Source organism: Cyprinus carpio, chromosome B18 (genome assembly GCF_018340385.1).
Source record: "Cyprinus carpio isolate SPL01 chromosome B18, ASM1834038v1, whole genome shotgun sequence".
In the NCBI taxonomy this organism is placed as follows: domain Eukaryota; kingdom Metazoa; phylum Chordata; class Actinopteri; order Cypriniformes; family Cyprinidae; genus Cyprinus; species Cyprinus carpio.
The window spans coordinates 6,080,342-6,224,520 of record NC_056614.1 but is presented as its reverse complement, the minus strand read 5'-3'; the positions used below and the strand labels follow the sequence as shown (position 1 = coordinate 6,224,520).

The following is a 144,179-nucleotide window of genomic DNA, read 5'->3' as shown; positions in this document are numbered from 1 at the left end:
CACGCAGCGCCTCAGTTTGCCAGTGTGTTTCACACGTGAGGATCAATGCCCCTTGTCGGCTGCTAGTAGCTTGGTGTCTTTTGGTGCTTCTGTAGAGGAGGTAATTGTTGGTCATTTTTGACCCATGTGTGAAAACTTGATGCAGTAACACAAAACCTAGGAAAAAAATTAAATATTAATTTGTGGACACTGTAAAAAAGATATTTTGAATATTCATGGATCATGTAATTTATAGATTAGGGAATATTAAATGCTGAAATAAAATGATTTAAAAAAAAAAAAAAAAAAAAAAAGCCCAGCGAAGTATGAAATAACATAGCAAGTGAATATGGGTCATTTTAGACCCATATGCATTAGAAGGGGTTTCGTAGCTTGTGCATCAAAACTATTAACTATGACTTTTGCCTCAGTAAACTTCTAATTGCTGCTTATAGTTAGTAAGGTAGTTAATAAGGTAGTTGTTAACATTAGGTATTGGGTAGGATTAAGGATGCAGAAAATGGTCATGCAGAATAAGCCATTAATATGTGCTTTATAAATACTTATAAACAGCCAATATGCTAGTAATATGTATGCAAATAAGCAACTAGTTAATAGTGAAAACTGTTCCGTATACTAAAGTGTTACCAACTGTAATTATAACAGAACACTAAAAAAAGTGTGTCCATAATTTCCAAAAAATATAATAGTTTTTACAAATATTGTTACTACAAAAATATCCAAAACTTTATCAAAAATCATTTTAATTAAATCTTTCAGTTCCTAATAAATATTATGTATTCAGTAAACACACAAGACAGATGGCACATTTTTCCATTATATTTAAAAAAAAAAATTAAATGTAAAAAATAAATAAAATAAATGTAATTTATTTTATATAATACATATACGTATTGTTAATTTAATTATACTTAGTAAATTTATCTGGTCATGCAAAACCTCATTATTCTTTAAATAAGCTATCAGTTGTGGCAACACTTTATTTTAAGTTTTACATAGTTACACGTTACTATAACAACAACAACAACAACAAAGATAATAATAATAGTAAATTATTCAAAACTACAAGCAACTAACTCTAAACCAAACCCTAACATTAACCCTATAGTAAGTACATGCAGTTAATTAATAATAATCAGTACTTACTAACTACTCTGTTACAACACTACATTGTTTTTTATTTTTTGACCAGGAGTGATAAACAAAATATTAAAATAATAAGAAAGTATGTATATTTTATTTTTTCTCCAGCACTTAATGGTGATACTGTGCTTATAAATTACACCTATGAATTACCTTCTAACTTCCAGATTATTCCATAGAAAGAATAAGATTAAGTTGTTGCTAATTTAGGAAGCAGATTACAGCTACCAAGCTTTGAGTCTGGACAGAACAATAACATGTCAATTCTGCGTCCAAAGACGAAATGCGACACAACCCAGATCCCTGAGGACGCAGCGAGCGGCCCTGTCAACAGCCCAATCACTGGGCAATTTAAAGCTTTACATCACAATTCACGCCAATGGAACGCCAAGTCAGAAATAATTGTGTTCGACAGAAATAAACAGAACAAATAAAGGATAAATGAAAGGTTGGCTCACAGCACTAATTGACATCTTTTGTACTTTATCATGAGTGCGGACACCTCAGACCCGGTCCATAATACCTCAGTTCATTACATGAGGTGTGAGAACACAAAGCAGGCATTCACTGCAGGCCAACAGACACAGACTCGCAGGAGTTCGGAGGGGGGATATGAAACACAGGAGCCGTCGGCTGTTTCTCTTGTAATTGTCCCAAAGGCTGCTGCAAGTTTTCACCCCATCACAGACCCCCTCTCTGTCCCTCTGCACAACCATCCAGCCTGGCCTGCCAAACCATTGGAAAAAGAAACCCATGCCTCAAAAGACTAGCCGCTGTGAGCAGGGGTGCAGGGCATTCAGTGCTACATCAAATGCAGCCTTTTGTGCATTGTTATAGAAGACAATGAAGGGGATATTTATCAAAATAATAATCCAAGAGGGAAAAAACCCTACTTAACAATAAAAAATCCCTCACACTGAAAGCGTATACTTTGTTTTGACAAGCGTAGCTATTGCTGGTGCCACAAGAGAATAAACGCACTGCTTAATGGCTAATATAATTGAAATATATAAAAATAAACTATTTATAATAATAAACCAAAACATACATTTTTACAAACCATACTAAATGAACTTTTGAAAAATACCCTTTTGAAACAGAAATACACTACATATTAAAGAATTAACTGAGACTTAAATGTTATTTACAGTTAAAAAATAATAATAATAAAAGTTTAATTCATAAAGTGATTTTCCAGAGCTCAACATTAACACAAAATACAAAAAACAATGCAGTATACATATCCAACATCACAGACAATCAAATATATAGTCCAGAGTGAGAAATATGCAATTATCTGACCAAAAGTCCATACAGCAGGAACAGTATTATACAGTATGCATTCTATGAAAATGTATTATAGTTGAAATTTATATTTAATCCAGTTAGTTAACAGTACTGTTTTGACCCAGTTAAGTTTATGATGTGAATTTTTTTCTATAATTACATCTATAGTCTTTGAAATGCAGTTAATGTGTACTGCCAAATATACTGAAGCTAAAATATACTATAATGTAATTTCTATTGAAACTTGTATTTAAATGGATGATGCACACAACGTAATGATGAACTTAGAATTTATAACATTTAAATATATAAATATTTAGTGTAATATCAAATAACAAACTACAGTTAAAATGTATGAAATGTATAAATAAGTATAGTACTTTATGGTTTTGTATGCTATTCCACACAACATTTTGTTAAGTGTACTTAAGTGTGTTAAGAAACATGACAGTGTACTCCTTAAGTGGGCTTTTATTTTATTAATATAAATGTCATTTAATATTTGTACATTTCATTTAGAATCATATTATCTGTAAGCATAGTACATATCAGCAATTCAGTTATTACAAATATTTAAATGCACTTAACAAAAAAAAAAGCAAATTTTGTGTATTTTTCTTTCTTTCACAAGTGTAGGTTAGCAGCTTACTAGGTTTTTTATTATTATTTTTTTTAACCTAACTATTATGCTTTAACAAAACCCATGGACTAACCAGGTTATCTTATAATCAGTCAAAGAAATATATACTGAAACACACACACAATAACATAATCCTGAGTCACATACTACTGTATATACAGTATAAAGGCTATCACTCTTAAAGCGCTTACGTTTCCATTGCCTCCGGACTAGCATTCCATCAAATAAGAGAATGAATGATGGAAAGAAAAAGAGAGAATACCCACATCCTAAACCTCAAATCCATTAAATGAAACATGTTTCAAAAGTCTCTTTTATTCATCTCAGACTCTTGACCTCCACCGTGAATATCTGCTCTGTTATGTAGTGAAATCTGCAAGTAATTATGTCACAGCTCAGAGAAGAACAGGTCATTTGTAAGCTACCCACGAGCAGAGGAGTTCAAGCGTTCAAAACAAGACTGATTCAGACCTGTTCTCCTCATTCATAATCACACTCAACTGAACGCAAACAGAGCGAGGGATACAAGGCCCTCATCCTCCGCTCAGGAAATAGATTGAAGAGATAAAAGGACTGATAAGGTGTGTCTGCGAGCAGGAGTTTGTTTTGCCGGAACCAACGCAGACTTCCTAGAGCAAGGAAGAAGAGTTACAAAGAAGGAGACAATAAGACAACGCTGCGGCTTAAAATGAGAAAGAAAGAGAGAGTGAAATAAAGAAAGGAGATGATGGTTTGGAGAAGGGGACGGAAATGCAATAGGACAGAAACTGAATAACATAACATTCTTTTAGCCTCAGATGTTTTTAGTGCTGTGATTGGGCAATCCAAAGTTCAATAGCAAGGTCAACATCACCAAATCTGTCAGCTTTAAAAGAACCAGTGATATATAATTACAAATATTCCATAAATTGTGGCTCTATTTACACTTTTTTTTTAAGCCTGTTTCACAGTTCGTTTGTTTGGTTGAACTTGTCTCGAATCTCTGAGTTTGAATTCGGCTTTGGTCTTTTCCTATTTCCTGGCTTATAAAATTAGTACATACTTTTAAAAAGAGAATTAAATAAATGTATTATAGTTTAAGTTTATATCAACTTTAGAGCTGACACACTCAAGTAGGACTTAAGTTCATCTTAAGTTCATTTTAAGCCTCTTTAAAGTAAAACGTTAACATGAAACATTTAATCTGACATTATAAAAGCATGTTAAATGATGAAATACACTAAAGTATACTGTACATACACTTAAGCAGCTATTTATTTCATTAAAATTATATTATCTGCAAGTTCACCTTTTTAAAAGTAAACTTGTAAGGTTTGAATCATACTACAACAAAATTTAATACAATTAGCATGCTCTCCATGTTAATAAAAAGAGCAAAAAGGTTCAATAAATAAATAATGTAAGGTAGTACACATATATTAAACATTGTTTAGTGGCATTTGTCCATGAGCAGTGGTAAATGCCTGGTCGGAAATGGTGTACTGATAAGCCTAGAAGAACTTTCAAAAGGTAGGACAGACATCTTAGCAAGATAGCATCGTCTCTGAGGGGCGACTTCGACATTCAAACATGTCTGTCTGTATACATTTCTGCTTTTCTTTCAGAGGAGGTCTTATCATAATTTGACTTTACTGAATGATGCCAATCAGACCTCAGGAAACAAGATATTTGATGCGTGAAAGGAAGTACCATAACCCATACATTACGACTATAGGAAACTCACTGCACTCACAGATTGAGAAAATAAGATGTCCTTATTTTGCCAGTTTGGTGTAGTTAAGTTTAGTCAGTTTCTACAACCTGAACATGATTCATTACTTTTGGTTAGTGTCAGCCTCAGACGTCGAACTGTGATTGGTTGTTTGACATGTCAGTCAAAAGACCTCATGGACGGGCCTTGACCAATGAATGCTGTCTTGAATTCCTGACCTTCAGCCGTCAGTCATATGTCACACAAGGCCTTGACTTGTGGGAGCGGTGTGGTGGATTCAGTGACAAACCGATGACCGCAAAATTATGGATTCCTGAACCCAACGTCTAATTACCACATTACAAAAGCACCATACACAGGCTTATTTTGGATTGTCGTAGTCATAAATTAATCTGTGTTTAAATCAGCATGTGCTGCACGTACAGTATATCAACGCTGTGCACTCAGTCAGACTGCGTGTGTCTGGTAGCAATGGAATAGCAGCAAGAAGAAGATCAAAAATAAGACATGCAGGTCCTCAGCACTGATTTCATTAGCCTGACAACCAACTAACTCATAGAATGCTGAAATAACAGTCGATCTACAGATTTAATTTCTTTGGCTGACAGCTATACTTTCTTTACTATAAATCTTGACTATTTCAAACCGGCTTTCTGTGTAAATGCTAACATGAGATAAATTTGCTGTGTGGCTGCTGCCATGTGTAAACAAGAGACCTGCTCTAAATGAGTGCTGAGTTATGAATCTGTTTCTTGATCCAGAGTTTAACGGCTCTCTCTCACTCACCCCTGGGTCTTTGGTTCTGTTGCCTAAAGCATGTGATGTACAGCCCCAGTCTCATCCACATCCTCAGCCCTGGGATTCCTTGGCTATGTTGCGAATAGCATAATTCAGTGCTAATTTCTACAGTAAATAATATGCAACTTTTTTATTTGCATAGAATACCTGGATGAGCTACTACACTGTTTACTCCATACATTGTCAGGGTTAGATTTAAAGAGTAGTTATTGCACAATTAGGTCTTTTGATTTAGGCTTTGTTTTTTTTTAAACAGTTCACTTTAAAAAATACAAAAAGACTTAAAGACATAAATTCATGCTCTAATATCATCACCTTTTTAGTGCAACTTTCAAATTTTGGTCCAGTTTAGAAAAAAATCACCAAGGAATTCACTTTCTTGTAGTGCACTTTAAATCCTAAAAGTTTTTAATTTGTAAAAACCCAGCTAAGTGTATATCATATGAATTTAAACTATAATACATTTTTATTTAACTACACATGCAGTTAGAAGCCCAAAAACATTGCATTCAATTTACATTTAATAAATGATTTTAAATTAAAGATGTAATTTCTTAGTGGTTGCTAATTTCCAAAAGAGAAAAAGCTCGCAAGAAATAAGTTGGGTAAAAATATTTTTAAAAGATCAGCCTCACAACAGCCTGTTACTCAAGATAGTTAAAAACAAAGTATTAGTCCTATACTGAAGTCCAATGCAATGTCCAAGTGCAATGATTTACATCTTATATAAAGATACAGATTATTACATAGATTTACATTTTGATTTGACTTCCTTTATGAGCATTAAGCCGACCCCAAACTCACCTGTAAGTTACACCCCAGTTGCAAATAGAGAGCACTTAAAGATTTTGGAAAGGAAAATGGCAACTCTTTTAGCTGTATAGTTTTATAAAATGAAGTGAAGGTGAAACACGTAAAGTTCGTTTTGGGTTAAAAGCAGAACTACCGTTAAAGCTCATTTCACCTGGACTAGTCTTTTGGCAGGGCCACAGGTCTCTGTGCTGGGGGCTGATGTCAGAAGATTAAAGGGGAAATTATACAGTAGGTTTGTGATTTGAAATGCGTCCATCTAGAGATATGGATCTTTGACTCTATGAGTTTTTGGTATCTCAAAGGAAACACTGCGGTGAGCTGGCCTGAAATAGCACGTCCTGCATGTGAATGTCTTATTCTCTCTGTGCATGTTTCACCAAAGTGAAATAAGGACACTCAAAAATCAATCCAAGATTGAAACATATTGGATAACTTAAACCGGATCACTGAAGAGAAAGATAAACTTGCTGATGTTTCAGGATTTGCTTGTTATACTCTGACATTGCCCTGGTTAATATTAAAAGGAAGGTACTGTATGCACAAATTCACAAAGTCATGTTAATTGGAAATATGTTCTCTGGATATATATATACATATTTCCAAATAACATGACTTTTGTCCAGGTGAGGTTGGCTGCAGTTCTTCTCATTGGAGTGTCATCAATGGCTCTTCAGAAACCATTAAATATGAAGCATCTTATGAATCTTCATCTTAAGACCAAATGTCATCTTAGCACTTGGTAATAACAACACATGTCTCAGCATGCTTTAAGTGATCATGATGGGATCTTGAGGGCCCCAGAGATGACTTTGACAAAGAGTCACATATTGTACACACACTTTAAGTACAGAAAGTCAAATACAGATGGTATATATACACACACAATATTGTAATGCATACTTTTGTAAGTAACTTTTCCAACACAGTACTAAAATGAGTGTAAGAATGAATTAATGTATGATTAAACATTTAAATGTAAAAATTCTCTTAGGGTTAGGGGTAGGGTGAAAATATAATTTAATATAAAAACAATTGAAGTCAATGGAAAGTCCCCACCATGATTTGGTCTGGAAAAGTGGACACAGAGGAATTGTGTTCAGCACAATAAGGAACATCACTGGCCACGAGGACATAAATACACTACTGTCAGACAGACCCGGGCCAACATCTGGGTACAGTGTGTGTGTCTGTGTGTGTGTGTGAGTTCTTGTGAGTGCAAAAACGCTCTGGAATGCATTGGCATTTTTTCATGCTCTTTTATTTCAGTGTCACTCATTTTATTTGATTCTTTTATAAACATTAACACAAATCCAACATCATCACAAATGTCCTTATGATCAAAAACATTCTGTAATGTGAACAACTGAGTTACAACGAGTCTCATTTTATATGAATGCCAAGGGTCAAGTAGGGGCCAACAAAGCAGACAGAAAGCGAGTGCAATGAAAGTGCGAAGCTAGTGATGACCACATATCAGAGAAACCTAAAAATATGACTAACATATTAACTTACAGCAGCTCTAAACATAGGTCTCATCACCGAGGCATTTTCAATAGGCACATGGGAGTCTGGACATGCGAACAGCAATAGCGACTCATACCAGACCAGCAAACCACATGGTGATCTCACATACAGAGCACAAACACTATAAGAATCTGAAGGGTAAAAATATACAAATATACCAAATATAAAATATGTATCTATGTGGATTCAGTATTCCTGAGAATACTGATACTCAGGCGAAAGCATCTAACTTGTCTTGAACCACACTGTGGACAGTACTGAATAAAGGCGTAAAAAAAAACGTATGGCTTGTTGAGAATGTGTACTATTTATTTTCTAAACAAACAGACAAATAGCAAAACAAACAAGCATTTTAACAAAATCCCATAAACTCTCAGTGAAGGACCCAAGACTTATATAAACAGCGTGGAAAAGCACCAAAGCACCACTTCATTTTTTCTTCAAAAAAATAATGTTATTTTTTGCAGTTCTGTTGGGCGCCACTAATGGTTCACACTTGACCTTTAACCTTAGATTGCTCCAGGGTACACAAAACACTACAAAGAAACAGATAGAAAACATTGAATGTGTCATTTTGAAGTAGAAAAACCGAAATGGTATTTTATTGTAAAACATACTCCAATGATCTCCAACATTATGACAACACTTTAGTTTCTCACTATTAATTAGCAGATTATTATCATGCATATTTATATCATATTGGTTGCTTATTACTTATGAAGCACATATTAATGCCATATTTTAAATCCCATACCTAATTAGATCTCATAATTATTAATAAGCAGCAGATTAGGAGTTTACTGAGGCAAAAGTCTTAGTTAATATTTAGTTAATACAACTTTTTTTACATCTTTGAAAAATATTTCTTTTTACAGTTAAGTAAATTTCTATTGATTTTTTACAGGAGTTTTACCATGTTCTTTTTTTTTAAATTAAGCATTACATTGTGTTGTGTTTTTGGGTTAAAGAATACCTAACAAATAATGTCCTGGTTGAAAATTACCAGTATATTTTTCTTCTGATTTATTTCTTACAGTGCATGCAAGTTTGAATTAAATTGTCAGGTAAATTACAAATATTGGTAATAAAATATGGTGCTTACTTGACTTGTTGGCTGAATGTGGAAGAGGGGAGGAAAAAGATATGTGAGACAGTCTGAGAAGATATATTACAGTGTGTTAAATCTAATAATGACACAATAAATTACACGGAGATAGACAGAGAGACAGATGGCAGCAGTGAAACGAATGGTTTTGGGATGTTTCCAGATCACCACTGTGCCAACTCACCGAATGACATCACTGAGAGGGAATGCAATAAGAGCTTCATGATCGGCTTCAAATCTGAAGAACAATCTCACCTGGCTATTATATTGTCTCTCTGATGAATTATCTATACTTCTTCATTAATACACTCTCAGAAAAAAAGGTACAAAAGCTGTCACTGGGGCGGTATCTTTTCAAAAGGCACACCTTTGTACCTAAAGAGTCCATATTGGTACCTTAAAGGTACACATTAGTACCTAAAGTGTTCATATTAGTACCTAAAAGGTACAAAAGTGTACCTTTTGAAAATGTACCACCCCAGTGACAGCTTTTGTACCTTTTATTCTGAGAGTGTAGAGTATCTCTTTCTTTACTTTCCCTATTACAATTGTTAAATCGAGTTTAACTACCATGTCCATTTTTCTCTTTCCGTCTTTCTCTCTTTTCACTCCCTCGCTTCCTAGGTCTCATGCAAAGATGTCTGGGCCAAACCTCTGGACCACATAAGCGGGAAATTGCAGTTTGTTTTAAGTAAATTTGCACATGTAATGATATCTCTATGCTAGTTCTAACAGCATGCAGCAGAATGTAATTATTCTTCAAGGTTTGCGGAATATATTCCCATTAGGGTGATCACTTAAAATCTTGGGGCCCAGGGCAACATTTTTATGAGGTAAGTTATACCATGGAGCACATCAGTGGGACCCCCTTGCTACTGAGAACAGCTCTTATTCATTCAGTAGTCCATTCAGTATAATTAGTGCAGAAAACAGTGATTCATCTTATTCCAAGGCATCTGTTGAAATGTTCAGCCGAATGACTTTGTATCTTAAGGTTTGCAGACATGCACATAAAATGTATTTTATTTGTATATTTGCTGAGAACCTGGCAATAGGCAATTGTATATACAAAATATAAAAAAATGTTGTATAGCAAAAACAGGCATGAGACGACAAACAAATAGACACAGGCAGAAATAGAAAGAAAATATTATCCAGGTTTAAAATTACAGTTGTTCCAAGACTTCACTACTGGTTATAGATAAACCCAAAGTTTACTTAACCATCCTGGAATATTTCTAACTGATGTAAACAGTCTGACCTCAGAAACAATGAAAGCATCTATCTTCCAGATGTATATGTCCTTATAAAACTCATCAAATGATGCTTAATACTCAACCTTCTTAAAGTAAACACTAAAAAATAAAAAAAACATTCATTTCTACATTATAATACACCAGTTGTAAGACGACAATGGCGGTCAGAAGTTCTGGTGGTCAGAGTGTCTATGGATAGAGCTGAATTCGATAAGCTACATTTATTTCTTTATTATAATACTGGGGCATGACAAATGTGCGCATTAGGAGAGAAGGGGAGAATGAGAGAGAAACATGCCAGTGTTTGAGGTTTGTGTTTCCTTTGGCCTCCTCTGTGGAATTCACTTATTTGTGGAAATGCTAAGAATTCAAGAAATGGGCTCTACTAAACACAGTCAAACACAGAAAAATAAATGCAACGCTCAGCAGAATGAGGAACTATGACAACCAGACATGAGATCTCGTCTCTTCTGTTCTGTTCTGTTCTCTTCTATATATATATATATATAGAACATAATGTTTTGATTGTGTCTCAGAGACCATGTTTACAATTTTTCTGTCAGATATCACTGAAATAGGTAAAAAAAAAAACTCTTCAGAAAATAAAATCTTATAAGATTATATTTGACCTTGGCACATGTCATTTAAACTAGATTTTTTCCAAGAATTACTGGCTGTGTCCATGTTACATATATTGCATGTACTTACTACACAGTAATAACAGAAAATTATTCATAATAACAAGTAACTATTCCTAAACCAAACCCTCATCCCAAGTTCAACCACATAGTAAGTACATGTTGTTAATTGATATTTCTCAGCATTGTACAATGGTTTAAGTTCACAAGGATTGTACACTGCAACAAGACACCTTTAAATAAAGTATAGCCGAAATATCTTTTCATCAGCCTTGTTTGTCATTGACGTGTAAAGTCATAATCAGGGGTTCACTATTTCCCCAAATGTCCCCTTGGCTCTTGGCCCGCTCTCTTGAACACACACAAGTGGAGAAAGTCGAGTTATCAGCGACTTTCAAGATTTGCGAGTAGGAATTTTTACACTCTTCCACCATGTGAAGCGAAGCCAGATCATGTCTCAAACATGACTTCCAAATTGCCGTCACTGTCACTTTGATTTCACACACCAACTGCCCACACAAGCGCTAAAAGTGTGCATGTGTTTATGGTTTTTGCACATTTGAGAGTATGTGCTGAGACAGTAAATATTTAGTGCTTATACAAGTAGGTGTGAATGTGTGTTTGAGGGGGTGTGTGTTTTCCGAATAGGATGGCGGCTTTCTTTGAGTGACTTGATCATCAATTTCCATTAAGGATCAAGAGACGGTCTTTGTAAGAGTATCTGAGTTTCACACTGACAGACAGTCTGGGAAAAACATGTTCAGAGATCTTCTGTGGAGTTCCAGCTGTCACTGCGGCAGCCACAGATGTCTCTCTGGATATGTAGTGTATAGCAGCAATCATGGAGCATCTTGGATTTCCTACACATAAGTGTGGATCTAAGCACTCTTGTCTTCTAGCACACTTCACAAGGCATGACCTCATTAACCCTAATCAAAAACTAATCTCACAGTGCATGCCAGCATTAAAAAGTTAACATTTGTGTATGATCTCTCATTACTGGTGCACTGTAAGGTAAAACTAAAAATAAACTTTACTTTAATGTAGCACCAGTCAAACATTTGGAAATACCTGACATGATAAAAGCTTAAATGGTTTAAATTAATTGTGTTGACAAATTTAATGAATGTTTATATATTTTATTTTATTTTTATTTTAAGTAACAAATGTTTTGGTAACACTTTATAATATGGTTCCATTCAATAACATTAGTTAATGTATCAAGCTTACTAACAATGAACAACTATTTACTAATCTATCTTAATATTATTTCATAAATATAATTATTGTTCACTTTCCTTATTTCTTGAAATTAACTGTTAATTTAACTAATTAAAACGTATTAGTACATGCAGAAATTAACATTACCTGTAACCTACAATAAATGCTTAAACGTTTTCTTCTTCTTCTTCTTAATATTATTTTGCAGTTAATGTATTAGGTATCACGAACTATCAATGAACAATGATTTACTAATCTAGCTTAATATTAATTAATAAATACATTTATTATTGATTAATATTTCTTTAATCAATGTTAATTTAACTTTTCTTTTTTGGACCAAGGTTAGAGTGAGAAGAGCTACAATCCACAGAATAATATAATATAATATAATATAATATAATATAATATATAATATAATATAATATAAAATATAATATAATATAATATAGCTTCAAATAAAATAATATAATAAAAAACAACACAATAAAATATAAAACAACAATTTTATGTATGTCAAATGAAAGTTTTTGTTTACATATGTATGTGTACTGTGTATATTTATTATGTATATATAAATACACAAACATGCATGCATTCAGAAAAAATGTATTTTTATATATTAAATATATTTATTTATAATATAAATTATATGGATATATATAGAAATGTAAATATTTTCAAAATATATACTGTATGTGTGTGCATTTATACATACATAATATATATATCATTTTGCATATATCACTAAAAAAAAAACAATATAATATAATATAATATAATTAATATAATAATTATATTGGAATTATTAAAAACAAAATATAAAATAAAACAATATAAAATAATAAAATATAATATAATATAATATAATATAATAGTTATTATTAGTTTACATTTGGATTTGTTTAACATTAGTTTTGATCATAATACTGTTGTTTTAGAATGTGTAAAATAACAAAAATAACAATATTTTTCATTTTGTAAGGGTTGCTTGCCTATACAAACTCACCACTAATGCTAGGGAGTTGTGTGTGTTTTCCAGTACTTCACCATGTGGTTGCTAGGGTGCTCTGTGTGGTTGCTAGAATGTTGACTTACTGGTCCAAGTCAAAAGAGTCCACCCACAAGTATATTATTAATATTCTGGCCTCTTGATATATCTTGGCACCCTTTGGCTTCTTCATTTTAAGTCTAGATGATTTTTAAGATGAGTCACATGTGGAAGATTAATACTTGGTTTAAGGGTCTCAAAAAACACCTCAAGTAATAGTAACAGTGATGGTTGCCTTAGTCCTACATTAAATCATTCCAAAATGCAAGTGTCTAAACCTGTGTTCCTGCCTATGCATATGTACAAACACACTGAAAATGACATTAAACCCAATGAAATGTTATAGGGCCAACCGCAGTCTGTTAAAGTGTGAAGCAGGAGGCTGAAGTGGAGGGTTTCATGAGAGTATTGTGTTAGCAGCCATATGTCAGCTTGTTAAATGAGATTAGAGAGCACTGGCTGTGCTGCTGAGGTGAAATCTGAACCTAATAATTTCAATGTAAAAGAAGATACCAAAAGAGGAGGCCTTCAGCTTAATATCCACCACTAAACACTTAAGAACTGCAAATTAGTCCAACACAAGCAAAAATCTCTAAGCAAGTATGCCTATTGTATTCAAAAGCAAGATCGCTTTCTATAAATGCCCAGTATTAGACCTGACAAGATCATTTGTAAGAGGTGTTGACACCATATAAAAGTCCTCTGGACAAATGTCAATAAGCTCTAAAGAGAGTGTCCTCAATTACATAAAGCATTCTTGCGTATTTGCCAGTTTAATAACAAGACATTCAAATTCTAGATGGCATACTGGTATGCAAAAACAAAAAATAGTTAAACAGGTGGTTAAAAGCAGCAATTTGGAGCTCAAGCTTTTGTTCAAGTGCTTATATTAATTATTTAATACAAAAATGTGTTATTTGAGCTGTGAAGCTCAACTGTCCTCCAGCTGCTGTCCTTATCTGCAGTGTAGAAATAGGATAAGCGTCTACCCATGACTGTCTCTTCGCATGATAGAAGAAAAAAAATTAGGGGAGGATAGGACGATAATAGCACCATATATTGCATGCCAAATTAACTGTAATTTTAACTGAGGGATGAGATTAAATTATTTGGTAATCAACAGCATGTCACAGATGCTGTCCACAAAGCTTTACTTCTGTTGACCAGACATCCCCGTTTTTCAGGGAAAGTCCCAAAATTCTCCCCAGAAACGTGCCAGTTCGAAACAGCCCACAAATACACTGCAAAAAGGCCCAACCAACATAACCTGGTTACCAGATCAATTACCAGAGCAACCAACAGAGGGAGTTGCGAGCTGCGTGCTGGACAACAATGGAGCACTATTATCATCAGTTATCAAAGACACTGGTATCAGTTTCAATGTAGTCACATACTACATATTTAATGTAAATAATATTGTTAGCATGTTTAATAAAAAATGCACACAATTTTGAATGTTCCTGAATGTTACCCCGTCGCAACACAGTAATTCCCACACCTTTTTTAAGGGATACTACACCCCAAAATGAAAATGTTGTCATTAATCACTTACCCCCATGTCATTTTGAATCTGTAAAAGCTTCATTCGTCTTTGGAACACAATTTAAGATATTTTGGATGAAAACTGGGAGGCTTGTGACTGTCGCATTGATTGCCAAGTAAATTACACTGTCAAGGTCCAGAAAAATATGAAAGACATCATCAGATTTTCGTTCAAATCAAAGTGTAAATGCACATAGAAAACGTGTCGCGGCTGACACAGAAGAATGTACGCTGCTTGCGTTCAGCGGATATTCTCCAAAATGGCGCTACAGTGATGCGGAGAGACACAGAGGAGACAAATTGTTGAATAAAGTCGTTATTTAGTTTTCTTCGCATACAAAAAGTATTCTTGTCGCTTCATAACATTACGGTTGAACCACTGATAGCAGACGGACTATTCTGACGATGTCTTTCATACTTTTCTGGACCTTGACAGTGTAATTTACTTGGCAGTTAATGGGACAGTCACAAGCCTCCCGGTTTTCATTTACTGTTTGCGGATACCATGAATTTGATAGCTCTTGCTGGAAAAAAAAATAAAATAAAATAAATAAAAATACTGGTTGGCTGGTTTTAGAAGATCTTCAAGCCTGATTGTAGCTGATGCAGCAGACTAGTTTTAGAGGTTTTTGTTTTGGCTACTTCCTCAAAAGAAAAAAACCAAAACAAGCCTACTCACTCTTACTAATCTTAACATAAACATAACAAATTTAAATCCCACTCCCACCAAGACCAAGCTCATCTTCACCCCCACTCACGATGAACACCTAAAAGAAAAAGAAGTGGTTAAAAAAAAAAAAAAAAAAAAAAAAAACCTTCTAAAATCAGAGTCAGGTTGGAAGACTAGCTAAATCCAGACAACCATCTCTTAGGCTGGTTTAAGTTATTTATTTATTTATTTTTTCAAGAAACATGGCCTCTGGTCTCCTTTTTTTGCGTTTAAAGGGATAGTTCACCCAATAATGAAAATTTGATGTTTATCTGTTTACCCCCAGGGCATCCAAGATGTAGGTGACTTTGTTTCTTCTGTAGAACACAAAAACTGACAGTATTTATATCGTTGTTTTTTTACCTCTGATTCACGCAATGTCTGAACTGTTAGAACTCTCCTGAGTGCATCCTCCTGAGCTCAGCAGCAGGCACGCATTTTCTTCTTCTTGCTTTATGGCAGATCGCAGACTAATAAGTGAATTACTGCCACCTATCCCTCAAGTGGACCATTGATACTATGATCTACAATCTCAATTAGGAGTGTCAATGGTCCACTTGAGAGATAGGTGGTGGTAATGCACTTATAAGTCTGCAGGTTTAATTTGGTTTTGTTTTGGGTTTTTTTTTTTAGTTTTATTGAATGTTTTAGCCGTGATTCCCATCCACTTCCATTATAAGACTGACAGACTGCAACGGTTTGTGTTAAAAATCTTTGTTTGTGTTCTACTGAAGAAACAAAGTCACCTACATCTTGGATGCTCTGGGGGTAAGCAGATTTTCATTTTTGGGTGAACTATCCCTTTAAGTGGCTTTGTTTATATAGGCTACCTCTTCCAAAAGCACAAACGTAAAATAACAAGATAAGTTAAAAAGGCATACAAGTCTCAGTTTTTCATTTATAGTTAATAACAAGTGATTTTTTTTCCCGTGATATTTTGACCACTGAAATAGAAAATATCCTCAGTTTCCATTTCAGAAATCTGCTCACTTTAAGCCAAATCCTCCTTTAAAATAGTCTAAAAGAGACCCAGACACATTCAGGCAAAAACATTCCAATAACGGAAAAGTCTGTGGAATGATGAAGAGCAAAGCAGCTTAAAAATATTCATGTTTAATAACGTCAACCTATGCACATAATACAAACAGACGGGTTTGTTTTCTTAATGAAACCACTGGCTATTTTAGTCACTGCTCACTAGATGTGGACAAAACACTGGAGCATGTGGCGCAGGGTGCAGCACGTCGGGTCTAAGACAGTGCCTGACTGGCCGAGCCGCACCCAGAGATTTCCACCCTCCTCAGGAGAGATTGATTATCACACAGCTGAGGTGTCATCCTGAACATGGATGAGAAGGGCAAATATCTCCAACCTGTCCAAAACCGCAAGCCTCTCTTTCCCATGTCGTGCCTGGCCCCGTCCTTCTTCATATTTCATTAATAATACCCCGTGACAAGAACAGGATTTAAGATAATCTAGTTATGAGCACGGCTAAAATATTTAGGAGCTCACATAAAAATGTTACTCCTTTGAAAAGAATACATTTTCTTCAGTAAGGCTGGGTTTATCAGTGCCCTTACTCATAAATTGTCTTCCCGCTTAAAAAAAGCAGTATCTCATTGTGAGCAGTGACCTCTGCTGTTCATATAGTAGTCAGTAGATTTTGCAGCTTGAGGGGAGTTTGGAAGTGGCGTCTGTTTAATAAGTGTGTCAGCCATTCAAGCCAGTGGCAAGACATTCTAAGGACTTCTGATGTTGTTTTAATGGATGGTTTATTATTAGAGGGACCTTATTACAACTAACACAGCATTTAAAGGGATAGTTCACAAAAAAACACACCCGTATGTTGTTCCAAACCTGTTAAACACAAAAGAAGATATTTTGAAGAATGTTAGTCACAAAACAGATGCTGGTAGCCTCTGACTTCCATAGTATTTTCCCACCATACTATGGAAGTCAGTGGCTACCAGCAACTTTTTTTTTTCTTTCCAACAGAAGAAAGAAATTCATACAGGATTGGAACAAGATGAGGGTGAGTAAATAATGACAGAATGACTGACGAGGAAACAGCATATGACTGTGCAGACTTTTTTCATATAAATGCTCATTAAAAGCACTTGGTATTAAAAGAAATTAATAATAAAATAATATTAGTTATTATTATAGCAATAACCCATCAAAGTACAGTCACTATAAGATCCTTTCTAAAGAAAATGACAAAATAATATGTAAATAAGCAATAAATAATAAATAAATAAATAAAAAAAAACAATTGTTTTGTTGTGCAAGATGTTCTTGTTCTATCACAGAAGAGTGCAAGATTTGGATTTTTGCTCATAATCATCATCCAGTCCAGCTTTCTTCCTGTTTGGGTTGTTAAGCTCATCAAAGAGTCTGCTGTCAATCATCTCCTGTTGCCATGAAATTGGCACTGCCCCAGTGCTGAATTCTTTAAAAAACATCTCATCACTGGCATCAAATTCAACCCCCTTAACCTCAGAGAAGTCCCGAATGTCGCCTGTGTCTTTAGCGTACACAACATTGGGTTTGGGCAACCATGGAGGTGCAATAAGGCCCGCCTCTAGTCGAGGGATGTTGATGGATTTGAAGAACTCATGTTTCCGAGGGTCATCCCTAAGGGAAAAAAAAAACAGTTATAAAAAAAATGTATGGTTACTGCATGACATTTACTCACAATTAAAGGAATAATGCAGCCATATTTACTTATTATCACATCACACCAAAACTGCATTCTTTATTTTAAAACGTTTGCCGAAGTTTCCATTAAATTTTTTTTCCATTAAAATTTGTTTCCACTTTTTGAGGACGTCCAAATTTGAGATGTTCTAAGAATTTTTTTTGCTTTCTTCTTTTTCTCTTCTCTTGGAACTTAACTTAATATGAGTCTTTTGTAGGACAACAGCATTATGATAAACAGACCACTACCATTACATCCTGGCAATCTTTCCCTCTGTCACAGCTTTCAAATCAAATGCACCAGTTCTGCATGTTGGATGTCAATAATATAAAACATCATCAAATGGGCCATCAGCACAGTACCGGACTTGAGAGCTAAAGACTGTCAGTGAACAATAGCTTAAATTTTTTATTTAGTTTCCTCACAAACAACTATGAAAAGGCAAAAGAAAACTAAAAAGCTGAAAGTGCATAAGTCATATTGAATTTGTATGGTGATTTTATGATGATTTTGGCCATTCTTGACAAATGTGACAGAAGCTGCACAAAAAATCTTCATTATGTATAAAATTCTCATTATGTGTACCATGGAAAAAATAACAGCACACAGGTTTGGATCGACATAAGGGTGTATAATGACAGATTGTTCACTTTTCGGTGAAACGGTTCCTTTAACAGGATTAAAATTAAATTTGAATGGGCTGAAATGGTTTAAGCAACTGACTTTGAGAACAGTATTATAAGTTAATATGTAATTTAAACCTCTGAGCAATGAAGCTGGTATTGAATCTTTTGGTGTCTTCACCCCCAGAATGAAAAGACCCAAAGATATTATGTTTTAACATTCATGCTCTGCTCCATCCAAACCCAGTGCTGAGGCTCCAAACCCACTGCCAGTGCTCTCAGTGAGAAAGGCTGACAGAAACGGTCTGTTTCTTCGATGTGCTGCCACACTGGCTTGATTTTGCTGACAGAATAAAACTTCTGTTCCTATGTTGGCATGCAGAGGGCAGAGTTGGACTGACCACGTCCTAATAATGACCTGGAGTGGAAACAGTGTGTACTCATGCCATGAAACACAAAAACGCTGCCACTCACTTGCAGCCAAGGCGGTCTTCAATGTTCTTTTTCAGAAAAAGACCAATTATGTCCTTTGAGAGAGCATCAAAATTTTTGTGCTCAAATTTACACTCGTCTTCTAGAGTTCTCCTTACTATCTCTTCTTTAATAAACTTCTCTTTGTAACCTCTAAAAGGCAGACGGCCGGCCACCATCTCATAGATGCTACAGCCCAAGGCCCACCAGTCCACTGACGTACGATACGGTTCCTGCTTCAGGATCTCTGGCGCCATGTACCCTTTAGTGCCAGCCTACGATGGAAAAGACAACAAGAGGGGTTATGAGAAAAATCATTCAGCCTTCTAGAAGCCACCTGAATAAGCATTTCAAGTCATATTTAAAGACATCTATCATGGTACAAACTCGTTGACCTTTTCATCATCCTCACTAAAATCCCATTTCAGAAGAGATTCTTGAGACGAGTCAAACACACAAAAACAATCCCTCGCCATTTCACCAGTATGAGTCTCCAGAGACTCAAGTCAAACCCTTTGAGGCACACTACTCTTTTGAAGAAGGGCGTGCTGTTCCAATCTAGATCAATGCCAGCTTTGTGTATTACTGTGATTAGCATTAGTGAGGGCTTATTTAAGGTCTTGTGGTACCCCTGGCTGTCTGAAATATTAGTTAACAATGAAAAAGTCAAAAATTTCTTGGTAGAGCTCAGATTTTTCTCATTTTGCCACTTATTTTGAAAAACTAGTTAAAGGGATAGGTCACCCAGAAATGAAAATTACCGCATGATTTGCTCACCTTCAAGCCATTCTAGATGTATATGACTATCTTCTTTCAGACGAGTACAATTGGAGTTATATAAAAAAATACTGGCTCTTCCAAACTTTATAATGGCAGTAAATTTGTTTTTTTAAGGCCAAAAAACTGCATCCATACATCATAAAAAGCACTCCACATGGATCCAGGGGGTTAATAAAGGCCTCCTGAAGTGGATCGATGCATTTGTGTACGAAAAATGTCCTTATTTAAAACTTTACAAAGTTGTGATTTCTAGCTTCCGCTAATTGTCATACATACTTTCACAAGAGAATGGCATTATAGCGGATGATGTAGGTAGAATAAGCTCCGGTAAGAATATACTAGTCTCGTGAGAACCAAGTTTTGTTTAAAGTAAAGAAAAAACATTCTCCTCTTGGCTTATATCGAAATCCTCCAACATGAACAAAGTTTTGTCTGCTTGCTCCGTAGAGATTATTTGTTTATTACTTCCGTGTTTGTCACAGGATTCATCTACGTCCTATGTCATCCGCTGGAACGCCACTCTCTAGCCAGAGAGAGCTTTTAAATATGGATATTTTTTTTACTCAAACACTACAATTCTCTTCTAAAGACATTTATTAACCCCCTGGGAGCTGTGTGGAGCACTTTTTTATGACGTATGGATGCAGTTTTTTTGGCCTTCAAAATCTTAAACCCCATTCACTGCCATTATAAAGTTCGGAAGAGCCAGGACATTTTTAATATAACTCTGATTATATTCGTATTTGAAAGAAATAATTCATACACCTAGGATGGCTCAAGGGTGAGTAAATCATGAGGTATTTTTTTTTTTCTGGGTGAACTATCCCTTTAATTGTTGGAAGTATTAGAATCATTCTAAGGTATTATCCATGAAATTATCCGTGGGAGCTGATACAGTTAAAATGAAACTGAACATAGTCAGTATCTAATACGATTTATTGTAAAAAAAAAAAACACAGTTTGGGAATGTTTTCTGTAGAGATGCTCCAACGGGCTGTATCTGTGGAAATGCGTATTGCAGTAGCACTATGGTGTCTGGCCACTGGAACCCGGAAGCTATAAGACACTCTCATACCATTATTATTTATTTATTTGTTATTTTTTTGCCATTGGGTTGCAATTCATATTGATTTTGTAATTTTTCGCAATTTCGTATTGCAATCTGCCATGCATGCACCTGGTCTTTTCGTGACCAGATAGCGTGATGTGGAGTATGCGATTTCAGACATAGCCTACACATTTTCAAACTGTTCATAATTAAACAAACCTGATTCAACTCATCAGCTCATTAGAGACTTCATAGATGGATCGGATAAAGGAAACCTTCAAAATGTTTAGCGTAACTGAGGCCAGATATTATGAGCTAGGTTTCTGTGGTTGGGAAATATTGCTTTAGGACATGGGTAGTCAACCCAGCTCCTGGACAGCTACCATAATAAAGAGCTCAACTCCAACTCCAAATAAACACACCTGAACCAGCTAATCAATAAAACAAGGTTGGAATTGAAGTCTAAAACATCAATGTTAAAGCAGGATTGGACGGCCTGTATCTTTGGCTGCATCTGAAATTGCATACTTCCCTGTAGACAAAAAATCACACAGATAAAAAACACACAACCACCCCATAAATCCACAAGAGAGCATTCAATAAATACTATCCCATAAGGTCACGGGAGAGGATTTATGAATGGAAGTGACGCTGGTACGTCACATGACAATGACAACATAGTGAATGTAGTATGTCCAGATACTACATAAATTCATTCTATTTCATACTATTTCTAGGATTTCTAGGAGCAGGGTTAGCTATACCTGCTTTAGGGTCAGTAAGTGTCAATAACTTGAGGGGTATTAGTAAATACTTTGCAAAGCTTTACACACATTTGTGACCCTGGACCACAAAACCAGTCATAAGGGTCAATTTTTCAAAATTGTTTAGCTTTTCATTGATGTATGGTTTGTTAGGATAGAACAATATTTGGCCAAGATACAACTATTTGAACATCTGGAATCTGAAGGTGCAAAAAAAAAAAAAAAAAAAAAAAAAAAAAAAAAATCAAAAAATTGACAAAAATTTCCTCCAAAATTTAACAAATGAAGTTCTTAGCAATGCATATTACTAATAAAAAATTAAGTCTGAATATATTTACAGTAGGAAATTTACAAAATATCTTCATGGAACATGATCTTTACTTAATATCCTAATGATTTTGGCATAAAATAAAAATCAATAATTTTGACCCATACAGTGTATTTTTGCCTATTGCTACAAATAAACCCCAGTGACTTAAGACTGGTTTTGTGGTCAAGGGGCACATTTATGATTTGGGGTAATACTGGGACTTTTTGGGACTCAGGTGTTCAGCAGTTGTCTAGGTTGTTCAGACCTTGTCCAGTGCCCACATACTGAATTTTTGTTAGATTTAGACTTCAAAGTTTTAATATACCGGCCCAGGTTGTTACCCACTAGTCTACACCATCATTGTCAACATCATAAAGGCTTGTCTTATGTTACTGCTCTTACCTTTTGAGTGATGCTTTTCCCGTTTGGTAGTTCCACAGCTAGACCCAAGTCTGACAACCTGCACTGGCCTTGACTGTCCAGTAGGACGTTCTCTGGCTTCATGTCCCGGTAGACAATATCCATGGCATGAAGGTGCAGGATACCGGTGATGATTTGAGCTGTGTAGTGAATGATGCGCTCCATCTCAATGCCAATCTCCCCAGTGTGGTAGATGTGGTACTTCAGATCCCCTCCATTCATCAGAGTCATGACCAGACACAGATGGGTTGTTGTGTCAAACGCGTAGGCCAGGTTTACCAGAAACAGGCTGTTCACCTCCTCCAAGATTTTTTTCTCCAGCAGAGCCATCTTTTCACCTCCTTTTTTCTTCAGACGCTTCTTGTCTAGCTTTTTGCAGGCATACATGTGGCCCGTGTGTTTGACCTGAACAGCACATACCTAGAGAGAAGTTTAAATAACATTCAGAAGAGGAACATTACTGTTTTGAAATGGAAAGTGGGCTAGATTTGGGCAGAATTCTACATTTTGTACAAAGCAATACCTTTCTGCTGTAATATGCTGTTCAATATGGGGCAACAGTGAGAATGTACACACTTGAAAATCTATTCAGATAAAGTACATTTTTCAAAGGGGATGTAGTCTAGGCAGTGTCCATGCCTTTGATTATGTGCACTAAATATTATGTTAAAGGTGCCCAGATGGTGCATTACTTCCAAGGGGATTTTTATTCCATTTAACAGTTGTGTTCCACTGTTCATCAAAGGATGTCCAACTCAGTTGAAACATTGCATATTGTGTTTAGTTTGGTCTTAAATGTTTAGTGTAGAATTTCTGCCTTATATAGCATCTGGAAAATAGTGACCTTATCTTCCATTGGCTGGAAAAACAGTTAATCTTGCCCCAAACTCACACCATAGGATGAGCTAGAAGCTGCCATGTTGTTCCACTGAAACTAACAGAGCAATGTTTGATAGTGTCACTCAGGGCCATCGCTAGGAAATTTTGGTCCCTGTGCACTGAATTTGCTATGGGGCCCCCTCAGAAAAGGGGAAGGGGGGGGGTGCTCTGTCATCCTTTTCCCCGCCTGGCGAGGCCCCTGGTGCCACTGTTGGTAAAATCAACCTGTGAATGGCTTACTTCATAAGTAAGAGATTTTGCAACATGCATAACAGGACAACAAAATGACACTGTGTGTTTTCTAAATGCACATCCTTGGTCTTATTCTTTAAAACCCATCAGTGAATGTTAGTCCACTGAAAAAGTGAAAAAGAAAATAGTTTGCCTTACCAAAGGGATTACAGAAAGCAAGTAACAAAACCAAAATAAACCTACATTCTAAAGACGTGAATGTAAGTAGCTACAGTTAAACTGAACAATAATTCAGAGTCAACTCCAATTATACAATGCTCCGCAGCTAAGAAAACCGACAACAACTAAAACAACAACTTTCTTTCTTTCTTTCTTTTTTCTTTTTTTTTAAAATAAGTTTCCTCTGTAGATTTGTTTGTGACTAGATAGGAGGTGCAAACACTCACCTCTCCAAATCCTCCCTTCCCCAAAGTTCTAAACTCATAAAAATATTTATCAGAGATGGACTGCTTCTCGAATTGCTTCCATTGCACAAATCTATCAAAGAACGGGCTGGTCTGATACTCAATGAAAGGTTTTCCTCTTAGAAACTCCTGTGTGGCTTCTTTAACCTGTCCCATCATCACCTCCTCAAAGTCCTTCTCAGAGACAACTTTACACTTTTCCGCCATGTCCTCTGTCAGATAAGCCATGAAACTCTTGGAGTCAGCTTTGCAGAATTTGTTAATGATATTCTGCCTGGCTTTGTCTTTAGCACCAGCCTCTGCTAAATTCCAGTCATTCAACTCATCCAGAAACTCTGCAGCGGCTCGGTATTCTGGACTGGAGGCTAAAAGGAACTGTTGGAAGCATGTTTTCCCAATGGGCTGCTGCTCACAGATGTCTTCAAAGTCCTTGGGAATAGTTGCACGCACATCTGTACAATTCTCAAGTTGGGGAAGAATTAGGCTACGCCTTCGTTTCCTTATCTCCTTGTCATCTAGACTCTGTGCTTTCAGGTAGGCTGTGTTGGCCACCAGGTTGTCCAGTCCACCCATGTCGCACATGGCTGTGGCAAGGTGAAGGGTCAACTATGTGACGCTGCAGGTAACAATGAATAAGAAATAAGAAGATACAGGCAGTGCAGAGTGAAGCTCTGATATGATGATGAGTCAAAATGAATGAGGCTTTGGAGCCTCAAGTTGGAGTCTTCCCTGTTCCACTCATGTAATTGCTCTGTAAGAATTAAAAACCTCAAAAGGGATTTTCTCTTAAGTAAGTGTCTTTGTATGCTAATTCGTGGATACTGCTCACGGAAAGGAACTTACGCCGTATTTTAGTTAAGAGGCTTTGGACTATGATTAGCCACAATGTTAAGGGATAGACAATGCAATTAACGTGCTCAGTCCTCTACTATCAACATCAGTTCAAGGAAATAAACAGAACGAGATAGGTTAATGAAAAAATGCAAGTGGTGCTTGCTTGTGAAAACTGTGCCTCTTTAATGCTCAAGGGTGTTGCTATTCAGTGTTTTAGCATTTAGGTTTCATACTAGCCCAAGAGAAAAGGGACATTCTGGCCCCTAGATATACAGTAGCTCAATCCTTCCTTCAGTGTTAGTGCCAGTTCACTATGTCAGCCAGTGTGAACCGAACTTAATGCCCACTTTATTGTCTGCCAGGTGAAAATATGTCAAATCACTTAGAGAAATAATAGCACTAGTTTAAAGTTTAATTCTTTTAGCAGTCTGTTCAAATTCTGAACCCCAAGTTTAAGCCATAGCTAGGCTTGCCTTAAAGGGATACTCCACCCCAAAATGAAAATTTTGTCATTAATCACTTAGCCCCATGGTGTTCCAAACCCGTAAAAGCTTTGTTTGTATTCAGAACACAATTTAAGATATTTTGAAAGAAAACAAAGGCTTATGACTGTCCCATTGACTGCCAAGTAAATTGCACTGTCAAGGTCCAGAAAAGTATAAAAAAGACCATCTTCAAAATAATAAAACAAATCAGTGGTTCAACCATAACGTAATGAAGCAACAAAAATACTATTTGTAAGCGAAGAAAACAAAAATAACAACTTTATTCAACAGTCTCTTTTGTGTCTCTCCACATCACCGTAGTGCCATTTTGGACAATATCCGCTGAACACAAGCAGCATACGCTCTTCTGTGTCAGCCACGCTGCACGGATGTGCTGTTTCCATTCAAATACAAGTCTAAATACATGTAGAAAACACATCATAGTGTCGCGGCTGACACAGAATAGCGTACGCAGTTTGCGTTCAGCAGATATTATCCAAAATGGCGCTACGGTGATGCAGAAGGACACAGAGAAGACAAATTGTTGAATAAAGTCGTTATTTTGTTTTCTTCGCGTACAAATAGTATTCTCGTAACATTACAGTTGAACCACTGATGGCAGATGGACTATTCTGACGATGTCTTTCATACTTTTCTGGACCTTGACAGTGTATTTTACTTGGCAATCAATGGGACAGTCACAAGCCTCCCGGTTTTCATCCAAAATATCTTAAATTGTGTTCTGAAGACGAACGAAGCTTTTACGGGTTTGGAATGACAAAGGGGTTATTAATGACAAAATTTTCATTTTAGGGTGGAGTAACCCTTCAACATCTAATTACAATGAAATACTAGGTTTAAAGCTCATTATGGGAGCACATGGAATGAGAATAAAGTGAGAATAAGCCTTCATTAGGTGTAAACATTATAGCAAAATCTGTCCTCTTGGCTGCATTCAACCCAGCTTTGCGCAACGGACAGCCATGTTTTAGAGGAGGCTGTCTGGCAGACGGCTGACATCATATTCCTATAAGTATACAGTATTAGCATTTATTAAGATGGCAAGATTTGAGACATTGTTTCTCTTTTTTTTTTTTTTATAAGATACTTAGAAAATTGTGTAATGACAATTCAAATGCTGGAAAATAGTTTTGTAGAGTAACATAAATGTCTTTACAACACTATGATTTTATTTAATTTTCTAAATTCGTGAGATCAGATAATAGCCAGCAAGTGTTCAAAAAACATATGAACTCCTTCAATACATGTTTGCCTACAAAACCACCACTGGCTCTGCACGCCTTTATCTAAATTCATTACTTCAGACTTGTGCGCCCTCTAAAAGCTTGCATTCTGCAAGTGAACATCACTTGTTTGTGCCATCCCAAAGAAGCACAAAGTCACTTTTACGGACTTTTAAATTAAATGTTCCCTCCTGGTGGAATGACCTGCCCAACTCAGTCCGAGCAGCTGTGTTCTTAGCCATCTTCAAGAATAGGCTAAAAACACATCTCTTCCATCTTTATTTGACCCTCTAAATTTAGCACTCACTATTCTAATTCTATTCTTAAAAATAAATAAATAAATACTAGCTAACTAGCTTTCTAATCTTTTTGTATTCTATCTGTTTTCTTATTCATTATACAATTAACAAAAGCAAAAAAAAAAAAAAAAAAAAAGATCTCTAACACTAGCTTGCTCTATTCTTTTTCTATTCTATTTGTTTTTTTATTTATTATATTATTTAAAAGCCCCTGTTATGTGTACTGTGTTAAGCTAACTGAGACTTGTTATAGCACTTGTATATCATTGCTCTTTTGTTGATTTTGATTGCTTCCATTGTCCTCATTTGTAAGTAGCTTTGGATAAAAGCGTCTGCTAAATGACTAAATGTAAATACATCCCAGGAGTCACCTCACTGATTTGCCAAGCAGTATTTCCATGAACATGTCTAACATGAAAATAAATTTGTTGTGCAGCAATAAAGATTCTATTATTTTCTGTTGTAGAAATCAAACATTCTCAACTTGCAGATAAACACCAAGAAATCCATTATAGGTATAGATTCTATACAGGATATATTAAAATTATATTGGGAAAGCCTTGATTATATCCATCAGGAACTGAGTGGGCCATAATACTGCAAGATGTGAATATGAGCACCCAAAAACAATGTCTAAGAAGCTTTATTCTTGGTTAACACTAGACACTTAAGTATTTTCACAAGTTATTACATTACATATTGTTTGTACTCTAGTATAGCAGGACATTTGTTTCACTGTTTAATGTCTTTTCAACTACAAAAACAATTTAGTTCCTCATATTTAGCCTTGATTATACTCTTTAGCAAAACCGTAATCCCAGAATGCACCAGGGAAACCATCAATACAAATATTTCAGTTTACATTGCCATTGGCTAAAAAAGCCTGCGTCAAATTCCAACTAAACCTTTGTCTTGGAAATAGTTCTTAAGGGTTCCGGACTAATCACAAGCACTCAAATCCTGAGCTGATTGTTTCACTGGAATTAGAAAAGGATGGAGCAATACACAGCATACTGGCAGAGCATTTAGGGAATGCTTTTTCACAGACATCTGTTGCAAAAACTTTAGAAAAGTCATGGACATTTCTATATATTAAATTTTTTTTTCCTCCCCAGTTTGTTATTTCTTCGAATAGATTCTGCACTTTGTAAGTACTTTTATAAAATATGCCCATAAACCAGCTTAATTACTCACATTTAATGATGACAATCTTCATTTTCGAGTAAACTAATCCTTAATTTCTGTGCTTTGAGGGCTTTTTAGAGACATTTGGACACTAATAATTAATAATTAATAAAAAATACAAAAGTATATAAAAAAAATTATAAATAATAAATTTATAAACATATCTGTATCTGTGTGTGTTGCACAAATCTTCACCTGAAATTATTTAAAAGAATCAATCTGAAACAAACACCTATACAACATTGAGATTTGATTTTATTTCTAACACACATAAGACACATTCACAACACAACTTCAGTTATAATCACACATGATGCCACGAACACCCAAGTGAATCTGTCGTATCCCGGAGCTCTTCTGGCTGGTTATTCTTAATGCTGCATGAGGTGACAGAATGGTAAAGCTAACCAGTGTCAACTGGATTTCTGCCAACATCCTTGGTTTCACTCTGACGGTCACACACGTGCACACAGGTTTTCCTACACATTCCATGGCTGGAGATGCTCTGATAAACAGTCCAGTCTCCCCAAGCAGAGTAGTGCCAAAGTGGATGGAGGAAATGTGGGTCCAAAGCTTGAATCCTCACTTGCCAATCCTCTGTACCACCCAGTCCTGTTGGCACAGTGGGCATCTATTGTTCTGCTTCACCCAGAGGGACATGCAGCAGTTGTGGAAGGAGTGGTTGCACTCTCCCCATACCACTGAGAGAAAGACAAAATAAGAGACAGTGATGCTTCAGACCCAGAAAAACAAAACACTGAGACATTCCACAATTGATCTTTTTTTTTATGTGTGTGTGTGTTCTGCAGAAGACAGACAGATGGTGATACTGGTTTTGTAACAACATGAGGGTGAATATATGATGACAGAATTTTCATTTCTGGGTGAACTATGCCTTTAAGTGTGACACTATCTTGTGATTTAACCTACCAGCGTGGAAGCAGGGTTTATTTTGTGACGCAAATGAATACTATGGATCATGCACTTGGTCAAGGTACTTAACCCCAGGTTACTTTAGTTGGATTGCCCCTAATAGGTGTACTGTAAGTCGCTTTGGTTAAAAGAAACTGATAAATGACTTAAGTTTATAATTTATTATACTGTATGTTAAAAATGGGAGAAATAAAGAGATAAAATGTATGAAAATATTAGTGCAAACCGTAACGGCAGTGAAACAGTGCAGCCATCTGCTTCTAAGGGGTTAATGTAATTGATTAATTAGCCAGGCAATTAGTATACCAGCAGTGATGTTACTCTTGACTTACCAACACAGTCCTCTTGTTTGTTTTCAGCCTGACATCTCAAGCATGCATCTGAAATACATTTAAAATACAAATTCAGTATTCATTTAAACATAACCCTTTTCTTTTTTCTGTACATTTAGGGCAGAACTAAGCAGAAATCTAGTAGAAGTCATTTTAAAATTCCGTCAGAGGACAGATTTACTAAAGTCCCATGCAATTACAGTCTGACTCTGTGTATAATTGTTTTTTGATTATGTTGGAATGCATTTACTTGAACCAGTCAAGTATGGCTGTCTCACAGCCTAGTCATTCATTTTTGTATTTATTGTTTAAATTATCATGACAAGTGCATCTCCTTTCTCTTTGAATGGGGAACCATCAAATTCTCCAAAACTGCTCACCAAGCTTATTTGAAATCACCAATAAAATATAAAATCAACTGTCTTTATTCAAATAGTGTTAGAAAAGCATATTTTTCAAGCATACATTTCACAGTTGTTTGCTCCCATTGACTTCTATAGTATTTTCCCTACTATGGAAGTCAATGGGGGCTAACAACTGTTTGATTACCAGCATTCTTCAAAATATCTTCTTTTGTGTTCAACATAAGAAGGAACATACAATTTTGGAACGACATGAGGGTAAGTAAATGATGACAATTTTCAACTATTCCTTTAACACCCCAAAAGTGGTACTAAACCTGCACTGTATACTGGGTAAAGGTACGTTTCACACTTGTAAATTAGATGTGGGATTAACATCACTTTCTACCCAGGGTTAAGAAACCCTGCTCCGGAGCAGGTTTAGCAGTGTTTTTGGAGTCTTAACCCCACACTGCAGTATATGAAGAATGTTAGGGCTAGATGCTTAGCAACCAGCAGCTATTCCCGTGCCTCAATGTAAACGTGGCATGCTGCATTCATCAAATCTGTGACAATGACACTGCAAAAATGTAAAAAAGAACGTTAACCTGAGAGTTCACAATGTAAAACGAAACGTCAGTTTATGAACACCAAGGGTTAATTGTTAACCCCGGGTTAAGTATGAGCCCTGTGAAACTTGGACCAAGGTAATGCAGAATGATGCAGGGTTAACTATTTTAGGTGTGACAAGTGCTTATGAAACGTTCCTTTACACGGGGTTGAAAGTGGGGATTAGAATGACTTTATCTTGGGTTAACGGCAGTGTGAAAACACTACACTAAATTTTTTTTTTTTTTTTTGAGCATTAGGTTATACATACCTTTCAACGTTTAAAGCAACATTTGTGTGCATTTAAATGTGTTCAAATCAGAATTTTTGAGCATCACACTTGAATACAAACGTAGGATACAGGTTTCTTGGAGATATTCCATTAAAAAAAAAAAAAAAAAAAAAAAAATGCTAGTTTAAATGAAATTCGATTCAACATCATGGCTCATTGGAACGTTCGATGCTACAGAAGGTTCGATTCTCGTGTTTGAATTAGAACTTGCGTTTGATCGTCCCAGTCACGGCATTTTGCCCATTATAGACACTTTTCAACGTTTGAGTCGGCATTTAGGTGACCACTTATGATTTCAACAAATATTGTCTATATAGGCAGCAGTATGTCATTCATTTTCACTGTGTTATTCTGCTAGAAACGACTCGGTAGTGGGTCAGCCGGATACAGGCAATGCTATCTTTTTATTTATTTATTTATTTATTTATTTTAATGTTATCTGCCTAGTCATGATCCGTTGAGGTAACCCAGAACCAGCTAAGAATCCCAGAAAGGTGCACAAATTCAGCTAGCCGGTTAGCTAGAGAAACACTCACCCATGACTTGAACCCGACAAATAGCGCAGGTGTCACACTCCACATCCCAGCTCCACATGGCTACCGCATTCCACTTCTTGAGGGAGAACATCTTGTCTCCCCCTGATTTAGATCCAGAAGAACCGCTGTGAGTGTGAACTAAACCCGGCTCATCACCGTCGTCTATCTCCGCCATGGCGAAGAGGCGCAGAAACAAAATGGCTGAGACAGGCTGGTCTGCAGACACGCATATCGGTCTCTCGCTGGAGTTGACCGTAAACAGGCCCCTGCCTGGATGTGTTAAATACACTCAATCAGGAACATTTTCACACTTTTCCCTAATTTCTACTAAGTACTATGAAACAACCATACTCATTCATTCTTTCTTTTGAAACGCATTAAATTATTTAATTTGCACATGTATGACTTTTTCATTTATGCATTTATTTGATAGGCCGATGTATTTTATGCGTTTTTGTTTTCACTTTCAGCTTCTGTGATGTAAATATTTTTTATTTTTTCACCTTTTCGTGTTTTATAGGTTTTTCTCACCAAAAATAAATAAATAAAAAGAAGAAATTATAATTAAAACTAGAATTTATTCAGTTGGTTTTACATGCAATCATTATTTTTATTATTATTAAAAAAATACTGAAGATTGCATTGTTTTTATACAGTCTATGGGTTACATGCTACACAAACGGATATTCAGAGTGCTGAATATACAATTTGCTGGTGACACTGCAACGTTATAGGCTACATGAAATCTTCATCATCCTTTCAAAAAGACAATCTATGTCAGTTCTGTTACCATGATTTTGGCTACGTTTAGATATTTTGGTCTGGTTAACAATGCTGCAAATTAAAAACCCTTCTAAAGACACAATTATGTCAACTCATATTAATTATCTTGGCTTTTATGATCTTGTTTAGTTTCTTTTTATCTATGTTTTCCCACATACTACATGCATCCATATCGATCACACAGGCCATCATGGAAGGCTTGTTCCATCGTTGCACTTTTATTTTCGCACTTTGCAAAACAAACTGAGCCCTTGTAAAGTTAATGTATCATCATTGTATTATTAATAGTAGCCTTTGACAACTGCATGTCAACATGCCAGCGCCCTTGAGGGGGCGACCCCCTCCATGTATAAAAAAAAAGATTTTTTTTGACTGTCTTTCCCTCATGTGAGTGATATTTATCTGATATTTCACAGAAGTACTGTTCATTACTTTGTTGCTTCAAATATTTATCTCCGCTCAGATACAATGTTTCAAATCGTACAATAATTTGCTTTAAAAACCACCCCATCAAACTAGAAAAGGCAGAGTCATTAAACGATTTCTACATTACAGCCGTGACGTCATCAGACATTCGATTTGGTGAACACATTCAATAAGCTTCCTGAACTACGCGCGTGTAGTCCTATGGACAAGACCGAAACCAGAGTTCGCATTTTAATGAAAAAACAAGACTGGTGAGAATTTCACTAAAACTCTCATGTCCACAAACACACCAACAGTGAGCGGCTGTCTCGTGCGCATCAGTGGCAGTGAGAGATTCATGAAGACAGCAGCAAACCGATGTCCACTGATAACACTTCTGTCAAACACGCTTCTGTCCATCAACGGATGAACACCGACTTTGAAAAGTATCCTTTACCACGGTATTGCAAGAGGTGAGTGCTGATGTTTATTTGACATTTTTGATACATACGAAGAAATGTTATTATTATTTTTTTTTTAGCGTTAACATTATTAGCAAAGTTAAGGAAATCTTACCAATTCATTTTTCATGATTTTCATTGTTTTCATTTTTTATGTAGACTATTTATTTATTTACTTTATTGTAGAATAGAATTCTTTGTGATTGCGAAATTGAGTGCTTCTTCTCAGTGGTACATTCACAAAAAAATACATACAAACAGATGTAGAAAGAAAAAAACACATAAATAACAAAGAAGTAGGCATATAGCCTATTTGTAGCCTATTTGTTTGTTGATAGCTGCACATAGTGTAAGATAAATGACTCAAACTATGGTATGTTACATGCTCCTGAAGGATTGTTCCTAAAAAGTAGTCTTTACTAATATATATATATATATATATATATATATATATATATATGTTTATATATGTGTGTGTGTGTGTGTGTGTGTAAAGAACTGACATAAAAATAATTCTGTTTTTTTTTTGTGACATATATCTATTTCATGACAAACATTATATGCTGGGCCCAAGTTCAAGGTGAATTAGGGTAATAACTACCAAACTGGAACAGTTAAAGATGAGAACGTGATTTTTGGATTTACTTTAATATTAGGGCAGACTAGGGCTACAGTAGTCGTCACGAGGGTTGAATCGTAGTAACTGAACTTAATTAATATCACTCAATATACAGACAGAACATTTTCAAAATTGTAAGAAGATCTAAGAGTTCTGACTGAGACTGACACTGATAACAGTAACTAAGACATCATTATTCTAGGATGACAATTCTATCTAATAACACATAAAGCATTAATTTCTAAAGAAACAAAATTGATCTCTGCTGAATCAGAGATCAATGAGCCCTCCTCCTCAGTGCTGTCATTGCTAATGAAACAAACAAATTATTTCAACCAAGTTAATCAATTTAAATGCAATCATTCAGGCACATCTTCATTTTTCAATTCTTTTCTGACATATACAGTACATCTGTTACCTTGTTTTAAACAACGTTTCAAACTCATTAACATTTGTTTAATCACAGATGTTGCATGTTTAGAAAGATTTTCAAAATTAATATGCATCTTAGATGCAGATGGGGTGTATTTTTCTCAGAAATCTGTGAAGATCATATACAAATAAACATTTAATTTGTCAAAACAGTTCAGTAGCATGATAATGGACAAGCTGCAGGCTACTCAGAATTAAAAGTAGTTAAACTACAGTCAAGCTACTAACAAAAGTAGCTAAATATGTATAAATAAAGCTATTTAAAATGACTACTAGTGGCAGTAAAATGGCAACAACGTTTATTCCTTTTTTAAAGGGGTCTTATGATGCTGCTAAAAAGAACATTATTTTGTGTATTTGGTGTAATGAAATGTGTTTTTGCGGTTAAAAAACACATTATTTTCCACATACTGTACATTATTGTTCTCCTTCATGCCCGGCCTTCTGAAACGCGTCGATTTTCACAAGGCTTATCTCTCTGAAAAGCGAGGTGTGCTGTGATTGGCCAGCTATCCAGTGCATTGAGATTGGCCGAATTTCTTTAAGCGTGAGATGGAAATGTTACGCATATTGTGAAGCCTTTTCCGGCCGGAGCGACGAGATAAAAACATAAAACCCATTATAAACGTGATATAAACATGATTTGAAGTCGTGTTTTCTTTTGGAAGGCAAAAACAAAGTAGTTTCGCTTTCTCAACGGAACAACGTCACACACTGCGGCCTTGAGTGAACAATGGCTGGAGGCCTAGAGTGAGCCGCAGTCTAGAGTGAGCCGTGGCCGGCTTGAGTGAGCAGAGGCGGGCAGCTTAAATCTGTGTGGGAGGCAGATTCTACGAAGGAGTGTACCTTGGTCTTGCAGCAACCACATGTGATGACCCCAGGCTGGACGCCGATTCGGCGATCCACAGTGCAAAGTTGATGTATTTCCTCAGCGACCAGCACGGATCAACTCCAGGCATGACTAAGCAGAAATCGTACTCTTTTGGAAAGCCAAACAAAGTAGTTTCGTCTTCACAGTGAAACACACAGTGTCTATACGACATGGCGGCTGCGGCAACAACAATACTACAACGAGAATAAAAGGTACGCCTTCTTTCTTTTGCATGAACATCTGGGTGGTGTTATGCAAATCTCCCCACATACTGATGTAGATATGTGGGGGCATGTAAGAACGAGCCATTTCAGAGGTGCGTGGATGAGTGTTAACTTTTATAAAGAATATCTCTTTGGATTTGAGACTTTAGTCTTTGTAACTTCACAGATCTTCTTTATTTACCAAGAGCTTGTAACACCCAAAAGAGAAAGGAAAATTTTAAATCGCATCATATGACCCCTTTAATATCATTGTGTGACCTCACAACACTTTTACTACTGTGAATGATTTTAAAACCAGTAAACCAGTATGTTTTGGCATTTACACAACTGATACAGTACTACACTGTGCCGTGAAACATGAATTATAATAAAAAAGCTTAAAGAGTCATAGAAACGTTTCGTTTACATATATATAACCCTTGTTCCCTGAAGGAGGGAATGGAGACATCACGCCGGTAATGACGAATTGGGATCTCGCTTAAGGGCTGTTTACACGACAATGTTTTTAGCCAAAAACGGGAAACTTTTAATGTGTTTTGCCTGTTAGTTTACACGACAACTGTGTTTTGATGACTGAAAATGCATATTTTTGAAAAAGTGCAAGTTTTTGAAAATGCCACTGTTGTTGTTTCCGTGTAAACATCTAAAACAAGAATCTTTTAAAATGGTGATGTCATGCGCGTGTGTAGTATGTGTTAGGTATGTAGATGTGTAGCACGTGTCGATTTTAAAGGCAAACGTGAACAAACATACACAACAATGGCAGAGTACATGGTACAGTTGTTGCTGCTCAAAAGTTTGCTGACGCTTCTTCAGCAAAGTGTGGATTTACTTCACCAACATTACAACCAACAGCAGAGACACATCATATACAACATATAATCGTCACTACCCTACAGGTACTGTTTACTAACAAGGTGACAGCGCCAACTATTGGCCTGGCATACCTAATACAGCATTTTTGGCCGTTTTTGTTTTGAAAATGTCATGTATACGTGAAACTTTTAAAAACGCAATGGAAAAACTTTTCCATTTTTGATGAAATCATTGTCGTGTAAACGTAGACTTAGAGAGACCAATCCACTTTGAGTGTAAACTAAATGAGCCAATGCACATTGGCAAGCGATGACTGCATCCAGCTGCTGCTGATTGCAGCACAAGTATAACTAGACAGCAGGTGCAACGCATACTCAGGTTTTCGCTGAGGAGCCGAGCCGGTGACCCGGCCGCTCAGCAGTGGTACAGCAGCTGTGGCGACGGGACATCGTCTTGAGTCAAGTTGAGCTTTATTGTCATTCCGCTACATGTGTGGTCATACAGTGGAACTAACTGTTGTGTCTCGCATGATCACAGTGCTACATAAATAAACAAATATAAACATAAAACACTAGACAAAAGAACAATGTTTAAACCTATACATAACTAACTTACTGAAAGCGGTAATACAACTATAAATATACTATAAATAGTTGACTATACATATACATAACCTAAGACAGACTATAAAAGTACTTTACATAATAACTGTGCATGATATTAGTTAAGAAGCAAATAGTGCAATATGATTTGTGGTGCATTCACAAGTAAACATTTCCTTGAGGAAATGAAGGAAATGTTCCTTCAGGGAACAAGGGTTACATATGTAACAGAGACGTTCCCTTTCTGTCAGTCACTCTCGACATCACGTCGGTAATTACCGACGAATTGGGATCCCTACCAAACATCATGCTGCCCCTTCCAGTGTCCTGCGCAAGCCTCCTGCTCAGGCCCCGTGGCCAGCTATGTGCCAGCTGGACTGTCTGGGGATGGAGTCTCTATTCTCCAGGGAGCGCAGCTCATTTCAGCTCGTCAGCCGTATGGTTGTGCAGACCTGGAATATGAACGGCAGAGGAGGAGGTGGCGGGCGAGTTGCGGCATGCGACGGGAGGGTAGACCACCTTGTCGGTTGATGTACGCAACGGTGGCAGTATTGTCCATGCGGATTAGCATGTGCTTACATCGTAAGTGCCCTCTGAGACGGTTCAAGGCAAGGTGTACTGCTAACGACTCTAGGCAGTTGATGTGCCAGTGCAGTTGGGGGCCCGTCCGAACCCCCGGCACTGCATGCCCCAGGAGCCTCTGAAACTGTTTCAGTGGTACCACCGTCCTGCTCTTCAACATATTCAGGCAGTTCAACACCAACTGAGCATATTCCTATTATGTCTGTTCAACCGAATACAACTCTATACCAAGAAAAGAGATCCCTGGCGTCGAGGAGAGTTTGCTTTTTTCCCAGTTGACAGGCTGAGGTGCGAGAGCACCAAGTCCCTGTGTTCGCACAACTTATCCTGAGACTGAACTAGTATGAGCCAGTCGTCAAGGTAGTTGAGAATGCGAACGCCCTGCTCAGGGGAACAAGGGCTGCCTCCGCAACTTTTGTGAAGACACAGAGTGACAGGGACAGCCGGAAGGGCAGGACCTTGTACTGACATGCTTGTCCTTCGAACACAAACTACAGCAATGGTCTGTGGTATGGAAGCATCGACGTATGAAAGTATGTGTCCTTCAGGTTGATCACTGCAAACCAATCTCGGGGACGCATGCACCCGAAGATGCATTTCTGTGTCTACATCCTGAACGGTAACCAGCGAAGGGGCCGGTTCAAGACACGCAGGTCCAATATCGGTCGTAACCCACCGCCTTTCTTGGGTACAATGAAGTAGGGGTTGTAAAACCCTTTATATCAGCTGGAGGGACCAGCTCTATTACATCCTTCACCAGTAGGACTGAGATCTCCACACACAAGACAGGAACATCAGCTGCCTTCACTGATGTGAAGCGGATACTGCTGAACTTGGGGGACGCCGGGGGAACTGAATTGCATAGCCGAGTCTGATGGGCCGCAGAAGCCAGCGAGAATGGTTGGGTAGCCAGGCACCCAGACACTGTACAAGCTCTACCAGCGGGACCACCGACGTACTGCAGTGGGGCAGCGAGGTGGAACTCATGGACCCGGTACGTGAGTGGACTGAAGAGAGGTCGGAGTATGCATTGCAACACAACGGTGATATGCTGTCTGTAGCAAGACGCAACGTCGTCTTTACAAAGACGTAGCGTCAAGTTTGCCAGATGCAACTTTGTCTATAAAAAGACACACCCATGAATGCTCTTTTAGCGTGCTGATGTGCACAAGGGAGATGGCCACCTGCAACACAAACAGGGGGTAGTCCAGCCTGATGTGTGCAACCCACTTGACACGGGAAACCACCAACACGAAGAGCTCTCAAAGAGTGCGCTGAACTCATTCAGTCTTCTCTCAGTAGAAGTCAGGAGCAGAACGATATGACCGTCAGGCTCTGAAGCGAAAAGCTGAGTATGCATTGCACCTGCTGCCTAGTCAGCGGCAGCTGGATGCAATCATCGCATGCCAATGTGCATTGGCTCGTTTAGTTTACACTCAATGTGGATTGGTCTCTCTAAGGAAAATCCCAATTTGTCTGTCATTACCTACGTGACGTTGAGAGTGACCGACTGAAAGGGAACAAGTTAAAATGTCATGGTTGCTTAAGGAAAATTATTATTTTTTTCCTTACATTTGCTTGTGTTACAGTAACAAAAACATGGACGTGCCCATGTGCACACATACAAAAGTTGACTAGTTTTTAAAATACATTTTTAAACATATAACCATATAACCTTATAAAATCATTTTTGAGATTAAAAAAACAAACGGGTAAGCCGTGTAAAGGTCGCAATATCCTATTACATTCATAATGTAAAATACCGTTAAATTAAGCTAAATGTTTATAACATTATCAATAAATACAGATAAACAAGCTAAAAGCTATTTTAGTTCCTCTCACTCCATAAGAAATCCTTTAAATTTAACGGTATTCAGAAAAATAATGAAAAATAGTAGATGAGCATCAACCCAAAATGAATTCATTTCTGCTGAAACTGAAACGGGCTCACATAGCCTACCTCTTTTATGCAGCATGAATCCACTCAGAAATGTTTCCATATTCATGATGTATTTGAATGCTTATATTTATTATGCTTTGAACTTGTCCAGTGCACGTAAATCATCCTTTACATCCGCAATGTTTGGTGGGAGAATGCAATGGATTGTATTTTGGACTATTTAAATTGAGTAGTGTAACTATTTACATGTTTGGTTGGCTTATTTTATTTTGATAATAAAGAGCCTGCGATGTCAATATGCTAAAGCCTAACTCATGCGTGAGGCGCCTGCGCGATCACTTGATTGTTACATCAGAATCAAAGATAAGAGTGAGTGAGACATCATTATGAAACTATAAAGAATCTACTTTTATTTGTGTACAGGCACAACAACAACAAAACACTGTACTCTTCAAAACAAAGAAAACCGATGTCACTTTCTGCCGTATTGATTTCCATTCAGTGAACTTGTTGAGCATTAAAATAATGGACAGAAACTTGCCATAGAACTTGTCACAGTTTTTCTTTCATTTTGTTAAGCTGTGAATTAAGTCAAATATATTTTGCAAATACGTGATTTTATTCAGATTTTCTTTGTTCATATAATTGCTTATATTTATTTCAGCTTTATTTCAATTAGCATATGTTTTTAATAGTTTTAGTTAACTTTACCCTAACTTAATGACAAAATATATGGCAATGCATAGAACTACAGTAGATACACTTATACTTACAAATTATTTCTTTTGCCTAAGCCCCGGCCCTGAGTGCCACTCACTGTGTCATAAAATGTGCAAGAAGCAATGTACTGTTATATAATTTTGTAGAAATGTTGCCACAAGTGAATTCTTCTAATGAGCTGCTTATTTCAAACACAGGGTGACATTTTAACACTATTCACAATTATCACTGTTTTGCAAATTTTCACAAGCATAATCCAATCATTTCAATAGTAATACATAGGATCAAGAATTTCAAGTGAGGTCAAAAGCAGATTTTGCAACAGGTTCAAGTTGGTTGCAGGTATGTAACGTGTTGACCAAAGCTGCTTGGCTTGAAAGTGACGTCTGTATGAACTGTGCTTCATATTTTCTGACAAAAGACAGTGAACCTTTTTCCCCACAAAATTTTGCTGGAATGTCGCTAATGAGACCGCAACTGTTTTAAACAAGTTTTGTGATTTGATTTTCTCTCTGTTGGAATAGGTGGAGCAACGATGACCTTCAGAGGCATGCATTGGCTAAGAGCCGGCGCATGGCTATGCGGAGACCGGCCTACATGTTTAACGCCCGTTACAATAGTCTATCGCCAACTGAAGAGCGTTTCCTAGAGGCGGCTGAGTATGGAAATATCCCTGTCATCCGCAGGATGCTAGAAGAACTTCCAGACCTTAATGTCAACTGTGTGGACTACATGGGCCAGAATGCATTGCAGCTTGCGGTTGCCAATGAGCACCTGGAAGTGACCGAACTCTTGCTGATGAAAGAGAACCTGGCCAGGATTGGTGACGCTCTGCTTTTAGCCATAAGTAAAGGCTACATTCGTATTGTGGAGGCCATTTTGGGCCACCAGGCCTTTGCGGACACATCCAAACTCACTAGCAGCCCCCTCCAGACAGAGACGCAAGACGACTTCTTTGCCTATGACGAGGATGGCACTCGGTTTTCCCATGATATTACACCCATCATACTAGCTTCTCATTGCCATGAATACGAGATTGTGCACATTCTGCTAAGAAAGGGCGCCCACATTGAACGACCACATGACTACTTTTGCAAATGCAACAGCTGCCTCTATCACCAAAGGCACGACTCTTTTAGCCATTCGCGTTCAAGAATCAATGCCTACAAAGGGTTGGCAAGCCCTGCCTACCTTTCCCTGTCCAGCGAGGACCCGGTACTGACAGCTTTGGAGCTCAGCAATGAACTGGCTGTACTGGCCAACATAGAAAAAGAGTTCAAGGTGAGCATGATAGTATATAAGAGAAGTAAATGAAGATTCAGTTAGTAAAAATGGAACATGGAAGAATTTCTCATCCCAACTTGTTTCAATAGGATATATGTCATTGTCAACACAGTAATGGGGTTTGACGAAGCATTTCATTGGGTAATATCAGTTGATATAGAGTAATAACAATATTAGGCAGGAAATACATTAGGAAAAAGACAAGCAACTAGACTAATGAGTTTAAGAGTTATGCTTTTTATTTAACTTTTAACTTTTCATGCAGAGTGCATATGGATGTGGGTGTACAGTCATGCTTAGTAGTTGGTGAGTCTGCAGCCTTTGCCATAGAGTGGGTGGCTTAGTTCTTAATTATATTATTATTGATGAGTTGAAGGTTTTGTTTGCTGTCTTTAACAGATGGTAAGACTGCTCTATAGAAAGAAAAAAACATGCATAACACTATGCCAGTTACATTCACTTTGCAAGCATTAAGGATAATCATGGCAAACTCTGGCTGTTACCTAAATAATGCCAGGAAATGTGTTTGTAACACTTTACAATATCTTTCATTAAGTCCCTGAAGATAAATGAAAGAGAATGTGAATGGTGCTTGCTACTGGCAATATCAGTTTGGGGGTTACTGTTGCATGGTGATTTCTAGGGTGATTTGGATGTTTGCTAGGGCATTGTTAGGTATTCTGGGTGTTAGCTGGTGGTTCTCAGAGATTACTTTCTATCAGGATCCCCATCTCTGTGATAGTCTCTATATAGGGCCCTTGTTGCTTCTTCAACGCTAACCTTCTTCAAAGTCTTTGAGATTTTTTTGCCAATTTTTTTTTAACCCTCCAGGAAACATTATAGTATAACTTCTTCTTAATAATGATTTGAGCTATAATTCACATCAGTAGCTCAAATGTTGTGGGAGAGGTTATGTGCCAAAGCTTAGGCTAATTCTTAGGTTTATGAGTTTGTTCAAATGAACAGTAGTATGTTTACAACAGATCTATGCTAATTTCCTTTTACAGAACGATTATAAAAAGCTGTCTATGCAATGTAAGGATTTTGTAGTTGGACTTCTGGATCTGTGTCGGAATACAGAGGAGGTGGAAGCCATTTTAAATGGAGACACAGTGGCAGGTGGCCACTTTGACAAGGGCGGCAGACCTAATCTAGTTCGCTTAAAACTCGCCATCAAATATGAGCTGAAAAAGGTAGGTTTCATAATAAACATTAATATTTCACACAGTGATTTCAGTAAATGATAACATTATTAGGCGTAATTATTCAACTATTGTAGCATTAAAGGGATAGTTCACCCCAAAATTTTATTTTTATCATTAATTACTCTACGAGAATACATTTTGTGCACAAAAAGAAAACTTAAATATCAACTTTTTTCAACAATTCTTCTCCTCCGCGTCACCTTAGAGCACCATTTTAGAGTGCCACAACACATGCGTGCACACTCCTCTAAATGTAAACAAGGCACAGCACATGCGTGTTCCATGTCAGCGGAATCACATGCATGCATTGTTTACATGCAGGAAAAGGCATACGACATGATACTCTCCAAAATGGCGCGGAGGAGAAGAATTGTTGAATGAAGTTATTTTAGTTTTCTTTGCACACAAAAATTATTCTCGTAGCATTATAAAATAACAGTTGAACCACTGATGTCACATGGACCATTTCAACGATGTTCTTACTACCCTTCTACGCCTTGATCGTGGTAGTACCCTTGCTGTCTGTGGAGAGCCAGATTTCATCAAAAATATCTTAATTGGTGTTCTGAAGATGAACGACGCTCTTGTTGGTTTGGAACAACACGAGGGTAATTAATGATTTTTCTTTTTGGGTGAACTATCCCTTTAAGTGCTAAAATACAACAGCTTAATCACTGTGCATGATAGCACAGTAATATAAACATATCTGTTTACTGTATCTCTGCCTGCTCTGATGCTTCCCACACAGTTTGTAGCCCATCCAAACTGCCAACAGCAGCTTTTGTCCATATGGTATGAGAATCTATCAGGGCTCAGGCAGCAAACCACAGCTGTCAAGTTGCTGGTGGTTCTGGGGGTGGTGGTTGGACTTCCCATCCTGGCCTTACTGTACTGGATAGCACCCTCAAGCAAGGTCAGACTGTTATAACCTGAACCTTTAGTCACTGTGAATTAATCCATGGCACTGAATTTATTTTCTGCTTAGTGATATTATGAGTAATAAAATAAAATGATGAACACAATGCCGTTTCTAATTTCTTACTAAAATTACATTATTTCAGAACAATCTTTATTTGTTTTGTGCAATGTTTTTGATTATAGTTGGGGAAGATCATACGTGGTCCTTTCTTAAAATTTGTGGCACACGCAGCTTCTTTCACAATCTTTCTTGGCCTTCTCATTATGAATGCTGCTGACCGTTTCGAAGGGACATCTCTCTTACCAAATATGACCATCCACGACCACCCCTCACAATTGTTCCGCATGAAGACCACACCTTTTACCTGGATGGAAATGCTGATCATTTCCTGGGTTGTAGGTCAGACATCATCTCACACCGTGTTACACAACAACAAATCAAACATTTATTTTGGATCATTTACTCACTCGCATGATTGATATTTTATACTTTGTTTAGGAAGTCAAAGGCCTTTTAGTGTAATTTGAAAAATGGTCCCCCTTTAGGTTGTGGTACTTAATGAAGTAAACATAAGAGTAACTTTTATATTATTATTAGTATTTTAAGAAGAACACTTACAGGACTGAAGCAACTTTACTTTATTATCTATACATATTTTTCAGAAAAAAAAAATTAAACGTTAAAATGTGAGTAGCAATTATGATACACCAGACTTGAGGAATGTCTGTTTGTATTATATGTTTCCCCACCACTATGAAAACTACAGAGTTTTACTTTTTGGCTACATAAATATTAGCAACTGCACTAAAGTATTGAGCATGAGCTCCATATTATACTATAGAGCCATAAATGTCTGTTGTATCAAATGTGAAAACCTGCTATGAGCAACACAAAACTAAAGGTTCAAAAATACTCTTCCATTTTACTGTTTCCCACAGTGATGCATTAAAATGAATCCCAAATGACTGATGCAAGCACACAATTATTCATAGGTCACAACACTTTGAACTGTCCAACATCTGTCACATCTGCAAAATCAAAATATTTATAGAAATTATCTGTAAAGCAATAATGTTAATTTAAAAAAAGAAATACATTTTAAGACATTAAATGACTTTGAGTGCTTGAACTCTAATTATCTGTTTGTTTCTTCTTCCAATTAAAGGAATGATTTGGGCTGAATGTAAAGAGATATGGTCGCAGGGTCCTCGGGAATATCTGCTGGAGCCATGGAATTTGCTGGACTTTGGAATGCTGGCCATTTTTGTGACTTCATTCATTGCTAGATTTATCGCATTTTGGCATGCAAATGTTGCACAGAGTTACGTCGACAAGCACTACACAGATCTATCAAACATTACCTTGCCCCTTGAGATAGAATACTATCGTCTTGGTGAGTAATGCTGTCAACAAAAAAAGAAAAAAAAAAAAAAGATGATTATGGTTTCTACATCATTGCTTCAACAATGCAAAAATGATTTTTGCAAAACTTTATTTTTGTGCATTGTTTTAAATTATAGTTAAGAAAGATCATACATGGAACTTTTCTAAAATTTGTGGCACATGCAGCTTCTTTTACTATCTTTTTTGACCTTCTCATCATAAAAAAAAAATATTAAAAATAAAAAAAGAAATTATTATGATTTCTAACTACATTAATTAAGAAATTACTTTTGTAAAACAATGTATGACACTTTGGAAAAAATAATTTACCAAGTACATAAATGTAAATGTAACATTTATATTTATTTGTACTTTTATTTATTTACAAATGTATTTTTGTATTTCCCACTGATATATTCATGACAATGATGTGGTAGTGAGTTCATCCCTGTTGGCTGATCAATCACAGAATGTACAGTTTACCTAAAAACTGTACACAAAATATATTAGATTCTTCATTATTTGCATAGATTAACTGATTAAAATGCATAATACTATACAGTAATGTGTAGTTCAGAGATATACAGTATGTCAATAAAGACAGACATAGCACTGTCAGTATTAAAGCAATAATTTTTGGAAAATAAAGATGTCAAAACTAAACTACAGAAAAATAATAACGTTGGGAAAAAACATGTAGAAAAAACATGTATGAAAACAAAATTGTATAACGAAAGAATCTTTTTAGAAACTATATATTGAGCTTTGAACCTTTTTGATTACTAGAAGAAATGAACTTTAAAAGTTCAGTCTCTTTAAAAGGTTCACTCCCTTTTGGAAAATGTCAGCTTCAGTATTTCAGTCAATTAAATCATTTTTCCAAGGACACCTGCAGACTCTAATGCTCCATGAAACATTCATTTGGTTTAGAGGTTAATGAAGTACAAAACCAACACTGACAAGTAGAAATCTATATATGAAAGCTAACACTTTTTTCCACCAATTACTTTTTTTGTTGTTGAATACCTTCAGCTTGACCTTTTGAAATACCTATAGAAAAGACAACATGCTCAACCTTAACAAGCTTCCTTTGTACATATTGCAGCTCGCATCCACTGGGTTCCTTCAGACCCTCAGCTGATCTCTGAGGGCCTTTATGCCATTGCAGTGGTTCTGAGCTTCTCTCGGATTGCGTACATCCTACCGGCGAATGAGAGCTTTGGGCCCTTGCAGATCTCTCTGGGTAGGACTGTGAAGGACATATTTAAATTCATGGTGATCTTCATAATGGTGTTTGTGGCCTTCATGATTGGAATGTTTAACCTCTACTCGTACTATCGTGGAGCCAAGCAGAACGGCGCCTTCACCACGTAAGCAATGGTTAATTCACATCAGTTACTTGTTTGTCTTGTCCTTTGTAATTGAATCACATCCGTGTCTTTATAAGTTATATAATTACAAAAATGCCCAGTGCCTTTGGAAGCAATGCATAAGGACATACTGGAAGTAGGCGTTTGGCAAATTCAATTATCATGACTACCACACCGTGACCATGTCCATGTGGACACGAGAGTGAATAAGAGTCCAGGACTCTTCATACTCTGTAAAAAGGCTCAGAGTAATATGAAATAGATAAGTAATTCATTGAAATACAGTGAAAATTGTTAAAGACCTTGTGAAATCAAAATTGGGCGATTGTGGCTTTTATGATGTCTAGCTTTGAGGTCCAACCCAGTCTCATGAGAACACCTCCAAAGCCTAAACCTAATCATTGGTCAGGGATGCATTTCCCAAAACCATCGTAAGCTAACTATGGTCATTAGTTCCATTGAACTCTATTGGTAACGACTGAACTTGTGACCATAGTTGCTTTTGGGAAATGCACCCTGGGTCAGTTGAATGTAAGCAGAATGTAAAATTCATAGAAATTCACCACCACTGTTGTTGCTTGATGTTATTTATTATCAGATAATTTTATTTTCATAATTATAAACACACTGGAGTGTAGAGAAAATAGTTTTACCGTTTACTGCACTTTGTTATTTTCCTAAGAGAAAGACTCTTAGACTGACCTTAAATGACCTTAAAGCCTACAAACAGATTAGAAAACACAAAGCAACATTTTGGGTAGCATTTTGTAATAAGGTCCCATTAGTTAACATTAGTTAATGTATTAACATAAACTAATAATGTGCAATACATTTGTTTCAGTATTTCTTAATCGTCATTAATGTTAGTCAAATATAAACAGATATCACTTTTGATTTTAATATGTATTAGTAAATATTGAAATTAACATGAACTAAGATATATTTTTCACTATTCATGTTAGTAAACAAATGGCACCTTATTGTAGAGTGTTACCAAATGAAGTAATTTGACGTATGCATATAATAAAACTAAAAATCTTTCATATATGTGTATGTATATCTGATAAATTAGGAATTCAAATATATTACATGACACCATAATTATCATTAAAATGATGAATGAAATGATATAACATAACCCAAACTAAAGGAAGTTGCCTGTTTCCTCTTTTGCAGGGTTGAGGAAAGCTTTAAAACTTTATTTTGGGCTATTTTTGGACTTTCTGAGGTCAAGTCTGTCGTCATCAACAACGGGCACAAATTCATTGAGAATATTGGCTATGTACTTTACGGAGTCTACAACGTAACCATGGTTATCGTCTTACTCAACATGCTCATAGCCATGATCAACAACTCATTTCAGGAAATTGAGGTAATCATATTCTGAAATGAGATCTGTGGATGGGGCAAATGTCCAGATCATTTCCCATTCATACTCCCTTTTAAATGTGATACAGATCCTTTATAGTATTGTTGCATTTGTTAAAATGCAATGGAAAGTCCTCTCTGGTTACAGTAGAAATTGATTTTGGTTGGTTTTATAAATTACAGCCTGTTTGTGTAAAAGCAACTTGGCCTTCACAATACATTACAGTAGCACCCAACAGTGAAATATGATTTGCTCATGCATTGGATGAACAATACAACAAATAGAGTTGCTGCTGCAAAGCAAGAATGTCATTATCAATCCATAAAAGATTTATTGCGCCGGAGAGGTCTGATGTGGTAACAGGAAACAGAGGAAGTTATTTTTGATGCTTTTTATTGACATCTGGGGATCTCATTACTTGACCATTACTAATATGTCAAAAGCATTTGGTTTCATCAGATGCTCATGCTACAAATTCAAATTCAGTGTCATTTAATTCTTATGTACACTCTTAAAAATAAAGAATCTTCCTTGGCATCTAAGAATCTTTAACATTAACGGAACCTTTCCATTCCACAATAAGGTTCTTTATTGTGGAAAAAGGTTAGTTGGATCATTAAAAAGATCTTTACGCTAAGAAAAATGCTACTTTTAAGAACTGTTCCATGAAAGGTTAATTGGGGGACCCAAAATGGTTCTTTAATGACAGTGCTGGCAACTTTTATTTTAAGAGTGTAAATAGGGATATATTTTGTATATTAGTATATTTTATGAAGACTGAGGCTAGCTGTCACATGAGGAAATTCTATTGCTCAGTAAAGATTCAAAAATCCAGTACCAAATATTCCCTTTTTCTAGCAGTAGCTTTATATATATGATTTCTGTCCTCCAACCTTAAATCCCAAAATTATAAAACTAAACTTCTTTAGGTAAAAGGGTTTTCTTAAAAAGTGTATCTGTGCTACATTTATCTTTAAAAATTATACTTTGATGATTGATATATTGCTTATTTAAAGCAACACTATTCATACATTTATTAGTGCGAAATAATATTTGAAGCCACTCTAAATGTACCTATATGGAAATTATTTAAAGGCATTTCCAGTGAAATGTCACTTGCCAGTACTTTGTGTGTATCTTTGTAACAGGATGATGCAGATGTGGAGTGGAAGTTTGCTAGGGCTAAGCTGTGGTTTTCGTACTTTGAAGAAGGAGGGACGCTGCCTGTGCCCTTTAACCTCATCCCCAGCCCAAAATCAGTCATCAGCCTGGCTATGAATCTCAAACAGCTCCTGCTAATACCGCTTCAAAGACACAAAGAGGACCTGAAGGAGGACACGGAGCTCAATGAGGTGAGGAGGAGGAGAGACATTCTTAAATCAAAATGCATCTGATGCATGAGAGAGATTTCTCACAACATTGCTTTCCATTTTATTTATATAACGATGTGGGGTTCTTAATGTAACTGCATATGTTTTCATATGAATATTGCATACTTTTATTGGTATTTGGTTCCCTCTTATGGCCAGATTGTGCAATAACATGAAAAGCTTTCGATTTATTGAAAGAACATAAAAGTTTGGGTTTTATATTCACAAAGAAATGATTTTTCTTTTAGTTGGGTAAACAAAAAGAATCCAGTGAGAAGAATTCACCTCATACGAGTCGTTACCAGGTAAAACACAACTCTGACAAGTCACCGATAGAATGCTGAGAATAAAGAGATCACAGAAGGATAGAATTTAGATTTCTAACATAGTTTACTTACAGTGATCAGTAACGGCAGAGACTGACCAATCAGAATAAGCTATTTTGGAACGCTGTTTAATAATAATGTATATATGTATCTTTTAGGATCTGACAGAATCTTCTAAATAAATTTGGTGCTATTTTTTCTCTCCACAGAGGATCATGAAACGGCTTATCAAACGATATGTGATCAAAGCACAGACTGACAAAGAGGGAGATGAAGTAAATGAAGGTACACTGTTGTTCCAAACAATAAATTTAGATCATAATTAAAATAACATCACTCTTTTTAAAATCTGAACTCTAAATAAAATCATAATTTTAAATTTATTTATTTTTTGTAAAATGGTTTGCTTTAAAACAGTTTTATATTTTTATTTATTGTTAGGTTTCGTTTTTTATTTAAAATGTGGTTCACTGGAACTACTTTTTCGAGGTGGACTTCTGGTTGTGTGTCAGTGATCCAGTTATGTAAGCATATCACTGATGATAGAAGGTCTTTATCAAACTCTTTGTGTCTTACAGGGGAACTAAAGGAGATAAAGCAGGATATCTCAAGTTTACGCTACGAGCTGCTGGAGGAGAAATCCCGTCAGACGGAGGAACTAGCAGAACTAGTCAGGAAACTGGGAGAGAGAATAGCCGGTCAACGAAACCTGTAGTTTTTCTCAATAGTAGTGGTGATTCTCATTAGATTGTCAATATTATAATACATAAATAATGCTTTTTTTTCATTTAAAATATCATCAAATAAAGGTAGTACTCCTAATAATGACATATAAATACTTGAAAAAACATAACATATCAGAACTGGGGTGCTAAATCCATGAAATTCACAATGCTAAACCTTTTAATCTTACTAAAATAGGCTTCCTTTTATTTTTTGGGGGGTGAAATATGACCAGGGGTCAGTTACATAAACACAGTCATGTAAGGCTGTGTCTTTTTAACTAGCCTGACCAACTAGCAGTTATTTTTTTTATTCTTTTATTCTAAAATTTGATTTAAGTTTTTATGCAGTCGACTTAAAAAGTAATCACCAGTCTTAAAGAATACACATTTACTAGTCTGATCAGATTATTCAGCTGACCCCAGAACATGTTTCAGTGTCAGTTTTGAGAATTCCTCTATTGCTTTTTCTCTCAAAATTAAATCATTTTTTCTTTTCTTTTAAGAAACAAACCTCTGATGAGCACTAATTCTGCAAAAAAGAAGCTGAAATTAAACTAAATAAAAATGTTAAAACATTTCAGAATTACTTTTTTATGGAAAGCCACAGTTTTGGTACTGACAATGCTAATAGTTCTGCTGTTAGCCATTGTGTTGCCATTCTGTGTCATAATCTAAATATGCTACTGTACGTTACAAAGGCAAAACACAGGAACTACACAACACAGTTTGATCGAATTTTATTTGATTTCATCAAACTCCGTTTTCAAACCTATGTGACAGAACAGACCACAGTCTGAGAACTAATGTCACTGCACGTGTAGTTACTGTGTTTTACACGGTGTTATTGATGTTGTTGACTTTGGAAATCTGTCATATTTTATTATGTTATGATTGTATCACAAATGTTTTATTAACCCTAATTATTAATTATGTGAAGTCTGACAGTTAAAAGATGTCAGTCTTATTGCAGGGACAATGGTATATTTATAATAAAAAAACTGAAAACGTAAAAATAAATGTTTCTTTAATGGTGGTAAATTGTGCTTTCATTTCGTTTGCCCTCTTTTGTACTTTTATGTTAACACATATGCACTAAACCCTAATAAGTTCACTACACTCAGTTACTGTAATGAATCTACTGAGATTCTCAGTAATCACTCATTTTGGTAGCATTAGGGGCCACTATTTGTAGAACCACATAGAGGTGCTGTTGAGTTGGTTGAACCCACAGAGACTAGAGTTACCTTTATTTTTGTTACCACAAAACTACTTAGAAAAGCAACAATACTGCCAGTTTCTTCTTAAAACAGTGGTACAAGAAGAAGTCAGTTGCATTCAGGAAAGCCATGATCTTTATGCATGACAATCACATGCAGCCAAGTATTCCACAATCTGGCTTGCCAGAAAAGGATTCAAAGATGACAGAATAGTAGCCTGGCCCAAATGAGAACTTGAGAAACCAACACACTAAACCACTGCAAGAAACTTGTTATTTCCTTGTTAGAAACTCCTACAGTATGTGAAAACTGTACCTGGTCTTCCAGGAACTTCTGTTCGACCCAGAGGTTCAGATCACCGGGGATAGGTAGTTTAAACACACAACTGTTATGCTATTCATCCTAGAGGTTTCTCTAATAGACGTCTATCACGACACATAGGCTATTTTAAATTTCAGCCTCAAGGTAAGAGGCAGAGATGTTACACCATAGTTCAACCTGACCTCTCGAGAGCCTCAAACCTTTTTTTCCCACCATGGGCTGCTGAGTGCAGCCCATACAGATATAATTTACCAGGTGCTTCTCTGCCCAAAAAATGAGTCAGAAATAGACAGCAGAGGTGAAAAGCTTTTATCAGCACTGGTTGACTTGACTACCAGAGCTCTGACCTCAATAACAGCTTGCTTGACTGCATCCATTAAATGATATCCCAACATGAGTAGCAGTTTTGTATCATTGTGTGTTCTTTTACCTGCTAATCTCATTGTACATTATTTACTGTAGCTTGTTACACTGCTGCTTCACAAAAACATAAATACACAGATATGAAATATTGACTGGATTTGACATTTTATTCAATTATTGACCACTCAGAATCAAATGTTCTTTTTTTTAACTGTACTGTACTGATTTGAATTAAAATTATTTTGTAAGAAAAAGTGACAAAATGATATATCTAATGTAGATTACCTGGAACTATTATTTTGTATACATCATGCATAAATGCTAAAAACTTTAAAAAAAAAAGTATTCCAGAGAATCATGTAATAAATTATTGTATTTTTTTTTTTTTTTTTTTTTTTTTATGGTAACACAAGATCAAATTTTTGTTTTTTTCTTATGGGCTAGTTTGCCATCACACCAGTGTCACAGCTCACTGAAGCTTGGTTGCCAAGGTGATCGGAAATAAAGCTTTGAAGATGCAGGAAAGGGAGGAAAAGAACCTGTTTGGTCACTTTGACCCTCTCAGCTGAGCACTCTGATGTGAGAAGTGTGAGAGAAAAAGTCTTTGAATTAGATTTGGAGAACAGGAAAGTATGTCACCACTGGGCTGTTACTAGCATTATTCTGAAAGATTTGAGGTTATTGGGTCTGTCAGCTATAGTGATCGCACTTTTTTGTGACGTGGGTGATAATCATACAGCCAAGGCTAAGCAAAAGTTATCGGTGATGGATGAAAAAACAAATCAAAACTTATGGAACATGATTAGCAGTGTTTACTATCCACCTTTTTCACCAAAGTAAGCATTTGGGTGAGACTTCCGGTTCATTAGCCACTATAGTTAAATAATGAGGAAAATAACAATGTGCAGTAAACTGTAAAAGTAAAGTGTGTTCATACTTAAGATAAAACATTAAAATAATATGATAAGACACCAACTTTCAATATCAGGCAGCAAACGAACTGTTTTATTCAGCTAAAAATAGCTGGAAGGAGTGGACGCAGATGGGACCGGAAGCCAGACCCATATAATTTACAAATGGCCGCGCCCATTTTTACAACAAGAAAAAGTGGATACAGCAGTTATCACTACTGGCCACTGTTGTAATTACAATGGCTAGTTCTACACGTGCACTTTTTGCTGCCATAAAGCAGTTAGCCCTTTTCGCTGAATTTTGTTCCCAACAACAAACTTTGATACTCCCAGAACAGTTTAGTGGGGAGCATGGGAAAGAAACAGAAGCTATTATAGTCAATGTTCCATAAGGATTTGAAATTTATATTTCCAAGTTAAAACTTAAGTAGCTACAGTTGCTTTGAGATTGAAGATTTGAACATACTGTACTTGGTGGTTTCTCAAACAAATAAACCAATTCCTAAAAAAAGAATCTAAAATAACACTGCTTCAAGAGAGCTCTTAACCGGCCTTCTGGAACCGAGCACACAAGTACAGGATGTTCACATCACATTAATGAATGACCTCAAACATAGATCATTCAGAATATAAAACCAGCCTATTTTCTTAGTCAGTTTTTGCGGACTTTACTGAGCATAGACGTCCCAGACAGTTTCAGTTGAATTATGATGCAGACATTAGTAAATAGCCTAATTTTCATATTCAGTCTGGAAACAAACGTGTAACTTGTGCGCAGATAAATTAGAAGGACGTTTTTTTTCCCTCTCCTCAGTCGTGCTGAACACATCATGTGGAGCATGTGTCTCAAACATTTATAACAAAAAAATTCATCACACTCTTCAGTGAGACATATGATTTTATGTCATTGATTTATATACAAAAGCGTCTTCATCCATCACACTGTTACATGAGATTGATTTTATGTCATTGACTTATAGCCAAAAGGTGAGAAATTCTCTTTCCACAATTGGTTTGATTCAAAATAGACTTTTGTCCTGAACTCTAGTCTTTACTTTAAAAATAACAGGTAGTTCAATGGCACGTTGTGAAGATAGGAAATACAGTTTAATTTCTACATCAGTGTTATATTATATATAAATATATATGTAGCCTATACTGTTATAAAATGTTGTAAAATAGGCTAAATATTCTAATTAATAAAGCAACGTCTCGTTGTTATAGATTTAGGAGTAAGTCGCAGGGACACTTTTGTACAGCCTCTCACCACAGGGAAGAATACATAGAGAAGGTTATTTGCCACAGATCACAACATCCAACCAAACAGTGAGGACGCATCTTACCGGCCAGATTTATGATTATGGAATCCAAAACCAACAGCAGAATGGACAATGTGAACACTTCTCTCGCTGATTCCACAGAGATGAGGACTGGAATAAGTAGATTAATCGAAAAATTTACGGACGAGAGTTTAGGACACGGCAGGATCTCCGAGCGTAATTTTGGAGACGCGGGGTCTTTACGCAGCAGCGCGCCCGGATCAAGCAGCGACGCTCTGGATCAGCTATCTCTTCTTGACTTGCCTCTCGGTACCAAAACGTATACCGATCACATGGATGACTTTCTGAAAGTCGAAAGCGGACAGTGGAGCGCAAAAGCGCTTCTGCCCAAGGAGTCAAATGTTTCAGAGTGTTCGTTTATCAAAGATGAGAATGAGCAGTCTCTCATTATGGAGCCACCCAACACTGATTTCGACCTCGGCTTAAACATCAGCGCATTGGAAAGCTGCTACGACCAAGCCGAAAAGAAACAGCAGTGTGACTTTATTGAGGACTCTTCAACTTTGCTCTCATCTCAAGCTGCCCAACAAGTAGCTGTGGACAGTTCCTCTAACTTTCATTTGGACATGAATCAATCTACATTGGTTTTGCCACCTCCGAGAAGAGTATCGCCTTCTCTCGGTAGAGGTATGTTGAATTTCGATGGAACGAGCGCAGCTACCATGATGCCCAAAACGGACATTTCCAAATGGATTTCACCCAAGGACTCTCCTTTCTGGTATCAGAGCACTACTATGAATGAAGAGCAGGCTGGATACTCTTCACCAGATGGGTTCATCTCGCGCTCACACACAGTTTATACGGCATTCCCAGGGTAAGAATAATATGTCATGTATGTTGTGCCTCATTTAGAATTGAATTGAAGCAAAATGAAGCTGAATTGTCTGAAAAAAAAAACATAATAAAAAACTTTTAATTCCACTTATAAATTAAATATACAAAACAAAAATTACACATAATAACAGTTTTTAATTTAAATAAATTTACAGATATATATATATATATATATATATATATATATATATATATATATATATATATATTTTTTTTTTTTTTTTTTTTTTTTTTTTTGGGTATATGCACCTTTACAAATTTGTATTTATCATTATATATTGAAGTAGATTAACTTAACTATATGCAGAATGGAACAAGTTTTCCGTTGGTACCCCAATTCCTTCAAAATGGGGCCGACTGGAACATTTTTTGTTTGTTCTACTGGACCAAATTTGACAAATTTTGACTTCTTATAAGTACAAGTACATTATATATTTATACACACACACACACACACACACACACACACACACACACACACACACACACACACACACACACACACACAATTCCAGTCTTTCTATTAAAATGTAATGTTTAATTCAATGTGTTACCTATCATCTCATTGTAATTATTCTTGAAATTTCTTAGTGAAAATTGTTTCAAAGCAACCCTACACCATTTTGTTTCATTGTGTATTCTCTAATCAGTCATGTAGAGGGTGCTTTTAATTCTGCTCCTAAAAAAAAATAATAATTAAAATAATAATAAAAAAAAAATATATTTTTGCACATTTTTACATTTACATATTATATCCACTTGGTGTGAGCCAGAACCAAGTTCTTTCAAGGAACAGGACTAGTTTAGCACTAGTTATGAGCTAACCATTAAAAATCACTTAATCAGAAAGTCAGAGGTCAGAACATATTGTACAGTGACCCTATTTGGACATGTGTGTGTGTCATTACAAACAGTGGAGCATGGTGCTATAGCAATGCCATGGCCATGGGTTCAATTCCCAGGAAAAACAATAACTGATAAATGCAAATGTGTACCTTGAATGCAGTGTAAAGCGCTTTGGATAAAAGTCTCTGCCAAATGCATACAGTAAATGTAAAGTTACATCTGCAGGTTTAAAACCATTTGGTCCAAATACGTTTTTGAGCCATTGTTATTAAGGATGTGTTTTGGTTATACCATCAGTAGAATATTGTGTCTTGCTTGCATTCAGGGTCCCATCTCAAAGACTGTGTATTATATGTGGAGACGAGGCTTCAGGTTGCCACTATGGAGTTCTTACCTGTGGAAGCTGCAAGGTGTTTTTCAAGAGAGCTGTTGAGGGTGAGCAACATTGTGCTAAAACTATAATAATAATTCTGTCAAAATGTCATGCTCTGTCTTGAACTATATTGATTTATCATGAACTTTTCAGACTGCAGTTCTTCTCTCCTGTAATGTTGATGTATTTCGTGAAACAGGAAACTTCTCAAACAGGAAGTCTGAGTGGGACATATTTAAGGGCTAGCCAATAGGCTTCAGTTACCTAACAGCCATGAGGATATTGGAGGTGGGACAATCTCATTTTAAAGAGCATTTAATTGGGCTAAAAATGGCATTTTCCTAGTGGACCAAGACTTTTTTTTTTAAATGTGCACACTTGCTAAATGTTTTTAAATAACACATTAGCACATAGTAGATGCCCTGAAAGCAAACTAAATATGTGGACTACAAGCTACAAAACATAACTTGCGATTGCATAGGGGTTTTTAATATTTTCAGTGTTTTGTAAAGTATTGTTGCACACAGAAACGTTTATATCGTGTTTCAATGTATGTGAGTCATGGTGCATACAGACTCCCAGAAGACTGTTATTATCATTTGGACCAGTGTTCACCATGTTCTTTCTCTGCCTTGTTATTCTTCTTATCACTGAGGACAGATATGTAAGAGCCACTATGTCTGACCATGGCCATGTCACTATGCCCTCTCAGCCTTGCTTTAAACCAATTCACTCTGTGCCTTTCTCTTTCATTTCCTCGCTGTATACTCACCAAATCATCCTCTTTTAAAAATGACATGTTCCTCTAATGATTTCCGAAGGAGAACTGGAATCATTTATGTCGACAGATTTTTTTCCCTCACATAGTCATTCATAGGTTTAATAATTTTTCTTAAAGTGTGGGGAATTCTTTTTTTTTTGTCTCTTGTCTAGGTCACCATAACTACCTGTGTGCTGGACGGAACGACTGTATTGTTGATAAAATCAGGAGGAAAAACTGCCCTTCATGTCGTCTTAGAAAGTGCTACCAGGCAGGGATGATGCTTGGAGGTATCTTTCATGTGACTCATTTTTTGTACATATTAGGGTTTTGTATATATTTTATATATTAAATATAAAAATGTTAAAGCTTCTTAAAACTTAATAGACATTAATGGACAGTCATACTTTAAGATGTTCAATATTTTCCAAAGGCCAGTCATATCAAGGTTCAGAATTAAGGTTCCATTTGTTAACATTAGTTAACCATAGTAGGTAGCATAAACTATCAATGAAAAATACTTCTGAATCATTTATTAATCTTGGTTAATGTTAGTTCCAGCATTTACTGATACATTATTAAAATGAGAACTAAAATTAACAACGATAAAGTTAAAAGATTGCTAGTAACATTAATTAAAGGAACTTTATTGTAAAGTATTTTAAAGTCATTTATTCACCCTCATGTTGTTCTAAACCCAAATGACAGGATTTTCTACAAGGACAGTACATTTATGTGTTTCAGGCCGTAAGATGAAACGGTTTGCGGGTTTGAAGTTCATGGGGTTGAATCCATCGCTGATGTTCCAGGGTCCGTTGTCCCTGCTGGCTGATGGTCAAAATATGTCCTCCGTGCCCTGCATGCCAGCGATCCGTGAGCTGCAGCTGTCCCCGCAGATGATCAGCATTCTGGAGAACATTGAGCCACAGGTGGTTAACTCTGGCTATGACAACTCGCAACCAGAGCTCCCCCACCTTCTCCTCAACAGTCTCAACAGACTCTGCGAGAGACAGCTGCTCTGGATTGTCAGATGGTCCAAGTCTCTTCCAGGTAACACCCTTACAATCAGCCTAATAAACACCTCAGGTTACACTTTTAAAAATAAAGGTTCTTTATTGGAATCTAACCCTTAACTGTGGAACCTTTCCATTGCACAAAAGGTTCTTTATAATGGAAAAAAGTTACTTCTGTGTTTAACAGGTTTTCGCAATTTGCACATCAATGACCAGATGACGTTAATCCAGTATTCCTGGATGGGTTTAATGTTGTTCTCACTGGGTTGGAGAACATTTCAGAATGTCACCACTGATTACCTGTACTTTGCGCCCGATCTCATCTTGAGCCAGTAAGTAACAGTAAAGACAACCGAATTAAAATATTTTGAAGAGTTAAGGCCCCTGGTATACTTTAAGCAAAATTGGAAAACAAAGTGGTGCGTTTGGGATTCCGTAACCAAAAAGTGCCAAAGTGAAATTTATTGAAACGTTTGCACTGACTGGTAAACACCTTTGAAATACCATTGGCTTGTGGCAATTACATAATTGTAATTCCAATCGAAAGTGACATTGACACTGATTTTCATGCTTTAAATGATAAATTTGCTTGCACTGAAACAGTTGTATGTGATGAATAAGTGCTATATAAATAAATGTGACCTGACATGATTTGACTAGAGTCCTGAATTGCAGAGCTGGAGCAAACATATCCACATCAATATAATCAGATGCTTTCTTAAATGCTGCTTTCTCACTGTTTTCATTTATTTATTTATTGTGCTCTTAAGAGGATAGTTCCCAGCACATATGTTCGCTAACAGTATACTGCAGCTCAGGTATTTCAAATCTCCAAGTACAGAACAAAGAAGAACTTTGCTGTGAGTGCAACAGGGGCTTTATTACCTATTTTGTACCTTATTTCTGGAATGTGTCTGGCTATTGGAATCCCAAGAGCTACATTCAGTTAACAGTTGTGTATATACTGTACATGCAGCAAACAACAGACAATGAGGAATGCATATACTCAGTATTCTCATAGAGCTGTTTAAATTTTAGTGATCAGCTGAGGAGGTCTCCGATCTACGACTTGTGCTTGGCTATGCAGTTTGTTCCACAGGAATTTGCCAAATTGCAAGTGACCAAAGAAGAGTTTCTGTGCATGAAGGCTTTGATGCTCCTCAACACTGGTAATAAATCCTCTCTGACCCATAAAAATCTTACAGACTGACCCTCTACAGGCCAGAACGGTGTTCCAGAATGGAATATTAACAGTCTGGAGAATTTTAAATCAATGGCCCCATGCCAGTTGGCATGGATAGACAGAGATACGTGTTTGGCAAACTGTGAGACCTAAAAAACCAACAAATAATCAACAACACAAAAAAAACAATCAAAAAAGAAAAAAAAAAAATAACAAAAAAACATCCCCAAATTAGCACACAACAAAATTATTTTACTGGCAGAATGTTTTCAGTCGACAATGTAAAAAACAGTGTGACTAAGTTAAAAGCTGTGTTTAGATGGCAAACTAGCAATGCAGGACACTGTCAGGGAATATATTTTTTACCATTTACAGTGTAGTCATCTTTTCAATGATTTATAGAAGGAACATTTTATAGCTTAAAGAAGCTTTAATTTATCTGCTACCCTAATGTTAAGGGAAACTCTAATGTGACCATTGGTAGTAGTGCATCGGTAATGATTTAACATGATGCATTTGTGACAGTTCCTCTGGAAGGCTTGAAGAGTCAAACACAGTTTGATGAAATGAGACAGAACTACATCTGCGAGTTGACGAAAGCCATCCAGCTGAAGGAGAAAGGAGTGGTGGCCAGCTCACAGAGATTCTACCATCTGACCAAAATCATGGACGCCATGCACGAGGTACAACACGAGTTAAAAAATACAAAGGAGAGCTATAGACTAAATATATGTGATTCTGATTGGCTGTCAGTGTTTTTATCGCACATGAGCTGGAAAAAGTCTTTATGACAGTGATTCCAACAATGCGTTACATTACTCTGTGTCAATATCAGTGTAGTTGTGGTGAGGACTTCCATATCTTATAGAATCAGAATGATTAATAAAACTTTATAGTTCCAGTTATTTCCTTGGTGTGAATGACCCTTTAATCTGTTGTTTTAGAACACATTGTAATAAGCTGTGTGATGTCAATGTGAAAAAGACATCAAATTAATAATTTATCTCATGTATCAAATCTTTCATATGAAATACGTCACATCACCAAAAATGAAGCAGCTTTATTCACGTCATCACTTGTTAGATATCAGAATGCACAAAGCATGATAGGGGAGCCTGATGTGTGACGTTGACTTTATCTTTGTGTAGATTGCAAAGAAGGTCAATCTCTACTGTCTGAGCACATACATCCAGGCGGACGCCATGAAGGTGGAGTTTCCAGAGATGATGTCAGAGGTCATTGCGTCACAGCTGCCGAAAGTGTTGGCCGGAATGGTCAAACCTCTCTTGTTTCACAAGTGATCCAGAGAGGACGCTTGGGGTCTGTGATGATGTACATCTTAGATGCACCAAATCTAATTAACTCAGACACACATCTTTCCATATACTGTACAATCATCCCCTTATAATAGTCACACGCTCTGATCTAATGTGTCACACGCTCTGATCACACGCTCAATTGTGGAGAGAGAACTAGAATCTTTCAGAGTCCAATGACAAAGACAACATATAATCATGCTGTATTATTAAACCTGCTATTGCCTTTTACAAAAGATGACAATCTTACATAACATGTTTCTGAGCATTTTTATGATAAATACAGAGAATATAACTGTCTTAAAATGTGCTAAAAATGTGATGTATTTTTTTTTCTTCTAATTGTTCTAAGTTCATTGTTTTTATTTTTATGAATCCTTAAATATGACAAAAAATTTTAACATATTAGACTCTAATTTATGGTTAAATTATACACTTAAATCCTAGCTTTTCAGGAAATGTATCCAAGTGTGAGGAAAAGCCGATGCTGATCTAACTTAGTTTTCATGGTCAGATCTTACAAACACCAAGTGCCAGGCACCTTTGATCTTACTTACATTTACACAGTATCTGCTCGCATCACTTATTATGATAAGTACATGTTAAGTATCTAATAAAAACTCAACTGTACATCAGCTCAGAGATCACTGTATAATTATTGGATCATTGTATAATTTGATCCAGTCTGATGTTTATATTTAAAGAAGAATATTAAATGTTTTATCAGAAGGCAAGAGCATAAAATTTGAAAAACATTTTTTGGCTCATCTGTCATTTCCTCTCTGTGACTTTGATGGTTTAGCAAGCTGAAGGGAGTATCAGACAAACATCAGCAGTCAACGGCACGGAGCATTCTCGTGTATTTAATTGGGAAAGAACACTGGGATCTTGGCAATTGCCTCCTTTCCAAAGACATCTGATGCTGTTTCTCCTCAGATCTCCGAACAAAGTGACTGATGTCTGAGATGTATTTCTGATGATTTAGCTTTTGTTAAATAGAAGACAAGAAGTGGGTCTCATTTTATAAACAAATTTATTGGCAGAACAAAAATGAATTAAGAAGAAAAATATATGATTTACAAAATAATCATCCATGTATAAACTTCTATCATCTAGATTTTCTATCACCATCTACTTAAATAATACAAGCAATAAACATACCATAACATAAACAACAACATGACTAGAACGTACCATGACAACTTCAGAATGAATAATGTGATCTGAATCTCATGTACAATGAAGCGGTTACAGCTAGACTTGATTCATTCGTTTTTGTTACAACTGATTTTTGCTTGACGTTCTGCAGTGCCTTGGATGCAAAACTGAGATATGATCCACTGCTATCTCATGCTTTATACCAGTGGTTTCCAAACTTTTCAGGATTAGGAATATTGTGTATAAGAAAACATTAGACATTTCAATTATAAATAACTGGAACACTTAGTTGTATTCCACTAATTTGATTAAAGCAGTCTTCCAAGGGTGCTTATATTTCAGCACAAAACTGGAAGATTTTACTGTCCGCCAAACATTTGTGCTTAAATGGCTGTGCTTAAAATTCTATAAGTCAATAACCTACACCCAGTGGGCAATTAATGTTGAAAAGGCATCAAAATTGATGTAAAAAAAAAAAAAACAGGTCAAATCTGCAAATTAAACTGATGTCAAAAACTTGACATGACGTTGATTTGATGTAAACTGAATGTCAAACATATTGGCCTACATATACTGTACATTAAACCAATTTCAAATACCTCTAGAAGAAATTATCGTCAAACAAACTGAATTTAAAATGACGTTACAGCATCTTGATCAAGTCTTGACTAGTATTTGTCATCCAATTATTATCAAGGTGCCCGCTGGGCATTTTTATTCATTTTTACTTTCAAAGCATTTTATTAACAGCATAATGTGATGAATATGAATATTATAACTGAAAATGTGTAAATATATATTTTTTTTGTCCCTTTAATGTTAGCAGCACTCAAGCTGCGCAAGCAAACCCAATGATCTTGTTCTTCAGTGTTAAGCTGAAAATTTGACCAGATGGTTAATGTCACAATTTACCTGAAAACTTAAACTTAATTATTAGTCATCTAGAAATATTGCAGTAATTCGTATTCATTTTGTTCCTGTTTAATTTCTTTGTTTAAAATGTTCAAAAATCCTAACAATGTGGTTTCAGACTTCTAAACACTAATGACAGTAAAAGCAAATACATTCACAATGAAATAAACCACACACAAAGCAGAGTTTGGGTACTGCTGAATTGAGTTAAACATGACAGTGATTCTCTTCTCCATCATTTCAAGGCAGTTAGCATTGAGCTAAAATAAAAGAAAGTCTGTCTTTTACATTGAGCTAAAATAAAAGAAAGCCTGTCTTAGCTGATCTTTCTTTTTACAGTATTCAGTAATTTACAGTATACAGTAATTGCAGTATTCCACCATATAGTAGACCTAGAAAGAGCATTTCCTGCAGCCCATCACACCACCTGGTCTCAGTGTATGTGAATTTGTGTATCTAGACTTAAGCAGCATATGATGTCAATTTCAACATTTCTGCCTCAGCAAAAGCTTTGGAACCAAATTAACCAAAATTACACCTCATTATTAAGACATTAATAACACCCATGATCCATCAAATATCACTTACATGAATTCAACATACATGAAGGTTCAATGATTTATTAATGGCACAGTCCACTTGCATAGCCGTCAACGATTGGTATATATTTAAAGCCCTTGGTCTAAAGTTGATGTTGCCATGGATACCATGAAACGCTTGGGCCTTCCTGGTTGAACGATTTTCAGAAGAACACCACATAATTTTCAGGAACAAGGCCTGTTTTGCCCTCAAATGTTGCCTGGAGCCAACCCGGTTCCACTGAAGGATACACTACACAGAGGAAAATGAGAAAGTTTAGTGGGGAAGACTTGATAGGGAAACTCTATAGTATTATTACTTATACTCAGGGGCACAACAATGGATATGTGGCCTAAGACCATTTTTGAAAGTGTTTTGGAACAGATGAACATCATTGGATCAATACAGCATATGTTTGTTGATCTTGTACATGGCTTGTATATTTAGCAAAATTAAATTAGCATAATTATTCGATTTTAATTGAATGTTATTTGCTGATTTGATGTTACCAATAATGTCTTAATTTTAGAAGCATTAATATGACTGTTAGAAATTACAAATAAATAAGAAATGTTCCAGCAAATTCCAGAAAAAATATTGTTTCTAAATAATATCCATCTATTACTGACTATATATGAGCAATATCACACGAGTTGCAGTGTGATATGGCTATATATCAGCACGGCTGTGATTTGGCTGTTGGCACGAGGCCGTAGGATGGTGTGTGTGTGTGTTTGTGTTGATGATTTTAGTTACATTATTCTGTAACCAAGAGACTTTATGAGTGAGTCAGCAGTGAAGACTTTTATTTTGAAAGAGATAAGTTGTAAACAAGGAAGTTATTTGTAAGATTCAGCCAACAAATGCACTGATTAGCGCCGCCATTGGAAATCACCATTAACAGATGAAAGGATAGTGCTACAAAGATATCGCTTTCCTCAGCGAATATTCAAACTATTGTTTTATTGTGAATATGAGATTGAACTGAAGAATGAATGCTGTATCAGATGCAGGTAATCACACTAGTAATCACATAATACAGTGAGCTTTTAATACAGTGATACAATAAGCTTTTAATGAAAAAAAAACTCAATGTTTCTTTGTTAATAGTTCTAAAGTGATGTTTTTAAATTAGTAATGGAGGCTTGGGCTCAGCTGTCAAACTGTCAAACTGAGATTTTAATCCATGGTGGAAGTAGTTGCACTAGTTGTCTCTTTTTTTTTTTCCATTTACACACTTGTGCCATCAAAGTGTTGTATAAATAGAAAGAAAGAGAAAGAAAGAAAGAAAACTTAACACTTTTATATTTATTTAAATTAATAATTCAATTAATTTGTAATTGATTAATATTACATTGAATGTTGTTTGCTGAATTGATTTTACCAGTGTAATGTTATGTCATACATTAGCTTAAGCAGCAATAATGTCTTAATCTTGGAAGCGTTAATAAAACTTAATTTAAAAGTCTTTTTCATGACACAAACAACATAGCCAAAAATAAAATGGCATTGTTTCGATGGGGTCAGTTAAATTGTAGGCAAGTCAAGCAAATATCCTTATTGTTGAGCCCATAAACCCTAAGCATTAAATTTGGCATTTTCCTGTATGTTGTCCCATATGTTAAGTACTTGAATGTTACCTCAAATAATGTGGCTTATTGAGGTGTCATAATAATAATAATATAATAATAATAATAATAATAATGTTTATTTTATATAGCGCCTTTCTGCAAACTCAAGGTCGCTTTACAATATCAAAACAGATAAACATGACAGCAGACAGACAAAAAAAAAAAAAAAAATACAGATAAACATGAAATCCATGGCATGATTCAGATCATAAAGTCAGAGATCAGAGAAACAACAAAAGGAAAAGATATGTTTTAAGGTGGGTTTTGAAATCCTGTAATGAAGAAAGATCACAAATGTGTTTGGGAATAGAATTCCAGAGTGTGGGGGCAGAGATACAAAACGCTCGTCCACCAAATGATGCTAACCTGAGGTGTGGAATTAACAGTAGACCAGAATGGGAGTAATGTGAGAAGATTTTTTTTGAAAAAGTGAGAACCCTAGCTGCAGAGTTCTGGATATATTGGAGCTTTATTAATTTTGTGTTTGGTAGACCATAGAGAAAAGAATTACAGTAGTTGAGTCGAGAAGTAATGAAGGCATGAACTAATGTCTCAGCATCAATGATATTTAAGAAGGGACGTAAACAAGCGATATTACGGAGGTGAAAGAAGGCAGATTTTGTGAGTGAAGAAATGTAAGGTAGGAAGGAGAGAGAGGAGTTGATTATACCCAAGTTTTTAACGGTGGTGGAAGGTCGAACCAAGATCCCAGCAATGTTAACATAGTCAGCACAGAAAGGAGCAACATTTTTTGGTGAACCGACAAGTAGTAGATCTGTTTTATCAGTGTTGAGTTTGAGAAAGTTACTGGTCATCCAAGCACTTCTATCATTGATACAAGCTGATATGGAGTTGGTGGGAAAGGGAGAGTTGTGTTGTGAACTGATATACAGCTGGGTGTCATCTGCATAGGAGTGAAGTTGAAGCCGTGATGATGGATAATGTTACCTAAAGGGAGCATATACAGTATCTCACAAAAGTGAGTACACCCCTCACATTTCAGCAACCTTTTTAGCATATCTTCTCAAGGGACAATACTATAGAAATGAAACTTGGATATATTTTAGAGTAGTCAATGTGCTGCTTGTATAGCAGTATAGATTTACTATCTTCTGAAAAAAACTAAATGTACAGCCATTATTGTCAATATAGCTGGCGACAAAGGTGAGTACACCCTAAGTGACAACAAAGCCATATGTCCTATTCATTATGTCCATTTCTTTAAGACTGGTGTGACAGCTGCAGTTTTGAATTCAACAGCACCAGTGCTGAGAAGTTGAGAAATGAGAAATGAAATAGGCTGAAAAATAACAGGTGCAGAGTTTTTGAGTAGTAGCAGCAGGATCAAGATGTCTTAGTAGATTTTTTTTTGAGTACCTCAGAGATATAGGCAGGTGTTGGAGGGTCAAAATCAGTAAAAGTACCAAGTGCAAAATCAAAGGGCAAGTCATCTGAGTGGATAGGGGAGTACATTGTTGGAAAGAGATTAAATATGCGATTTATTTTATTTTGGAAGAAGTGTAAGAATGTCTCACAGAGGTCTACTGAGTTACTCATGACAGGTGCAGTAGGGTTGGTGAGTTTGCTGACTACAGAAAACAGTGTTTTAGGATGCATTTGTAATGAAGGCAGAATAGTAATTGGAGCGTGCAGTATTTAAAGCAGATTTATATTGCTGAATATGGTACTTGTAAGCAGTAAGATGCACTTTCAAACCAGTTTTCCTGTAAAGGCGTTCAAGGTGATGACCTGTAGTTTAAGTCATGTGATCAGACATATGATTTTGATAAGTTGACCATTTAACCTCATCTCAGACAAACACAGCATGTATAGAAGTCCTACATAAACTTGAAACACTGGAGCCATTATGTTTAAAGTGATACGTTTGGCCATTATCTTCACAAATCAATAGTAACCTAGGAGGGGTCACTAGGGGTTAGCTGATCAGAACTGCATATGCAGTTCTGATCAGCGAACTGCATATGCCGAGTTTTAATTAATGATGGATCAAGTCAGGTCAGTTTGCTCTGATACAAGTCAGATGAGTCCTCTGCACAATCTGACTTTGCTGCAGCATGGAACAAACTGCACTGAAAAAAATGTTTCATTCACAATTAAAAGATGTGAATCATTACCCTAATTTTTTTAATTGGATGAATGAAATTTGTTTTTTCAGTGCGCTAGTTTGTCTGTTCAGAGGAAAACTGGCCCCTTGACTGAGCCTGGTTTCTCCCAAGGAATTTTTCTCCATAGTGTCACCATTGGAGTTTTGGTTCCTTGCTGCTGTCACCTCTGGCTTGCTTAGTTGGGGACACTTAATTTCCAGCGATATTGTCGACTTGATTGCACCGATATTATTGTCCATTTGCATTACTGACACACTATTTTCCTATTTGATACTTGTAAAGTTGCTTTGACACAATCTGTATTGTTAAAAGCGCTATATAAATAAAGGTGACTTGACTTGATAAATGACCACCATAAAGCTACAAAAAGACAATAAATTTTAATCAATTATCATAAAAGTGACAATCAGGCTATACACTCTAACTTATTTTTTATCAGTATGTCTGTTCCCTGGGAATTTAAACCACAACCCTAACCACCTCAAAATCAATTCACAACCATAAACACAAAGCAGAACAAATTACTCACCCTGTAATGACACATTTCAACATACTCCGAACTATCAAAGCATCTGTTTAGACTGTAAAGCATTAGGCAGATGAGATTGGAAAATAAAGAGGTTTTAAATCGTTTTTATAAGCAGTGCTCTCAAAAGTCAACATAGTGAGAAGGTTGATGGGTAAGAGGAGGTTTATGTTGTGCCAAGTGTTTGCTGAGCTTTAGAGAGGGGAAGACGCTGCCTTCACCAGGTTACTGTGACCTGTTTCAATGCCCTGGTGCCCAGCCAAGTTTGTTCATTGCGGAAAATACATCCAGCTATAAAATCCCAGTCCTGACATGTACGAAGAACAACAACAGATGGTCGTTCCACAGAGCAGACACAGGAATGTATTATTTTCTATCAATATTAATGCCCTGGTATGCAGCAATTTGCATCAGTCCAGTCATAGTTTATTCTCTTTTTGAGATTTGTAACCGTCACAAAAGATACATATTTTAACTTCCCTCAAAACACATTCCCAAAACAGCAATACGCAGATTTGGTATCAGATTCATGGCCACAATTCCTCCATGTTTCTTAGTATATATGGCAGCCACAGTTCATTCAAAGGTCACTCATAGATAGATAGATGATAGATAGATAGGTAGATAGAATAACAGACTGATATATAGTGGGGAAGTCGTGGCCTAGTGGTTAGAGAGTTTAACTCCTAACCCTAAGGTTGTGGGTTCGGGCCGGCAATACCACGAATGAGGTGCCCTTGGTGTGTGTGTGTTCACTGCTATGTGTGTGCACTTTGGATGGGTAAAATGCAGACCCACTGCTCCGGGTGTGTGTTCACGGTGTGTGTGTGTTCACTGCTGTGTGTGTGCACTTTGGATGGGTAAAATGCAGAGCACGAATTCTGAGTATGGGTCACCATACTTGGCTGTATGTCACTTCACTTCACTTCACTAGATAGATAGATAAATAGATGGACAGATATATCAAGCACTTTTCAAGGTGCATCTTCAAGCTTTTCCAGCACTTTAAACTGTGGTAAATTACATGTTTACACACACACACACACACACACACACACACACACACACACACACACACGAGTTTTTCACTTAAAATTAGATGTTATTGTGCTATTAAAAATCAGTGGTCTGGATTGCGTATAGCATTGCATAATATAAATAGCCAACACACAGTGTATAAATTATAAAATCAAAAAGAAAGAAAGAATGAATTATTTTAATTTTAATTTTTAATTTTTAAATACAATAAGGCTTTTTAAGACCTGCACAAATAAAATAAATATTGTATGAGAGGGGTAGGACAATGTCTATGGTAACACATTAAATACGGGTTTTCACAAATAAAAAGAGTTTCATAAAGTGACAAACCTCACATTTCAGTCTTTAATATATATATATATATATATATATATATTTATATATATATATATATATATATATATATATATATATATATTTTTTTTTTTTTTAAATAAAGAAAAGGGATGAGTCAAAAGTATAAAGAATTATTTTGTTTCTCAGCAGCTCGGGTGGTAGAGGATGAATTTGCATTTTCAATAAGCCTGTCTGCTGTTTTTGTTCAGAACAAAAAGCTAATGTGCCTTCAGAACTCTAAAAAATTTCTACAGTAAGATGTTTGTGTGATTTAAATTAAAATAATTCTTTACACTTTTGACTCATCCCCTTTCTTTATTTCTTAAAAATAGCTTAAAGGCTAAAATATGAGTTTCTGTCAGCCACTAGGTGGCGCTTTTGGAACTGCAGATACAGTGGTTTCCCCGGTAACAGCTGTACACAAAGCAGCACTGTGCTCACAATCGCTACTTTATCAGACACGTGAGAAAGGCTGTCTGAAGGCAGTTGGTTCACTTCAGAGATGCATTAATATGAAAACACCCCCGTTGCGTTTTGACTTTGAAATGTTTATTTTATTATCTCACTTTAATCGCGACAGTCTGAACATACTTGGTTTAACTGAGCATGAGCATTTCTGCTTACCTTTTACACGGATTGAAAGCGCAGACTCTTCCATGAAAAAAGCAGACTTTACAGGGGACTTTAATTAATTTGTATTTGTCGTTTTCAAGCTAACGCTCACTGAAGCGACAACATGTTTTTTCTCCCGCTCTGCTCCATCAGAGGGCATGTTTCAATAGATCACACTGCAGCCACACGTCACAGACTCGTTTACGTTTTATGCAAAAGGCATTTTGTCTAAACAGTGAACTAATATTATTCAGTAATAAAACAAATAATTAGAAAACCAATGCAATTGCAATTTCAAGCAGTTTCAAGCACTTTATCCAAAATCCAAGCACTTTTCAAACCTCAAAAACACTATAAAATTCAAGCATTTTCAAGGATTTCAAGCACCCGTATGAACCCTGTAGATAGACAGAATAGCAGACCGATAGATAGATACATAGATAGACTCACCGTTAGAGAAGTGGGCCCCCTTTGGGAAGCTCAGCTCATGGCTGTGCTCTGCTTCACATGAATATATGGCTTTGGCATCTCTGTGGATTAAAATCAGAAATGATTTATGGATGTGCTCATAGACTGTTTTAAAAGAGATATTTGTTGGTTTTATTTTTTATGACGTCATCCATAAAATCCAAATGAAACAGTTATTACATCTGATGGGTTCTCAAAAAGCACATGTCCATTGTTACCTTCCCAAGGGAGGAGGTTTTACAGCTGATGGGTTCTCAAAAAGCTGCGCTCTGGCAGCCACCCTGAAACATACAACCATGCCAAATGTTAGGATGATTGTCAATTTCAAGATCTGACGTCACAAGAATTAGACTGAATAAACAAACATTTTTTCAGCTAAAGCAGGTAGCAACAATTTGAAAATCACATTTGCTGTGAGCTGATAAATTACTGGTAAATTTACAGTAAAAATATATAATATGCATAGTATACAGATGTGAGATCACCTCTGTAGCAGTGATTCATGTACACTTTATAACTATTAAAGTAACATACAAATTTACAAGCCAAACATTTTTCAAATCAACATGTTGCTAACACTTGTCGCTGTACATCTTATATAAGCAAATAAAAGGGTTTTTGAATCGATTCCTCTTAAGTGAGCTGTGATGTTTCTTTTCTTCTCTGTAATGACAAGTAAAATTATATATCCTTCCCTGGAGAGAGTGTTTAAAAACTAGTGCTAGGTCACATCAACCCTTTCAGCGGTGTAATTAAAACTTGTACCAACAAAGAACAACTGCCATCAATCTCCATTCAGCAGCTTCCTCTCCAAGCCAGGAACTGCACTACAAAATACTGCACTGTAAAATAATGCATGATGTTTCCTCACTTTGCACACTGAATAATGTTTTTACAATTCCTCATGATGTAGTGTTTTTCTGAAACCTGACAGACACATAAAAGCTGACAATAATTTGAATGTACATCTTACATGATCGATTCTATTATTTCTGAACAATAAATCAGTTGCACTGAGATTGAAATAAAATAAAATATACTTATTACATATATATATATATATATATGTGTGTGTATGTATATATATTTATTCATATGTATATGTATTTTTTTCAAACTTTTGCCTGCCAAATCAATTTCCTCAAAAGTTTATTCCTCAAAATTGTTCCATTTGTTAACCTTGGTTAACTAAAAATGCAAAACACAATATTATTTTTTTATTCAGTGGCAGAAATTGGCTTCCATAATATATATATATATTACATGCAGTACGTTTAACAATAATGCAAAATAATAGATTTTTAAAAACTTGACGTTTAGAAATGTTTTTTTTTCTTCATCATTTTCATCCTCAAATGTTGACTGGGATCTGTCATTGAACCATGAACTTTTGATTGGCTCACAGGTTAGACAAGGTCCCCAAACATAACAAGTTTTTCTAACATCTAACAAAACTGGATGACTTCTTATCTGATAATGAATACTAGAGGAACAGACAGAGCTGGGTTTTCATCAAATGTCAGCTTTAGCATCAGTGGGTTGGATACTGATAGAGTTTCACTTACACTGATCCTGGTCTCTGATAGCCGTTGGTAGAGCTGTTGTTGTCCAGCTTTCGGCGCAGGATCATTTTAGGTGGCAGATCATGGTAGGCTGTGGATCTGATGCCGTCTTTATGCACCTCACATGCTAGATTCTGTACAGACCCCACACAGCTCTTACGACCTCCAGAGAGCCCAAAACACAAAAGAACAAAATAAGTAAATTGGTTTCTTTTGATGAAGATTTGTGTTGAGGTTTTAAACCAACATTAAAAAATAAAATAGGGCATACACTACTGGTCAAAATGTGGAATATATGTGACCATGGACCACAAAAGCAGCCATAAGGGTCAATATTAAAGCTGAATATATAAGCATTCCATTAATATATGGTTTGTTAGGATAGGACAATTTTTGGTTGAGATACAACTATTTGTAAATCTGTAATCTGAGGGTGCAAAAAAAAAAAAAAATTATATATATATAAAAAAAATGAGAAAATGGCCTTTAAAGTTGTCCAAGTTAAGGCCTTAGCAAGGCATATTACTAATCAAAAAATAAGTTTTTATATATTGACATTAGGAAATTTACAAAATATCTTCATGGAACATGATCTTTACTTAATATCCTAATGATTTTTGTCATAAAAGAAAAATATATTGTAGGCTATTGCTATAAATACACCCGTGAAACTTAAGTTTACTTAAGGTTTTGTAATCCAGGGTCACACATTAATATATATATACACTTCAATGGAAGTGTCTCATGCTCAGCATGGCTGCATTTATTTGATCATAAAATACATTATAAAAATAATACTGCAAAATGTTTTTACTTTTAAACATAAAAGTAAAAAACAACTTAAACTTGAAACTTTTGACCAGTAATGCATGTTACTGGCCCCTACCTTCTGTGATGTGTAAAGATGGGGCACTCAAGCGGTTAAGCTGCACTGAGTTGATTCCTACTTCAGAGTGAGGAGCCTTTGTGGGTGCTGGTGAAGATCTGGCAGCTGCTGAGCCTGAGTTCTTCCTACAGGACTCGTCCCAATCCACACGGCCCATGTCCTCTCTGGAGCTGGAGTCTGGACTGCTGGTGCAGGTGGGGCCCTGCGGCTCGCTGGAGGACAGGGAGGAAGGGGTATGTCGCAGGCCGGGGAAGGGGGGCTTGTCTTTGGCCTGTGGAGAGGAGCAGGTTTTGGAGGAGCTGTTCTGCTCTGAGGAGTGGGACCATACTGACTACATGATTCCTACCTGAACTACTGCTGAACGTGTCACCTGCAGGGGTAGTACAAACATGTGCTGTGAAGACACATAACACCTGAAAACTGTCTTCAATTCATTACATTTCCTAATACAGTCACATCTTGTGAAAATGTCACAATGTCCCGGTCACATTGCACCTCAAAATGAAAAGAAAATAAATATCCAAGCCTATTAATGAAGCCTGTTTTTTGTATTGTGAATTTATTTTTATTTTTTTTTGGCAATAAGGCAAATTTTTTCCAAAAGTTATCATTACTATAATGTATTCTGGTGTTTTACTTTTTGTAAAAGTTGGCTAATGGCTGACTGTCGGCTTGGTGTGTCCCGGCCTTTATACAGTAAAATGTGAATGTTTAAAATTGTGTGCATAACACTCCCACACCCTGTTACATAGTACACAAAAACACATTACATTAATTATGTTAAATTTACTGGTTTCTATCATAAATATTAAACCCAGAGGATGTACTCTCAGCAGTGAATGTGAAATGTGAGGATGACTGGTCGTGTGAGACTCACTGTCCGCGTCTGCCAGGCACATTGAGGGTGTGTAGAGGCTCTTGGGTTTGCGTGGTCCAGATGAGAGACAGATGGCTCTGCTCCTGCGAGACTCTGGACGAGACTGAGGCTGCGGCAGGGGAACATTAGGGTCCAGCGCCTGATGAAATATCTGTGCAGACAAAAAGAAAATAATAAAACTAATAATACATTTATACAGCATGGATGCATTAAATTGATTAAATTGACAGTAAAGACTTTTACATTGTTACAAAAGTTTTCTATTTCAAATAAATGCTGCCCTTTTGAATCCCAAAACTTCTGAACATTAGTCAATATAGACATATATGGATACAGTATGAATGCATTATTTCTAACAGGGGTATGTTGTGTATTATCTTTGCTTTCACTTGCCTTCTCAAAATTTTCAATGAGAATTTCTACCACAATGTTTTGGAATTTGATGTTCATCATGGCGGCGACGGTTTCCTCCTGTGAGCGCATAAGCGTAGGGCCAAAGATCACTCCCAGATTGGACACCGTCATCATGTTATTCTCACTGTGAGTGGACACACTGCAGGGACACATGTCAGTCAAATTCTCGAACCAATATCACACTTCAAATAATACTTAATTACCCCACAAAACTACCTGATACCAAGGTAAACTTACTTGCAGGACCAGACCAGTCTATTGGTGCTTAATGCAATCTACTGCTATTTAGTGGGCATTTAAATTTAGATGGTGAAGAACACTGATCAAGTATGCCTCGATCATGGTTAAGCTAGTTCAAGTCTTGCGAAGATGCCAGCACCCAAAACACAACATATTCTGGTAACCAACAATCTTACTGTATGTACAACTTTTCACTCTAAATAAATCTACAACATATTACTTGAGACTGAGAAGAAAGTGAGCTAAGGGAGAGAAAAGTTGTCATTTTTGAGTAAAGTTTTCCTTTCAACAGTAAAAAAATTGAATATAAATATTCATGTTCAGTCATACTTGAGTAGATGTTTGATTAATATCTCCAGCATCTCTTTGTTTTTGTCAGGTAGTTTATGCACCAGCGCATGAACTGCACACACTCTGTAGTTCTGATCATCAGATTCTGAAAGAAAACAGACCAAATATATCAACACACCAAACAGGGGCACCTGAATGAATGAACTCACACAGAAAACAAATAAAAAAGCTTTTAATGCACACAAAAATAATGCTTTTAACCCTGAAAATGAAAAAAAAAAAAAAAACCTAGAATGGTCAAAAATCATGTTCTAAAATAATGCTCATGGCCACAAAACAACTTAAAAACAATGCGGGTGGTGGAGACAAACAGTTTCAGTGCGAATGGCCACTTATTCACATGACTTAGCGCAACAGTAGCTGAATTTTTTAAAGTTAAAGGGATACTCCATCCCAAAATGAAAATTTAGTCATTAATCACTTACCCCCATGTCGTTTCAAACCCGTAAAAGCTTAGTTCGTCTTCGGAACACAATTCAAGATATTTTGGATGAAAACCGGGAGGCCTGTGACTGTCCCATAGACTGCCAAATAAATAACAGTGTCAAGGTCCAGAAAAAGTATGAAAAGCATCGTCAGAATACCCCATCTGCCATCAGTGGTTCAACTGTAACACTATGAAGCAACGAGCAATACTTTTTGTACACAAAGAAAACAACAATAACGACTATTCAACAATTCCTCTTCTCTGTGTCTCTCAAAATCAGCGTAGCGCCATTTTGGCAATTCTGAGCGGTACGCAGATGGCACAGATGACAGTCTCAAGCCTACCAGTTTTCATCCAAAATATCTTAAAAATTTTTCTGAAGACGAACGAAGGTTTTATGGGTTTGGAACGACATGGGGGTAAGTGATTAATGTCTACATTTTTATTTTGGGATGGAGTAACCCTTTAACTTTCAAAATGTTTTTCCAGATATAATTCCCAGATATGGGTGTCTTGTTATAAAATATTTTTAATACGACTATTTTTAATACGACTAAATTGGTTTTTAACATGACCACAATATATTGAAAACATTGTAAGTTACTAATTATTCAATTAATTAGCACTCCCGAATATCAGTGAAGCTAGAGGGGTTTCCAGGGTCATTTGATTGATTTCTTTGTTTTATCATACTGAAAAGAGCATTTATTTTAGCCTTGAACTCAATGATGCAGCACGTCTGGTGTGCCACATGGCTTTACATCTCGTCCGGTGTTCCTTCCAGCCTTTGCTAACTCTCACTTACACATCAAATTCTGTTAATTCTATTAAGAATTTCACACAATAAATACAGTTTTGGAGCTCTTTAGTGGCGTTACAGTTCACGTGCACTCCTGCTTTACCTCAGTTCAAACGAAGCAGGAGTGCATTCTTCTGTAATTAGCATGAAATAAACATGAATGAACATCCGAGGGCATGTTATACTAGCTACACTACAACTTACTGAATGCTTAGTGTTTCATGTAATCACTTTATGAGTGTTTCAGCCGCGGAAATACAGCAGCTTGAAATCTTTGTCACATAACCTCAGAAAATCCATTGTGAGAAAAATAGGGAGAGGAGAATTTTGCAAAAATTACATTTATTATATTTCTACTCACATAACTAAAGTTAATATAACAATATTATAAAATGGTCTAATATGAACTTGTATACAAATCAATTGTTACTTTTAACCTTAACAATAGGGTTCCCTGTATAGTTTAGTTTAGCGAAATGGAGAAAAAATAACATGCACTTAATCGCAAGATCGTTAATTATTTCTGATTAGCTCTCACAACAGGCTTAACTCAAAAGTAAGTTGAAGTATTAAACGTTAGATTTTTCGCTACAACCGCTGGTTGTATAAGTAAATGCTAGATCTTTTGCTCTATTATGGTAGGAATGTGGCTCACTGGTAGAGCATTGCGTTAGAAGCGCAAAAAAGAGCAGAATGTGCTTTGTTTTAAAACAATTAATATAAAAAAATTATGAGCACAAAAACAATGTAAATACCCATAAAAATAAAAACAAAGATAAATAACAAAACACAAATTTAATGGTGCAGGGACATTTTTGTCCAATTTGGTGGCATTTTCGGTGCAGGGACATTTTTGTCCAATTTGGTGGCATTTTCCAGACTTGCCCAGCCTGCACACTCTCCATCTACGTTATTCAGAGAGCAAACAAATGCCAATCAACCGTTTTGCGATTGCCCTCAGTTTGCAAAAAGGGAAATGACTCAAAAGAATGATTAAATCACAAACGATTGTTCATTCGACAGAAATACAGGACACAAATAATAACTGCTGAAATATTTGCAGGGAAAATGTGAAAATGTTTCTAAGGCCAGACAGAGTGCTCATGGTACACACAGTGCATACAGCCGTCAACCATCAGACAAAAAAAACGAACATACAGTACAGACCAAAAGTTTGGAAACATTACTATTTTTAATGTTTTTGAAAGAAGTCTCTTCTGCTCATCAAGCCTGCATTTATTTGATCAAAAATACAAAAAAAAAAAATTTATATTGTGATATATTATTACAATTTAAAAAAAATTGTTTTTAAAATTTATTATACTTTTAAATTATCATTTATTTCTGTGATGCAAAGCTGAATTTTTAGGATCATTATCACATGATCCTTTAGAAATCATTCTAATATGATGATTCATTATCAAAGTTGGAAACAGTTCTGCTGCTTAATATTTTATCAGAACATGTGATACTTTTTTAGGATACTTTGATGAATAAAAAGTAAAAAAAAAAGAAAGAAAAAAAAAAAAGCTATGTTTTTAAAATATAGATATTTTGTAATAACAATATACACTACTGGTCAGTAATTTAGGGTCAGTAATGTTTTTTTCTTTCTTTTTTTTTTAAATAAAATAAATACTTTTATTCAGCAAGGATGTGTTTAAATTGATAAAAAGTGATAGTAAAGAAAATATATTATTAGAATTTTTTATTTTTATTTTGAATAAATGCAGTTCTTTTAACCTTTTATTCATCAAATATATTAGACAGCAGAACTGTTTCCAACACTCATAATAAATCAGAATATTAGAATGATTTCTAAATGATCATGTGATAGACTGGATGTTACATGTGACACTGAAGGCTGGAGTAATGATGCTGAAAATTCAGCTTTGCATCACAGGAATATATATATATATATATATATTTTTTTAAAGTATATTCAAATAGAAAACTATTATTTTAAGTTGTAATAATATTTCACAATATTACTGTTTTTTCTGTATTTTTGATCAAATAAATGCAGGCTTGATGAGCAGAAGAAATTTCTTTCAAAAACATTAAAAATAGTAATGTTTCCAAACCAATTCAAAATACATTAAATATATACATAAATACTCTTTCAGTGTGTTAATGTTTAACATGCAATTCAAAAGCTTTGCAACTTACTGACAGCCAAGAGGAAGTCTGAGTGGAGCTTGTATGTCATGAGAGGCTCAGAAAGACACCTGGTGGACAGAGGCGAGAGTTACATCTTGTTAGCTCTTCTCTCAGAAAAGCTTTTGGTTATTTTCAACTCTCTCAAATTGAGAAAGGTACATTCTATTTCAGTGTAATTTCCCTGAATGTACAGTTCTCACCAGCGTTTTGAAACTCCATTAGAAGTAATAACATCAGCCTGCAGAAAAACCTGAGGAAAACACTAACCTGAGGTAATTCTTGAGGCCACTGGTGATGGTCTTATTGTCCCAGGTATCTGAGTCAAGATCCATATCTGATGCTGCTTTGGGTGCTGTAAGAGACAACCAGGAACATGTACAACATTATTTGCGTGCAAATTCTGGGGAGATATTTAAAGGTGTCTGACCCATGGTTACCCAACTGCTAATCAAAAATAAAAGCAATGTATAATGTCTTGTAGAGTGAAGTAACTTACAGAAGACTGTGGTCATGAGTTTCTGAACTTTTGAGTTTATTCCACCGACCCTGTACAAACCCATAGTGCTGAGCCCTGTTGAGAGGAGAACATATACAGTACATACAAATAAAAAAAGAATGTTTTAGCCACAATAAATATCCTATACATGAGATAAGAGGCAATCAGTTCTCCAGGAACACACAACTCACCTCTCAACTCCACCAGCTGTATACACTTCCTCACAAAATTAAAGCCAGCTTCATTTAAATATGCTGCAAAAGACGGGTGAAAAGAAACATGTTTAACAGATGGATTTAGCTCGTGTCACACTCTGGGGGATACGGCTTACTCCGGATGTAATAAATGTAATGCTATCAACCTTGTAAAAGGAAAAGAGAGAGCAGAGACACACAAAGGGTGTAGTGAATAAGGGAAACAGAACACATTATCTGAACAAGTGTTTGTTAAACACAGTTAATCTGATGACAGCATGTGAACATTAAAAACATGAAGCTCACTCTGACTGAAACAAAAACAAATAGGCAAGACATAATATAAAATCAATCGAAATTAATTAATAACACTGTGGCTATGCTTAAAGACTTAAATACTTACTCTCCTCTTTCTTGCTCAGAATAGCAGGAAGGTTGTAGATCTGAAAGAGAAAAAAAAAATTATATTATGTGAATCAAGAATTACTTGTTGAGCAATGATATTTCAGATAAATGGCGTATCGATTTTTACATGTTCTGACAAAAATACTTGAGCTTGAGGATCTTCTGAAGCTTGAAGCAAATGATGACAACTATGTCAAGATTGTATTAAATCAGGCAAAAATTAGCTTCAGGACTCACCGGCTCTTTGCCATCCATAGCTTCCAGCCAGAGTCTCCTGTTGGACTCAGACAGCGCTTGTAGAGTGATAATGCCATGCCTGAAGACAATGCAGCACTTAAAAGTCTGACATGCTCAGGAAATATCTTACTTATCTACCTAATATAGTTCCTGAATAGAAGCTTTGCTTGTATATGTTTAGAGAAACTGAGGCATTTAAAGGATTTAGACCCAAATTAAATGTTGCCACATCATATACAATTTACCCCAAAATAAAAATTGGGCCATTATTAACTCATCCTGATGTCATTCCAAATCTGTATGAATTTCTTTCCTCTGTGGAATGTAAAAGAAGATATTTTGAAGAATGTTGGTTACCAAACGTTGGTTGAGTGGCAAGAGTTCCCTCAAAAAAGTTGATGCCACCCCCAAAAAGATGACGCCATTACAAACCTGTATGACTTTCTTCCTTAAATGAAACAAAAAGAAGGTTGAGTAGCAATTGTTCACCCCCCAAAAAGATGACGCCATTCCAAACCTGTATGACTTTCTTCCTTAAATGAAACACAAAGAATGAAACTGCTCTTTTCCATAGAATGTAGTACACAGACAACGCATAATCTATTTTTTTAGTCTTATTGATTTGGAATATATCATATATGAGCATACTTTGCATACTTTTGTCTCATTTTTAGAGCTTGACAGCTCCTGTCAATTGTATGCTGTTGTTGTATGGAAAAGAGCAGCATGAACATTCCTCAAAACATCTCCTTTCGTGTTCCATGGAAAAAAAAGAAAGCCATATGAGTTTGAAATGACATAATGCATTTGAGGCTAATCATTTCTTTAAATGTTTGACCTAAAATCAAAAGTGGTATCTTAAAAACCTTTCAATTTCCCAAGCTCAGCAACACTACACACTTGTGGGAAAAATTATACATGGAAGTATAATTCTTCTACTTCTAAAACTACTTCATTTACATAAACATCAATTTAACTATATTCTGTACTTGCACTCATTTAGAATCACAAGGACCAATTTATCCACCCATAAATATTACCCATGGATCTTCACACATGATTTGACAGCATTTGGGGTAACCGGAACTGTAAGGTGAACATTAGAGCGAGCTCATAGCCATTAACACGCTCCTCGCTGCATATACAGCCATGCCTGTGCAACAGCTGTCACTAATATCTATGCATGGCTAAACGAGCTATACACTCACTTATGCTTGGATTATTAACCCGCTTGTTAGGGCAAGCACGCTGCAGAGCAGTTTAAAGTAATAGCATTTATAATGTTAAAATTTAAAATTAAATCATAAGGTGTAAAATTAAAATAAATAATCTTACAATGAAAACAATCAAAATTAGTGACTGATCCAAACTATCTGTTTATAATGAACCTTCTAGTTCCAGTGAACAAATAAAAAATAAAATTCTAAAATATAATAACCTATTAATGACTGATTATAAAAATAAACAATCGAAATATATATAATAATATAAAGGAATTATACATACAAAATAAAGTAAATGTTTTAGGTCAAAGGGGTTCGGCTGACAAAATAAATAAATACAAATAATAAAAAATAATAATAGTGCTTTCTCTGTGAAGGAAACATGCAATTCTGCCTAATATTACGATAAAAAAAAAGGCCTTTTGGATAGGCAGCTCACTATATTTTTCTATTATTGAATGTTTCCTCTCCATATCCATCTGTAGCCTGGTGAAAATATTATTGAATGTTTCCTCTCCATATCCATCTGTAGCCTGGTGTAGCCATAGCTAATGTTGATTTGATGTTGTGATGTTTGTTCCTTGATATCAAGTGATAATGTGATTTCCAGATCAAAAATCACTCAGCCAGTTAAATCAAATCAAACTGTTATCCCACCAATTACAGGTGCAGGCAATGTGTTGGATTTTCAACATGCAATCCTTTAAAACCATTGGAGTGAGAAATGAGCTTTGATCAGCGTGGGATTTCGAATGCATGAGATCACAAGCAGCACACATGCGCTACAACATGCTTCTGGGCTGGTCACATACCGGGCTTTACAGAAAAATTGCAGTGGTCTGAAAAGAGATCCACGATAGATGGTATTTCTAGATTGAAATAAACACAGAGAAGGGACAAGGGAAATGGGCACATACAGCACAAGGTAAACTGTCAGAAAAACAACAGTGCAACCTTACACTAGGTGGCAAAGTTCATGAACACACAGGAAGTTACATTTGCTACACACAGATCTGATGGACTGAGTGTTAGTAAGTGCACGTTCTAATATGCGTGCACAAATGCTTACATACATATTTGCCACCTAATATCGTAAGACCGAGCCATGAAGGCAGATGTAAGTAAAAAATTAGAAGATTATACAGTTTAAAGTATACAGAATACAGATAATATAATGTGAAATAAAAGACACAAGAAGCATGCAGAAAACAAGAATTCAGGCCACTCTTAAAACAAGAAGGAAAAATTCATATTTGAGAAACAGAAGCTATAGCACATGTTAAAAAGAACTAGGAATTCATCCAAAAATGAAAATTTGGTATTCATTTACTCTCCCTCAAGTAGTTAAAAACCTGTGTGACTTGTAAAACAAAAAAGATGATATTATGAAGAATGTTCATCCAGTTCTTTTCCATACAAAGAACATATAAAATAAATGTTAAAATAAAAAAAATCATTAAAATAAAAATATAAAATGAATCACAGTAGTCTAAGTAATACGACAGCGTTTTAGTGCCACGTTAAAAAAAAAAAAAATCTAAGATTATGAGACTAAAGTCATAATATTTCATGAATAAAATCGAAATTACGAGAATAAAGATGAAATACTACAAGAATAATGTCAAAATATTTCGAGAATAAAGTTGAAATGTTTCGAGAATAAAGTTGAAATGTTTCGAGAATAAAGTCGAAATATTTTGAGAATAAAGATGAAATGTTTCAATAATTTAAATCGTATAAATTAAAGTCAGAATATTTTGAGAGTATAGCCAATATTGCTATATATATTCTTTAAAATTTCTGCTTTTGGGCTCCATGGAAGACAGACAGTCACACAGGTTCATAAAAAACATGAGGGCGAATAACAGATGACAATATGTCCATTTCTGGGTGAAATATTACTCAAGAAACCCAAAATACAAAAAACTCAATTACAAAACCATCAGTGCAGATACCCACCTTTCAACCACCTCAATATCAAAACAGAAGCGCTTATCAATCGAGTCAGTCTTCCTCCTGATACAGGACTTCAGTCTGAACTTCTCTGTGGGATTTGACATGACACCGTTCTGTGAAAAGAGAGAGACAGAAAGTGAGGACCTGATGCAAACAGCACCTCTGTTCCTACAGATCACTGAAACATGAACATCTTTGAACCTGTTTAGCAGTGGGTTTTGCCTCTGTGTTGCACATGCTGAAGGTGTTGCTGCCTTTTTCGTATGTACAATAATGTTGTATCCATGCGCAACCCAAAGGCCCTGAAACACACATTGTCATTTGCAGCTCCCATGCTCTAAAATTTGAACAAATAAATATAAATATATAATACTTTTGGAAAAAATACAATAGATAAAAAAAAACAAATAATTCATAACAAAAAACTCAAAATTACCAACAAAATTCTTAAAATTTTAATTTTTAATACTTCCTATTTTAATTGGTTAAAGTACCTACAATTTGCTTTATTTTTTTTATTTTTAATACATTTATAGAATAACTGTGTATTGTGTATCCATCCACCAGAGGGCAATGTTATCCTTTCCTAGACCAGGACATTCACTGTCTTATCTGAAATTCTATAAACTAATTCTAAGAATGTAATCTAACTGTTTACATGTGGAGAGCAATTTCATTCTGGCATTTCCTCTGCAAACACAGGATAAGACCAAAGTGAGGTCACTTTAAAGATATAAGATATAAATGAAGATGCATGAAAACCAAATTCTAGACTTATTGTAATTTTTTAAAAAGTGTCTGGTATGGAAGGCCATAGACTGTCTGTCCTTCTGTTTGCTCATTCTTAGTGTCTGAAAGACTGTAACGCACGTTTCTCCTGGACATAGAGGTAGCCTTCCATTGTCCACTGCCCTGGGGGCTTCTGGTCTTGATCTGCAGATCGGACTCTGTTCATCAGCTTTTCTACTTCTTGCTTGGTGCTCAAAAAGTTGTTTCTTGTCCATCCAACAAACAAAAACACATGTACACAAACAGATCATAGGAATAGCCACTGTCATTTTAGAACAGCCAATTATATTTAATCTGACAGATGCAAATATATTTAAAAGCAGATATGAGATTGAAATAAGTATATAGTAATAGACATTTACTGCATACAGACATGCATAGGAAAGAGGAGCTCTGTTGCAAAAGATAGTGATTTTACCATAGTGCATGATTTATAATTCATTTTGACGTTTGCATACAATCAGCTTCATATGTATGTCTTTTTCTGACTTAGTTAACTTGCTTGATAGCTCACCTGATACAACACTGCAATTAGTTGCTAACACAATCGGTTAGGTTTAGTGTAGGCATTACTTCTAAAAGTGATAGAGCATTAACATTTTAGCGCCACTCATCAGACATTTCAATTTCAAACTACCACTTTTATGCACAAAAACAAGCATAATAAAACATTGCCAGATTCATGTTTATCTGTTTTGGATAAAACTGAATGCAATTTTAGTGCCATTTCACTTCGAGTACTTTTTTCTTTCAAAATTAGGTATTTTGTAAGCAAATCTTTTTTCGCACTGATACTGTACATTGATATGGAAAGTGTGTGTGTGTGTATTTATATGCACGCGCACACACACACCCACACACAATCAACTTTAGTACTTTTTTCTTAGTGTCTTCAAACAAACGTCATCTTGGTTTATCTTGGTTTATAGAACATTTAGCATGCTCTTCAAAACAAATGCTCATCAAAACTCAATAGTTTTAGGTAGTTATGGGAAAAGAAATCATCTTTTTTATTTGCCATAAATTACACCATTTCCCAAGAATGACCCGAAATCTTATTCGAGTAATGCAGCTGCCATCTAACAGAGGACAATGCTTTTAAAATCGCATAGAGACTGAAAAGCATTTTCCTCAAACAGATTGCTATTGCTTGTGTTGGTCTAAAAGTGAATTCTCTCCCAACAAAAAAGTCGTCATAAAAAAGTTATAAGCCATGAACCAAACAGCTACGAAGAGAAATCAACTTTAAAGCAAAAATGGATTTGAAAATCAGACAAAAAGAGATAATCACACAGATTATTGTGAACACAAAGAAACATTCAGGAGCACAAAGACTTCTGCCCTGTGACTTTTATTGAATAAAATAGCTTCACTACTTCTCAGGTGATAATGCTGATGTTTGAAATTTTGCACTGCAAACATCAGTGTAGCTTTCCGTGCTGTCAAGTGACCATGGTATAAGCACGATGATCTACAGCAAAGTGTTTATTAAACGGCTTTTTCTGGAATACTTGATTCTGATTGGTCAGTCACAACATTAAAAGATCTAATGTTTCCTGATAATGACTGACGTTAATACCAACGCTGTATAACAGACAACTTCTGGTATCTGAAGCTGGCACTTCTTTTATCTCATATAACAATGCAGACTCATTATCTTGTTCCATTCAGACACAACTGATGCCATTTTTTTGTGCCATTAAGCATTTGTATTGAAAATTAAATTAGCATTAATAGTACGGCAGTACTGTTATACTGCTCTCCTAGTTGCCATAAGAATTTTTTTTTCACTAAAATGAACATTAAACAAAAATCAACACAAAATCAACATTTAACTACCAATTAAATATAAATTCATTAAAAAAGTAATTAAATAAGTATTAAAAGGAACCTCTGGAACTGTTTTCTTTGTGGAAGCTTTACAAATGAGCTAATAAAATATTTCAACTCAAATCAATATTTCGTGTCCAATTATTTACTTATGTGGCAAGTAGCCGCATAATAAGCTGGATAATGTATATCCAGCTGGTTGTTATCACAAAATAAACCCCTCCGGGTGATAAAAGGCCTGTCCTGATCAGCCTATCCAGGTTTATTTTTCAAAAACAACCAGCTGGATATGCTTTAGTCTTTGCTTAAGGCACACCTAGCCATGAATTATCATATATATATATATATATATATATATATATATATATATATATATATATATATATATATATATATATATATATATATATATATATATATATATTCATTTATGTACATACCAAGTGCATTCAAAATGTCTTTCACAGTTTGTTGGAAAGAAATTAAAAGAAATGGCTTCATATCCTTCTTTTGTCCTCTAGAGTACTTACATCTCAGGCAAATACATCACTGTGAATTATCAATACCACTCCTACAATATAAAAGGTGCTTGTCCTGCGGTGGTGAAATACTGTTAAGGCTAATGTCTCACGCTTTCGCAGCAGCATTATTTCAGCGTATATATGCCGCAGTGCTGACATAGTACTGCAGTACAGGTCTTTTGTGCTTTAGAAAAAGCTGAAATTTTGTGACACCACATCAGCTTTGAGTTTACAGTGACAGTCAAAGGTTAAAGGTCACAGAACCCAGACACAGAGATGCTGACGAGCAGCAGGAAGTGGTTTTATTACAGGCCAATATTGATCAAAGACACACGGAGCAGGTCACAGGATAAAAACAGGGCAAAATGGAAGCAAAAACTTTTTTATTTGTGCCAGGCATAACATCATGTGGCTTTATAAATATTTTCAAAAGTAAAAACACTTTATTTTTGGTCAAAAAGGAGGCCACAGTAATTGAAAAAGTGAAAGAGAAGCTGCATGACTCACATGAGACATACTGTACTTACATTCTGTAGGTTAAACTGTAGCTGCTGTTTGTAGGGATCAAATTCGTGGGCCAGCTCATAACCCTCATGGTAGAAAGTGAACAGACCCTGTAGGAAGGCCAAGAGCTGCAACCCCAAAAAGATATAAATACAGCAAGATGTAAATAAGTTTCCATCATATGCTTGTTGCACAACATATCCATCTCGTCATCTTTCTCAGCGCAAACAGGGATTTCACAATGTTTTGTGTCAGTTTATAAATTCTGAAGTTTTCACATAACTGCTCAATCAAAAGACTGACAAGACTTGCACACAAAGTTAAGCGCAAAGTTCTTTACAATGTTCTCCAAAACAAAGTGTTAAAATAGGAGTATTTTTCCTCATTAAAATTTAAAGGGGTCATATGATGTTTGCGAAAAAGAACATTATTTTGTGTATTTCATTTAATTCCACAAGTTTATGCGGTTTAAGGTTAAAAAAAAAACATTATTTTCCACATAATGTACATTATTGTTGCTCCTCTATGCCTCGCCTTTCTGAAACGCATCGATTTTTACAAAGCTTGTAGTTCTGAAAAGCGAAGTGTGCTGTGATTGGCCAGCTGTCCAGTGCATTGTGATTGGCCGAATTCCTCAAGCGTGTGACGGAAATTATACGCTGCTTACCATACTGTGATGGTGTGTCCCGGCATGATGAGACAAAAACAATAACACCCATTATAAACGAGGCATTTGCTGGATCCAGTGGGGACATAATTACTAATTATAATGACTTAAACTGTCTTTTTACACGTTGTGTTGCGTATCGCGCAACGTAAACATGTCTGCATTTGTGTTTGGAGAAATAACAAACAACAAGCGCTACTCTACACTGCTCAAAACTCACATTTTAATCATCAGTGGGAAATTCTTTAAATATGAAAACGTACTTACAGACTGTGAGTCAGAAGCGCCAGACTGTCCTTGCAAAGTTGGAATTGCCCCACTTTATAGAAACAGACATCGGCATTGTAGTCTACTCTCGCAAGAAACAGTCTTCGTCCTCTGTAAAATGTGCTGCACACATCTGAATATTTGAGTTGAACTGTTCTGGAACAATGTTGTAAATACAACTTAACCACTGATTTCTAGTTGTGTCCACTTTTGGAAGGCCAAACAAAATAGTTTACCGTCTTCACAACATGGTGGTGGCGGCAACAGAGAGAATAAAAGTTACGCCTTCTTTCTTTGTGTGAACATTTGGGTGGCATTATGCAAATATTTCCACACAGTGATGTAGAGATGTGGGGGCGTGTTAGAACAAGCTGTTTTAGGGGTGTGTGGTTGACTCTTAACTTTTATAAAGTATATCTCTTTGGATGTGAGACTTTAAGACTTTGCAACTTTACAGATCTTCTTTATACACCAAGAGCTTGCAACACTCCAACGAGAAAGGAAAAATTGAAAGTGCATCATATGACCGGCAGCCATAATTATCAGAATCACAATAAAAACTGTAAAAACTAATAAGAAGTATATGTACTTATATTAATCAATGTTGTTTAAACCAACATGAAATCACACGACAAACCAAATAAAAAATTATTGAAAATACATGAAAACCAATATAAAATAAGCTTTATCTCTGTAAATCTTTATATTATTTGATATTTTTGCTGACAAATATAAATTAATACAGTTGCATTGGTAATTGAAAATGTTAGCTTTTGCATGTTTCTACATCCAAACCACTGATGTCAGTACAAGTCAGACTTAGGGAAGGGGAGAAATTAGATTTTTGAGAAAGAAATTAAAACCCTGTAGCTACACTCTAAAGAATAATTTTTCAAAGCTGTACGTAAAAATAGTTTCTGACACGTTTTACAAGAAAATACCAGTCCTTCTATTTCAAAATTTCACGCTTAATGAAATTATTTGTGACATTTAATAGCAATTTCTGAGTGAAAACTGTTTCGAAGCCATTTTCTTCAGTGTACGGTGAGTGCATAACGTTATGACTAATGCCCCATTTATTAATCATCAAAGATATCACATCCCTATAATAACTTACGAGGCCCGTGCAAAGATTTGACTTTCTGATAGTGACTTTAGCAAAAGACTTCAAAGATGCTGATGTCACACCCTGAAACTCAAGAGCAGACCAGACTGCGGTGCTTCTGGGAGATTAACAGCATCGTTTTTTCCAACGCCAGGTGATAAACACTGGATGCTCCTCTAAATCTATACAGTACATTCTCTGGCTCACTTTACCGCTCACACTTATGCATATAAATATGCTTAATGCAGAAACGAGTCATGCAAATTCTGTGCACTGATGAAATATGTGAGGTCCAGCTGTTGTGTATTTCACATATTTATTGGAGAGATGCTAAACTTGAAAAGAAAAAAAAAAAAAAAAAGGACATCAACACAAACTACTCTCAAACTAAGAAAAACTTCAGAAAACTTTCAGCTATTGTTATGCACACAAAAAAAAAAACCAATTTTGCTTCATTTTTTTTTTTACTGACCAGTGCATGTTAGGTTCACCCAAAAATGAAAAGCCATCATTCTGTCTTCATTCACTTACTCTCATATTGTTCCAAACATTATTTCTTCTGTGGAAGATATTTTAAGAAATGTCTCAATGTTTTTTTTTTGTCCATTCAATGGAATTCAATGGCAATCAAAACTGTTTGGTTAGCAACATTCTTCAAAATGCCTTGTCTTCAACAGATAAAGAAAGTCATACAGGTTTGGAACCATATGATGGTGAATTTTTTGGGTGATCTGTACCTTTAATAGCTCAGGGGTATTGTGGGACAGGAAATGAGAGCTGAGGTTTATAATTTGGCATGATAAAACAGTGAGATTATGACTCCAGCAGTCATAAACTGTCCAGCTACTTCCTGTTGGCTACAAAACCATTACTGACCAGATGGATTGATTTTCATTTCATTACACCTCATTAAATACACATCAATACACACGCAGGATACACATTTGACTATATGTTTTGTGGTTGTGTGTGTAAGAGTGTGTATTTGTGTCTAAATATAAGAGGAAATTTTATGTATCACAAAGATCTTACCGGCTCAACAAATTCGAATTTCTTCTTCTCTTGAACCTCCTGGATTTTGAAGACGTATTCTAGAGAGGCATCATAAAAGAGTTGCCTTTCCTTATCAATCTGAGCGTCAGCCTGCAAACGAACAAAGAGCACTGTTACCCTAGAGATGGACAGAAAGTTATGGCTGCCAGGCTTGTTTGCTCATTTGGATGTGTTTGGGCTTTGGTTAATGGATACATGTGAGAATTTCTGGCTCAGCTTTGTGAGAATCTGTGTAACAACAAGCTAAATAAATGCAACTGAACAGCATGAAAGAAAAATCAGGAACTGAAGCTTTTAAATGCTTGTTTTTTTAAAAGGATTAGTCATCCAAAAATGGAAATGTTATCATTATTTACTCATCCCCATGTTGTTCCAAAAACCATATGTCTTTCTTCTATAAAACACAAAAGGAAAAATTCAAACTTTCAAGTTGCAAAAAGAACACCAAGTACTATAAAAGTAGTTCACATGTCTTGTGTGTCATTATTAATTGGTTCCCAGTCATTATAATTGCACGGAAAGAGCAGAATATACATTATTTAAATTCTCCTTTTTGAATGTTTGGAATGACATGAACATGAGTACATTTTTAAATGAACTATCCCTTTAAATAATTACATCACCATCAATGTTGCAATCAAAAAAAGACAATATTATTGTAAGTTATGTACATCATTTCAGTCTTGCATGTGCTGTTTGTTTCTGTTTTCAAGAAAATTAAACAGAATTGTGATTGGTTGTCTTTCTTGCATATATTTAACCATTTAAACCTGATTTTCTGTGAGTCTAGATCAAATCAAAAAAAAGCAGAAATGGAAAGACACTTCTAATGCAGCACTAACTCAAAACTAAGACTAAAACCTAAACTTGAGCTCACTATAATTCTTTTGATGCCATATAAGCACTGGTATTTACTTCAGAAAATGCAAATCTAGCCTTATTTGTTGAATGATTCACCTCTTGGAGAGCTGATTCTTTTTTTCTGGACGACAGGTTAAGATGTTTTTCCAGTGAGGAATAGTACTTTTCCGCCTCCTTGTCAAATTTCTTCTTCCCCTCCTATGGAAAACAAATGGTTACTGGCATTATATTAGCATATTTAAATAAGATCAAAGTCAGTTACGTAAACTGTAAAATTACCAGAGCTGTCAATTACCAAAACTAGTGAACAATGGTTAACAAATAATACAAAGTCTTTCTCATAACTGACTTTTTAGTGTCTTTTTAAGTGAATTAAGTCGGTCACACAGGTGTTCTAATAAAGCAACAACAGAATCACTTTAACTATGAACATGTTGCACTAATACTTGACAACAACAGAGTGTGCCTGTGAACTTCCAGTAAGACCATTAGATGGCACTCTCATTCTTTATCACACAAACCCATTCCTGTCTCCAAATGAGATATGCAGTTACTGTTAAAGAAACAGTTTAGCCCATAATTAATATATTGCATGTAAATAAATATATTGTCACTCTGAAAAAAAATACATAGCAAAAACAAAACTAAAATATTACTATACACATAATAAAAAAAAGAAAAAATATCACAGCAATATATTTAAAATATCAACAATTGGATAAAATCAAATGACACAAAACTCTTGAAAATATACACAATCGCATTCACTGGCGATGCTCTGAAATATCATCTAAAGTCTGTGGGTCAGTTATTATTAAGATTACATTCCCTGACAGATTAGCCAATCAGGTAGTACAGTATATGTACCCTTTGATAGACAGAGTTCTGTGGAAATGCACACAAGAACTGTTTGTTCAAACATACGAAAAAAAAAAAAAAAAAAAGTTAAAAAATGTTCTAAAATTTCAGCCAAGAGAATCAAATTATAGGAACACAAACTCACAAAATATGTTCAATGTCATGGATATTAAAAGTCAAGATGGTAGTTGTTGTTTTGTCATAATACAATAGCTTTTGAAAGGCCATTGATGTAGAAATGCTGTTTTGGCAGTACAATAATATAGTTACACCATTGACCAACAGTAGGGTGACCAAACGTGCCATTTTCACAGGACACGTCCTGGCCAGGATTTCTATATTGCCTAAAATATCCGGGTTTTGGCTTTGGTTTCCTGTTTTCATGAAGGTAATGATTGTTTGACCAATAACATAACATGCAGACATTGTACGTGATCAACAAATCGTGGTGCGTGAGAAGGTGGTATCTACAGAGAACGGTCAAAGCGATGCAAATACATGTACATACTAGTGTTTGACTACAATAAGAACTGAGCATACCGATCGCTGTATGACATCACAGTACTGTGAGAGCTATTCAAAAGCACAAGAAGCCGTCTGCTCTCTAGAGCTCTCACGGTACTTTGTCATACAACAATTGGTCTGCGCAGCGCAAACAAAGCCAAAACATGGATATTTTATGCAATATAGAAATCCTGTCCAGGACGTGTTCTTGGAAAATGGCATGTTTGGTCACCCTAACCAACAGGGGCTAATTGGATCATGGTACCCTGCTAAACCCTGACCACTTGGCTGTGTCCAAAAGCTGAAAAACTGTGCCTCCGAAAGTTGCATATGCACATCCAAATCCAATGATCATGTGACATCTTGTCTACTGAGATACCCTCATCAGATTTTTGTAAATGTAATAATTACATTTTCACTTAGTTATCACCAAAGCTATCTCTATTTTGTTGTGGATCATTAAGAAACCACAGGACTGTGGTCTTGGACTTTACACTGACACCTATTGGTGTGGAGGCACCACTGCACAAAACTACACTTACCTGAAAACGTTACCTGGTGCACATTTTATAGGCTAGCTTTAGATGAAAAGTAACAGATGTGAATGATGAAGAGGAGAATTCTGAATTTAAAACCCATTCCATTCCCTGTCACAACTCACAAGATAACTAACTTCACGAGAGGAGATTTCCACACAAGAGAATCCACAACACTGAACCCTTCAAAAGGCCCTGACTCCATTCAGTCTGTTTTCACACCTGAGTTGTTTTGCCTGAGGCCTTTCACGCAGCGATGCAATACGTAGATTCTACAGTTATCGCTATATTCAAAGGTCATATGTAAATTTTAAAGTGCTCTATTTCTTTGCAGCAACTCATGTGCTGTTCTGAGTGGGAGCATGGGAGATGACAGAGGGTTTGTTTGGACCACTGTCAAAAGAAGCAAGCTGGTTTGTTTGAGGGCCAGGGTTAGTACATGAGCTCCATATATGTGATCCCAATAATTTTTAAGCACCTCAATACAACTTCTATCAAAAAATGTGCAAATAATTCCAAATAAGGAAGTACATATTCTGAAGAAAAGATATACAGAGAAACATGCATCCTGAGCACAGTATACATACTGCGGAAACAGTATATTCTGAAAACTGCTATAGTTGTAGTTATAGACAGTCATGCAGTGAAAGGAAACGGCTAGTAAAACTTGAGCTTGTGTGTATTTTCATTCCCATGGCCCCTCCATTAACCCTTGACTCCATATAACGGCTACTGATATGATGTAGCTAAACAGTGCGCTTGAACAATCTCACCAATACACACTGTCAGTGATGAAATAATAACAGTCCTGCATCTACCGTGTTTCCAAATTCCTGACAGCAATCAATAAATAATTTCAAGATTGAGTCTTTAGACGCTTCCTCTACTATGTCCAGAAAAAAAAGAGAAAATCGTTTCAGAGGAAACCGTAGTGTCTGTATCTGACTCCTATGGGATATAAGTTAAATAATAAAACAGACAAATAAATGAATAAATACATTAGATAGTGTCTTGACAACCAATAAATTTCCCCTCGGGTTTGTTTGCTTTATATGAGAGGATGACAGAGGAATACAATATACCGGATCTTTTGGCTTGATGACATTTTTTTTTGTGTGTGTTATTAATACTGCAAAAAACATAAATAAAAAAAAAAGAACATATCCCCCCAACACAAAAAAAATAAGATAAGAAAAACAATAGAAAAAATAACAACAAACAATAACAGAAAAGCTTGAAATGTATCGATATTGCCCCATTACTGTCTTAAATCAATGGGATAATTCACTATAACCACTCACAATAGAAGTTAAAAAGCTTCAAAACAACCCAAAGAAATAAGCCAGAGGCTTAATGATAACCAGGCCCACACAAAATCTCTACAGAATTCATCCGTGTTTGTTTATTCCGACAATAATGGAAAATTTGATAAGAATTCATGCCATCAAAAAGACCGTAATACTAAAAAGTCTACAAATAACTTCAGAGCTTGTTTATAAGTAGGTCCATGCAGTATCTGCATTCAGAATCTAGATGTAAAAGTGGAAGTCTGCAAAACTGATTTGAATAGAGTGAAATGTGTTCGACAGAAACAGAGTACACTGCAAAAAGTGGTAACCTGTTATTCTTGTTAAATATATATTTCTGCCTGATTTAACCCATATAAAGTTTTATTTTTGTTTGTATAAATTAATGCATTAGTATGCAATTAATGCATTTAAAAATAAAAATATTTAACACTTATTTTTTATTATTTTTTGCATGCCCTTATTTGTATAGTTGTATTTTAGATTTGATCTGTATCTATCTGTATTTTTAGGCTCTACTGTTAGTGTTATCTGTATGCACCATGGGTCTTAGAGTAACACCCTGTATGTATGTACTGTACATGTGGAAGAATTGACAATAAAGCAGACTTGACTTGATTTAGCTATATTAAATAATATTTTTGACTTGATGAAAAACTTGGTTATTTAGCGGTCACCATTTTTAGGTTACCATTTTTTTTCAGTGTATCAAAGGAAACTATAAATACATAATCTTACAAATTGACAATTAAGATGTATTTTAAACATTTTAATGATGTGCAGTCACATGAGATGAAAATCATAACAGCGACCTAAAAAAAGTTTATTTTTACCAGGAGTAGGTTATGGGGCAGCCATATTGAGTTCACATGAAATTCTACTAATAAGTCCATAATGGAACAACAGCACAAAAGATAAAATGACTGACTGACTGATTTGCCATAAATATACTTTAATTGTTCTAAAGGGTGTTGCAGTTTCATTCATATCAGTAGCAAATTCTAGTATGGTTCGTAGACCAACCAAGTTCGGAAAATAAAGTTTATCATCCAAACTCTGATGTCAATGAACACTGGTGTGTTCCAAAAGTTTTATAAAAGCATTCCAAACAACATAGGGGATAAATAGAACTTTGCAAATTCATATTTAATATCTCTGGAAATGTGGTGCTTCTACAGGAACAGAATCAATGCAGAGCTACCCATAAGGCACTGATAATCGCTACACAGTGTGACCCTCTTCTGTTGCTCCAGCAGGGTCTCCGCTGACCATCAGGGCTTTGTTTCAGACTTTCAACAATTTACTGCCGTCCTCTACTGGGATGACCTCACGTGACCTGTGTTCACGGGGGCAGTGTGAACTGCAGCCAGGTTAAAGACCGCTGTGCAACGGATGGGGCTCTGCATGACAGACAGACTTCAGACCCCCCACAGTGTGACAGAAAGCCAGGCAGACAAACATATGTGCATGAGTGCACACACACACATACTCACAGAGAATCCTGGAGCCTGCGGAGCCACCTGGCCAGACTGGCTGATGGCACCGATTTTGAGCGATCACTGCCTCAGATGCTGACAGCTTCAAGGGGAAACAAACCAACACCCCCCAGGGGTGCACTGCACAAACAGCCCAGACACTTACTCTTTATTCTTTTTCCTCTCTTCTGCTTTTAGAAGACATTAGCCAATATCCAAATTTTCCAAGCTTGGTGCCAAATCTAAACAACTGTGATGGAATGTCTTGCCACTGTTTATAACACTCTGATAAAAGTTCAATGAATAAATATAATAGGATCAACTTACTAAATACCAGAAGAGGAGAGAAGAGAGACAAGATGAGAGGAAAGGACAATATGAGTGAAGGAGACAAGAATACAAGATGAGACAAGAAGACAGAAACTAGAAAAAAATGAGATGAGAAAAGAGATGAGATGAAAAAATAAAGATACAATAAAAGAGGAGAGGAGATGAGAAAAGACAAGATATAACCAGATGAGAGAAGAAAACAACAAAATAAAAAAACAACAAAAAAAGAAAAACAACAAAAAAAGATGAGATGAGAAGTAAAAAAACAACAACACAAGACTAGGAGCAGAGAGAAGATGAGACAAGAACAGAGGAGAGAAGACAAAATAAGATGGGATGAAAAAAGAGAAGAGAAAGAAGAGATGAGCAAACACAAGACAAAGACAAGAAAAGAGTAGAGGACATGACACAAGATGAGAGAGGACAAGAGAAAAGAGCTGAAATTTGAGAAGAGAAATGAGATTAGAAAATGTGAGAGAACACGTAAAAATAAAGATTCCAAAAGGGATTTTCACAGTGATGCCATAGAAAAAACAGTTTTGGTTCCCCAAAGAACCTCTCAGTGAACAGTTCTTAAAATAACCAGTGTGAAGAACACCTTAATTATCTAAAGAACATTTTTCTGCTGTAAAGAACCTTCTGTGGAATGACAAGGTTCCATATTTGGTAAAGGTTCTTTGTCTTTCAAAACTTAATAGTAAAGGACAACATACATTACAAAAGTAAACAAAACTCTGCATCAACGCTGCATCCGACTGGAGTTCACTTTTGAGAGGGAACCTTTACTTTTAAGATTGAAGAGGAGAGGACAAGATAAGAGAAGAGAAGAATAAAGGAGATAATATCTTGAGATAAAATCATATGAATAGAAGAGGATGGAGGTAGATGTTGTTGTCTTAGTCCTGTGCTGCTCTCTAGAGAACTGAGGATCATAATTAGCAGTGACATCCTCAACATCTTCACACAACACTTCAATTAAACTCATTAAGGTCTAATCAGTCCTCTGTTACCTGATAAGAGCAGGTGGGACATTACATGTGCCTGAGCAGTCAGTGGAAAACAACTGAAGCTCTACTGGTGCAGTGCAGTGCTCTTGAAAAAAACAGCTCTTTTTTTGGCAAACTGTCACAATGTTAATTGGACACATAATCTGGCGATGATAATTATGAAGCAACACTTTGACTTGAGCTATTTTGATGGCACTCAAAGCATGTTCTCACCTTTCTAGTACAACATAAAGACCAAAGCAAAACACAAAATCAAACTTGCATAACGGAAACAGCATAATAAATTAACATACAGTAGTACAGAATAGTTCAATAAACGAAGAAATAAAATCAGTCATTTAAAATATTTTAAACACACATCATCACTTAGTGTACCGGGAGTATAAGGAATCTTGTGGATTTTATATGTTGACAAAAACATTTTTTACTAGTCAGACTCTTTTATATCAGCAGATGATATAAACAGGTTCTTACCTGTATTCAAAGCCAGGGTTTTAACATAATTAAGTTAAAGTGCAATTTTAATATTTTATAAAAACTCAATACATGGTGCAGAACTGCTATTAATATGCCATTTGGAAACACTGACACTCTGATGGTTTTATATTAATCATTTAAACATCTGGCACAACGAATGGTGTTACTTTGGGATGGGACTTCCTGTTTGGGGAACAATGTCACATGGGGTGTCCAGGACTTCAGGACAAGCTTTAAACTTGGTTGGAAACAATTATTTTCAATTCCGTTTGGTTTAGCTGTTAGCCTGGTCCAGTTAGCCTTCTGGTAGATGATGGCAACTACATCATTCTGAAAACAAAAAGCCTACATTGATGGCTATCTGCGTATTTAGCTGGAAACAAATAACAAAAGACAATCCTCATAATTCCCTCATTTTTCATTATATCATAGTAGATGTTTCACCAGTCTCCAATTTTTCAAAGGGCTCTTAAAAGCATAAAATAGCCATTGCTAAACAATTGGCATTGAAATGAATTGGAATGCTAAAGGCTAGCTTTCTCAAGATATTATAGACCTTGCTGTGTGCTTCTAGTCGTGCAGAAATCACACACTGCACTTTTAAAAAAAAAGCAATATTTATGATCAAAAAGGAAGCTGCACGGTACCTTATTATGAAAATGATCATGACTGGTTCAAAGACCTTTAGCACAACAGTTACCAAGCTGTCAATTTTAATCTTATTATGCAAACATCAGACCTCTGTAATCACAGAACTGAATACTAACAAACTGCAGCGCATTTCACTTCTCGTTTCATAAAAGCGTCACAGAGACAAGAGAACTGTTCTTTCCTCAACGTTTGATCAACCTTAGACATAAAAGCTATTATTTCCTGCCAAGCACATAAGGGTAAAGGTCAACTTCCCACCTCTTATTTTGAAACTATTTCTGGAGGCAAGAAGCTCTTTTCAAGAACTTATTCAAATTAACTTTTAAACTAACCATACAAACAGACAACTTCACGTAGAGAAGACTTATTCAAAAACACACTGTACTGGACTCTGCACCAGACAGGAAGTGCCCTAGATTATACAGACACCCAGAAGCACACCACACATCATCAATATTAAAACCATTTATCATGAATTTTAAAACCATAGAAAGGCCTGACAGCAACACTTCAGATACAACAGGCATTTCTGTATTTCTGTCCAGCCAGATATCATTAACTGAGTTCCAAAGATGCCTACCCAGACAACATTGTAAGGTATCATAGACCTGTTCCAAAAAGTAGACAGCATTGCATGTCTCCTTCACGGATTATGAAATCCCAGATCACAGAAATTATGATTACAAGAAAATGTTTAAAAATTAAAAACATGCCTAATAGAAATACAGGTTTCCAGGTGAAGTTAAGTTTCTTTTTCACACAAATTATGATTACAAGGACATGATTATTGATTAATAATTTGTCTCATATATGGTATAATTTAATGAGATGTGTATTTGTCCCTAAATTCAGAAGCATGTAATAGCAAGTTAATTATATGGCCATTTGTGAATATCCAATGCCAAATGGTATGACAAACAGTAAAGTTTTTTAGAAAGAAAAATAAAAAAAAAAAAAAAGGAATAATCAATAAAAAACTAAAAATTAAAAACAATTTAATAACATATTAAATCCTCAATAAACTTAATCATGTATTCCATAAAAGTAGCTGTAATCTGATTTTTAGCATTTTAGAATGTAATTTAATCTAATTTTTTAATCCAGATTACAAGTAAAAAGTTACTACCCAGAACTGGTTATGGCATCAATAACCTTTTACCATAGAACATGATTTATAATTTAATACATTTTAATACCAATATTAATAAAAAAAGATACTTTCATCAAAAAGGTTGATGTTTACTGAATTAAAAGAAACTACTTTAGACAAAAGGTGTTTAAAAATTGTGAAAAGTGTTGAAAATTAAATTCAGTAATGGTATACTTTGTATAACCATCCATATAGATTTTAATCCAATTGTTTTTAAGAAGTCCAGTAAACTTTTTAATATTCATTTATTTTGAAAAGTTTTTAATTGGAAAGTATGGATTAAAAAAAAAAAAAAAACTGATCTACTAAACAGCTGCCAATGTAGATGCTAGACATATAAAAACATACTGGTTTCTTAAATTCACTATTTAATCAAACAAACAGCTACAAACGAAAGGATGTGTGTCTAACATATCAGTTTCTGAAGTCTGTGAACATAAAGTACAGATGGTGTAATTCTTGCTCATGATTACCCAGTTGTTTGCCATTCACAATGTACTTTTTTCAGTAACTGCATGTTTGCACAATGTTCCGAGTTTCACGGTTACCTTGAATGTCATCAGATATGTGCTGGTCTAGGGAAGTGGGAGTGTGTCAAGTCTGAAGGTGCAAGTTTTTGTGTAAGCGAGGTCTTGTCTGTGAATTTCTGAGTGGTTAAGGACATAAACAAAGCCTCAGCTCTTTCTTTGACCAGGGTTAGCTCGACCTACCGGCTGGAAATGCAAGGCTCAGAGATACACAATTGAATACGTACGTCCAAAACATCAAGTACCATATTGTAACCATAAAAATATAAAATACAACCATAAATGAAAAGCAACACCGCAAAAGAAACTAAAAAAAAACAAAAAACTATACACTAATTCCCACAACCAAGCTCTGAAGATATGAATTATTTTTGAGGTGACTACAACCTCAAAAAAATTTACGCTAGTTCCTCCAAACAATGCGTCATAAACATGATCGTACATGTTGATGCAAAACAAACACTCTAAACACACATTTCCATATAACCAACACTTCTCTTTCTTCACTTCTTTTGAACTGCTTTTATGTGCTATGAATCAAAAGAAGCCTCCATCGTAAGATATCTACCTATATATCTGAACTTTTTAGAAGACGCATCTCATTTGTGGTCTTCTGTCTGCCAACCTGTCTGCCTATCCACTTAGTCAATCTCATAACGACATGTTTCATTAGCAAAGTCTCTGTCGGGGCAGATGTTCATTCACCCCCTGCCTTCTGCCACCTGCTCCAGCCACCATCAGTCCAGAGGTGGCTTCACACATGCCTCGTATCTCCAGCCATCACTGTGACAGAAAACCACGGGCCCACATCCATCATTACTCCATATCTCTCTGTAGGCCTTGATGATCTAACTTCTGCTGGGCAAACCGGTGCTTTTTAATGTTTGTGAGGTGACTTTAAAAGTACATTTTGTGTGAGATAAATTCTATCAGATACAAAAATGCAATTTTGCCATATCAAGCTAAATTGGTAAATTTTTATACTTGTTGTGGTATAATTATTCCTTTATGGGGTTAACAGGGTTGACAGTTTTATGTTTTATTTATTTGACTTCATAAGTTTGGTGAGTGAATTCATAAGTGCTTTTAGAATGAGAATTTAAATGTTACGTTTTGAGGGTTAAAGTGAAGTAACAGGGTTGACAGTTTTAGGTTTTATGTATTTGACTTTGTGCGTGAGGTCATGAAACTAAAAGGTGCTTTTAGAATGAGAATTTAAATGTGATGTTTTGAGGGATACAGGAAGGTAACAGGATTGACAATTTTAGGTTTTACGTATTTGACTTTCATGCGTGAGGTCATGAAATTAAAAGGTGCTTTTAGAATGATAATTTAAATGTGATGTTTTGAGGGATAAAGGAAGGTAACAGGGTTGACAGTTTTAGGTTTTACGTATTTGACTTTTCTGTGTGAGGTCATGAAATTAAAACATGCTTTTAGAATGATAATTTAAATGTGATGTTTTGAGGGATAAAGAAAGGTAACAGGGTTGACAGTTTAAGGTTTTACGTATTTGACTTTGTTTTGTGCTTGACGTCATGAAACTAAAAAAAGGTACTTTTAGAATGAGAATTTAAATGTGATGTTTTGAGGGATAAAGAAAGGTAACAGGGTTGACAGTTTAAGGTTTTACGTATTTGACTTTGTTTTGTGCTTGACGTCATGAAACTAAAAAAAGGTACTTTTAGAATGAGAATTTAAATGTGATGTTTTGAGGGTTAAAGGAAGGTAACAGAGTTGACAGTTTTAGGTTTTACGTATTTGACTTTATTTTGTGTTGTGCTTGAGGTCATGAAAGTAAAAAGTGTTTCTTTGAGAATTTAAATGTGATGTACCACACAAACGTATATGGTAACAGGGTTGACAAATAATCTGTGAACACAACTTCACATATTTTTACTATTGGAAGATCATAAATATATAGATAGAACAGTCTAGTTGCACTTAGCTCTAATCTACTAAATGTGACTACAAGTCATGAAGATATTAAATGGGGAAGTCGTGGCCTAATGGTTAGAGAGTTTGACTCCTAACCCTAAAGTTGTGGTTTCGAGTCTCAGGCCGGCAATACCATGACTGAGGTGCCCTTGAGCAAGGCACCGAAACCCCAACTGTTCCCCAGGGAGCCGCAGCATAAATGGCTGCCCACTGCTCCGGGTGTGTGTTCACGGTGTGTGTGTGTTTACTGCTGTGTGTGCACTTTGGATGGGTTAAATACAGAGCACGAATTCTGAGTATTGGTCACCATACTTGTATGTCATGTCACTTTATAATATTATAAACATCAACATGATTTTCTGTAAAGCTACTTTGAAACAAGGTGCATAAAGGGCAATACAAATAAATTTGACCTGACTTAAATGCTAGAATTAATTTCCAAAATTTTGTTTAGTAATCAAAACTGTAAATATTTGCTAAATAAAGAAAGTAAACACAGGAAAGATTATACTCTTAAAAATAAAGGTGCTTCAAAAGGTTCTTCAAACATTTTGGTTCCACAAAGAACCATTCAGTCAAATGTTCTTTAAAGAATCATCACTTTATTACATTTTTATAATCTGAAGAACCTTCTTTCGCCACAAAAAACCTTTTGTGAAACAGAAAGGTTCTTCAGATGTTAAAGGTTCTTTATGAAACCATTTAGACAAAAAGGTTCTTCTATGGCATCGTGAAGCACCTTTATCTTTAAGAGTGTAGGCACAGACAAAAAGAGAAAAAATAACACACAAAAGTATACAATAAAGTAAAAGTATTTTTGTAATATGTCTAGAAAATGCCACATAACACATTAGTTAGCATTAACACAGTACAAGTTGGCACTAGCTAGTCATTGTTAAAGTTATGTATATGAGAGACACAAATGTTTTGTAGAATGACCCAGCTGGTTAGATTTTTTATTATCAAAATTCTATGCAAACCCATTTTCATGGCAAAGATAAAAAATGCTTACTGTAGTTTTTAGTTCAGTGAACTAGATAATACTGTTGCCAATAAATGTATCGGCATATGTTAAGTTTGTGGTCCAGTCTGAGGGTGTAGCTTTATTTATTTATAGGTTTTTGAGATTTGATGACCTGTTGGGGCCAGTTTTATGAGACGTGGCTCACAGGGAATTACACACGCCAGTCTTAATACCATTAGCTGAGATCATTAACTCTGTTCTGGGGTAGATTTGTGCCAGTGACATTTGCAGAGGAAGGGAAAAGTGAATAAGACAAATGTGAAAAACAAAACGAAATAGCAATAAGTCGTGTATTTGTTTAAAACAGCAAAAAAATAAAAGATAAATTCACTGTAACTGAAAAACTATAATCACGAACATTTAAATTCTAAAAAATCCTGTCCCCAAGCTCCTATAAATCTAAACACTGATTTATTTCTGAGCTCTGACGACCCATACGTAATTGCTCTCCCATAGTAAAAACCTTGTGCCTGTGATGTGCCGAGTAGGACTGTTTGGCCAACAGGAAATAAATAGTTCGGGCTTTGGGCTTGAGCGGCCCTTTTATAGGCCACTGACCTCACTCCGTTAACCAGCTGGAGCTGCAGCGAGGCTGTAATTCCCTAATAAGGACGTCTATACCTCCCAGCCGCCCTCTGAACACTAAATTTGAGCAAGGATGAGGTCTGGCAGCCGGCCGATCCTCAACATTCCCATAATCCTTTAGTAAGGCTCCTGACTCCACAGCTAATGTTCAATCCATTCTCCACATTTAGAGTACATTTATAGTAGAGGAGAAAGGTATAAGCTATTAAAAGCAAGTGGTTGAAAAGGAGATAACGAGTGAAAGAAGAGACTTGGGTGATGACTGTGATAAGTGCACTTTCTGCAGAGAGAGTATACAGTATATTCTGAAAACAGCTTGTGTATGTGTGTGTGTGTGAGAGAGAGGATTTTCTCATTAGCTCTCAAATCTCATTTGCACTACTGATTAATCAAAGTTGCAGCATCACAGTCGGAAGTGTTTGACCTTATGTGATATTAATCCTGGCACAAAGTATCAGCTGAAAATTAGCAGTGAACAATGTGAATTCATGAAACATGGGAAAAAAGATTTTGTTTCTAAAATCATTCCCTTCCATAATTATATACAAACAACTTTTTTTTTTTCAATTTATACAGGATTTACACATTCTACTTACGTCACAAATGAAGCCTATTTTATGGAAGCGATTCAATATTCTACTAATTTTTTTTTATTTTGTTTTCCACAGAAGAAAAGAAAATCATGTGGGGAGGTATACCCTTTAAATACCCTCTTTTGCAACTTTTTTTGTACTGAAAAGTAAGAGAGAGCTTCACAACACCACACTGGTTGATCTCAATTTATGAGAATCCACCTCTGCTTGCATTGTGTCCACCCATCCACTCAAAAGCAGAGAGAATACTGGTCCTCTGGTCCTGCAAGTGGACCTTACACAAAGCACAAGCCACATGCACAAACCCTTTTCATGCAAAATAAATCAAAAGTTGCTTTGAGGTGGGAATATAAATCAGAGGGCTTGGGTTATATACAGATGGCTGAACCTAACACTCGCCTCAAGGAAGGCACTCAGCATGTGTGTTTGAGTGTATAGGTATATATTTATTTAGGACTGAGTGTAGTTGTACATATGTGTGATTGAATATGTGTGTGTGATCTTTCAGACCCCAAGGGGCTCAAACTGCTGGACATTTTGATGTTGCTTATTTTAATTTATAATTAGTTTCTAGCTTACAGCAATGCAGCCAAGTGTGTGTGTGTTTGGAAACGTGTTTGTGTTTAGACTGTGGACAAGTTTTGGTTGGACCTATGTGCCACTGCATTGTTTATGGTTTGCTGTTAGCATGGTTTGAATTTATTATAATTAAATGTCTGAAGATAATAATATTTTATGAATGTTTAACCGTTACCACGAACTAAAAAGTGCAATTCAATTACCATGTTTGCCATGCTGTGTAGTATCTTTAAAGTATCTTTGTGTCTAGGTGCACATCATAGTATCTCTTATATAATTTTATTATTTTACTATGGTACCACAGAGTACCTGCATTAAAACTGTTTTTAAGATGATGGTTTATTTATGCTTTACCACACAATATATCTTGCTTAATCACTATTTTAAAGGCATTGTATTTAATTTTTTGACTGAACTAAAGCATAAAAACACCGTAGTATATTTGCAGATATTTAGGAAACATGCTAAGTTCACATATTTGTTTCTTCAAACAATGCTACAGTCAGTTATTTTGCCAGATGCAAAAATTGGAAGTGACCTGATGGCCAACACAATAGCCTCAATTTCATTTTGAGAAGTACAGTGACCGGACCATGGTACAATGATGGTATTACCATATCTCTCAATATATACACTACCAAAGAAATGAATACTTGTTACTTCACATAATAACACAGTACTTGCAAAAAGTCTATTGTAATACTAAGCTCCTTCTTTTTTAGTTGTATGAAGGCAGACTTGTAATAGCTGAACATTCATAAAATATGACTATCTTCAGATATTTAATAAATGCATCAAATCATGCTAACAGTGAAAACTTTATAAGGAATCATTTAAATCATAAATACACAGTAGTAACAGTGTTTTGATGTACACCTACATAATGAATTGTTGCTAAATTCATATACCACAGTATTTACTTGGTATTCTAAGATACTTTAAATAATAAAAGGCAGGGCAAACATGCAATTTCAGGTACTTTTTAGGTATTAAGGCACTCTTGTAATGGCTAAACGTTCATAAAACATTACTATCTTCAGGTATTTATTATATCCATCAAAACATAATAACAGCAAAAACCTTATACTGAATAATTTAAATCATAAATAACCCAGTAGCAGATTTTAGCAGAATAAATTCCAAATACACAAACACAAGCATAAATAAATCAGTAGCATATTTTAGCCTCGTTATCACAAAAACAAAATAACACTGTATCTTCAATCATTCTCTAAAGTGATATAGGATGACTTGCCTTGGCTGCTCCGATCTGCTCTTTCCGGAATCTCTCCAAGGGTGTGATCAGAACATCATCGGCATTCTGGATCTGCAATCAGTCAAGCACAGACGCAAGGTATTTCATGAGAAAACAGTCTTCATTAAACTACATTAACTTCTGTGAAGTTCACAGCTTGAATTAAAGTTAGAAGGCACATGTAAAATTAACGCCAAAAGCTGAGAACAAAAACAAGCTCACAATTAACAATCAAACATCAAGCTCGAGATAAAATTTCTGCTTGTGAGAACATTCACACCAACACTTCAGGAGAGCAGTAATGATTAGTGTGATAAAACTTCATTCATCAGTATTCATTTAATGAGACCTCCAGAGCACACTGCTGCAGTGCTGTACACTCCACGACTATTAAAATGAGGAAAATTAACAATAATATGAACACTGTGAATCTGAGCAAATGGCTTTTTGTTTTAAACAGGCCATGAAAGACACTGATGTTGTCAGAGCCGAGAGAAATATGGCCCTCAACAAGCAGAGTAGGAGTTTTACTGTACGTCCACAGATACAGTAGGCATGCATTTAAAATATGAAATATGTCTCTATATCATGAGCTGTAAAAGCCCCTCACAGCACACTGACAGAGATAGCAGAAGACTCTGTGAGTTACAACATCAGTCTGTGTGTGTTTGTTCGCCTACACTGTTCCAGATCCTTGGGTGTTCTGGGTGTTTGCTAGGCAGACGTATAATAATTACAGATAAAGTAGCTAAACTTGATAGAAGAATAAACATTTCCTGACACAGTTTGCACAGGTATCACAAAAGGCATCTTTTGTGCATGTGTCATAACCAGAATATTCGTGAAAGCCAGAAGCAGCTTTCACTGAATACAAAATAAATCAACGTCAATGCTGCTTATGATTTTTCATGTTGTGCCCAAGAACAACTGAGAGCAGGATCCCAATTCTAAAAAGGTCAACGGTGCCTCTGCACATGGTTGATGAATTATGTCTATGATTGGCTTCCTGTAGTGCTTTCTGTTGCACAGCTGAATCAGCCTACTTCAGAACATGCTATTCATTCCTACAGGTCTGTCCTGGAGGGGGTGGAGAGTGCTGTCCATGATGTTGTCCAGCCACTTGGACATCATTCTCCTCTCCTCTACAACCTCCAGATGCTTCCATTCCTCTCCAATGAAAAAGTCTGCTTTCTTGGTGAGATTGTTCATCTCCAGTGTCACACGCTGAGCCCCAGCTCACTACCGTGTAGAACAAGGCAGTCATGTCAACAGACTGAAAGAACATGTGCAGCTACACACACTAAAAAAAACCCTGAGATTTCATTGCTCTGGCCCTTTTAAAAATGATGGAGAGTCTCAGTGTTGTTTGTCCAGTCTGCTGTCAATGTGAACCCAAGGTTTCAAAACAGGGATATGATATGATATGATATGATATGATATGATATGATATGATATGATATGATATGATATGATATGACATTAAACTGTTCCAGTCCTTGATTCTGATCGGAAAATAACCAATCAAATAAACAGCTTTAGAAAAAAATATATTTATTTGACTCAGCATAGAATTTATTACACCTAAACTTATAGGCTACAGTTGCGATGATTTTTTTTTATATATATATTTTCAGTTACCCTGCATCATAATATTATAAATACAAATGATTTTCTAATATAACAACACAGAATGGATGTATATTATATTATATTATATTATATTATAGTGTTTAAATGTAAAAAAAACTTCATTTCTTTTTAGTGATGTATTTCCAACTGAAACAGAATATCGAACAGACGACAGGGTTTTATTTTAGCGCTCCTCCTCTCCATCTCTCACTCATAGCAAACTAATGGTTGGAGGGGCGTGGTTAAGCATATTCTGCCCAAGCCATGCCATGGCCCAAGCATCAAACTGATGTCATCAGAGAATGAATGCCATTCCAGAGTGGAAGCAAATGTTGAGATTTTGATTAAAGATTACCAAGACAAACAATTTTTTTTTCAGTGGATTAACTTGCATGGATTAATTGTTCACCTTAAGGCTAACAATGTACGCTAAAAAACTAAAAAGTCAATTTTGATTTCAAAGAATTTTGAAAAATATATGTAAAAAAGGAAACCAGAATATTTAAGCTACATCAAAGCAGCAAATATACCATGTATTTATGTCATGTCTTTGTAATGCTAATTACATACCGCTCCTTCAAGTACATTCCTGCATAACATTGCAACTGCCATTGAGATGAATTGGAATGCTAACAGATATTTCTCTCTCCACATATTATAAACCTCCTTGCCCAAAACATGCAAACATTCCAGGTCAGGATGCACATCTGCGTATGTGGAGCAGACCTGCCGTGGCGGTGTGACATGACACTCGGTTTGATTAACAGAGTTATCCCGCGCCGTGAGGGTGTGTGATAAAGCTATAACACAGCACATAATACCTAGTCTAATTTTAGAGAGACCTTTCTCCTCCACCATCTCTGGAGAGCATCTCTCTCTACCCATAAATCAAAAAGAATTGTTTTCATTGTCTCTAAAACCCCCTGAAACACACGGTCACCCTCACCTTTGCCTGACAAAGGCACACAAACCTCATCTACATCCGAACGCTCTGTGATTAGCCGCAAACCCTGCATGGCTTCTATCAGTTTCTCATTTCAGTCCTTTGTTTTGTTTCAATTTAGGAAGCACTGCTTCATTGGTATTCAAAAACGGCCCCCCTGAGCCTTGAATGGAGAATTTTGAAAGCGTAACTTTATCAAAGGAATTACTGGTTAGATTAATATTCCGTCACGAGAGAAGAACTGCGATGCGAGCATCATCCCTACGGCTAGTGGAGACGATAAACGCTAAATGCGGCTAACTGGAAAGTAACTCAATAAACACTCCAATTTCCAGCTCATTCCTTGATTATTATTTTATGACCAATGAATAAAGCATGTGTATTCGAAACTCTGAACAATCCGTAAGGCACAAACAGGTCCATGTGCGTGTGTATCTTCCTTTAGATCTGAAAGGGATCCGATTTATATGATTTTAATGCATGAGTTGAATTGACACCTTGGCTGCACTTTATTATCCGTTTGGAGTGGAAAGTCCTCACGGCTGATTTCATACCGTCTTAACTTCCCTGGCTGTAGAGCAAAACATCCTGCGCTGCAGTGCTCAGACACTGTGACTAATCTGAATCTGAATGACTTGATATCAACAGTGAAGGTTTTCAATGCATTTTTTCCCTCTGTAGTTGTGGAGGCAGTTCTCAGGACATTTGACCTTTGGAATTCATTTCGGGATGAGCTGCCGTAATCATCCTTATCTGGAATGGCCTGTCTTGATGGGGCCTTTGAAGAGAGTCTCATCTGTAGGGATCACATGTCACTGGAGACATACAGGGACATCAAAAAAGGACTTAAATGCAAAAAGTAATTGCTTTATCACGCGGCAAGTTTATGTAAAACATATATCCAAAAAGTTGGAGTGGATTGATTTTACATTCCACTCCTTGGAACTGTTTAACGCCCCAAGAGATGACATGCCCCGAGGCCTAAATACAATGCTAAAAGATCAGAATGTAGGATGATGTGAAAAGCACAAAAAAAAGAAACAGTGCGTCTGTGAATAAATATGTATGTATGTACATATGTAAAAAAGAAAAAAAAAGAAAAAAATATATTTTTAGATATACAGTACATGCAAATGTGTGCAGAAAAAAGAACTAACTCAGTTCATACTTTTTTCTTGCATATAAACTAAAATACACATAAAAACTATTCAGAAAATAAACGAAAATTAAATATTCAATTATTAACACACACACACACACACACACACAAAAACTGAGATGTATATAAACAATTAAACTGCACATAAAAATCACTAGCTATGAGAGTTCAGAGACATTTACATTTATACATTTTAATGAAACACTAAAGAAATCAGTCAATTAAAAAAAACAAAAACAAAAAAAAAAACAATGAAAAATATATGAAGCTGTTAGCAATCAAAACTTTTACTTAATCATATGATAACAGACTCATCAACTCTTTCAAGTTACTCATAAAAACTTTTCACAAGAGATCAAAGCAAATGCCTGCAAGGAACAAAAGCATCCCGGGCATCTGAGAACAGTCGGCAATGATCTATAAGACTCTAATTGGCGTCGGTGAGGTTGACTGCAAAAATTAGCTTTGAGCTGAAAACCGAATGTCTGCTGAATTCATTTGGATGGCGCTCAACAGATCTCGCAGCACGCATGCCACCGATAAACCTAAAGAGAGAAGTAAATCCATTTTGGCTCTGCAGCGTTACCCATAAGGCATTTTACCAGCAAAGTACATCTAATTTCTATGATGAACTCGTATTGATTTTTCATGACAGCATTTTCTCAATAAAGACATCAATTAAGTTGTGCTTATGTTAAGTGCGCTCTCAGCGAAACACAAATCTCACTGACCCGTTCTGCCTCTTTAAGTATACAGCCTTTCATACAAACCCTCACATCCTTCACACGCTGGTTACACGCTTATTTAAGGTAATGCAAGATGCACTCAAGCTTCTCATTGGTAGATGTGTAAGGCGAAGAATGTCCTGTTTTGCCCAAAACAGGCAGATGTTAAAAGAGAGATCTGTGGCAGGTCGCTTCACTCTACTCCAAGGGGAATAAAACACTTTTCAACATTCCACTCAATTCCTGATGGAGCTTCTTCTTATTCTGGGAGAAATGGCAGACTGTGTTAGGTAAAACTGTTTAACTAAAAAAGTTTGTAATAATTATGATTTTTTCATGTTCTAAGAAGTTTCTTGTCTTCACCAAGGGTGCATTTATTTAATCAAAAATACAGTATAAAGAGTAATATTGTGAAACATTATTACAATTTAAAAAGCCGTTTTCTAGTTGAATTGGTTTTAAAATGGAAAAGCTGAATTTTCAGAATCATTACTAGTCTTCAGTGTCACATGATTAGAGGTCGACCGATAGTGGATTTTGCAGATACCAATAGCTAGGTTGGACCACACTTGCCAATTAACGGATAGTTTTTAAAATGGACACTGAACGAAAACTAAAATAGTGCTTTATTTAAAAAAAAAAAAAAACACTACTGAACCATACTAGTAGTAGTAATAATAATAATAATAGTAATAGTATATGTTGAAATTTCCACACTGTAACAAGGAATACTTTCAAGGATACAGCTTTCATTAATCTTACAGTTACAAATGAACTCTTATTTTAAAGTCTTACCATTTCATTTCAACAGTCATGCTTAAAGATGCACATCTTTAAATATATACACAAAGGCCATAGCATTACAATTATACAAGCACAATGTATATTCTCACACTTTAACTGCTTCTATTCTTGAACAATTAATGATTATCTAATCAAAATAAAAGAGCAGCGCTGAGTCTAGGAGAACTCACCAGTATCACACACACTCCAGACGCGTCGCATTCAACTCAAGCAGTGGTCTAAAACAGTTTATTTAATCACCAAATGGACACAAGTTTACTTCAAGAATGAACAATGAGGCATAGATAAGTTTGAAGTTCAGTGTTTAAAAAAAACGGAGCAAATGGAAAGAGCAATCTATATTATAGTTCTATAAATGAAGTATACAGATTTTATTAGAGCCAAAGAAAGACAAACATTTTGATGAAAATGCTCAATATACAATTCATTATGTACATTAAAAATGATTCGGGGCGAATATAATGTCATTTAATAGAAAACTATATGAATGGCGCTCTGTGGCATGGCAGGATTTTCTGTCAGCTGAATCTGGGTCGGAAGTTTCTCGCTCTGTTCAGCGTGCAGCATCACGTGTCTAAACAAATAGCACATGCTGTCAGTGATTTCAACCACTAGAGGCCACTCTCGCATTGTATAAAGAAAACTTCTCTAAAGAACTTCTATAAAGATCCTTCTCAGCCACTCCTGCAACGGAAGGAACCCGGAAAACTATCGGCATGGATTTTTGCCGATAACCCATTGTTCCAGCAATCAACTATCGGTGGCGATTAATCGGCAAAACCGATAAACCGGTCAGCCTCTACACAAGAAATCATTCTAATTTGCTGCTCAATAAACATTTCTTGATTTTATAAATGTTTTTGCCACTTAATATTTTGGTGGAAACTGTTGATACACTACCATTCAAATGTTAGAAATATCTGATTCCTTGTTTTTCAGGGACAAATTAAATTTATCTAAAGTTACAGAAAAGATATCTATAATGTTACTTCCGTATATATATATATATATATATATATATATATATATATATATATATATATATATATATATATATATAAATATAAAACTGTTCTCTTGAACATTATTCATCACAGAACCCTGAAAAACATTTTTATCATGATTTTCACAATTAATTTGTTTTTCAACAGTGTCATATAAGAACTATTATTCATAACTGAGTACCAATAATAATTAAGAATTAAATCAGAATATTATAATTATTTCTGATGCATCATAAGACTGGAGTAATTGCTGCTGAAAAATTCAGCTTAAAATTACAAGAATAAATTAGATTTTTCAATATATTAAAAGTTCTTTTAAACTGTAGTAATACTTCACAATATTACTGTTTTACTGTATTTTTAATCAAATAAATGCAGCCTTGCTGAGCATGAGATTTCTTTAAAAAAAAGTGTTAAAAACTTTATCCATAAAGCTGTGTTCTCTCTGTTTATTTTATTTAGCTGTGAGAGGCATGTGGTGTCTTTTCTTCAAAGACACATTTGTCTTAGTTACAGTAAAATCAAATAAACTTCACTGTTGTCTGGTTCTAGCGGTGGGGCAGTGATATCGTCTCGAGTCCTGGAGTCACAGTAGAGTACAGTCCATGTGTCTCACCATAAATGCCCTCTTGAGTCCAATTAACAAACTCTGTAAACCTTGGAAACAATCACTTCTTTTCTGTCTCTCTACCCTCTCTGTCGTCACGCTCGATGTGACATTCCATAAGACTGGCCTCAGCACACTGCGTGCCCACACTGTGAAACGCAATCACAGCGAGGATAAACAAAAGCACTAGGAGACTGGACAACTCACCACATCTAGCCTAAACCAGGTCATGGTTTGCATGAACTTCGAATTAGCACTTTACTGGAATTTTGGTGGTCGATCTAATTTTCTCCCCCATGACAATTAAGCATATTTTCCATCCCAAATTCTCATTACTGCTCTACAATTTAAAATTCCATAAATATGATTTAAACTATAAATTAGGAGAGAGAATTTTTCAATCACAAACAAGCAAGAGCTAGATACTTAACATATACTCAGTAAATCTCTCTCTCTGCATTTCATATAGTGAAATCTCTGAACTATTATTAGAATTTTAAGTTATAAGTTATAAGTTATAATTTTTAATATAATCTTGTCACAGTTAATCAATTTAATGCATCCTTGCTGAATAAAAGTATTAATTTCTTAAAAAAAAAAAACATTTTGAATATTACAGTTTTATAGAAGCACAAATAATATCACAAATATTAGAAGCAAAAACTGTTTTCAACATTGATAATAATAAGAACTGTTTCTGAGCGACAAATCAGCATATTAGAATGATTTCTGAAGGATCATGTGACACTGAAGACTGGAGTAATGATGCGGAAAATCCAACTTTACAGTTTCAGAAATATATTACACTTTAAAAATATATTTTAAATATTAAAAAATAAAAATCATTTTAAATTTTCATTATATTTCACAATTTCTCTTACTGTATTTATAAAAGAAATGCAGCCTCGGTCAGCATAAGATACTTCTTTTAAAACATGCAGATTCTAAAGTTAAGATTCACTTAATGCACTTGATAAAAATAAGATCCTAATAGATAGATAGATAGATAGATAGATAGATAGATAGATAGATCGATCGATCGATCGATCGATAGATAGATAGATAGATAGATAGATAGATAGATAGACAGATAGATAGATAGATAAATACTGCTAAAATTTTTCTTTAGATCCTGAGTTGAAATATGGCACCTTTTCATCAGATTTACTCCAGCACAGCTTTAGCACTTGGCTGCACTCACTGGAACTCAGATGAACTTCTATATAGCTGCACGTCAAACCTAAGCTCATGAAAATAGTGCCTTTGAATGCAAATCGCGTCAAATTGAAGCTTAATGTGAGAGTGTAATAAGCTGTGAGTGGTTTAGAGCAGAATGTAAGCATAAACTCAAGATTACATGAAAGAACACAGCTGAGGGCTTGTCTTCCTAATAGCCTTAATGTAAGACAGGATAAAAAAAACAGCCTCAAGCCAACAGGAACACAAAACAAGCTAAGAGGAACAGGCTCAAGCATGTGAGGAAATTACTAAACAGTTTGGAGGCTGAAGATAACCACACCTGGCTAGACTGACAAAAAAGGAACCGAATTTCACTGCTTTCACAACATTATCGGCTCTGAGGACAGATTTGTTCTGGAACAGCATCAAGAGTATTTCCCTAAAGAATATGATCACCTTTAAAACAGCGCCACAACATCAGGCCCCTGGCCTCTGAATACCGCCAGAACTCCGTGGCCTTGAACAATCTCCAACCATGCAGAGCTCAAAACACTTTCTCTCTCTTTCACACACACAAGCTTTCCATCTCTCTTTCTGCTGCAAAGGCTTGCCGTCTCACACCGGGGGGAATTAAACCAGACTTCTCTTTAAAACGGTGGAATTTGATAAGTCTGTGCTCCGCAATAACACACTTGGGTGGCTGACGCACACACACACACACACACACACACACACACACACACACACACACAAGGATACTGATTTCTTCTGTGGCTTTGAGCCAAGCAAACCATCATGACGGTAATAAAACCTTCATGCCGGTCTAGCGCCAATAACCCAACTTCACCATTCCAAAAACTTCCCTGAATTAGTACTGGCACCAAAATATATATTTCAGTTAATAAATCTCTAAAACAGGAAGTGGCACTAATTTGATACACATGTATCTGTGAGGCAGTGAGTGAAAGCAGCTTCTTATCGCTCAGTGTCTTTTCTATTTTGGGTTGTTGATTGACTCCAGATGTGACTAGGGGACGTGGGGGGTTGGGGGGCTGAGGATTTTGTTTCAATTTCTCGTCTGTGAAAGCACACACTCGCAATGCTGCTGAGGAAATGTGATCTGGAATGTTGGGTTTGCTTTGAGTTTATTTGTGAATTCCCTCAACCATCCATTCATTCTAGATTTTATTCATATCATGTTGTAAAAGAATTTGGGAGTGGTGTTACAGTGATACAATAGTGCTAATGGTTGCCAGGGTGTTACCATGCAATTGCCAAATTGTTCTAAACGGTTTAGCATGTTGATATGGGGTTGCTATGATGTTTTGATGGGATGTGAGTGCATGCTTTTTTGTTTGATAGGGGTTTCTAGCTGGACAGTTGCGAGGGCACTGCTATGTGGTTTCTATGGTGTTCTGGGTTGTTGCTAGGCTGTTCTGGATGGTTACTAAAGACCCATGATATATTCACTGCAAAGTTCCTTTTTGTTAGTTTTGGCACTCCAGTGTGCTCATGTTTTTTCACTCGTGTCTGACCTTGATGGACTGAATGATGAAATGAACCTCAAAAGACTTCCACGTCAAAGAAGGTGGAGCTCCAGAGCTCACCGTAAATTATCGTGCTATAGAATGTTCTGGGTGGCTGGTAAGATGTTGCTAGATGATTTAAAAGGAGTTCTTGGTGCTCCCTAATGTGGTGCTATGCTTTTGCTAGAATGTTCTGGGAGGTTGTAAAGATGCCACTAATTGGTTACTAAGGTGGTGTTATGCTTTTTCTATGATGCTCTGGGTGGCTGCTAAGACGTTGCAAGGTGGTTTCAAGGAAGTTTCCCAAAAGCATCGTTAGATATGGTTGCAAGTTCTGTTGAACTCTATTGGTAATGAAGGAACTTGCGGCCATAGTTGCTTTTGGGAAACACACCCTTGGGTGGTTGTTAAGGCATTGCTAGTTTGGTCTAGGTGGTTATTAAGATGTTTCTAGGTGTTGGATATGGCACTAACTGGTTTCAGGGGCCAGTTGCATAAAGCTAGCCACTATGTTAAGACTGCATCTTAAGAACTAGTTTGTCTAACTAGCAGTTAGTCAGGAGATTCAAATTAGACCAATCTACCTTTTTCTAACTGAATTTAAAAAGTTACAACCAGTCTTGAATAATAAAAAAAGATGACTACATTTTAAGACTAGTCTAAGCAGTTTATGTATCCGGCCACAGGGTGGTTGATTAAATTTTTCTAGATACTGTAGCTGCTATGCTGTTCTGGGGCGTGTTTCCCAAAAGCATCATTAGCAAATTATGGTCATTAGTTCCATTAAACCTTCATTCCATTTGACCCTCTAACTCTAGCACTCTCTATTTTAATTCTATTTTATATATTTGTTGAATTGACCCTCTAAAACATGCATTCTCTATTCATTTTCTAACACTAGCTTTCACTATTCTTTTTACGCATATTGCATTAGCCTCAATTATGGAGATGCACATTCCTATTGTATGTATGGTGCAGAGGTGAAAAGAGGTCAAAGAAGGTGAAACTGGTGAGCTGTTTTGAACCACTGTAACAAACTCTGAACAAACTATGATTTGGCCCGATTTAGTTTGAAATGACATTACACTTCTTTGATTTCACTTGAAGTTTTTTGGGCCTTTAGGGATTTTCTGGCCCCTAGTTCAATGTAAATGATGATTATACTTCAGTCAGTTATTATTATGTGTTTAGAGAGCTGTCTTTATGTATTTGTGCATGCCAGAGGTGCAGACCTTTGGTACAGATGTGATTTGTTGAATTGAAGACTGAAAGCTTAAAATCGGAAGTGGCGTTTAGCATTCTGATCTCCAAAAGACAGAAATACTAATGAAGACGTGGATAGATAATCACAATTCTTCTCTCATTGGCACATGTCAATAGGTCAGCATTATTGACAGCATTACTGCATCACAAGGGCCTGGCATCGATCCCACTCGACTGATGAGAACTGACGTTTGCATGTATGTATACGGCTGCCTCGAATTCAGTCTGACAGTGGAGCGCTCTCTGTTCCATGACTGATTGGGCTCAGGAGATCAAGAGCACACTAGCAACTCTACCATGGAAAATATTTGGAAAATCTCCTTCCTCCCTTACTCATATTCCTCTGTTCAAAAATTTTGCTAGATGGAGAAATGAGAGCACTTGAAATCTCCTTTTCTTCCAGGTTGTGCTTTAATCACAAAATTTCCTCTAAAAAGCACACAGCAGCCATTGTGTCCTATTAAAAAGGCCATCTTGCAGGCCAAGGTGATGAAACACTAAGCTGCAGACAACATGAAAAAGAATGTGAATAAACTGAATAAAGTGGAAAGTTTCATTGACTTCCAGCTACATTCCATGTGGTTTCTCATTAACCACAACTGACCCTGGATTACGGGATGTCTGATTAAGCAGTGAGCAAAGTCAATCGCCGAAAAAAAAAGAATGGACAGGAGCAGCGAGCCGCACAACGTAAACAAAGATAATGGCTCTGTTTCAAACCCTACCAGGGCTGTCTACCGCCTACGTACAGCTGCCTTCAACATCGGCATCCTAACTAAAATGTAGCTTCAAAGAGATTTGCAATGCTCAACCTAGGCAGCAACTCACAAATGTTTTGGCCAAGAGATCTAAATATACATTCAATATTAAGAATACAAACATCAAAACTTTATGTGTGTGTATATATATATATATATATATATATATATATATATATATATATATATATATATATATATATCAAAACATCCTAAAGCATAACATATCATGAGGCACGTATTTGTTTTTGCAGGGTCCTAAATAATTTCACATGCTTTTGTGAGACTGTACCTTCAAGTCTCCATTTGATCTCCATTTAAACTTATTGCTGTCTAGGAGAAAGACAATAAAGATATCTCATTTGAGACATTTTCTATCCTGTGGGCTTCCTCCCAGACTAAATCTTCTGAGTTTCTTCTTTGCAAAGAGTGTCTTTGCAGCAAACTATGCATGAAGACTGCTAAAAGGATATTAGATGTTTAAGATGAAGGAGAGGAGAATGAAATCAAATCCACTGAGGCTTCTATCCTCAAAAGTGTTTTGTTCTCAATAAAACTAATGTGTCTGACTGTGAGACGGCACAAATGAGTTTATTCCAGCCATAAATCCATAAGTTATGCATTTAGGAGTAAAGTAATAAAATGTATATTTAAAAGGTCCTTTTTTTATGATATTCACCCTATTACTCACTGTCTGAAATGAAACAGACTTTGCTTTTCCCTGCATATATGGAGATCATAGAGCAGGGGTCGCAGTATACGAATGAACCTCAGAACGAAAACAAACAAATAGACACACTACCAAAAAAAAACAACAACATAGGCCACGAAAACAAACCATTAGACATTTTATCAAACCTCCTTTATCTTCTATAACTTCAAACATTTCACAGGAAGCAAACAGTAATGTTCCCAGTTGGGATCAATTACAAACACACATACTGTACTTAAACTCTGTTTCAAACCATAGTGAGCTTCCATGCTGTCTTCCAAGGCAACATCCTTACTGTTATCTAACCTCTTAAGTGACAGATTAGAACACTGTTCAAAAGCAACAAGATATGATTTCTTATGTGAAGTGTATGAATCAACACAACTGATTTCAAAGCTTGATGTTAGCATGTTGCTAAGCTAAAAACACAATATTCTAGTTAGCTCTAAATAGTCCATTTTAAATTAGATTGAGCTATTATCAGAGTTTACACTGGCACTGAAAGAAAGTACAATTAAAATCCCTAAGGACATTTTTCATCCTGATGCATTCTGGGATTGCCTTTCGTTCCCTCTCACAACGACATCTCTTCTCTGGTGATGTGTGCTCTGGGCTGGGACATATGACTTCCCCTCCAGAAACTACTCACATGAGATCATACCAATAAGCAAATCACAATTCAATGATCCAATCAATTTTTTGTTCAAAACTCAGTTTTACTCTGATTTCGCAATAGGGAAGAAAACGGAAAATTCACTTGCAACTTGCGTTTCAGTTTTAGCAAAATCTAGTAATTTCAAATAGAATTCATGTGATTGGTAATTTCACGCTAGGACAAAAAAATTCCTCATGCAGATTTCGCAATGGGTTCAAGCAGGCTACGTGGATACACTGCACTCAGAAAGCTGCCTGGTTTGAATGTGATTTTTGTGTGAGCTGTGTTTCCTTCATTGCTATGCTATTGACAGTAGGTGATAAACTATTTTGGCTGCAAAATTCTGCCAAAATCTCATGAATGTAATGAGTTTTTTTAAGAGGTATCATCATCTTGCTGTCTATTTTTTGGAACATGCTTTGAGTTGTGAGTACACTTATCTACCTTATGTGATCTTGGTTGGAAAAGGAAGAATGAGAGATGAAAGATGAAACAATGGGAATTTCACACGAGGGCAAAGGTTCACCCACACAGATTTTGCATCAACTTCAAGTTGGTCACATGAATTTGCTAATGTGACCACATCTGCGGAATTTAGACAAAACAAAGTATCTTCAAAAGGTAATGTTACTGTCTGTCTGGTCTTGGTAGGAAGCAGGGGCGTCAGTGTCCAACAATGTCCTTTATGGGGTCTGACTGAGACTGAGACAGCAAATCTGTACAATGGGTCCAGAATCGCTAGCGACGCGCCACAGGTAGGAAGATATAGAATGAATGGTTCGACCAATTTAAAAACGTATGGCCTGATTTTGTATTTGTCTGAAACCAAATGTTGCTACAGACTGCATGCATCCCTGATGTATTATTCTTGCCATTTAGTTAGGTAGTTTAAAGGTTTAAATGAGCAGCTGGTAACTGTGTGATAATCACACACATCATTAAAGCACCATTTAAGTGAGCTATTAAGCATTTTGAATTATTCTCACGTCTTTGTGGTTACGTTTTAAGGACATTTGTCTAAATGAGGCTGCATATTGCCTGAAGTGTTTGCTGTTTTCACATTTAATTAAACAGGAAGGACAATAATGACGCAATGAGAAGAAAATAAGGCCCAAGGGCAGCCTGCACCAATGACTTCATGCAAACTACTGAACCTTTGGTGTCAAACTACAGCGTAAGGATTGATATTCCCAGAACTGTACATCATATTACTGGAACTGTACGTGATATCCGCCGGATGTCACTGCAAGTCGTTACGAGTGACCACACACGTCAAACATGTTAACCATACCGTCTCTTCTGCTCTGAGACACACCCGCAGAAACCAGTGTACGACCAAGTCTAGCGTGCAACGTGGTTATGGTTTGTGGCTGGTTTTACCATGATCCTTGGCATGATCTACAGTGAAAAATTGTTGCAGAAACAATTTGCACTTAGAAATTGCTAGTAAATTTCTCCAATAATTACAAAGAAATGGCAAGTAGCACACTGAACTAAAGGTGAAATTTTGATGTAGAAAGACTGAATTAGTGTTTTCTTGTAAAACGTGCTGCAAAAATCTTCAAAGTGTACTTGTCTACTTAAGTATGCTGATTAAATTGCACAGCTCTTGCGCCACTTCATTCTGTTCAATCCCTCTTGTATAATAACCATGTTTTTTTCTTACAAAATAGCATTTTTTATTTGTTAAAGTAGCCGTGTCAAAGCAAGATAACGCACAGTTAACTGGTCATTACCACAAAATAAACCCCAACAGGGTGATTAAACATTATTTATCTGACAGATTCATACTTGCTCAGACTTGCTGTTTTACCAATCAGAGGGGGAAAAGCAGGCTTTGTTTGTTTACTTGCTTTCTCATTATCAGCGCAGCTAATCATGAGGATTTTATGGGGTGTTAATTTGAAAAACGGAAACAACAACACTTTCTTCAAACCTCTCAATATTAGCAGGGCACCACAACAGTGCTTTTTTGTTAGGGATAGTCCCCTAAGAAGCACTGTGGTACCATGGTGGAGTACCTAATAATCAGATGATCATGGTATGGTATGTTGATATACAGTGGCCTCAGAATCTATTTGAATACTTAAGTTACAATTGTGGAATTTTGTTTGCTTTGAATTCTAACAAAATTTCAAGTGTCTTATGCATACAAATGCTTCTTATTTTATTTCATTTATTATCATTATTGATAATATGGTACTGCTTGATTACCAAATTCATGTATCATGGCCATCCAAAGTACTTACAAGAATACCATGGTACTACATTTCCTGGATAAAGCATGTTTACTAGAAAAAATAAATAAAAAAGAAGATATTCTGGTATTGCCATAGTATATGTCCAAAACAACGCAAATCCTGGTGCTTTGTCATAGGTTTAATGCCACTGGAATTTCAATGGTACAGTACCTACCCAAAAAATCTGATGGCGAGGAAAACAATGTTGTATTGCTATGGTATCAGAACCAAAAATAAAAGTACTTACCAGCCGCCTTCTCTCCTCTTCCATGGTGTTCAGCAACTGGGAAAACTCTTTGAAGGACTGAGCTGGAGAAGAAAAATAGAGTTATTAATCCATTTGCATTTGTTGGTAAAAGTTCAGACTTATTATAATAACTTGATTCATGTGGGTCAATAGAAATGCTGTTAAGTAAACACTGTTAGCGTTGATTTATTGCCACAGCTACTTATAGAAATGATTCAGCATTAAATAAGAATGCAGAATGAACGATGGACTTTATTCTATGAATTTAAATCAATACAGAACAGTTAAAAAAGACATTCCTCCACTTTTGGTCACCTAAAAGGTAAGAAATATCCATGTACAATAATTTATCCACAACAAACAGAGCACTTAAAGGCTTTTAGGTGCTAATGACAGGCTTCAGGTGCTAAAGTTTAATGTAAAATGAAAATTCAATATATTTCAGGCTACATACTTTTACATTTCTTGTCATTCAAGATAATCAGCTGAAAATACCATGTGAATAATCAGTGTGGAGCAGCAGCATAATGATATAATGACAATGTATAACATAGTATAAGTACAATGTGGGGATAAAAAAAAAGAAAAAAAAAGAAAGAACGATAGTTTCAGAAAATTTTCGACTTGTCTGTGTGTGTTTCTCTGTGACCCAGTTTCTGTCTCCTTAATTGTTGATTAGTTCCCAGGTGTGTCCTTAGTTCCCTCATTATCCTGCCTTTATAACCCTAGTCCTTTCAGTTAATTTTTGTTGGGTCTACCAGTTCCATGCATGTATCTTCCTCCTGTCTTCCCTTGTTGGAGTTACCCCATGTTGGATTAATAAAGACTATTTCGATTATCCTCAGTTCCGTGTTCCTTCAGGCACAGTAGTGTGACAGAAGACCAGACCGAAACAGTGTAAATTGTATGTCTATTCTCTGTTTGTTTTCCATGTTTCCTCAGTCCTTTTTCTTTCCGTTGTGTTCTATGGATTCCCTCCTTCGCCCCGAATTTCTCCTCCTCCTGCTGGAGCAGGAAGGACGATCTCTCAAGGAACACATGAGACAGTTCCTATTGTTAGCTCACATCACCAGCTACCCGGACGACGCGCTCTGCGCTTTCTATGACGCGAGCCTGAATGCCGAGTGCAGAGCGTTGTCATCTGAAGATGGTCCTCAGAAGGAGGATCTCGCCGGATCCACTCCCAACCCAGACCCCAGCTCACCATCTCCCCACGGTATGGAGCATAAGCCCGAGCCCACTGATGACGGAGAGCCAGAGCCCAACCCGTCAGACCAGGTGCGAGAACCAGCTACAGTGCCCACTGCAAGGGAGAGAGCCATGGACGGTTTAAGTGTGGAGTGGAGCTCTGCCCCCTGCACCACTGCTGAAGGTGAGAGGACTATGGAACACCAAAAGGGCCAAAATGAGGAGGAGGATCTTATAGATTGGGAATCTGACCTGGAGGTTGAACTGCCCCCTCTCCTCTCTCCGTTGTCTCCGCTGGTCCCGTCCAGCCCTCCTTTGTTCTTGGTTTCCTTGTCCACCACTGAGGGGGCTTCCAATCCACCAGTGCCTGCTCCTAGAATGTGTCCTCCAGTGCCTGCTCCTAGAATGTGCCCTCCAGTGGCCACTCCTCCAAAATGTCTGCCCTCCCACCCACTCCTGCCTACTCCACCGCTGTCATCTGGCAGCCCATCTGCTTACCTTCAGCCCACCATCTATGCAGTGCGAGCCCCGCGGGATTGCCATCCTCCAGCCTCGCTGTGACTGGAGTATCCCTCACCTCTGCCTCCAGTCTACGAGGCCCGGACTCTGCCTCGGCCCATAGTCCCAGAGTCTCCACCTCGGCTCCTAGCGCCCTCGCCTCCACCGTCAACCATCGATCCATCAGTTCCACCGGGCTCCGTCATCCCTCTGGTTCCGCCTTGGTAGGGCGTCAACCCACCATCGCCTCTGGACTCTTCTCCACTGGATATGCCTAGTTACTCTGTCCCACCAGCTCCATTGGGCTCCTTCCTCCTGCCAGCTCCACCTTGGTCCTCAGTCGCTCTGGCTCTGCCGCGGATCTCTGGATCTCCACCTCCACCTCGGTCGCCAGAGCCCTCGGCTCCACCCTGGCCCCCCGGATCCTCTGCATCCCTCGGCTCGTTGGCTCTCCGTCTCCGCCTCTGGCTCCTCCTCCGCCACAGTTGGTCGGCCCCCTGGAGTTGGTGGCCATTCCTCCTCCATGGCTCCTCCCACCATCAGCTCCACCTTGGGCCGCTGTTATGGCTATGGCCTGGGTCCTGCTGGGCTCCTCCTGCTCCAAGCTCCTCCTGTCTCCTGCCTGGCTCCTCCCTCCATGGTCTCTGTCTGCCGGCCCCCTCCTGGAGGTCTGTCCTCCACCGGAGCCTCCTCCCAAGTTCCCACTCACGCCTCCTCCTGTTGTTCTGGGAGGGGGCGAAATGTCAGAACATTGGACTTTGTATGTGTTTTTTCCCTGTGACCCAGTTTCTGTCTCCTTAACTGTTGTTTAGTTCCTAGGTGTGTCTCCTTAGTTCCCAGGTGTGTCTCCTTAGTTCCCTCATTATCCTGCCTTTTATAACCCTAGTCCTTTCAGTTCAGTTTTGTTGGGTCTACCAGTTCCATGTGTGTGTGTGTCTTCCTCCTGTTTTCCCTTGTTGGATTTATCCCATGTTGGATTAATAAAAACTATTTTGATTATCCTCGGCTCCGTGTTCCTTCCGGCACAGTAGTGTGACAGAGATAGATAGATTCATTCATTATTTATACTTACAGCATGATTTTTTTTTATTTTCTTAACATGACTTTACTACTTTTTTTTTTTTTGGATGTGATTAATAGCGATTAATCATTTAACAGCACTAAAAATAATTCTACTTTACTCTAAAATTACAATACTAATGTTTATGTCTTAATTTCTTCATTTTCAAATGGTAGGATAAATCATCAAACTTTTATTTTGATGGGCAAAAAAGCACTGATGGTTTTCGAATAAAGCTTGGCTCTTTTTTCATGTACATGCATTCAGTATATTATCAGTGTCTCAGAACGGCTTGATTCACAGTAAACAAACCAAGCCATTCTCAGACGCTGAAGCACTGTGTGTAAATGCTGCACTTGAAACTGATAAAACATTTTAATAAATTGGAGTCTGTGTGATTTTTGCTCTAGGACTTAGTTGCACACTAAATCCTAGAGCCTCCAAAAAGGGAACTGGTAAACAATAAAATATTTACGATTAAATGCCAGAATATAAGGCTATCAATAGTTGGCTGTCAGTTTGCTGTCAGATGATGTAGTTACGGCTTCTACCAGCAGGGGCTAACAAACGAAACCCTGACCCAAGGGTCAACGGCTGCATTGAAGGTAGTTCAATCCCAAATAGTGCAACCTGTGACCTGGAAATTACATTAATTCCCACAGTCCCTGCTAAGTCCCTGAGCTACGTACTTAACTCAAAGGTTACACCAGAGAGACTGGGCCTACAATTAGTGTAATTCAAGCTTTTTGGAATTAAAAAAAAGAAAAAAGAAAGAAAAGCAGCATTACCACCGCTGGAACTTTACCCAGGAACTAGGGACTTTGGGCTGGTACTCGGTGTGTTTCCCACCGCAGGAACTAGGAACTAAATAAAGTTCTGGATAAAAAAATGCCCCACAGAAAGTCCCTGCTCGAGAGGTAGTACAAGGTCCGGAACTTTTGTGGCGGGACTTTGGCACTAAACATGCTGATTGGTTGAGTTCACGCAGCATTGTGATTTCAACCACCATTTATTCTGATAATATATATCTGATAATATACATTCAAGAATAGTGAAAAAGTTCAACCAATAGATGTTTGGAAATAGACTTTAATGAAGTTTTCCATCTATCATCCCCTCAACTCTGAATGTTAAAGCTATAATTCACACAAAAATAAAACTCTGGATAGTGCTCAACTTATGAACTCCTTTTATGTTTTTTTTTTTTTTTTTTTTTTGTATGTGTACCATGGTGACCAGTCAATACCTTGACCCCTTCTCAACATATAATGACAAAATTACATTTGTGTGTCAAGTGTTCTTGAGTTTGAATACCAAGACCATTGCGTTTAGTGTTTTACTAAGAAATTCAGATTTTTTCAATGTAAAACCCATCACCATCCAGTCTTGGCACTACCCTTTTTCTCTTGCAATGGCAGCTTGTGATGACTAAGAATGGTGTCTGATAAAAACATCATTCCAGAAGATGAGAGACAGCTGCTGTGTCTGCCTGGATGGACTTTACCTTCGTTTGAGCTTGGACACTTGGTCAAGCTCAGCTTGCCAACTCTATAAACGCAATTATCAAACCATCGGTCCAGATAGCCTGTCCACTCTCTTTGTGTCCATTTATGCTCCATGGCTTTTAGCAGCCATGGACAGCTGAACGCAAGACTGCCATCTCACAGAAGACTCCAAAAACACCACCGATGCCAGACATGCACACAACACGCTCACTGTTAGGGCTGGGCAATATTCTATTTCAAGCTATCTTGATAACTTATTTTGATGATTAATTAATGAGGATTTATTAAATGTAATATGCAACAAATAAATAATTAAATTAATAATTTTTTTCACAGTGTAAAAATAGATGAAAGTAATATTTACCTACATATTATATTTTAAGATTTTAATACATAGAAAATGCCACACATGCTTTAGCACAACAATGTAAACAAATGTAGTCAATGAAATGAACAATGTGATCTAATTTACAGAAATGAACGAAACACACCAACTCTAAAAACAGGGAATGATCGTGAAACCTGTTTAATGACACAGTCTTTAGGGACCTTAATGGCCAATTAAAAAGTTCCCTAAACATGGCAATATTAACAGTTATGATTGATTGATTAATTGGTTGATTGATGGATTTATTTATTTATTTGTTATTATTATTATTATTATTATTTGCTACAAAAATTCTCAATTATTATTTCATAAATTTCCTACCCCTAATCTCTCTGTTTATGTGTTCATGTACATACCAATAGTTTTGGTAACCCCAAAATATGATCCTACATTGACATTTATTTATTTTTTAATGAAAATTGAAATATTTCATATATTTCCCATCCATACTCACTGTGTGTGTGTTCATACTTATTTACAATAGTTTTGTGGACAAAATTGACCCCAAAGTGATCCCACATTTACATATATATTTTAATGGAAATTAAAAAAAGGGCCAGATAGATAGATAGATAGATAGATAGATAGATAGATAGATACATACATACATACATACATACATAGTGTTTTTTTATGTTTATTCATTCATTCATTCATTCATTCATTCATTCATTCATTCAAATATTTTCAAATCTGATAAAACCTTCCTTTGGGGGCATTAATCAGTGTCTTCATTTAGAATTTAGAAACAAAACAAATAAGTGTTAAAATGATATAAATAAAATAATATACCATATTAAAATGAGTTGTAAAATAGAGAAACAAATAGAAATTGTGTATTTATCAGACAGTTATTGTGAGAATGAGAAACTGAATGCGAAAAGATAAGAAGATGAGAACAGAAAATGAGAATGAGAGTGAGAGCGATTTAATGTGGAAGATAAGAGCAGAAGCTGTGGATAAATGTCTCTATTGAACTATATGAGGTACTTAAGGCAGGATGTAGCGGCTAAAAGGGGTTAGAACATATGTATCATTCACAGGATAATAGAGAGAATGACAGAAGTGATGATTCATTCTGTGAAATGGGCTTTTGGCTCAGGACAGAAGAGACCTGACGTACATACATTTAAGAAGGACTGATGAGAGAGGCAGACAAGGAATCGCCCTCTCATTTAAAAACCCCTAATGTACCATCCATAAATCAAGACCGGTCGCACACAACTGTGCTTCAACAAGAAATTGCTTTAAAACCATCATGAAATCACTTGATAAGTATTTTTACTTGCAATATTTTCTATTGAAACAGGAAGCTTAGACAAGACGGTTCTTTCTTTTTTAATTTATTTTTTTTAATAGCTATGCTTTACTTACATCATAACCATGTTTTTTGTCTATTAATTTATTCAAAAGTTAAAAATGAAAATAATACATAAAGGACTTAAATACATCATTTCTACAATGAGCAGATTTGTTATTTTTGTATTAAGAATCATTTTGATATAAAACATGGTGAAACCAACATGCAAAGCCAATCATTTTCATAAAAAATATCGTCTAATTTGATCTGATGACAAGGCTGATGACAATTCTTTAAAAAAATATTGAAAATAATAATTCAAGGAGTATGTAAAATATTTATATTAAAAATATATAGATGTTTTTTTACATAAACATGTTTTACATAAAAAATTACATGTAAACATTATTCAATTATAATTATTGAAATAATTATTCAAAATGTAAGGAAAATGTGGTATTTTTTTTACTTAAGGGATACACCAAATAACATTCATAAAATCAATAAATAAAAAAAAATAAACATATTAAATCTAAAAAATAAATAAATGTATATTTATTATATATGTAAAAAAAATAACTTTTTACATTAAACATATATATTTAAAAACATTCTTAAAAATATCGATTCAAGGAAAATATGGTATAAATGTTTTCTTGAGGGTTAGGCTATTTTTAAATTCAGTAACTATATATATATATATATATATATATATATATATATATATATATATATATATATATATATATATATATATATACACACACATACATATTCTATATATTAAAAATGTTTATTAGATAAATGATATTTGGAAATAAAAAATATACACTTTTTACTTGGAAAAAATATATTTAAAAACGGGGGCGCTAGAGAGCAGCACATGGAGTAGGATGCATTTTCACTCAGCTCCGTCTCACTTGATGAAATAAATAATCTAAAAACTTTGTTATTCCTGCTAAATTTGATAATTTAGCATAATTAACACGCAGATGATGAACAAACCTAAAAAGACTGTCAAAAAGGCTCCGTCCTCGGCTGCAGACACGGCGGAAGGCAATCCAGCTAGTCCGAAGTTAGCCGATGCAAACACTTGCGGTCAAGTTAACTCCATTAATGTGACCACAGACACCGATGTTTCTCAACCTTTGGAGGGCGAAGACAGACGAGCCCTCACCTAGGGCTATTCTTTCAGCCATTAGAAAGGTGGACTGTTCTATGAACACCAGATTTAATGACTTTGAGGCTTCCCTGTCAGGAGTGAAGTCAACACTAGCAGCCAATACATCCCGTATCGTTGACCTGGAGGAGGCTAGTACTGATTATGAGCGCCGCATCTCTCATTTGGAGCAGCTTTGTTCCAATTTATCACAGGAGAATACATCTCTAAAGTCTAAAGTAACGGATTTAGAGGCCAGATCCCGCAGACAAAATATCAAGATTGCAGGTCTCCCCGAGAACGTCGAGAAGGGCAACCCCACACAGTTTGTATCTGGCCTGTTACCTTCGCTATTGGGCGAGGCTAACTTTCCGCGTGGTGTAAAGGTTGACCGAGCTCACCGCATTGGCCCTGTCGTGAGCAACAGGCCCCGAGTTATGATTGCCAGGATTCATCATGATGCTGTTAAGACTGAAATACTGCGGCTTGCCCGTAACCAGAGCCCGCTTTCTTTTGACGGGGGTCGTATCAGTATCTTTCCGGACTTTCCAGCAGAGGTGTCCTCCCAACGGAAGCAGTTTGACGGAGCACGGGAGAAACTAACAGCTAAAGGAATAAAATATGGTCTGCTGTACCCTGCCCGTCTCATTTTTACTCATGAGAAGACGAAGAAAATATTTTCGTCACCACAGGAGGCCGAATCTTACATTGACAGTCTCTCGTAGTGATGGAACGTGAAGTATACTGTGGTAATGCACATCATGGTAAGACACTATTCCAAGCTGTTGGTGGCCTGCGCAATCCATGGACTCGTTGAACGTGACTTTTTATATATTTAGATATTCCTTGATGGATCTGTCGGGCCATCCTTATATTTTGTCACTAAGGACTTAAAAATGATCAGATCAGTAAAGTTCGAAGATTGATCATATGTGTATGCTTTTGTGTTTGGTTATGTGCATACAAAATGTTCATTCATTTATTTTATACACGAAGTTTCTCCCTGACCATTGCGAGTGGAGACGGAGCTGTGTGTTGTTTTGAAGAACAGTTAGGTTGCCGGTTGATTTCGAACTCGTTTTCTTTCTTGCTTGCTTTACCTTTGTCCCCTTCTCTTTGTGTTCCGTTCAGCTGTCCCACATTTAAATGGGGTATTGTGATTTTCTCTGGGGTTCGAGAAGTGAGTTTTTTGGGTTAAAAGTATGCCAGTTTATTTTTGTTTCGGAAATGTTTATTTTATTTCTCTTTCCTGTTTTGTACATCTAACAATACCTATGCATATACTTAATTGTCATTTATTTTACCCTATGTTTTATCTCACGCTGCATTTTGATGACCTCCCTTAAGAAGCATTTGAATATTCTGAGCTGGAATGTGCGTGGTTTAAATGACATTGTTAAAAGATCTAAAGTCTTCGCGCATTTGAATTGTTTGCACGCAGATATATTGTTTCTACAAGAGACTCATATTAAGCATTCCTGTGCTCACAGACTTAGATGTAGATGGATAGGCCAAATGTACCACTCTACTTTCTCCTCGAAGGCCCGTGGAGTGTCTATTTTAATACGCAAGAATATTCCTTTTAACCATTTGTCCACTAAACAGGATATCAATGGTCGTTATCTTATTGTGACTGGCACTATTTTAGAGAAACATGTTACATTTGTGAACTTGTACGCTCCTAATTTCGATGACCCACATTTTTTCCGATCTCTTTTAAATATCATACCTGAAGTTGACTCCACTCATCTTATTATTGGAGGGGACTTTAATTGCATCCTGGACCCTTTTATGGATAGGCACTCCCCCAGCCCTCCCAAACCATCTAACTCAGCTACTGTTCTTAATAATCTCATTCACTCTCTGAATATATTTGATATTTGGAGACTTCATCACCCTACAGACAAAGACTATTATTTTTTCTCCAATGTCCATAATTCGTATACAAGGATTGATTATTTTTTAACTGATTTCAAATTAACTCCCAAGATCTTATCCTCTAAATATCATAATATTCTAATATCTGATCACTCTCCGGTTTCTATTGCAGTAGACTTTGGAATGGAAACCTCCCCCTATTCTTGGCGTTTTAATCCCACTCTGTTAAATGAGGATAATTTTAAAGAAACTTTTGCTACCCATATTGCTGAATTTCTTACGCTGAATGATAAGGGGGACGTGTCTGATTCAACATTATGGGAAGCTCTTAAGGCTGTCATTAGAGGTCAGGTTATATCTTTTCAAGCAGAGCGGAAGAGGCAGAGGGGCAAAAAAGGCTTTCAGAAATAGAGACAGAACTCCCAGTGCTAGAGGATCAGTTCAAACAGTCCAATTTAACTTTGGCGAGTATTATGAAGCTCAAATATGAACATAATACACTCTTATCTGAGCAAATTAGCTCCCTTTTATTAAAGATAAAACAGAAACAATTTGAATTAAGTGACAAACCCAATCGCTTGTTAGCTCGTCAACTATCAGGAATTGTATTCTTCTCAAAGTAGTGTTGACTCACTGGATATTACAAATTTCCTTCGCTCCCTCGGACTCCCTAAAATAAGTGAGGATGCTAAAGAAAAAACTTAAATTCAGACATTACATTGGAAGAAGTCTCTACAGCTATTAGAAGTTTTCCCAATGGTAAAGCAGCTGGCCCAGATGGTTTCTGTATAGAATTTTATAAAGCTTTTTCTAATCAAATTGGCCCCTTGATGTTGAGGATGTTTAAAAATTCCATTGAAAACAAAAAATTACCAGAAACACTTTACTCAGCAAACATTGCATTGATCTTAAAGAAGGATAAAGATAGTACAGACCCTTCCTCTTATAGACCCATTTCCCTTCTCGGTAATGATCTTAAAATATTTACTAAAATCCTGGCAAATCTGTTAAGTAAATGTATTAGTTCAATAATACATGAAGACCAAACAGGCTTTATCCCCGGGAGATTTTCTTTTCATAATGTACGTAGACTCATGAACATTGTGTATTAAGAGTAAAGGAAAACATGATAAAAATAGCCATTCTAGCCCTGGATGCTTATAAAGCATTTGACAGTGTGGAATGGTCCTACATAATAAGCACCATTGAGGAATTTGGACTGGGACAAAATTTTTCTTCGTGGGTGGAGATGCTGTACCTTTGCCCTTCTGCCTCTGTTCTCACAAACAACAACAGATCATGCCCTTTCCCCCTTCATCGTGGTACTCGTCAGGGTTGCCCACTGAGCCCTTTACTTTTTGCTATCGCGATGGAACCTTTGGCAATAAGTATAAGAAATCATCCGCATATACTCCCTGTCACGATGGGGGGTATAAAACACCAGATTTCATTATATGCGGACGATGTTCTTCTTTTTCTTTCAGAGCCAGAGAGATCTCTACCTTTCTTGTTCGACCTGATCAGGAAGTTTGGTACCCTTTCTGGATACACTGTTAACTGGCAGAAAAGTGAGTTTATGCCATTATATGATACTATGGATCCAGTTTATGCTAATAATCTTCCCTTTAGAACTGTAAGCGAATTAAAATATCTTGGTATCACTGTCCCTAGGCACTTCAAAAGTTTATATGAAACAAATTACAAGGTTATGATAGACAATTTGAAGAGTGATGTGGAGACCTGGCGGGAACTTCCTTTAACAATGATTGGTCATGTCAACGCAATCAAAATGGTTACCTTACCCAGGTTTCTCTATTTGTTTCAGAATGTCCCAATTTTCCAAACCCAGTTATTCTTTAAGACACTTGATTCGGTGATCATGCCATTTATTTGGGGGTATAAAGCGCATCGTATATCTAAAGCACATATCTGTAAATCGAAAGATGTAGGAGGTCTAGGCCTTCCCTGTTTTCAGCATTATTATTGGGCAGCCAACCTAAGGGCCTTAATGTATTGGCGTAGTGCATATCCCGAGACATTGAATTCCACTATTCCTGCATGGCTCGTTATTGAGCGGGATATTCAGGATTCCTCCCTTCCCGCTTTACTTTTTGCAGAAAATATACCTATCAGAACATTTAAGAAATGTAACCCCATTGTAGTAAACTCTCTTAAGATTTGGTATAAGATTAGAAAGGTCTTCAAACTTCCTCAAACGTGTTCTCTTACCCCTATAGCCTATAACCATGCATTGCCTCCTTCGCAGATAGACAAAACTTTTTTATCATGGAGAGAAAACGGAATTGTATCCATAGGTGATTTATACATTAACAATGTATTTGCTTCTTTTGCCCAGCTTAGACAAAAGTTTGGACTACCCCCTTCTCATTTTTTCAGGTATTTGCAAGTACGAAGCTATGTTTAAAGTAATCTACCTAATTTTGAAACCTATAAACCCCCTGAACATCTTTATTATTGTATGACCTCTGAACTTAACATGAAAGGTCTTGTTTCTAATTTTGTTGAATGCTTAAATGACTCCAGAGTTCCTCCTACACAACATTTAAAGATGTCCTGGGAAAAAAGACTTGGGTATAGATATTTCAGAAGACTCCTGGACCGAGGCCCTCCGGGGTATTAAGTCTTGCTCCATCAGTTCTAATTTTCAACTGATACAATACAAAGCTGTGCATAGATTGCACTATTCTCGTACAAAGTTACATTCTATATATCCTTCTGTCTCACCTTTGTGTATTAAATGTAAGTCCAATGAGGGCACACTGGCCCACTTATTCTGGTTCTGCCCAAAAATATGTAAATTCTGGTCTGAGGTCTTCTGTTTTTTTATTCAAAGGTACTTAAGAAGGATTTTCCTCATCAACCTCTTGTTGCAATATTAGGCTGGGCCCCTTCTTTAGACACAAATATTATAAATCAAATCCAGTCGATACAATATGGGATGACAATAGCGAAGAAGGCAATTTTGTTGATGTGGAACAAAGAGTCTGGACCTAAATTTGAGATGTGGCTGGCAGAGTTTAGCAGAGTGCTACAAATGGAAAAGATCAGATATGAAATTGCTGGTAAACCGAACAAATTCTTACAGATCTGGAAGTTCTTTATGGAATTTCTAGAAGGGGATGATTGAATTTAACATCTTGGACTTATGCTCTAATGGGTGTGGTACTGTAGATCATATAGCGTCTTGCAGGGCGCAATAACTCACTTTTTTCTATAATTGGGTAATCAATGGTATTGACATTTTATTTTAAGTATTTGACTTTAATGTATGTGTATGCAGATGTTTACAATGTGTATTTGCACACAAGTGTGTACGGATATTGTATGTTTCTGTGTATATATGCACTTATACATATGTATATATAGGTATTTATCAGTATTTTTTTTTTTTTTTTAACTTATTTGCTGGCATGGGGTGGGGGGGTTGTTCTGTAAAAATGTAAAAAAAAATAAATAAAAAAAAAAAAAAAAAAATATATATATTTAAAAACATTCTTGTAAATAATGATTCAAGAAAATTATTCATTTTAAAATAATGGATGGTTACACCACATGACATTTTTAGACTCGCTTTTATACAGTTTCCTACAACGTCGTTCTACAAACTGACGTCATGACAAAACATCTCTGTTGAGACAATGGGAAAGTCAGAGCCCCGTAGAGAGAAAAGGACAGAAGGCATGAGCGGCAACAGCCATCTGCCCATCATGGCTGAAGTGAAACAGTCTTATACTTTTAGGACAATTAATATTTCTAGAGCTACATCAATCTTTCTGTGAGATTGATTTCAGGATAACTGGTGTGGATTGTGAATGTCACAGCAGGAAGTCATGGAATGAAATCGATAGGAGGTCAGGTGACCCTGTCTGTACTCGCAGACAGACTGCTGATGTGACACAGACTGGCTGGAGCTTCAAAGCAGATTGCAGCTCAGCTACATCAAGATTCTGGTCCCACAGCACACGAGGGGTCCGGTCAAGTCACTCTGAAAGCTCACTTTCATCGATGACCAGATTGATTCCACAAGACAATTACATTTTTCTTCAGTGAGAGTAATCTTACCCTTTTAGGGCTGGGACTCTATGAGAACACAACAGAAATACCAGACACTTTGAAAACTTTCCATGAAGACTGATAGATGAGAACTTTTTTTCTACTGGTCAACTGATATGGCGTTTCAGTGGTCGATGCCAACGACGGCATTAACTAGAAGGCAAAGGATAGCTGATGGCTGATATAATTTTAGTATTTTTTTTTTTTAAAGCTGTGAATTTAATAAATAAAGTTTGTATTTTATTAAAATAAAAAAAAATAAAAAATGAAAAAAACCCTATATTTTATTAAAAAAAATTATCTAACAACTAAGCTTGATCATGGGCTGGCGATTTTGTTGTATTCTGATACTCAATCTTTATTGCCTTGAAACTTTGAATGATATGCTTCATATTATATGAATGGAGGGTATATGTTCTTTTGAGCCCGACTCATATTGTACATTTCAAATGTGGCAGCACTTTTTGTATTTCTTTGAGTGTGTACAATGAACTCTTATGTAAAGTTTTCCCCATAACAATTATTAGAAATATTATAATATTGCCATTAGACCACAGAAATTACAAAAAGATATTTCCCTTACATTCAACTTCCAAAAGTGTATTCATCTTTGCCATATTACATTCATTTAGTTGACTAGTGCTATACGCTTTATTAACAAAACATAAATCGCATTAATAAAAACACTAACACTGACAAGCTTTGCAATATAACAAAGTATTTAAACTAATACACTGTATAATTCTAATACAATGTGTGTGTGTGTTAAACTAATACAAGATGGGGATTATGACACATATAAGTGTGTTTATGTAATCGTTCAAAGCCAATAAAGCGGCAAAAAAGGCACACTCCTCTTACACCGAAACAGAGACGGCACACACATATAGCTCTGTTGTTTATGTTTCAATGGCTTAAAATCGTTGTTTTAAAACTGCTACAGATGTAGCCCTCGTTTAAAGTCAATCAGATCAGATGCTACATGCACTTTTACATGTTTGAACTGAAATGTTGGTGTTGACAGTGTGTGTACACAACCACCCTATAATGATAAAAATCCACCCAGTGTTTTTTTTTTTTTTTTTGAATCTACTAAAATCTTTACCTCTTTCCTAAATCGAGCCGATCTCAGATGCCTGTCTGTGTGAGATCACAAAAATAGGCCCCTCCCATGATAGTTTGATTGACAGTAGCATTTCAGCACAGACTGGACTGGTGTCTTACCTTAGACCCGCCCTGAGTGAGCTGTCATCAGTTCACTATTGTTTCACTGCCAGAGCAAATGTAGACAAGAGAGACTCCTAAGCGATCGAGGTGTTCTGTTGTTGGATGTAATAATGAACATAGCAGTCGTCATTTACTACTGACATCTGAGCAGCTGAAGACACAGTGGATTACATTTGTTTTTGAAGGGTATGCGCACCCGATCTACATAAATGTGTCTATGTTCGCGCAAATCATTCGTGGTCCAGCTTCACCTCCAGAAGAAGAGAGTATAAGGTTTTTTAATAAATCTTTGCAAATCGCTTTTCCTAATAATGTGCTAATTAGCAAGTTTCACAATGAATACGGCTAAAGTAAACAGTCCCTCAGAGAGTGGCTCGGAAGATAGGGACGGGGTCAGCAGAGCTCATTAACATTTAAAGGAAAAAGCTACAAAACAGCTTGCTCTGAAAATAGCTGTTTTTGACAGGGTAAAAAATGTGTTTTTTGGTACACTTTTAACCAAACTATGTTACAGACTTTTCATTAAGACCATAAAGAATTATATCAACTTGGAAAATGGGCATCGGATGACCCTTTAAGAACGAGCTGCTCATTTTGTCCTGGCTTGTTGTTCTCCACCTGGTTCTGTCTCCGCTTCACGCCCTTTGTGGCGTGTAAGATTGCAGTCATCCAAATGATGAAAAAGTATTACTGTAAACAATGTATTTTGCGACACCACAAAATAAACGATAGAGCATAATATCTAATCAATGTCTAAATATTAGGGAAAAAATATTTCATAGAGACATCAGAGTGATACTGGCCTTCAGTCATAAAAAAAAGATGCCATTATACAAACATTAAAAATATACTATCTTTTAGTTTTTTTCTACATTAATTTGAAGATTGAATGTGAAATTATTGCAATGTAAAATTATGTATGATTAATTTGTTAATTTAATCGATTGACAGCACTAATATATATATTATTATCACTTAACACACCAAAAACAAAATACTGCATTCAATTCAAATACACAGTATGTATCAGAGTATTACTGAACAGACTTTGAACAAAATGCTGGATTCATGTCAAAGGGATGGCATTAACATGCAGCCACAGGTTTCATCAACATTCACTTGTCCATGGAATGCAAACCAAAATCATCCGCCACATTACACGTGTAGCACTATCATTTCCTACCTATCAATGTTTCTGTCCATTAAAGCGGTCCATTAGATAAACAGCCGTAAAGACATCCTCACCCGACATTCCTTTTAATCATACAAATAGGGGAAAAACTGCAAAAATTTACCCTCATTCCTATTTGGCGACTAGACAAAGATAGGAAAGGGCCAAATTGAACTCCATTACGAGCTTGCTTTTGCCACACCTCAACACATTTAATTAGATTTTTCCCATCAGATTGCTTGGGAAAAGAAGAGGAAAAGGTAGCAGGCTAAATGACAGGTTGCTTGTGCGATTGAGAGTACGAAAAGACTGGAAGCCAACTGTTCGATGCAGATGGTCTGAGTGTCAAGCCAGCACACAATGCACAGAGCAGGACAGGAAGATAATAAACAAAGTAATGACACATAAGGAGAGAACGCAGGAACAAGAGAAGGATAGAAAGAGATGAATGGCTGCAAAAAGAGACAGAACAGAATGAGTGATCAACCCATCAGGGCGTATGAACTCTCAGCACATCTGCTCCGTGCCCACCGAGGGGGAGCCGTCTGCATTTTCCTTAATCTCTGACACAAATCACAATTAGTTACTCTGATCTCTTAAAGGGCTGAGCCGAGACCTTTTTGTCAGGAATGTAAGCAAATCAATACAATACATTATGCATGCCGGGCAGGCAATCTCACTGAGACCTGCCTTGAGCTGTTGAGCTAAATCTGGACTGGGACAGGATATCAGCATGCTTGCTTTCATACGAGAATGCCTTTACTAATCAAAACGATGAATTGTAAGTCCTTCTGTGATTGCTCATATGCTAAAGACTGTAATCAATAGCCGAAAGGCAAAGAGTCGGAGTGGAAGAAAAAAGAGGCTATAAATCCATCTATGCTACTCAACTCTGGGTGACTCTTCCAAGGAACTCATGTGGAATTTCCAGGGATAATTCTTGATTAAAATGACAATCCCATTCATCTGGGACAATGTGCGGGACATTTGGGGATGAAGAAGGAAACTATTCCTCAGAACATCAGGAGAACTTTCCATTAAGATGAACTTAGAATGTTTAAGCAGATTGTCTTTAATGGGTTTGAAGGAACATTTTATTGCTCAGATGTTACTCTTTCATAGCTTAGGCGAGTTAATGGACTTCTTGGTTAGGAATCAACTTTCTCAGATGTTCTGCTAAAACTCCTTACGAGAAATAAAAATAGACACAAATGAGACAACTGTTGACGTACAGTAAAAATTGAGTGTGGATAGCATAGCCGTTATAATTCAGTCTTAAAGGAATATCTGTATTTGATTAGAAAGGGTTTGAGCATCTGTTAATCTTCATTTAACGTTCATCAGCATTGGAAAGGTTACTTTGGAAATTAACAGGTTACAGATTACAAGTTACCTTATTCGAAATGTAATAAGTAGTGCAACTTTTTCAATTACTTAATGTAACTGATTACATTTGATTACGTTTCTAAATTTCTCATTAGTCATTTTCAAACATTTAAACCAGGCAGGGTTAACCTTACAGTAGTACTCAACACTGATTACTGTAAGACTTTCAAAATCCTTCATCACTTAAATTAAGACTATAAAAAAATAAATAAATAATTTAAAGCACAGCCACAACAAAATCAGACTTTAGCACCTCTTTTTTACTTTGAGATCATTGTGAGGTTAAATACTGATTTAACATCATAACCAGATTTTTTGGCTTGTTTTTGAAATCAAATCTTTGCATAGCTATGACAGGAAACATTGGCATCTAACAATGCCGTAAAAAAAAAAAAAATGTCCAAAACTCCTGAAACATTGGTGTCACATATTTTAGAGCAGTTAGTGCAATTTGGGAAAGAAATCTATTAAATATTATGTAACTCTGTTACATGTAAGTAGTTACTTCCCAACACTTTAGTTCACATAAACAAGTGTTTATTTGAACACTCGCCAAGGCGGACAGTCTTTAACTAATTGAGTTTGAGTGGGAGATGTTTATTAATGTCTTTTTATATAAATTTTATGTTGTTACTTTTTATATATATATATCTTTCATGTTATACATGACATGCATTTGTCTGTAATTTCCAGTCCAAAATGTGTGAGTCAAGTCTGACTACAAGTCCACACAAGTCAGTCCGAGTCCAAGTTCTCGAACTCTACTTTTTACAGGAGCCTTGTTCCATGATTTGACTGGTTTGGATGTGAAGTTTGGGACTTTAAGGAGGGGTGAAAACACACCGCTATAATGGAAAGGAAAATAATGTGGCACAATAATCGTTTTATCTTGATAATCATGTTTTCACAATTGCTGGAAGCCAAAATCTAAATACAAACAAAAATTCGATTAACCGTACAGCCCTAGTTCGAGTGATTAATGAGATGTCTTCTGAAGCTCCATGAGGTCTTTTTGTCTGGAGAGCATTTAAGAAGGAGACTTCAGCAAATGTTTGAATTTGCTCTCCATTTATTTTAATTGCAGTCTAGGAGACAGAATTGAGATATTAAAGGAATCCCATTTGTGATTTGTCATATACATCTACGAGACTGAATCCACAAATTCCACGCGTCACCAAAACAATCAAATTAAAACACACTTAAAAACTTTGACAACATCATCACTTCCTCCGAGAGGTCTGAAACAAAGAAAAAGAGATTTAAACCGATAAAAGTGTAACGCTAACTAAGAGTTAAAAACCAAAAAGAGATACAGAGATTTGAACCATGAAAGTGTACACAATCACAGGTATCTCAGTGCAGAACATCTTAAGCTATGACATTCAAACAAAGACTACAGAAACACATGAAATCAAACTAAAATCAAAGCCACTTGAGTCAAAGGTGTATCCTCTTTTCAACACAACACCACGGGAGTCTGTATAAAAAGACAAATAAATAATCCTCACTCCATGCTGAGACTAAATGAGTTCTCATTTGGAGTGCTAAATGTACATCTCAGTCATCAAGAGTGGGTGGAAAGGACTTGAGCAGGAAATGCTAAGCAACTCAATCAAAAACGGTAATGAGACAGCAGAGAAAAGCCATTTCATCATGCCTTAAAAGAGGTGATAGACCCGACTGCTCCTCCAAATACCAACAAAAGCTCTCTGACAAAGAAAACTCTGAAAAGGTTTTCTCATTACTTGCTCCTTAATCTTCTATTTGGAAAAACACAGGACTGGAAAATGGCTCTATCAATCTTAAGAACATAAGATTTGTCAAAAGCGCAATACGTACGCCTTCACAACGTTGCTGGGAGGAATCCTAACTTTGCACTTTTCACCCACAAATTAATAAATTCAACACCAACCAAAAACCAATAAAATACACCAGCAATAATATTAATGCTTATAGACCAGCATTAATATACAGACTGACACTGATCTGCCATAAGTGCGGCTTGTAATTCCAGAAAGATCAAAATTTGATTCCATACAATTCACAATCCTTTGGCTCCTTTGCTGTTAATTTTAATGTAAGTCTATTTGGGGCATTGTGGCTTGCTTTGGTCAAATCTATCAATAGCATTAACACCGAACACTGATAAATAGCAGAGAGGACTGAAAAGAGAACATAAGCTTATAGTTGAGGCCATATTTCCTTGTAATTTGCACTTTAATTGTCTTCCATTTCTGCTTTTTGTGCATCATACAGTTGCATGAAACAATTTATGTTCATTTTCGGCCCACTTTTTGACCTAACAAGGTCAAGAGCAGACAGAAATAACATTTCTGTATCTTCTGGCTCTTTGAATCTCACATATCAAACATACATACAGAATGCAGCGCTCAGGGAGGATACAGAGAACACTACAATCTCACTTATAGTAAACACTGGAACATTCCACTTACAGGGTTCAATACTAATGGCTACAGATTCTATGTGGATAAATAAGCCATGATTCCTAACTAAAGAAAACATTGCAGCAAAGGGCAACAGGATGTGATGTGATTTTTCCCACATCCCATGAAAACAACAGCGCATCATCCACATCCACTGAGGCCACAACTATAGTCAGTGTTTCTTGCACAAAAAAACAGTTAGAAATGTACTGTTAAATATACACTAAAATAATTTCATAAGCATTTTCCTCCCTTTTTTGGCAATTAAAATTACCTTGGTTGCATCTTCTGCGTTTAAGATCTATTATGCAAATTAAACTTTTTATAATTGACTAGTGTAATCAGAAAGGTTGTAAATGAGTAATGACATCCCATCTAATTCTATGAGAATAAAAAAACTCCATAACAAGAAGAACATAGTAGTAAAATCACAGTCAGGACTTTTTTCCAGCTGATGAACAATAAAAACAAACATTTAGCTAGCACATTTAGAGCTTCATATGACATACATAATAAGCAGAATGTTATCATGCATTGGTGTGGATGCTAATATATTGTTAATGTTATCTTTATATTATTATTCTCTAAGTAAAAGAAAAACACATAAATAAAACATAAATAAGTACAAATACAATTCAAACAAAATAAAAAAAAATAAAAAAAAAAACAAAATGGAAATCAATCAAACGCAAAAGAAAACCTAGAAATTCTAAGTGTCCAAAAAAAAAAAAAAAAAAATTAATGTGTCAATGGATGAAAATAGAAATCTGCATTGAGTTTTCATTTTTTAGTTATGAAATAAATTAACACTTCCAGAAGGCATTACCTGTGTTGAATCTTTTGAATTCAATTTCTTTTCCTGTCATTCCAATTCAACAGCTTATGGGGTGTGGCCAATTCAAATAAAATTCATAATTTAAAAGGGAGCTAATATTTCAAAGGAATAATTCACCCCAAAACAAATTATTTTCTAACCGTCAAGTAGTTCCAAACCTGTATGAGTTTCTATCTTCTGCTGAACACAAAAGATGATACTTTGAAGAACATGGGTCATCAAACAGTCACTGATCTCCTTTGATTTCCACAGTATGGAAAAAAATAAGTAAATAAATAAAAATATACTATGGAAGTCAATGGGGACCAATTTTGCCCAAGCATGACAGCAACAAACTAAACCCCTCATAACACCTTAGTAACTGCAGAGCAGCGCCCTGGAAACCATGTACTACACAAGAAATTGCTTAAGTGTAGTCATAGCTTCTAACTGACATAAACACAGAAATTTAATCCAGTATCAGGTTTTATCTGTGGCCTTATGCATCACCCAAGCAATGAGAAACCATAACAAGGTTATCCACCGAAGTGTTGAGTGAGCATGTATATCATCTCATGCCATGCTCCAGCTCTGAGACTCCAGGGTGCTGGTCAATAATCTGTTTGAGATGTGAGTCTGCTCAGTCAAGCTGAATGAGTCCCATCAATAATGCAGCTCCCTGCACCTCTCGTACCAACAGACAGCATCACCACTACAGTGATGATCCATAACTACAGTACTTTCATAAACCTCCAGTGAGAGCATTAATTTCTAATAGGCCTGACTTTTCCTGAGATCAGACATTGAATAAAATGCAAGTGGGTGTCATGAGGGGAGAAGGAGGGAGGAGGACACCTGTTGCCGCCCTATCGGTTTTCAGATTCTGAGCGCAAAGCCGTGGAAACACCTGGAAAATCGCACATCTGCCACTGAGGTCTCCCTAGTGGCATTCTGCTCCTCTTCCCTTCCTGTATTACCTCAGCTCTCCAAACTGTCTCTTTATCTCTAAAGGTAATGGCTTGTAGATCTGCTCTCCATCTCTACAGAGCGGTCACATTGAGCTGTAAATGGGGAGTTCTTGGCTATGTTTCAAACCTTAGCAAGCTGCCTTCTAAGTCAACATCCTAGTCTAAATTGAACATCGTAAGAGACTAAAATTAATGGAAACAACTTCGTTAATAGTCATTCATGTGTAAAATTTGACCCATAATAGCTTTTACTGATATTTTCTCAGATACTTAAACATTTTTGGGGGGGTATTGGATATCTGATCCACTGATAAATGGAAAAAAACAATAACCTTTGTTCAACGAAACACCCATTTATGCTTGAAGCAGCTGCAAGCAATGCTGCCTTAGATTTGGACTTAAACTAGGATTGTTCTGAGGTTGCATAATTGTGCATGACCCTTTTCAACAGACTTTGTGTCAGAAGTACACCTATGATGTATAAAGATGCGCCCTAGGTAGGCATCTCAGTATGTTTTGGAACACAGCTCTTGATTCAGACATCTGGTGTAATGAACACACTGCCAAGAGTAACACTAGCGGTTCTCACTACTGCATGATGGGACATGCGCCAGTATGAGATTTTAAGTAATTGCACAAGTTCACACTGGGTTTTAATGATACATCAGTAAGAATAAGATGGAATACTGGATTCAAGAAGGATGACAGAGCTGTGTGAGCTGTCACAAAGCATTACACACTCAAACTGACTCACAAAAGCTGGAAGTGAACATAGAACCAGCTGGAACCACTCCCTATAACACACATACTAAGAGACAATATGTTTCATTACCTCCTGAGTTTCAGGGGTAGAAAAAAAGAAGAAGAAGAAGAAAAAAAACATTTCCTTACAAGACAATCAGAGCTCAAAGGGCAAAAATAGATACCAGAAGAAGTGAAGGACATTTCTTAAAAGGTCACATACATCCACATTGCTGCCACTCAGACCTTACGAGATTTATTTTCTTTTGCCTGTTACTTCATTTTCTCTTCCTCTTACTTTCACTCTCATTTAACTTTAAGAAATAGTTAAATCAAAACTGAAAATTCAGTCATTGTTTACACTCCCCCACATCACATTAAAAACATCATCATGATTTTTTTTTTTTTTCATTTTTATGGAACACAGAGAATTTTTCCAAAATCTTATAGACTAGTCTTTCCAACAACAACAACAAAAAAACTATACAGGGTATAGTGTTGGGAGAAACATGGTAAGAGAGTTTGGTGTTAGGCATTAACTAGATAATGTTTCAAGAAAAGCTAAACCATTAATAACATGTATAATTTGTTAATTATGTGTAACTAAGTAAAATTGTAAAAAACATAATTAATATTTTATATATATATATATATATATATATATATATAATATATATATATATATATATATATATATATACGAGATTTACAAGCATTGTACAATTTCTGTGTGTGAACATGATTGGTTTTGTAGTTTTACCAAAAGTAGCACTTCTAATGTATAAAAAAGAAAAAAAAAGAAAAGGTCAGGGTAAAAATCACTGTAACTTAAAATGTTACCTTCCATTTAAAGTCACAACATTTTACTGTTGTGTTTTTTAATTATTTTTTTTCCAGTAGTTTTATTCATTTTTATTTATTTGATTTAGTTTATATAATTCAAGTTATTTACTAAACAAAATTGAAAAAGCCTTTGCAACTACCATAAATTAAATGTTATTTTATATTTTATGTTAATGTTTATTTTATTTCAAGTAAAGATTTTATTATTATTATTATTATTTATTTATTAATTTTTAATGGTTTTAAAGTTTTAAATGGTTTTAGTTAATGATAATATCCCTGGTGAAGGAACAGCTCAAAATGTAAGTACTTATTCAGTGTTTATCACAAAAATATATCATGGCTGTGATGGGAGATCATCATATGGCCTCAAAAGACTTGGAATATACAGTAACACATGGATGTCATACTACTTTAATGGTGCTTTTCTGTCATTTTTATATTTGTTTTTTTTTTTGGAGCTTGACAGACTTGTCATTGTATGGAAAAGAGTTCTATGCACTTGGAATGATATGAGGGTGAGTAAATAATAACAGAATTTTCTATTTTTGTGTGAACTACACCTACAAAAATCAATGTAAATATACAAAACAAAATAGAAAAACCTTATTGAGCTGCCTTACTGTTTACATACAGTAAGCAGCTGCTTTCTAAGTAAGCATCCTAGTCTAAATAGAATATGTTAAGAAAATCTTCTTAAGAAATGCGCTGAATACTACCAAAGATTATGTTGTATTTATAAGCTAAAATTAAAAGCATTCAATTAAAACTCCCTATCTGACTCGTTTTAGAGTAGCTACTGAGTTTTGAAGTCAGAAAAAGTAGCGTCACACATAGGCTAATCATAACCGATCATGTTTACATTAACAGAAATCATTGTCACTTCAGAAAATTTGTGCACATCCCTAGTCCTACTATGTATTATATGTAGCTGTTGTTGTAATGCTTAAATATAACAATTAATTTGAAATAACCCAATAAATTAATTAAATAAATCTTACTGTTTGGGATTCTTTTCAAGAATTTGAATTCATCTTAGGTTTTGTCTTAAGAACAATCTAAAAAAAAAAAAAAAAAAGATAAGAACATTCTTAAAATGAATTTTTTGTAATACAAAATATTCTTAACTTTCTTCTAAAGTTAAAAAATAAGTAGAAAAAGGCAGTTAAGAAGAAACTTCTTCTTAAGAATGTTTCGTGAATGAACACACTGCCAAGAGTAACACTAGCTGTTCTCACCACTGCATGATGGGACATGCGCCAGTAAGAAGGAGTACAAAATTTTACACTGGGTTTTAATAATAAATCAGTAAGAATAAGATGGATTACTGGATTCAGAAAGGATGACAGAGCAGTGTGAGCTGTCACAAAGCATTGCACACTCAAACTGACTCGCAAAAGCTGCAAGTGAACATAGAACCAGCTGGAACCACTCCCTATAACACACATACTAAGAGACACTATGTGTCATTACCTCCCAAGTTTCAGGGATAGAACCGAAATAAACATTCCCCTACAAGACAATACAAGCTCAAAGGGCAAAACTAGAGGAGCATGTTCAGAGGACATTTCTTAAAAGGTCACATACATCCACCCTGCCGCCTCTCAGACCTTGCAAGATTTATTTTCTTTTGCCTGTTACTTTATTTTCTATCTCTTACATTCACTCTCATTTAACTTTAAAGAAATAGTTCACTCAAAACGGAAAATTTCGTCATTATTTACTCGCCCTCACGTCATTTCAAACTCATATGGTAATTTTTCATTTTTATGGAACATAGAGAATTTTGGAAGAATATTGACTTGCTACTTTCATACAATATTCATAGACTAGTCTTTACAAAAAAATAAAAAAGGGGGGTTGGGAGAAACATGTAAAAAAAAAAAAAACTGATGGGCATTAACTAGATAATTTTTCAAGAAATGCTATGCCATTAATAATGTGTTATTTGTTAAATAACATATCCAGTTACTTCTTCTAAATCTTTTGTTTGGAGAAATAAGGGCACATATATAAGATTTACAAGCATTGCACAAGTTTTTGTGTGTGTGTGTGAAC

The 144,179-nt window shown here is 36.0% G+C and overlaps 5 protein-coding genes across 5 annotated transcripts; 2 read left to right on the top strand and 3 right to left on the bottom strand.

Moving 5' to 3' along the window:
* Positions 1 to 17,615: 17,615 nt before the first annotated feature.
* Positions 17,616 to 25,315, bottom strand: grk7b (G protein-coupled receptor kinase 7b). The gene is made up of 4 exons (XM_042743909.1): positions 24,070 to 25,315; positions 22,535 to 22,972; positions 19,234 to 19,505; positions 17,616 to 18,072 (listed from the first exon to the last, which is right to left on the bottom strand). Exons 1-4 carry the CDS (start codon positions 24,667 to 24,669, stop codon positions 17,742 to 17,744), a joined length of 1,641 nt encoding a protein of 546 aa, XP_042599843.1. The 5' UTR covers positions 24,670 to 25,315; the 3' UTR covers positions 17,616 to 17,741.
* A 3,056-nt stretch (positions 25,316 to 28,371) lies between these two features.
* rnf7 (ring finger protein 7) lies at positions 28,372 to 31,441 on the bottom strand. Its single transcript, XM_042743608.1, has 3 exons — positions 31,178 to 31,441; positions 29,400 to 29,447; positions 28,372 to 28,835 (listed from the first exon to the last, which is right to left on the bottom strand). The coding sequence occupies exons 1-3, from the start codon at positions 31,350 to 31,352 to the stop codon at positions 28,717 to 28,719; spliced, it is 342 nt and encodes a 113-aa protein (XP_042599542.1). The 5' UTR covers positions 31,353 to 31,441; the 3' UTR covers positions 28,372 to 28,716.
* Positions 31,442 to 32,686: 1,245 nt separating this feature from the next.
* trpc6b (transient receptor potential cation channel, subfamily C, member 6b) lies at positions 32,687 to 50,589 on the top strand. Its single transcript, XM_042743736.1, has 12 exons — positions 32,687 to 32,838; positions 40,117 to 40,873; positions 41,884 to 42,069; positions 42,830 to 42,994; positions 43,183 to 43,399; positions 44,166 to 44,393; positions 45,489 to 45,753; positions 46,930 to 47,125; positions 48,271 to 48,474; positions 48,741 to 48,797; positions 49,028 to 49,103; positions 49,397 to 50,589. Exons 1-12 carry the CDS (start codon positions 32,744 to 32,746, stop codon positions 49,531 to 49,533), a joined length of 2,583 nt encoding a protein of 860 aa, XP_042599670.1. The 5' UTR covers positions 32,687 to 32,743; the 3' UTR covers positions 49,534 to 50,589.
* A 3,049-nt stretch (positions 50,590 to 53,638) lies between these two features.
* On the top strand, positions 53,639 to 60,655 carry pgr (progesterone receptor). Its single transcript, XM_042743767.1, has 8 exons — positions 53,639 to 54,509; positions 55,701 to 55,810; positions 56,682 to 56,798; positions 57,253 to 57,558; positions 57,709 to 57,853; positions 58,560 to 58,690; positions 59,230 to 59,387; positions 59,853 to 60,655. The coding sequence occupies exons 1-8, from the start codon at positions 53,710 to 53,712 to the stop codon at positions 60,003 to 60,005; spliced, it is 1,920 nt and encodes a 639-aa protein (XP_042599701.1). The 5' UTR covers positions 53,639 to 53,709; the 3' UTR covers positions 60,006 to 60,655.
* Positions 60,656 to 62,700: 2,045 nt separating this feature from the next.
* On the bottom strand, positions 62,701 to 120,248 carry LOC109109126 (rho GTPase-activating protein 42). The gene is given in 24 exon segments (XM_042743378.1): positions 62,701 to 62,921; positions 69,389 to 69,468; positions 69,625 to 69,687; positions 70,972 to 71,131; positions 71,855 to 72,204; positions 72,206 to 72,224; positions 72,732 to 72,882; positions 73,125 to 73,284; positions 73,716 to 73,821; positions 77,132 to 77,190; positions 77,390 to 77,474; positions 77,619 to 77,693; positions 77,810 to 77,872; positions 78,216 to 78,255; positions 78,455 to 78,533; positions 81,637 to 81,746; positions 81,835 to 81,935; positions 82,504 to 82,633; positions 85,301 to 85,405; positions 88,349 to 88,459; positions 89,327 to 89,428; positions 104,027 to 104,098; positions 119,478 to 119,539; positions 120,236 to 120,248. Coding segments are annotated over 24 exon segments (2,385 nt in total). The 3' UTR covers positions 62,701 to 62,832.
* Positions 120,249 to 144,179: the final 23,931 nt, after the last annotated feature.

Coding starts and splice junctions, on each gene's coding strand:
- grk7b (XM_042743909.1), bottom strand. CDS start 24,669: ATGTGCGACATGGGTGGACTGGACAACCTGGTGGCCAACACAGCCTAC. Junction 19,506..22,534: donor GGAAAAGCATCACTCAAAAG/GTAAGAGCAGTA, acceptor TTTCCATCGTAG/GCTGGCACTAAAGGGTACAT. Junction 18,073..19,233: donor GAAGACCGCCTTGGCTGCAA/GTGAGTGGCAGC, acceptor TTTTTCCCTTAG/GGATGACCCTCGGAAACATG.
- pgr (XM_042743767.1), top strand. CDS start 53,710: ATGATTATGGAATCCAAAACCAACAGCAGAATGGACAATGTGAACACT. Junction 54,510..55,700: donor GTTTATACGGCATTCCCAGG/GTAAGAATAATA, acceptor GCTTGCATTCAG/GGTCCCATCTCAAAGACTGT. Junction 57,559..57,708: donor ATGGTCCAAGTCTCTTCCAG/GTAACACCCTTA, acceptor TGTGTTTAACAG/GTTTTCGCAATTTGCACATC.
- rnf7 (XM_042743608.1), bottom strand. CDS start 31,352: ATGGCGGAGATAGACGACGGTGATGAGCCGGGTTTAGTTCACACTCAC. Junction 29,448..31,177: donor TTGTCGGGTTCAAGTCATGG/GTGAGTGTTTCT, acceptor AATGTATTTCAG/ATGCATGCTTGAGATGTCAG. Junction 28,836..29,399: donor CAAACAAGAGGACTGTGTTG/GTAAGTCAAGAG, acceptor TCTTTCTCTCAG/TGGTATGGGGAGAGTGCAAC.
- trpc6b (XM_042743736.1), top strand. CDS start 32,744: ATGTCCACTGATAACACTTCTGTCAAACACGCTTCTGTCCATCAACGG. Junction 42,070..42,829: donor TCAAATATGAGCTGAAAAAG/GTAGGTTTCATA, acceptor CTTCCCACACAG/TTTGTAGCCCATCCAAACTG. Junction 49,104..49,396: donor GGGAGATGAAGTAAATGAAG/GTACACTGTTGT, acceptor TGTGTCTTACAG/GGGAACTAAAGGAGATAAAG.